Source organism: Benincasa hispida, chromosome 4 (genome assembly GCF_027475165.1).
Source record: "Benincasa hispida cultivar pf3 chromosome 4, pf3_genome.v1.1, whole genome shotgun sequence".
Taxonomy (NCBI): Eukaryota; Viridiplantae; Streptophyta; class Magnoliopsida; order Cucurbitales; family Cucurbitaceae; genus Benincasa; species Benincasa hispida.
This window is the reverse complement of record NC_143481.1, coordinates 60,654,353-60,798,531: the sequence shown is the minus strand read 5'-3', so window position 1 is coordinate 60,798,531 and position 144,179 is coordinate 60,654,353. Positions and strand designations below refer to the sequence as shown.

The 144,179-nt window shown below is 34.8% G+C and overlaps 4 protein-coding genes, 1 long non-coding RNA gene and 1 pseudogene across 8 annotated transcripts; 2 read left to right on the top strand and 4 right to left on the bottom strand.

Annotated features, from left to right (window-relative positions):
- Window positions 1–16,673: 16,673 nt before the first annotated feature.
- LOC120075253 (pentatricopeptide repeat-containing protein At3g26782, mitochondrial pseudogene) lies at window positions 16,674–19,356 on the bottom strand (annotated as a pseudogene). The gene has a single exon (XR_016529022.1). The product of XR_016529022.1 is annotated as a pentatricopeptide repeat-containing protein At3g26782, mitochondrial pseudogene (transcript).
- A 6,357-nt stretch (window positions 19,357–25,713) lies between these two features.
- On the top strand, window positions 25,714–26,112 carry LOC120076274 (uncharacterized). The gene has a single exon (XM_039030042.1). It carries the CDS (start codon window positions 25,714–25,716, stop codon window positions 26,110–26,112), a length of 399 nt encoding a protein of 132 aa, XP_038885970.1.
- A 57,983-nt stretch (window positions 26,113–84,095) lies between these two features.
- CCR4 (CRINKLY4 related 4) lies at window positions 84,096–86,580 on the top strand. The gene has a single exon (XM_039028240.2). The coding sequence runs from the start codon at window positions 84,223–84,225 to the stop codon at window positions 86,545–86,547; it is 2,325 nt and encodes a 774-aa protein (XP_038884168.1). The 5' UTR covers window positions 84,096–84,222; the 3' UTR covers window positions 86,548–86,580.
- Window positions 86,581–87,516: 936 nt separating this feature from the next.
- On the bottom strand, window positions 87,517–116,821 carry MLH1 (MUTL-homolog 1). Its single transcript, XM_039028791.2, has 17 exons — window positions 116,706–116,821; window positions 114,632–115,000; window positions 114,242–114,414; window positions 113,930–114,002; window positions 113,540–113,674; window positions 113,202–113,412; window positions 112,380–112,528; window positions 111,385–111,483; window positions 111,212–111,281; window positions 110,979–111,108; window positions 107,995–108,089; window positions 107,801–107,909; window positions 93,502–93,664; window positions 93,236–93,397; window positions 90,592–90,751; window positions 88,576–88,742; window positions 87,517–87,992 (listed from the first exon to the last, which is right to left on the bottom strand). The coding sequence occupies exons 2-17, from the start codon at window positions 114,899–114,901 to the stop codon at window positions 87,948–87,950; spliced, it is 2,211 nt and encodes a 736-aa protein (XP_038884719.1). The 5' UTR covers window positions 114,902–115,000; window positions 116,706–116,821; the 3' UTR covers window positions 87,517–87,947.
- LOC150036854 (uncharacterized) lies at window positions 115,891–123,043 on the bottom strand. Of its 3 annotated transcripts, XM_039028793.2 has the most exons (6): window positions 122,733–123,022; window positions 121,276–121,475; window positions 117,222–117,323; window positions 116,959–117,010; window positions 116,706–116,846; window positions 115,891–116,214 (listed from the first exon to the last, which is right to left on the bottom strand). In XM_039028793.2, the coding sequence occupies exons 1-5, from the start codon at window positions 122,821–122,823 to the stop codon at window positions 116,734–116,736; spliced, it is 558 nt and encodes a 185-aa protein (XP_038884721.1). In that variant the 5' UTR covers window positions 122,824–123,022; the 3' UTR covers window positions 115,891–116,214; window positions 116,706–116,733. The 3 variants fall into 3 exon arrangements, with proteins under 3 accessions (XP_038884721.1, XP_038884720.1, XP_090169101.1); XM_039028792.2 differs by lacking the exon at window positions 115,891–116,214 and having other exon boundaries at window positions 116,474–116,846; window positions 122,733–123,043; XM_090312975.1 differs by lacking the exon at window positions 115,891–116,214 and having other exon boundaries at window positions 116,474–116,846; window positions 116,959–117,013; window positions 117,224–117,323.
- LOC150036855 (uncharacterized) lies at window positions 119,299–119,733 on the bottom strand. The gene is made up of 2 exons (XR_016529216.1): window positions 119,625–119,733; window positions 119,299–119,531 (listed from the first exon to the last, which is right to left on the bottom strand). It is a non-coding gene; the product is annotated as an uncharacterized LOC150036855 (long non-coding RNA).
- Window positions 123,044–144,179: the final 21,136 nt, after the last annotated feature.

Here is a 144,179-nt window from a genome sequence, read left to right as displayed (position 1 = left end):
TCAACTTCTGCTTTTTTTTTTTTATTATTATTCTTGACTTTTATTTTATTAAAAATCACATATTACTTGACATTTTTTCACAAGAATGTCAAGTAATTAAAAGTTTCAAACATCAAGTAATACAATTTTTATAGTAGTAGAAAGTTTCTAAGTGATTTGGAAGTTGTTCCAAACATAGACTTGCCTATCACCTTATACTCGCAACCACAAACGAGGAAAACATATTCAGAGGAAGTATTACTTGATATGGGAGATTGTGCAACGAGGAGATGTGTTCATCACAAAGATCGCTTCAGAGCATAAAATTGTTGATTCATTTACGAAGGCTCTCTCGGCTAAAGTGTTCGAAGTCATCTAGAGAGTCTAGGTCTGCAAGACATGTACATATTATAATCTAGGGCAAGTGGAAGTTGTGTAATGGGCATATGGATGCCATAGTTTATTGTATTTATTTAGCATTCCCATTGTTTTGGGTTATCGATATTATATACATTCCATTCACTAGAGTTTTAGTTCAAGCGAGATTTATTTGGATTTTATGCACTAAAACTCGTAGATAGTAAATGTAAACAATTGGTTGTTATTAATAAAGAGTTATCGATGTTATTTCAATAAGTGTTATTGATTGTGTTGTATGTGTTTTATCTTAATAACCCTAAATCCAATAAACTAACATCCTAGGCTATCTTATAAGTCTTGAACTATATGTGGAGACATATAGGGATCAATATTCAAGATACAGCCTGAAGGGTCTATAGTATAAGGATAAGGTTGGATACCTTATCCTAGTGACACTATGAATACGACCCACTTTGTATTTGATACAAACACAATGATCCAATGCGTTCGTATAGGTGACATGTTAGTGGGGTTATCTTATGCAATGAGTTTGCATCAGACTGCAAAATAGTAACCACTAAATGTAACTTCATTGACTGGTTAGGTTTCTTTTTAAATAAGATGATCTAAGTAACTTAGTCTTAATCTTGAGTGTATTATGAACTCTTATTCACGAGGGATTGTCCTTTGATTTGTATGGATGTGAGTAGTCAATTTTCCGACTCAATATGCCTACCATTTTGGAGACAAGACCGACTAGGGAGCTAGGACATAATAATACAAGATGAATTTCACTTCTTCCCGACTTAAGGGTAAGTAGATAAATGTTCCCTTAAGTGGTGTATCCAGGACTTAAGGGCCCTACCCTCTACTGACCTGAGAGGGTTTTCTATTTAATGGTTGAACCATAAACAGGTTGTTCATTAAAGAAGTACTGGTATTTAAAGATAGAGGTAACTTAAGGGTAAAATGGTAATTTGATCCGGCGGTGTTACGAACACTCATGAAGGACTAATTTGCTATTGTTGGTATATATCCGTAGACACAGAAATATATCCGCAGTGAGAAGAGTACAATCGTAGATTTTGAGTGGAGTATAGCCACAACTAACAAATATTGATTAATGTGGTTAATGAGTTTAACCAATTAATCTCATATCGTTGGAACTTTTTATCTGTAGGTTCATGAGGTCTCGTTCCTAGCTCGTAAAGGAAATTGAGGTAATTATTTCTTGAATAGAGTTTTAAATATTCAAATTTACATAGGGAAATAGTATAATGTATAATGATACAATATAATATATAGTTTTTATTTTAATTAAACTTTATAATATAAATTCAATTATGGATATGAAAATTTAATTTATGGGAGAATTAAATATTTGAAGGAATTCAAATATCAATTTAATATGAATTGGATTCATATTAAAATTATAGGTTGAAATTAATGTGTAATAGATGCACATTGAATATGATTCAAGTATAGTCTAAATTAAATATTTGATATTTAATTTGGTGATTAATTAACTATAGGTTATGTGAGAGATGTTTCATTTAAATATGATTTAAATGAAATACTTAATTAAATAAGATTTAGTTAATTATTAATTAAATTAATTAAATTAATTTATTTGATTTATTAAAATCAAATTTTAACTCCCATGTAGGAAGTTCATAGAAACGTGAGATTACTCCTATGTTTCTCTCTTTCTCTGTTCTTTGATTAAACACCTGCAAAATAATTGAAGAAGACATGTGATTTATTGCAGAAGGGTTCTGTAGCTTTTTTCTCTAAAAAAAATTTCAGTTCCTTTTTCCCATTGTGAGATTGATTCCCATAAACCAATACCTCAAAAATTCTCACATAATAAGAAGGTAGCCTTTTGATGGGTTTATTTCAACCCCAATTGGAGAATTGGTCTTATCAATCGAGCCTTTGATGAGAGTAAAGGTATGTGTGATTTATTTGGAATGCAGAAGGGTTCTGTAAATTTTGTCTCTAAAAAAAAATTCCACTTCCTTTTTCCCCATTGTGAAATTGATTCCTGCAAACCAATACCTAAAAAATTCTTACATAATAGGAAGGTAGTCTTTTGATGGTTTTATTTCAACCCCAATTGGAGAATTGGTCTTATCAGTTAAGTCTTTGACGAGAGTATGTTTCCTTTTTCCTCTATGGAATTTATTTAACAAAGCATATTAACCTAAATTTTTACATAAGTTTTAATTTTTGTTAAATCTCTATGAAATATTTTGCATTTCCTAGTATACTGGTGTTGCATGATTTCTAAATGAATTTCGAGTATGATCCTGTTTTCTTTCGTTGCGCTAGAGCTTTGATCTCTACAGTTATCACACTTCCAAGGCCCAAATAGATTTATAACTCTAACCTAACAACCTATAGTAACATGTAGCATAGATGACAACAAAGGGATCGTTCACAAAGAACCATTGATATCATGATTGGGGGGGCACTCATAATCTTCTTGGCACTTATAGGAATTAAACAAGTCAAGATTCTTGCTACTTATTCACTTAGCTTATGCAACCTAAAAGCGTAGAATTGCATAATTTCAATTTCATGATTAAACAATTCAATCAATCCTAAATGACACAATTAATTAGGTTCAGTAGCATCCATTTTAATCATGCATTTTCATTAAGAAAAGGCAACCATGACTAAGATCGAATTAATAGTTCAGAAAGCCAAGGTTACTAATTTAGTTATTCTTCAATTAACTAATCATGCATAATTGTGAACAAGATTAATCTCATTAACCTAAATTCACACATTTACACTTTTTAGTTTTGTTGCCTAAGAAATTAAACATATAGACGTGCTTAAATTCTAGCATTCATTGAATTAAAGAAAATTGGCCAAAGATTCCAAAATCCAATGCATAGAAGTTTATTCATCATTCAAGAACGATTTAAAAAAAGAATTTATTAATGAAATAAGGAAATTACATCAGAAATTATAAAAGATTCAACCTTATACCAAGAAAATTAAGAATTTATCCTAAACTAAACCAGATTTACTTATCTTAATGTAGCATCTCCTTCAAGATTTGATCAAATAATTGCATAGATGCATCAAAGGTAAGAAAATAATGGGAAAAAAAAAAGTGCAAAAAGCTAAGAAAATTTAGAGAAAATTGAGTGAAGATTGGATCTCTTGCGTAAATTGGCTAAAATTTCCTTTTATACTAAGGGTACAACATAATTACGCTGATGAGAGCATGTTTATGCTCTTGCTGTAGCCTACCCTCAAGCGTAAAGCGAGGGTAACAATAGGATGACAACTTTGAGTGGAATAAAAAGTGCAAGCGTTGAAATTTTTAAGTTTTTCATCATTTTTCGTAGCATAACTACATTGTGGGTAGCGTAATTGTGATGCCCTATTTTGTTAGCTTCTGCCTTCAAGCGTAACGTTGGAGCATAAAGCTAGCATAGTTACCCTACAATGAATAGTGAAAATTTCGTAATTTTGCTAACTTTTTTATATTTAATGCTTCCAAGCTCCAAATTGACTCCTTTTTTGCTCCTTTTTCTATTAAATGACTCCTTTGCTTCTTGGGATGAATTTACCTATAAAATTGACATTTTATGCATAAGAATTATATAAAATGGATAGAATAAGGGACATAAAACTAGTTCTTTTTTTACAGCTATCAACCTCCTATTGTCAACATCTCCAGTATAATCAAAATCAGAATACCTAGTCACCAAACACTTTGTGTCATTCCCTTAAGCAAGACCAACATCAGATGTACCTCTAAGGTAACCAAAAATCCTCTTAATAACTTGTCAATGCTTCTTTTCATGTTAACCCATGAACCTGCTAACATCACTAAAAACATCGGCAAGATCAAGTCTATTACAGACCATAACATACATCAAACTTCCTATTGCACTAGCATAAGGAACTCGAGACATTTACTCATTCTTAGCTTTATACAGTAGTCAAAGCACAGATGAAAAACGAGCATTTGTAGCATTGGGAATATTTATAGGCTTAGCTGATAACATACCAAATCTGGACAATATTTTTTTAATATGGCCTTTTTGTGACAGGAAGAGCTTATTTTATCTTCATCTTTATAGATCTCTATACCCAAAAATTTTTAGCAACACCCAATTTCTTCATATCAAAATCAACACTGAAAAGGTTCTTCAATTTCTGAATGTCAGACTTGGACTTTGTTGGTATGAGCATATTATCTACATATAAAAGTTAATAAATCATCGAACCATCATCAGCTTTGTTGTAATATATACAACAATCATACGGACTTCTGTTATAGCCAAAGTCCAACCATATAGATGTCAAATCATTTGTACCATTGCCTTGGAGACTGCTTTAGCCCATATAAATATTTATTCAGCTTGCAAACATAATCTTTTTTACCTGAACACTAGAAACCATCTATCAGGGTCATATAAATCTCACCCCCAAACTCTCCATGTAACAAAGTTGTCTTCACATCTAATTGCTCAAGTTCCAAATTCTAATGAGCTACTGTAGCTAGTAATACCCTGATAGAAGTATGCCTTACTACTGTGAGAAGATCTCATTATAATCAACTCATTCTCTATGTGAGAACCCTATAACAATAACTCGAGCTTTATATTTGATGGCATCTAAAGGTGATATTTCTTCCTTTTTTTCTTGAAGAACCATTTACAAGTGACAGTTTTTCTCTCCTTAAGTCATTTAACTAATTCTCAAATCTTATTTTTGTCAAGAAATTCCATCTCATCCCTCATAGCAGCAAGCCATTGAGCGAACTCACTACATAACACAGCTTCTTCATAGGTGGATGGCTCATGAGGATCCATCTCTTCAACAATCTATAGTGCAAAATTACCCACATCTTCAAAACCATACCTCACAGGAGGTCCAACACCAACTCTTCTAGCTCTATCATGAGCTATACTCAATTAATCTACTTATGAACTAGAATTCTCAGACAAAACAACTTCTGATGTTTCAGGCATATCAGTTTTTGGTTGCACATCAGTTTCTGTAGTAGCGTGTCGATCTTCTCCACCTTAGTGTTGTAATTCATTCACAACTGAAGTGAATTACATCTTCACATATTATCAAGATTACTACTTTCTTCCACATTAATAATAGATGTCCCAAAAGGCTTCACAGTTGAGTTAAGCATGAAATTTTCATCAACAACTATATTCCTACTAAGTATAGCTCTATTCTCATAAGGTAACCAGACTCTATATCCTATAACTCCATCCCCAAAACCCACAAATATACCCTTTTTAGCTCTTGGTTAATTTACCCTCATTAACATGAAAGTAGACAATACAATCAAAACTCTAATCTACAGGCTTGGCAGACCATACCTCGTAAGGTGTTTTACAATCAATACCTGTGTGAGGTCCACAATTAATCAAATGACATATTATACTTACTGCTTCTGCCTAAAACCTTCTAGCTAATCCTACATGAGAGAGCATTCCAACAACGTATAATTCATACATTCTGAAACCCCATTTTACTGTGGAGTATCCCTGTTAGTGTAATGGTGAGTAATCTTCTCAATGTTACAAAACTCATTAAACTCATATCCATAGAATTCCAAACCATTATCAGTTCGCAACCTTTTAATCTTCTTCCCAGTTGGATTTCCAATATATATCTTCCACTGCTTTTATGTTTCATCATAAAAACTCAAATCATTCTTAAGTAATCATTAATTATAAACATAAAATACATGTTGCCTCCAATAAACTCAACTCTAGAAGGTCCCTAACAATCTGAATGAAGATAATCAAATGTTCCTTTTGTACGATGAACACCCCTTGTAAACATACTGCGATGAAGCTTCCCAAATACACAATGTCATAGAATTCAACATCTTACACCTTGTGCTCACATAGAAGATCCCTTTTTGACAGAATTTGCATCCCTTTTTCACTCATATGACCAAGTCTCACATGCCATAACTTAGTCATATCATCCTTGTGAATAACAAATAATGCAACAATAGCATAACATGTTATTGTGGAACCTAATAGGAAATACAATGTTTCACGCTTTATGGCTCTCAAAACTACCTCAGTATACATTGCTCCACTAACCTTTAAAACTGTGACCCTTACTATCAAGTACACTAGAGGATATCAAACTCTTCATCATTAATGGAACATGTCTAACCTCATCCAAAGAGTAGAAGATGTGTTCGTATTTTGACTGAGTCAATTCCAACTATATTGCACACAACATCATTAGCCATGCTAACATTCCCTTCGTCTATTTTGATATGTTGAAAACCACTCTCGATTTGGGCACATATGATAATATGCCTCAAAATTAAGAACCCACACATCATCAGAATGTGAATGTTCATTCACTACTAAAGCTAGTTCTCCTTCAGAGTCAATATAAACTTCTTTAGGATCAATTTCAACTTGTGTAACAGAGGTGGATGCTTATTTTTTACCACTATTTTTCTTCTTTTCCTGATACCTTTTTATCTTAGGATATTTTGTTTTTCCATGGCCTTTTTCTTTACAATAGTGACAAACATCGTCTAACTTAGAACCCTTAGACTTCATAGATTTATGATTCTAGTTCGACTTCAGCTTATTAGAATTCCTATGACCCTTGCTCTCTGTAGCAGTTAATCTAGATACCTGACTTTCTATACCTGGACTAATTGTATTCTGACAATCCTCTCTCATAAGAAAGGTGGACTTTTTATCTTCTAAGGTCAAAGCTTTTTTTCCCTCCAGTATACGAGTCAACGAAAGTCTCATATGATAGGGGGCAAAGATGTCAACAAAACTAAGGTAGCATTCTCATCATCATCCTTAATCTCTCGTTACACAGATCTAATAAGATTTTATTTAATTGATTAAGATGGTCTCGAAGAGACGCACCTTTCTGCAAACATAGATGATACAGATGTTTATTCAGAAACAACTTCTTGGTTAAAGATTTTGTCATGTAAAGACTTTCCAACTTCAACCAAAGACCGGCGGGAGTTTCTTCATTTGCAACCTCGATGATGATGTCATCGGCCAAACATAGCATGATCGTCAAATGAGCCTTTTTCTCAAGAGTCTGTCATTCTTTATCATCCACAACAGCCTTTTTCGACTTACCAGTCAACAGTGCCCACAGTCGCTGCTACTTTAGCAGGGATTTCATCTTGATCTACCATAAACTAAAACTGTTCCTCCCAGTGAATTTATTGATTTTTTTACATTCACGTTAGACATCTTCAATTGTCGAACAAATGCGAAATTTAAAAAAAAAAAAAGTTAATGAGGCTCTGATACCAGTTTGTTTTGGCAATTAAAGAAAACAAAAGAACATAAAAAAGAATCAGCACACGAATATACTTGGTTCAATAACAGTGTGTTAGCTACGTCCATGGAGCAGAGAGAGAACTATATTATTAAAATGAATATTTTCTGAATACAAAATGGTGCCACTAAGACTAGAGAGTTTATATATCGCACTTCTCTAAACCCTAGGGTCATAATAGTAAATAACCATAAATAATTAAATATGCTAATACAAATTCAAGGTGTTCCAACAATCAACGTGCAATGCATCCACATCTTCATACTATTGGGGATGATGCCCTAAAGTCTCATGTCCTGTAGTTTGTAAACATAGTTTGTACGAACGCTTGTGATGTATAATATATGATATTTATTTCACTTCTTGACTCTGCATATTGGATGTTTTATTTGCTTTACCATAAACCAATAAACTAAAATCCCTGGTTGTCATTATGTAACTTAAGCATGTATGTGGTGACAAACAAGTGGATCATGTCTTAAGTGATAACCAAAATGGTCTGTAGTATATGGATATAAGAGAGAAAACTTATCCTGGTAACGCTACGGATGTGGTCCGCTTTGTGGAATGGTTACAAGTGTTGTGACTTGCCATAGATAGTCTGATCCTAATCATTTATGTGGGGACGTGTGAGTGGAGGCGTCCTATACAAAGAGTTTGTATAAGACCTAACCACGAAGTGTTAACGTCTCGTTATATAATGTCGTTCATGATAGAGACTTCACTTCATTATGATGACCATAGGTAACATGGCCTCAATCCTGAATGAGTTAGGATCTTCTACCATTGAGGGAGATCCTTTGATTTGCATGGGTGTGGGTGGCCAGTTCGCCAACTCAAACCTACAACTTTGGAGATTCATCTGATTTGGAGATTCATCTGATTTGGGAGCTGTGAACTTAGCTACACAAGATGGAATTCACTCATTCCTCAAAGCAGGGATAAGTAGATAGATTGCTCCCATAAGGACTGTTCCCGCGGCTTAAACGATGTGACACCACACATCTTCTCTTGGCCCCAGAGGTGTTCACATATAGTAGGACTATGTTGTATTGTTCATTAAAGTGATCAGTGGTACTTAAGGAATAAGATGTAACTCCAGGGAAAAAACGACAAATTGGCCCAACTGTACTTACGAGCATCTGTGAAGGGTTATCGTACTCATGATTGGTTATATCCGATGGACACAGAAATATACCCGTGGTAAGAAAAGTGCAGTTTTCGGTCTTTAGTAGAATGGCTGGCAGTTTACGAATGGTGGATCTCGTGGCTAAAGAGTTTAGTCAGCTATTCACGTACCGTTGGAGCTTCGAGCCATAAGTCCATAAGGTCCCCTTGGTAGCTTGAATATAAGTTGGGAATCAGTTTTTGGGTCAGTTTGAAATGTTCAAATTGAGAAGAGGAAGTTCGATTATATATGATATAATTGAACTCGTTAATTATATATGATATGATTAACTAAATGTATGAGATACACTAATTTAGAGGAAATTGGATATAAATATGATTTATATCAAGTAGAAGAGAAAACATTATAGTTAATATATGATATCGAACTATAGGTTATGAATATAATATGATTATATATATTATTTTATTAATTGGACAGTTATGGGATAATTGTCCGAAGTTTTCTCCGTAACCATGCGTTAGTGGGAGTTTAATTCGATTTTCGTAACTAAAGAATAAAATGAAAATTGTTTTCATTTTACAAAGAGATCGAAAAGGACACGCTAAAATTGCTCATGAGGTGTTTGCAATCAATTGCTTAATAATTCAGAGCTTATACAATAGTACATCAGTTTACTAAACGATCGCTCACCCGCATGCACTTTTCTAAACGATCGCCCACCTTTTCCTAAGCGATCACGTAGTGCCTGAGCTTTACTAAATGATCATATAGATGTCTAGCTTTTCCTACACGATCGTATACCTCGCCTAAACGATCAAGCTTCTTGACTATGCGATAGTCGTTGCCTTCTCCCACTTGCTTGATTGTTGTACACGATTGCTTTTCCTCCTCACCTCTACCAAATCCAAAAAAAGCCCACACTTTGGATTCTCACTCCGATAATACTAAGGGCTCTGAGTGGTGGTGTCATCCCCATTTCCTATTGTTCGCGTGAAGCCATTCGTGGTAGACGACTGGAGTGGTGCTGAACGTTAACTTGCTATTCGAGTGCAAGGAGTCTGTTCGCGTGAGAACGAGTTTTGTTCTGAAGAAAGTCTTCAACCGGTAAGTCCTTGTTCTCTGTGTTATTTATCTGAAAGCATGCCAGTAATTTAGTTATTTAATGTATATTTGTTTATGTGAATGTAAATGTGGAAATTATGTCACAATGAATTGGAGCTTCCACTCATAGGTAATCTTGTATAAGAGTTCCTTCACATACAACTTCGTTTTTGCTAAATGACAACATGTTTGCATAATTTTTATTGTGATTTTTTCAATCATGCTCATAATTGAAAAACTTAAATGATCTTTGACTTTAATACTCCAAAAGCTGAAATGATCTCAGTTTAAACTTTGTGAGGTCACTTAAAATTCAAGATATTTTAACACTTCATTCAATTTGTAACCATGGTTGAAAACACAAAACAACTATTAAAATGAGTGATCATTTATCTAAAATGGAGTTATATCAACGGAGATATGACAAAAAAAAAATTGCACATGCGAGCAATGCAATTATGCACCAAGAGGTGCACGATCGCATAGCTTGGGGTGTGAAATCGTATACCTCTCGTTGTGCATTTTTGTTTGTCATATCTCTATTGATAAAACTCCGTTTTAACTAAATGATCAATCATTTCCATACATTTATTCACGTTTGATCCAAGGTACTTATATAGTAATTTTTTTTAAACCAACCTAGATTTAAATGACCTCACAAAGTTATTAAAGTCGAAGATTATTTAGATTTTTGTTCAGTTTATTAGTATGGTTTGCAAAATTTATGGTATTGATCAAATGATAATTTCACTCGTCAAAATGGGAAAAATAATAATAATAACTAAAAATATGTTTTTGTTAAGAAAAACGAGGTCATATACATAGAATTAGAATTACATACTTGTTATGATGGTGGCAACAGGAACAAGTTCATCATTTGAGAATCTTGCAAGGTCGATTATTTGGCCCTACACCACCAAATGTCTATTGTTGATGTGGATGCCTTCAACAACTATTTCTTCTCATATTCCCACATCATTTGAAAACTCATTAGCCAATTGGAATAAGGAAGATGATTGGCCATCAAAATTGCTCCAAATTTTGGGATCAAACTCAAAAACTTGACGATGTTGATTTGGTAACTTTGTCATACGTTTCTTTACTCTCATCCTCTTCCATCTTCTCACTTTTATATTCTTCCAAGGAAACATGTCTTTGTTTCAACTTTTGTGTTCCCAAATCATTGAGAAGGAAACACAACTAAATGATCATAGAAGGAATAGGATGATCAATTTCTATTAGGTTATTTTTAATTGAAAAGGTCATAGCAACTAATCTATATATTAACTTTGATATTAGAAACAATTTCAAGTATTAGAGGATAGAGTGAAATCTATAAACTTTGAAAGGGTATCTTATATTGAACAATAGTTTGTCTATATAATAAAATATGCCAAAACCACCTAAAAGCCAAAACTAATCACAATAATAATGACTCATTTATTTATTGATATGTATGTCTACCTTTTGTCATTTTCCCACGACTTGCAATATGAATAATAAAATATTCATTATTCATTGAATTGTCATACTGAAGTTAGAACTCATCAAAGCACGAAGCTAAACTGAGCTTAGCTCAATGATAATTGGTATAACTTTCTTCCTTAAAGGTCAATGGTTTGGTTTCCTATCCTTGTAGTTGTTGAACTCAAAACCAAAAATAAAAAATAAAAAAAAATCTCAAGTGAATATAGCTCAACTTACATATAATGTGTTAGCAACTAATATGCCCATTTGGAAGTTGCTAACTCTTCCCACAAGTCTAAGGTTGATGCTCACAAACGAGTTATTGATTTCAAGATTGGAGACTTGGTGATGTTGCACTTTAGGAAATCTCAAATACCTACTGGTCTACATTCTGAGCTCACCAACAAGAAGATTGGTCCTTTCCCTATTTTGGAAAAGCTTGGCTCCAATGCTAACAGTATAGATCTACCTCCTACCATGAAGATTAGTAATACATTCAATGTATCCGATATTTTCCCTTACCACACTTTAAACCAATTTGAATCAACCTAGCCAAACTCGTTAGCGAGTTTCATTTTGGGGTGGGTAGAGTCGATGTAGGCGATCTAGGTGGCAGATGCTTTCCATTAATGTAAATCCTCGATTTTACCTTGTGTAATTGGAAGCTTAGCTATGTTTCTTTATTGTTTTATGACTAGCTACCTAGGTTGTTTTAACTGACGGTCCAAACTCATGTATGAATTGGCTTTTAGCCATTAGTTGTTCATTATTAATAAAAGATTATATTTGAGTTCTTGGAGTAATGCATCTGTAAAGAAACTAAATTGTTATAAACTTAGAAGTATGGATTACTAAATCATTACCATCTTAACCCGATGAAACTAGAAACTTCAAAAGTCTCTTTTTACATTGAGAAACTGAGGATCAAATTTAAGTAGTAAAGGTCATTGCGAAAGATAAGTGTTTAATGATTCAACATAAAATTTTTAAATGCATTATCCAAAAAACGAAATAGAGATAATAAAACTTGAATTTTAAATAGAAGTACAAGGCTCAGAAAAGGTTCTAGAAGATAGCATAAAAGTTGCTATTTTTATAGAGTTAAGTTAGTAAAGTTTGTTATCAGCTAACCTATTTTTAGCATGTAGCATTAGTATTTATAGTGAAAAATGATTGAATAAAATTATACACTTCCTCACTTCTCTTTTTTCTCTCTAATAAAAACAACATTGGTATCAAAGCTGAATTCTTAAGGAATTTGTGAGTGAGAGTGAAATATGCCTAAGAGAAACTGAATGATATCCTTGTGAGGATTGAGTGAGATGGAGTTAGGAGCAAGCAATCTTTCTTCAACCTATGTTTGATGGTGAGAATTGTCAAGCATAGGCTATTGGAATGCAAGTCTACATGGAGGGTTGTGATTATTGGAAAGAAATTAAGCAAGATTGTGAAGTTGCTCCATTTCTTGATAATCCAACAATGAACCGGATCAAGACTTACAAGGATAGGGTCACAAGGAAGGAAAAAGCTAAAGCTTGCCTATATGCAGCAATGACTCCTATCATATTTAATAGAATCATGGTCTTGAAGTCAGAAAATTAGATCTGAAAATTCCTCAAAGTTGAGTATGAAGGAGATGAAAGGATTAAGGGCATGAAAGTGTTGAACTTGGTGAGAGAATTCGAGAGGATGCAGATGAAGGATTCCGAGTCTGTTAAAAAGTACTCAAACAAGTTGATTGAAATTGCCAATAAATGCTAGAACATTGAGAACTTATTTATCTGACAATAGATTAGTTCAATAGATTTTGGTTTTAATGCGTGAAAGGTATGAAACAACTATTGCTTCCTTAGAAAATACCAAGGATCTCTCTTAACTCAAAGTGATCGAATTAGTTAGTGCTTTACAAGCACAGAAGTAGATCAGGTTGATGAGGTAGGAAAGAAGCATTGAGGAAGCACTGAAAGTTAGAATGCAATAGGGAAAAGGTGGAGAAGAAGTGGAAAGGAAAAAAGGGAAGTGGCAGTAGTAGCTCAGAAACTACGAAGGATGCTGGAAGTGAGAGTTTCAATAAAGGTAGTACATGCAAACATTATGAGAAGCAGAATCATCAGAAGGTATCATCTAATGGGGTACATTGAGATTTTCTATAAGGAAACTCAACATCAAGGAGGAACATATGTTGCAGAACAACAAGATGATGATCAACTCTTTGTGACTACTTGTTTCTCATCAGCCACTCAATGTGACAGTTGGTTGGTTGATAGTGGTTGTACCAATCATATGATATGTGACAAGGGGTTGTTCAAGGACCTTGACAAGTCATTCAAGTCAAAGGTGAAGATTGGGAATGGTGAATATCTAAAAGTGAAGGGGAAGGGTACGATGTCAATATAGAGCTATGTAGGAACCAAGTTGATTAATGAAGTGTTGCTTGTTCCTGAGATTTATCGAAACGTTAAGTGTTAGTAAACTAGTAAAGAAGGGATTTAAAGTGTTATTTGAAAATGGAACATGACTCATTTTCGACTCCAATGGGAATGAGTTGTTCAACATAAAGATGGAGCACAAGAGCTTTTCACTGGATCCATTCAAGAAGGAACAAATAGCTTTCAAGTGTCAAGTGAACGATATTGAACTGTGGCACAAAAGGCTAGGGATTTTCATAAGAAAGGATTGCAGTATTTGTAGAAGAATGAGATGACAATTGGAGTACTAGTTTTAGAGGAGTTGAACACAAATTGTAGAGCTTGTTTGACAGGAAAGCAAACAAGATTGCCATCCAAGAGGTCAATGTGGAAAGTAACTGAGAAGTTATAACTTATCCACATTAACTTACGTGGACCTCAACCAACCCTCTCATTGAATGGTAGTATGTATTTCATTATATTATATTTATTGATATTATACCAAAATGAGTTGGATTTACTTCATGAAACAAAAATCTGAAGTAGTAGAAGTCTTTATAAAGTTTAAAAGATGGGTTGAGAATCAAAATAATTATAAAATTAAGCAGTGTGGTCTGATAATGGGACTAAATAATGAATACACATCACACAGGTTCAATTCCTTATGTGAAAAAGTTGGGATAGAGCATCAGCTCACTGTTCCATATACCTCATAACAAAATGGAGTAAATGGGAGAAAAAACAAGAGTATTATGAAGATGACAAGACGCATGTTGCATGAAACGAACTTGTCAAAAGAGTTATGGGTTGAAGTAGCTACCACATCAATTTTTCTATTGAATAGACTACTAACAAAGGAATTAGAAAAGATGACACCTTACGAAGCTTGGTTTAATACTAAACCAAGATTGGAAAATTTGAAGGTGTTTGGTTTTTTGTGCTTTTTTCATATTCCACATGTGAAGAGAGACAAGTTGGGTGAAAAGGCAGAACCAAGAATCTTTGTATGCTATAACATGGTGTCCAAAGACTACAAGATCTATCATCCTCACACAAAGAATATGGCGGTTAGTAGGAATGTTCAGTTCTTGGAGGATGAGAACTGAGACTAGACAGAAAAAGCAGAGGTGAAGCAAGAAGAAATCTCTCTAGATCCTGATGAACTAATTGAAGATGCATTAATTAGAGGGACTAGACTCTTAAATGAGGTGTATGAGAGAAGTAGTGTAGCTATGTTGGAGTCTGCAGGGTATGAAAAAGCTAAATGAGACCAGAAGTGGATGGAGGCTATGAAGGAGGAAGTGAGAATGATAAAGAAGAACAAGACATGAGAGTTGGTGGAAAAGCCTGCAAATACGAAAGTGATTGGGGTCAAATGGGTTTTCAAGACCAAGTTGAATCCCAATGGATCTATGAACAAGTTCAAGGCCAGATTAGTGGTGAAAGAGTATGAAAAAGTTTAGGAGTTCATTTCTCCGAGACTTTTGCACCTGTTGCAAGGATGGACACAATCAAATAACTACTGACTATGTCAGCCCAACATGGATGGAAGGTATATCAACTTGATGTGAAGTCAGCATTACTAAATGGGGTGTTAGAAGAAGAGATCTACATTGAGCACCAGATGGGTTCATCACAACAGAGTAAGAAGAGAAGATTTATTTTTTTAAGAAGGCCCTTTATGGGTTTAAGCAAGCTCATAGGGTATGGTATAGCAAGATGAATGAAAACTTGATGAACTTGGTTTTGTAAAGGCTTTGAGTGAATTTACACTCTATGTGAAGAAATCAGGTATTGATATTGTGATTCTATCTCTCTATGCAGATGACTTACTAGTGATAGGAAGTAATGGTGCTCAAATAAAGGTGTTTAAACAAAAAATGATGAAGCTATTTGAGATGACTAATTTAGGTTTGATGCATTACATCCTGGGTATAGAGATTCACAAGGAAAAAATGAAATGTTTCTTTGTCAGAAGAAATACTTGAGAGAGATGTTGAAGAGGTTTAATATGGAGTGTAGGAGTATGAACACTCCAATGATTCAGAAGGAGAAGTTGCAAAAGGCTGATGGAGAGGAACCTACAGATGAGAATGTGTATAGAAGTCTAGTTGGATGCTTCATGTACCTCACATCCACTCGGCCTGACATAATGTACACTATAAGTGTCTTATCTAGATTTCTTCATTATCCAAGTAAGAATCACATAATTGCTGCAAAAGGAGTTCTAAAATATCAGAAACGCACATTGTCTTTTGGGATTGAATTTAGCAAAGTTGAGAGTTTTGAGTTGTAGGGTTACTTAGATAGTGATTGGGTTGGATCAATTGATGATATGAAGAGTACTTTTGGGTATTGTTTCACTGTTGGCTCTAATTGTTTCTTATGGTGTTTAAAAAAGCAAAACATAGTGTCTCAATCAACTGTAGAAGCGAAGTTCATTGCAGTTGTTTCAGTAGTAAACAAAGTTGTTTGGTTGAAGAAGTTTATGCATGACTTACATTTGAAGCAAGAACACGGTGTGAAGGTGTTCGTGGGGAATCAAGCCACATTATCTATTTCTTTGAATCCAGTTTTTCGTGAAAGAACTAAGCACTTTAAGATAACATATTATATTATGAGAGAGATGCAAAAAGAAAGAGAAGTGTAGTTGGTTCATTGCAGTTCAAAGAAGCAAATAGCAAATATCTTCACCAAATCTTTTGGTGTTGGTCGTTTTCAAGCTCTTAGGAGCAGGCTAGGTGTTTGCAACATTTGAATTAGAAGGATTATGTTAGTACCTCAAATGCAAGTCCATTTTTCGTTACTTTGAATTAGTCCAAAGTGTTGTTTCTAGGAAAATTATTAGTGCCTATATTTGGAGTTGCTATTTTTATAGAGTTAAGTCAGTAGAGTTTGTTAGCAACTAAGCTATTTTTAGCATGTAGATTAGTATTTATAGTAAGAAGTGATTGAATAAAATTACACAATTCCTCAGTTCTCTTCCTTCTCTCTAATAAGAACAACACTATTGCTAGAAAGGGCAATCATCAATCTGAATTTCAGCTAGAAATATGATGTGCGCTACCCGTGTCTCTTTTTGAAGTAGTATTCAACTAACGGCCAGAATTACTGGCCAGCGAAGTGAAATTCTTAGACATAACATGAACAAGTCCAATAAATGACCAGCGTCTACAATAGGCTGTAACCAAGCATTTAGAATCATAAGTACCATCGTTATTGGGAGTTATCAAGCTGTGTGGTGCATGTTCATTTTGCATAAGTTAATGGTCTAAGTTGACCCAAGCTGCTTCATAAAGAAAACTTTGCTTTTCCCTTGCTCAATTTAGTTCAAGCCACGTTATTGCTTGTACTGCATTTGCACTTGAATTCAATGTCTGAACCTATTATTTCACCAGTAATCTCCACATGAGCAAGTACCATCCTTAAAATGGTGAAACCGACGAGCATCTCTAACTATAATTTCTCTTCTTGCAACCTTTGAAATGAACTTCGTAAATGTATGACAATCACCACAAACTCGGAGATTCTTTTGAAGCCTAATGACGCTCCCCGGTGCAGAATTCAAGAGCCCAAAAACAATAGCAAGCTTTTCACTATGCACAAATAGAAGCTTTTCCTTCGTCTCTTCTTCCACATCATGTAATACAAAGTTCAAATCAGGGGTGTACCCAACTTCTTGAATCCTGTACACCACTTTATCTAACTCGGAATAAATCATTTCAGTTTGTGGATGAGATTGATCCCCAGCCACAAATGTATGAATCTTGTTTTTTATCTGAATAGTTGTGTGGCCTGCAATTTTTCTAAGACCTCTTCGCTTCATAAGAGCCCTAATCTGGTCTGCTTCTTTTCTTTCTCCAGATGAAAGATAAATATTGTACAAGAGAACATATCTCCCAGGATTCTCCGGGTCCAACTCAAGTAAATGTTTTGCAGCAACTTCAGCCATTTCTACATTTGAATGTATTCTACATGCCCCAAGCAATGCACCCCAAATCCCAGCATTGGGCCTAATCGGCATTTTTGAGATAAAATCATGAGCTTCTTTAAGCTTCCCAACTCGACCAAAGAGATCAACCATACAAGCATAATGTTCGGGTCCTGGTTTCAGCTCAAAATCCCTATGCATGGAATTGAAGCAATCCCATCCTTCTGCAACCAATCCAGCATGACTACACGCTGCCAATAATGATACAAATGTTATGTGGTCAGGCTTAGTTGAGTTCTTCATCTCATTGAAGAGACAGATTGCTTTCCTTCCATGGCCATGTAATCCATATCCTGAAATCATGGTGCTCCATGAGATAACATTTCTTTCCCGCATGTTATCAAAAACTTTTCTGGCATATATTAAACTTCCACATTTGACATATAGATCAATAATGGCAGTTTCAACCACTATTTGGTTTTCAAAAGACCTCCGGATAACAAAACCATGTAGCCAACAAGCCTGGCTAAAACATCCTAAAGCTAAACAAGCATGAATCACACCCAAAAGGGTGATAGAATCAGGCAGAATACCCATTAGTATCATTTCTCTAAAAGTCTTCAAAGCATTCAGAGGAAGATCAGCCTGCACATAAGCTTCAATCATTGACGCCCACGACACCAAGTCCTTATTATGAATTCCATTAAAGATATTTTGGGCAGTGTCAATTTTTCCACATCGTGCATACATACCAACTGCTGCGTTTTGGACTGACTGATCTAAACCTAGCTTATAATCCACAGCCATTCGATAAACATCATCAGCTTCTTTCTCTGACTGGATGCACGCCATCACATTCAACATTACAGACCTGTTCGGTTGAAATCCTTCACTCAACATCAGCGAGAACAACGATACTCCTAAACCATATTGAGCATTTTGTGCATAAGCACCAATTATTGAACTCCAGGACACCACATTCCTTCCAGGCATTTTATCAAACACCTCTCGTGCAAGCTCTGAACGCCCACATCTACCATACATCGCGATGAGTGAATTCGCAACAAAAACATCCAACTCATACCCAAAATACACAGCATCATAATGAACTCTAACCCCAAAATCCAAATCCTCCATACACCCACACGCCTTAAAAACAAATGGAAACGTAAAATTATCAGGTCCAATTCCCAAATCCAGCATTTGGGTATAGAGAAGCATGGCCCTGCGATGAAACCCAGCATCAACAAACCCACGAAGCATCACGTTCCACAGAAAAACATCAAGAGATTGCAGCAAAGAGAAGAGAGAATAGGCGTAAGAAACAGAGCCAAGCGAGGCGTACTGGGAAATGAGGGTGGTGCAAAAGAACAAATTGAGGTGGAGGTTGGCTTTGAGAATTGAAGCGTGAATACATTTCAAGGATTTGATAGTACTGCAAGTTTTGATGTAGAAGGTGCATGATTCAGAATCAATGGGTCGAGGAGGATATGCAAGTTGGAGGCTCCAGTGGTAGAGACGGCGAGAGAAAAGGAGGCTCCGGCGGCGATTCAGAATCATAAGCAGCACTGATTTTGCAACTTTGCATGACAGATCAGTCAAATTCCGTATTTTTTTTTTTATTTTTTATTTTTTTTTTGTATGGATGGCCTAAATCAAAAATCAAAAATGATAAATTTTTACATAAAAAATCGTTTTGGGCGGTATACTTGGTAAATATCTTTATGTTTGATTTTTTTTTTTCTCTTAAAAAAAGACTTTTAGTGTTAAGTTTTGACAATTTTATCATTTTTTTATATTTATTTATATCATTATATATATATATATATATATATTTATGTGTTTACGAGTTTAACTAAGGTTAGAGAGAAAAAATGCATTGATTATAGAGAGAAATATTATATTTAATATCATTTTTTTCTTATTTTCAATTGAACAAATAAAATGCATTTAATATAATTTTTTTCCATTTTCAATGAGAGAGATTTTTTCATTTAATATGATTTTATTCTACATTTCACATATTATGGTGTCTTCTTCCTTTTTCATGTTTAATTTTTGTCTGATATCTATGCAATTAACAAACTTATATGGATTATATTACTCCATATGTTTGTTCTGTATTGTATTTCATTTCATTATATACCATATTTTATTTGAAATATTTTTATAATTTTACATTGTTTCACTACAGATAATGCAAATGTTGTTATTTACTATGATGGTTATTTCAACGATCTACATAACTATATTAATTACAGAGTATCAGATGTTGTAGTGCATAACCAAATATGGTTTCAAGAGTTAGAAGATACATTAATCTTCAAGTTCCACTTTTGAAGTTAATATCCATAACATGTTTTCAACCAAGGGCGTGTTGCAAAAATCATTGTTTGGATTAAAAAAACAATGTTTTGGATTCTGAAAATGTACTGTGGTGTACTGAAAAATGCTAGGGATTAAAAATCTAATCGGATTTTTTACGACAGTTTTTCAGATTCTGGTTTTAAGGACTTCCCATAGTCGTAAGTTTGCAAAACGTTTAGTATTCCTCTTTTTTTATAAAAACAAAAAAAAAATGATGAAAATAAGGTAGGGATTAATATGACAACTCGGCCAGAGTTTCATGAAATATACAAGCAAGTTAGGCTATTTATGAAATAAATAGTACCATTAGGCTTTTTATATAATTGGGCCTATACAACTAGGTTATTACGTCGGGTTTCTTTTGCATGAGAATTGACATTGGCATACAAAATTCATACTTGTTTCACAGATTTCAACACTTTGATTGGGAATAAACTATTTCCAGACATCTTCATTTTCCACATACAAAGGTTTTTTATTCTCTTGGTGAGTTTCTCTCTTTTTCCTTCTCCATCTCTTTTTCAATTGTTATACAATTGAGAAATTGTATTGTATGTCAAATACATTTTAAGAAACCAAAGTCATGACTTCAACTTTTTTGTAATTGCAGATGTAGCAATCACATAGAAATCAGATAGCAATCAAATTTTCGGGCGAAATTTTTTTGACATGTTTGCAAAAAAAAAAAAAAAAATAGAGACATGCGCCCAATTTTCAATTTTTTTTCTATTAAAGTTGCAACCTACACAATTTTATTTTGAATATAATTAATTAATTAATTTCACGAAATTAATGTAAATATTTATTTTAATAAATCAATTATGATCTATTAAAATATTTAAATAATTTATTTTTTACCATAAAAATTTATTAAATGAATGTGATTACTTCTTTTTTATATAAACAATTAATTAAATAACTAACAATATCTTAAATATATTTAATTAGTTAACTAATATTAGTTAAATTGTTACTACAAAAATTTATTTTCAATAATAATAATTGATTTTTTTTAATTATCAAGCAGTTACTAAAATTTAACTTAATGGATTATAAAAATAATTAAGTATTAGATTATAATATATTAATTGGTTAATTTTAATTATAAATTAGGAAAATTTTCAAAAAAAGAAAAATAAAGAAAACTATTTACACAAAATAGTAAAATTTAATCATTTTAGGTTTTTATCGATTTCTATTACTGATAGACGCTGATAGAAATCTATTAGTGTCTATCAGTATTTTTTTTTTTTTTTTTGCTATTTCTGTAAATAGTTTGTCATTTTTTCTATCTATGAAAATTTTCCTACAAATTAATTAATTTTAAAAAAATTATAATTAAAATTATTATTGATTCTTAATTAATTAACTTTTATCAATATATTGAATTATATTTATTTTTTAATTAATTAATCTATTACAATTATATAAGATTGTCATACTTAATTTCATAAATAAATAGAAACATAGATTTTGTTACATAAAATTCTGATAGTAGTTCTCATGCACAACGAAACACAGTCATCGTTTATTCTCATACATCTAAATCCCAGGTATCTTATTTCCAGACATTTTTCACCGGGCATGCGACACACATGGGTCCGCACTCTAGCCATCTTCTTTCACCATCCTTCACTGACGATCACACAAGAGTTAGTAGATATGTTCACAACAGTCAACACGTGCAACACACGACATCAACAACTCATGGTTTTTTTTCTTAACTTTCATTGTAGTGGTGACACCCCTTTCTTAATAAGTTCATTTTAAATTTGATGCATCTACTGATCACATTATATATATTTTTAAAAGAAAGTTAATTTTAAATAATTTTATCATCAATATTCGAAGTAGATATTTTAATCGAAAGTAAACCGTAAGAAACTGGTTTGGTTTTGAGTTGAAACAAAAATAACTTCAGTTTCCTCGATTAACAATTTTCAAGAGCTGAAAGGTTCAATTCGACCTCTGGTTTCATCCAAAACCAGACCAAACCAAACCGTACACATCCCTAGTTAGAAAGAAAGAAATCACAAGCATTTATTTATTAAATCTGTAATAAAATAAAACCACACTCTCCTAGTATTCGAGAACCCACGCACTAAAGCATCTCGACGTGCTCCCTCACCAACCCAACCAATTAGTTGTTTGATATTATAACTGGCGCTTAATATATTTATTTTATTGGACGGTTCGAGTTTTTTTCAATTTATTGTATGGGCTAACACGAAATCGACCCAATAATTTTCGTTTTTTATATTTTCAACTCAAAACCGCCAAATTGATCGACTTCAACCCGAACCAATGAGAAGTTTTGGTCAATTTAAGCGATTTCTTCGAGTTATTCAATTTTTCCTTGCACCCTTACTTTTGATGGTTGATGATCAAACTGTTACAACGACTCTTTGTCAGGATCAAAAGCAGCCTTTACAATAAATTTAGAGATGAATAATAAGATGAAAAATACTTTCTTCGAGAGTGGATACACAAATCAAATCTCAGAAACTTTGTAAGAACAATTCTTACATGTAATATTCCTCTAATGGCTATGAAAAATATAAAAATTGTCAAAAAAATTGGAATAAGCTCTCTATAGGTTGCAGAATTTTTAGGATTTTTTTTTTTTCAGAATTTTCAAATTTTTTGGGCTTCAAATAGAGATAGAAAAGCTGAAGTAGCCTAGGGTTGCCACATGTCAATATCTGATTGCTGCATTTAAAATAGTGATAATATATTAGAAATTTGACTGTTTGACCCACAGCATAGATTATCTTTTTTAATGTCATGTGTCAGTCCCTTATTGATCGAAATAAAATAATAATAAATTTCAAACTTTGACCGTTTGACTTTTTTTATTATTATTAAATTTATTTTATCATTTTATTAATAAACCTACCATGTTGTCACAATCCTATTAGGCTATCTCCATATCATCAAATGTGACTTTTGGGAGACCACGTTAGCACATTGACCGTCTACTTGTCGGGGTACCACATCATCAGTTTGACCGTGCACTTGCCATGTCAGATGCCACGTCATCACTCCATTAGGATTTGTCCTTCCGTTTTGTGTTAACTTTTTTATTTGAATTCTGATCTGGGTGATTCAAATTTTGTTGGATTCATTATTTGAAACTCTATTCAATGGACTCTTCAAAACACTGAAATTGTTAGTTAATAAGAACAAATTTGTTATCATCAAAATATTAATTAATTAATCAATTAATTTGAGATTAAGGATCAAAAAGTCAACAACTCCATCTAATTGTCACTCCTCACCATACATACTTCTCAAATTGAAGTTAAACCATAGTAGAGGGAGTGGAATGTCGTGGAAACTTCAATTTTATTTCTCAATAAATAAACCCAAATAGTTCATGAAAAATAATCTACTGTAGTAAAAAAAATAATCAGCACCACAAGAAGATGATGTTTTGGTATACGGACCCCACTAATCACAATGAATAAGGTCAAATATGCAATTGGCTTTGTTACCACTAATAGAAAAACTATCACGAGTTTGTTTAGCTTAAGGACATGTGATACATGCATTATTCAGTTTCTTTTTTTATAGAGCTAAAATGAATAGCAGGAACTAATTACTTAACCATTCTATTCGATAGATGCCTCAATCTTCTATACTACAACTCAAATTCAGATAATTCTGAAAACAACGCATGCACAATAGGAATCTCTTGAAAATAATAAAGTCCAACATTCTATTCACTAGTGCCAAATAAGCTCCCTGAAATGTTGGTTCTGTATAGCACATAAAGAAGGTGTAAACCGACCAAAGCAATTAGTACCGTGATAAGGAAACCTTAACTCTCAACCCAAAGACCCAAGTTATTATGTAGCAAAAATCCTTGAATCTAAGGAATTAATACCTCCCTATACGATTTAGTTCAACCCCAAAAAAATGTTAGAATTAGATTACCTCTTGATCGAAGATCTAATTGAAAAATCTTGTTCTAGATTGAGTCACTCCACAATCAACTTGATCAAGGTTGGATTGAATGACTCACGTACATTCTATCACAAGAATTGCAAAATTCTGAGGGAAAAGTCTCAAATATGAGATCTCAAATTTCATTCATCAAATTCTGATTACAAATGGATGGGGAGAAGGCTTTATATAGCCTTGTAGAGATTCTAAACTTATTTAATATAAAGCAGAAAAAGTTAAAATAAAACATTAAAAGAGTTCTCCATCTTTCAACCACTTGGAAGAGAGGACTCAGTCATAGTAGGACTATGACTTATGTTCATTAGAGGGATCAGTGGTACTTAAGGAGTTAGATGTAACTGCAGGTGTATAACGATTATTGGCCGAGTTGTACTTACGAGAGATCTGTGAAGGGTTATCGCACTGTTGATTTTTTAAGATAGACACATAATATATCTATAGTAAGGAGAGTTTAGTTGTCAGTCTTTAGTGGAGTGCTTGGAAGTTAACGGATGGTGGATTCCTTGACTAAAGAGTTTAGTTAGTTATTCACGTATCGTTGGGTTTCGAGCTACAGGTCCATAAGGTCCTCTTGGTAGCTCAATGGATTCAAGCTGAAGATCAGTTCTTAGTGTTGATTTAAATTGTTCAAATTGACAAGAGGTAATTCGATTATATATGATATGATCGGTGTGGTGTATGAGATACATCTAGTGGAGAGTTAATGTAAATGAGATTTACATTAAGAGCCATGGAATAGAAAAAAGCTATGGTTTATATATTTCATGAGATGAAATATTAAAACTATAATTTATAAATATATTATAATAAGTTGGTTATCATGTATATTTATGATAATTTTAATTATTAGATAATCATCTCTTTTTCTCTAATAACCAATTGAGCGAGAGGTTATGGTGGTTTCATGGTAACCATGAGATAAATAGAAAAATATTTTCCTAATTTTTAGAAGTTGTTGAATTGAGAGTTTCTATTCTCGGAAATTACTCACGATGGCTGTTAAGGAATGAGATTCACTAAACAATAGTTGAAGAAGAGACTAGACGATCGTGGTATGACACTACACAATAGTCACTCAGCTGGCCGATCAGTTAAATGATCACGAAGCTTCTTCTAAACGATTGGGCATCGTCTATACGATAGACCTAGTCATCTCTTACTTTCTCAATTGTTTACATGATCCTCCGGTCTCTTCCTCTAACCAATTCCACACAAAACCCACACTTTTGGATTCTCACACTGAGAATACCAAGGTAGCCATTGTGGTGGTGTCATAATCAACTCGACATAGTCGAGGTTTTTAGAGGTCGTTTGCTGTGTTTGTGATCTTAAAGTTCGTTGTGTTCGTAATTGTTATGATCGTGCTATGTTGCGATCGTAGTGTTTGAGCATTCAGGTTTGCAGTCTTGCTAATTGTTTGAGCGTTTGTGATCAAGGGAGATTGAAGATAAGTCTTCAAAGGTATGTTATTTTTATCCCTTGATCTTATAGAAAAATATGTTGTAATTTCGTTTTGTGCATAGCCTGTATGTTTCCGTTTCTTGATTGTAATTGTTAATGTTCATATATGAGTGGAATTTTGAATGACCATTCCACTGCTCATGGAAATCCACATCTGATTTCCTTCACTCATATCATTTAATCGGTACGGTATTCCCCATCGAATCGTGATGGATAACGGGAGACAATTCTCCAATAGCTTGATGGATAGGTTGTGTAAATTCAAATTCAAGCAGTACAAGTCGCCCATGTATAACGCCGCCACAAATGGGTTGGCAGGGGCATTTAACAAGACATTGTGCAACCTGCTGAAGAAAATTGTCTCCAAGTCGAAGAGAGATTGGCAGGAGAAGATCGATGAAGCGTTTTGGGCCTATCGCACCATTCACTGTACTCCTACAGGAGTCATCCCATACTCTCTCGTTTATGGGGTAGAAGTTGTCCTTCCTTTGGAAAGAGAAATTCCATCGCTAAGAATGGCGGTGCAAGAAGGGCTGACTATAAAGGACAATGCCAAACTTTGGCTCCAAGAGTTGGAAGCACTGGATGAAAAACAATTAGAAGCTTAACAAGCGTTGGAATGTTACCAAGCGCGAATATCTAAAGCCTTTGATAAACATGTAAGGCCTCGATCTTTTCAAGTTGGTGATATAGTGCTCGCCGTAAGAAGACCAATTATCACGAAAAGACATACGGGGAATAAGTTTACACCTAAATGGGATGGGCCTTACGTCGTCAAAGAAGTCTAAACAAATGGAGCATACAAGATAGTTGATCAAGACGGGCTAAGAATCGGCCCAATCAATGACAAGTTTCTCAAGAAGTTTTATGTTTAACAAATGTAAAGAAAAAAAATCTTTGTACGAACTACGTTACGACTTGATCCCTGTCATTATAAAGGGTATGTAGGCAACTTAAAGAAATTTAAGTTCAATCGCATATAAATATATATATATATATATATATATATATATATCTGTATGAACTACGTTATGACTTGATCCCCGTCATTATAAAGGGTACGTAGGCAGTTTAAAGAGATTTAAGTTCAGTCACGTGATCAAAAAATATATGTGTGTATGTACATGAGTCTAGTGTTAACAAAATTAATTAAATAGATAAAAAAAAACAAATAAAAGAAGCAGAAATTTAAAGAAGGCTACAAGGAGCCGGAGAACATCACTAAGGAAATAAAATAAAATAAAAAAAAAATTCCCTCATTTCTTCCATATAACTTCCATATATGAGATTTCAGCACTACAATAGTTGAATCTAGTAACTAAAAGAGAGATACAAGGAAAAAAAACAACTAGGCCACTGCCTACTGAGGTACGCCTAATCTAATAAAACAAGCAACGTTAAGTCAATGTACCCAGTGGTAGTTCCCTAGCTTCTAACACCTGACATAGGACATCTAAAGCTTTAACATCTTTATTAGAAAGGATTGGGGTGGTCTCAATCTCGTTTATCGCCCCTTGCATCTCCGAGGCCTCAAGCTTATGTCGAGTCAAAAGGCTTTCTCTATCAAAAATCAACAGGATATTTCGGCCCGTTCAACCCTGATAGCCTCCAACCTGGTAACAGTTCCTCTTCTTCTTATAAGGCCCAAGAGTCGCATTCAAGTAGTGCTTTTTGTTTAGCAAAAGCACTACTCTCATCGTACAATATTTTCTCCAGATCAGACTTAGCCTCCTTCAGATGTTGCTCCTTACTTGTCTAAGTTAATTAAGAGGAAAAGAATAGCTGAAACTGATTATACTTTTCCATGTTTCAAAAGTACTCATCCAAAAGTTTTCTGAGAAGAGGGTGGTTGGCACCACAAATCTCGGAAATGGCTTGGAATATCTTATGAGTTTCTTTCTCCAGATAGAGAACCTTATCAAAAGGAGTACGCATGATCTTCTTGGGCATAGTCTCCTACATGGCTAAAGTTGCGTGGCGTCGAACGTCGGAAACCACATTGGCAGCACAGTAGACCTGCCAACTATTTGAGCGTTTTCAAACCTATCTCTTACTGAATAATCAATCTGACTGAATGAGGAAGAAAAGAATGTCGATCGTTAGCGAGAAGAAAAGGATTCCAAGAATAGCTTAGGGAAAGCAGGTATGACTAACTACAATGCCTGACAAACGCATTTTAAGGCCTGTCACGCACCTGCTCTTAACCTAACACAGCGTGCGGCACCACCATCCTATTAAGTATATTGTGGAGCTTAGAGCTTTTATATGATATGCTAACTCGAAAACCTCGGGAACGTCCAAGGTGCTGCCCTGTTTACTCGCCTCGAGAGCTCACGATCATTTAGACTTGTCAGGACCCTCGACGTTTCTCCGGGTTGGAAAGCCCTTCCTACTGCAGGCACCAAGGGGCAACTAGTTTCCTTGGTTACGGGATCTAAAGCCTCGATGTTCCCAACGACCACCGCCTCCTTGACATGAGGGATGTCACTGGGGATAACACGCATTTGATAGGACCTTGGCACGGGATCCATTGGCAGGGCTTCGGAAGTACAAACTCCCTCAACGGCTGAGTCAACGACAAAAGAGCCTACCAAAGATTCTTCGCTTCGCGATGCCTCAAGTCCTTGAAGAGAGAGGTTCAAGGGTGACTACAGAAAAATGAGACTAAATATAAATCGTATAGTAAAAAAGGTGAAATGAGAGGACTTTTAAAAAGAGAGAGCGTATCAGTAGTTTGAGAGCGTTAGAAGCCACCATATCATTCCGAACCCTCTCAAGAAAATCGGTATCCGATGCCCTGTGCTTTTTGGAGGGTCGCTTTCAATGACGGTCGCCAGTACTACTATGACTATCCTCCTCAATCGATTTGAAAACGTCTTTTTGTGCGATCGTTGTCGCCTCCTCAGTCAGGCGAAGTTGCTTACCCCCATGGTTAATCCCTCTACCTTTGGGTAGTCTTGGTAATGTTGGGGGAGGAATAACACTAGTCACTAACAGATGGCGATTCTCTTCGATGTAGTTCTCGTGCTTTTTTAACCACCAATCCTTGAACTGTGGAGTAACATGGGTGTGCTGATCCAATGTACGAGCTGGCAGGAATACCTGAGACAAGTGCTTACGTCTCATGCATACTCTCCAGTAACGTAAAACATTCTTCGGTATAAGGGTGGATGGTATTCCTCCTATATCATTCGGAATGTCCTGATGGAAGCCAAACTGTCGACCAAAGTGAAAGAATCTATACGACTCTATAGTTCGAAAATTCCCACACTGGGAGGATAAATAGCCTGATCGCATGCTGGAGAAATAACTAGACTTCAGAAAAGATAGGTCTCTACCATCAGTAGGCGTTCATGCCTGCTTCTGTGCTGAATGTTCACGTGCCACTGAATACTAACACCGCTATGGATCAGCTCCCGTGCCTTGTACTCGTCGAAGTAAATTGAGCCACCTTCGCCAAAAAAGTTGGCCATCTTGGGACCCCAAACAGTTATAGGAACAGGGTAACGTGTGTTGAAGTAATGGGCTAGCCAGCCATAGACATAATGCATGGGAAAGTGAAAGTCAATATGCCCAATTGGGTTCAAAGCCTCTGTTATCAGCCCTAGACCATGGTAGATCTTGGCCAAGACCGGAACGACGAGATTATAAATTGTCCTGTTAACCATTAAGCTAGCCATTCTAAAGATCTCGAGGCGAAGGTAACCTCCCTTCTGAGAAAATACAAAAAGACATAACCAGTAGGATAGAAAGGCAACCAGATAGGTTTTTTCCTTCAACTCGTTTCCTACCTCTAGCTTTGCGAATAACATATTTTCCCTGATCAACAAATCTTGAAACGCGATCTGCATACCGTCAGGATTTTGCATGGACCGGGAACGAGAGGCTTTCTTTTGCTTTCGTGTAATGGGCTTGTCGTATTTGCGAGCCCCTAGGAACCAAAAAAAGATCCAGGAGCTGATAGACATTGAGGAGTCATGCTTCAAGGGTGTCATGCGATTTTCTCTCTACGAGCACACTATCAAAAAATACGCCTGAAAAAGGTGTTCACATGTTTTCGGCAAGTACTTCTCTTTGTCACGGTAACCGGTTAGCTCTTTAAGGGAAGGAATCACTTCCTCGTAAAAGCTTCCTTTGACCGGAAAGCCCTCGAGCAAATAGAGATCCCATAAAGAAATTGATGCTTCGCCTGCTGCGATATGAAAAGTGTTAGTTGAAGGGCACCAGGCTTTACTAAAAGCTCGAACTATGTCACCATTGCGATCATCTGTGTACAGGGAGGTCGTCACTGTGTCAAACAAACTAATGTCACGAAGGAATCGCTCGTTTCGACCTACTAAAACTTTGAGCCACTCCTAATAACAGTCAACGAAGTCGAATTCTCCAAGAACTTTTGTTATGACGGTTTAACGAACTTGGCCCTCAATTATACGATGTCTCAATGTTAGCACTCGATTTGGATTGGGGGTCTCCTCATGAATAGAAGATCGCAGGATCCATGCACGCTTTCCCCAGGTCAAGGGCACTTCCATTGATAATTTGGAAAGGATCGTGTTGTCGTCTAGGCTGGCCAAGGACCAGCTAATAACTTTGCCACAGGAAGGCTAAGTTCTTTCTTTATGGGCTGACTCCAGTCTTTAAGAATCAAGAAGTGCCTCTCATCCGATGAAACGTGCTCAGTGAAGTGAACCATCATTCTTCAAAAAAAATGTCAAAGGGGGATGAGCCTCAACCATAGGGTTCAAAGATATATATATACATATATATAACCTATTCTTCGTGACAATTTGCTAAAAAAGGGGGAATGGGGGAACTGTAATAGACCTTTCCAAGATCTTCCTTAGGGTGATCGAATGGGAGAGTTGTAAGCCTTTGCGAGGCCTTTCCCATGATGATCAGGATGCACACACAGTGTTACAAGGTAAACCTTTTCGGGATCCTCCCTAGGGTGGTCGAATGGGGAGTTGTAAGCCTTTACGGGCCCCCCTCCCCCCATGACGATCAGGATGCACGAACAACGTTGCAGGATTGTCCCTAGGGTGATGAATGGAGGAGTTGTAAGCCTTTGCGGGCCCCACTCCCCCATGACGATCAGGATGCACGAACACCGCTACAAGGTAGACCTTTTAGGGATCATCCCTAGGGTGATCAAATGGGAGAGTTGTAAGCCTTTGTGGGGCCTCTCCCTTGACGATCAAGATGCGCGAACGACGCTACAAGGTAGACCTTTCCGGGATCGTTCTTAGGTGATCGAATGGAAGAGTTGTAAGCCTTTTCGGGGCCATTCTCATGACGATTAGGATGCGCGAACGACGCTACAAGGTAGACCTTTCCCGGATCGTCCTTAGGGTGATCGAATGGGAGAGTTGTAAGCTTTTCCGGGGCCCCCCATGATGATCAGGATGTATGAACGGTGTTGCAGGATCATCCCTAAGGTAATCAAATGGGGGAGTTTTTTTTTTTTTTTTTTTTTTTGTGCTCCCTTGAGTTGCGCTTTAACTCCTACAAAAAAAAAGTAAGGGGGCAAGTTAGTAAACCTACACAAAAAATAGTAAGAGGGCAAGTTAGTAAAAAAAAAAAAAGAAAGAAAGGAGAGTGATGATGGTTGCAATTAAAGTAAAAAAAAAAAAAAAAAAAAAGGAAAAAAAGAGGAAAAAAAAGAAAAAGAGAGTTTTGCCAAAAAAAAAGAAAGAGAAAAAAAAAAGAAAAGAAAAGAAAATGTCTACATATATTGTTTACAATAAAAGAAAAAAAAGGAAAAAAAAATAAGGAAATAAATAAAATCATAAATAAAAATAAAAACCAAAAAAAAAAATTAAAAAAGGGGAAAAAGAAGGGGGCGCCCCCCATCTTTCAGCCGCCGAGGTGCACGAGCGACGGTGAGCGGTGGCGAGCCCTGACGTGCCTCGAACGACGAACGGGTTGCGGCAACCAGCATCTGCAGCAGCCGAACGAACGAACGGGTGGCGACGACCGACGTTTGTGGCAGCCGAACGACGAGCGTGCGGTGGACTTCGACGAGCGGACGACAGATGAGGCTTTAGCAGGGTCGACGGCGGCTGGGTTTCAGCCGGGTGAACGCGTGAAGAAAAAGGCCAAAATGGCTCTGATGCGGCTCGGCTGCTTGAAGGCACTCGAGATGGCTCCAACGCTGCTCGGCTCGACTCTGACGACTCAGCCAAGAAGGAGGGAAATCTTAGATTTGGTTAAATCTAAATTTTATTTAGTTAAAAAAAATTATTTGAAACTTATTCCCTTATTTTAAATTCAAAATTTTTAATCCCTAAAATCGGATTAAATTGGGATAGGAGTTAAATTTGGTCATATTCCAAATTTCTTTCTTAAAACCAAAATCTTAAGTTTTTATCTCTAAACTAAATTAAAGTGGGGTAAAACTTGAATTTTTATTTTAAACTCAAAATTTATGAGTTTTATCTCTAAAATCAAATTAAATTGGGACAAAACTCAAAATTTCTCGTAAATTTGGCCATATTCCGAATTTTATCCCAAAGTCGAGTTAAATTTATGTACTAAATTCATAGTTTGACTGACACATTAATTGAGGTCAAATTCAAGAACGGATATATTTGGATTTTGGTTCCAACTTTATATTTTTCGAGATTCATCCACTCATATATGTGCAGAAATCTCGAGAGGGGCATTTGTTGAATGAAAAATTTTGGACCAATCACAAGTTGTCACGTCATTTACTAAATTAATAATGAAATTCTAAATCATTAAATTTAGGACCAATTAGGGGTTGATACATGTCTCGAATTGAAGTTGAAGACAAATTTTGATGACGTCACGTGGTGTCATCATGACCATTGAATCAAGTAAGATTAATTTAGTCTCTGATATAATTATTTGGGTTAAAGTCCAGTTGATCCCAAAATTGGGTTTAATGAGACCTAAATACCAAGGTAGACCCATATCCAAGTAATTAGGCCTAAGGGCTAGACCTAAATCCACGGGCCCATTAAACCCATGGGCCAGCCAACCCAAGCCCATGAAGCCCATCAAAGAGTTCTATAAATAGAGAAACTCTTCTCATTACCAGACAGCAATTCTACATTCAGAAAGCCTAGAGATAATTCATCTCCTGCATTCTTAGAAGATACTTCAAGAATGTTCGGTGCTTTTCTTCTTCAAGTTAAGCACATCCACCCAACCGAGAGAATCAGAGAATCAAGTACTAGAGATCGATATTAAAATTTTGATTCTATATATCATTAAAATTTATATAATTTATCCTAAATTAAATTGTGTTATTTTGAATATTTTTGAATAATTCAAGGTAAAAGTACGAGGAAATATATAATATATTAAGAAAAAGTAAAATTATCGAGTTATAGGTTATAGTTAGAATTGGAGAACTCAAATGAAAATTTTTAACCTACCCTAATTTCACTCCATGTTGGTAGCCTCTTTGTTTAAGGTATTTTTTCCCCATTCCTTTTATTATAAAGTTTATGTAAGTTTCTTTATTAATGGAAAAATAACTGGTTCCGGTTTATAATTAAACTGTTATTTAAAAAAATATATGTTTCAACCATTAAAATTTAAAATATTATTAATTATAATTAATGGTAAAAGAATCTGAAAAGGTAGATCATATGAAAAAGTCTAAAATTAATTTTTTTTTAAAAAAAAATATAAATCTAAAATTTATTTTTCACATTTAGTTACTTTATATTGAAATTTTAAAACTTATGGAATTTTAACAATTTCATAATTATCTTCCACTCTTACTTTTCTTCTCTTTTTTGGACAATTTATTATTATTATTATATATATTTTTTCAAAAAAGGGTTTTTTCTGGTTAGTTTTCTTATTATTATTTTCTAGTATATAAGCTTAGAATCCTTTAATTACTTTTATAAAAAAAATTAATTATTCATTATAAAGTGGTAAATTTACTCATGAGTTTGATTTTTTTTCTTTTTTAAATATGATCCTAACTTTTAAGCTTTTATTCTTCATGGTTTGTATTCAATTTTCTAATTTATTCAACAAATAGCACCCTATAAAATTGTAACAACGGTAGAGTTTCAAACGTTTAATCCTTTAACAAACAATCAAAATCAATACAACTTATTAGTACTTAACATATACTTCTTTCATCTAGATTGAAAGTTCAAATCCTCATACTCCAACTTGTTGTATTAAAAGAAAATTTTAGGAATCATTTCTAACATTTTTAACTAATTGAATTATAGGAGATCGAGTTGTTCTAAATAATTAGATATCAATTTCATTCAAATATTTATATTCCATTTTTGGAACAATTAACCCTATCAAATAATAAATGAAGATCAAGAAGAAGAAAAAAAAAACTTCATAACATCTACCCTACCTATTGCAATTATTCACTAAAACAAACAAAATTTCAAGAGTGAATTTAATATTATTATTAATTACTACAATATTTTTCCTTTTGAAAACCTTTTGGTAATAAGAAAGCAATAAAAACTAATTAAAAATCGTGGTTAAAGGCTTTGACATTTACATAAAAACTTAAATTCAATAATTTTAGAGAGAGAGAGAGGAGAAATTTTCAAATAAGAAAACTACGTAAAAATGCAACCATTTAATGTGAAAAGGAATACTTTTAGAGGTGAAAGATGAATTCATATGCTTCAACTTTAGAATCATTCATTAATTCATTTAAAATAAGAAAAAAAAAAAACAAAATTTTGCCTTTTTAATTTATGGGAGTAGGTTTAATTAGGTGAGTCTCTTCCCTTCCCACCACGCCTTACACAAAATTAAAATTTCTATTTCTAAGATCAACTTAGTCAAACTATAAGAGATTCCTTTATTATAAAAAAATATATATTCTTCATGTTTGTCGTTTGTTTTAAAATTTTATTATCTATCTGTGATAGATTACTATTTGTGTCTATCTGTGTTATGATAGATACTGATAGTAGTCTATCGCTGTTTATCATAGATATCATAGATAGATTGTGGTATTTTTCTATTATTAACAAAATATCTAGTTCTATCATTTTTCAAAAGTTACAACAAAACTAGTTTTAAAATAGAAATCGTTTAGAATTTCGAATAGAATTTGAACATCGAATGGTATGACAGTGATTTAGAATGAAAATTTTGATTGTCTAGCAATTCTAAAGTCATCACCACTTTCTTGTAGGTCTCAATTCTCATCAAAAACTCTAAAAAGATTTTACTTCTAGGATATAGTTTTGAAATATTTTATGTGAGATCAAGGATAATATTACAACTTTTGAAAAAATAAAGATACGTTTGAAACAAATGTTAAAGTTCATGGTTTTTTTTTTTTTTTTTTAATAGCATTCTTTTTACAGAACAAGAATATTTAACTTATCCTATATTCTTTTTTACTTTTCACTATACAACTTTTACGTACAAAATGAACATAGTTCAATAAGTATAATTAACTTTGTATTATCGGCTTTGAAATTAGATGTTGTTTCTTTTTCCAATGTATAAAAATAAAAAATAAATTTTTGGAATATGAACCAATAGGAATTTATAAAATTATTTTAAAATTTTAAAATTTGGGTCACGATTTCAAGATTTTTTTAAAATAATGTTATTTTAATATATATTAACAAAAATAGGGTAGAGTTGAAAATATTGACAAAAATAGGTTTTTTAATTATGTACCCAGTATACGATTACACTCTTTTTTTTTTAATATGAGTGCAAAATAACTATGTTTTCATTGTAGATTAAATATATAATTAAGTTTAATAATGAAAGAATTTGTGGACCCATTCCTAAACTTTTAATATTGTTGTACATCTTCAATTAAAAAATAATAATTAGTCAATCTACTTTTTTTTTTAAAAAAAAAGAAAAACAAATCATGGACCGGGTCCATGATATGAAAATCGTGAACTCGGTCCATGTGTCTCCATGCGGACGGTCAACCAAGTCAGCTGACGTGGTGTTGACTGGATTAAGTGTTAATCGTGTATCCCGCACACGATTTTGCCACATGACAATCGTGTACACCGTACACGATTTTACTACCCTACTTTTGTCAATAGTTTCGATACCCACTTATTTTTAAAAAATACTTTCTTGTATACCCCATTTTTGCCAATAATTTGAAAAAATACTATATTTTTTTAACTTCATCCCGATTTCAATAACATTATTATTGAAAATGCATGACATCTTTAAAAAAAAAAAAATGTATTACAAGAATATTTTAGAGATGTTATTATCAAAATGATGACATCAAGATGATATATCAAGCTATTGAAAGAAATTAGAAAAAAAAAAGTTTGAAATTTAATTTAATATTTTTAAAAGGCAGAGTGAGAATATTGTACGGTCAATATATGACCATGATGATATATTCTTATTTATTTGCATGAAGAAGAAAGTCAATAAAGAGGGTGATGATGAAATTATTATTTATTATTAATTAGTTGAGAGAATCAATATATTAGTATATTAGTCAAAGAGGAAAAAGGCACACAAAGCTCATGCATCTCCAAATAGAAGAAATATTATTTTTCATCTTTAAATTATTTGCTCGTGGTCATTTTTTTTCTTTAACTCATTTGCCTCGTGATGTGGATATGTCGTTTCTTAAATTATTTGTCACGGTAATCGGTTAGCTCTTTCAGGGTTTACTTTTCTAGGTTTTGTTCAATAATCATTTTCGTTTTTTTAAGAGTTAAATTAATAAATCATTGAATTTTTTTATAAGGTGGATGGACGCTCTTTCATTACAAATTAGTTTTGAGATGGAACTCATGTTATCTAATATGTACATAGCCCATGAAGCCCGAATGGAAATTCGGTCCAATAAAAAAGTTTGGGATCCAATCCACGAATGGTAAAACTAAAAAAGAGGCACCATTGAGAGAATAAAGGCTTAATTTTCAAAAAAAGTTTTGGTTATCATTTTATCTTTTGTTTTTGGTTTTTGAAAATATTAAATTTATTTCCTTTACAATGATTGATATCTTTCTTAATTACAAAAGTTTTTAGCAAAATTTCAAAAACAAAAATAAGTTTTAAAAACTACTTTTTTAGGCCCCATAATTTGGTAATTATTTTGTTTTTTGTTTTTTTTTTTTAAGTTAAGCTTATAGACAATATTTCCACCTCTAAATTTTTTTCTTTGTTATCTACTTTTTTACCAATAGTTTAAACAAGTAAAATTTTGAAAACTAAAAAAAGGTAGCTTTTAAAATTTTGTTTTTGTTTTTAGAATTTGGCTAAGAATTCAATCATTATATTTAAGAAAGATGCAAATTATTGTAAGAAACGAGGAGAAAATTGGCTTAACAAGAACCAAAACAAAAACCAAATTGGTTACTAAACGAGGTCTTAGTTTTCAAAATTTAGCTTGATCTTTTAGAACATGGTAAAAAATAGATAATAAATCATGAAATTTAGAGGTGGGAGGAGTCTTTTTAGACTATTTTTAGAAAAATAATAAAAAATAATAAATGATACCAAATGAGATTTTAGTTTTCTATTTTTTATTTGTTACTTTCAATTTCTCTATTATGTTTTCTCACAATCTTTCTTAAAAGGGACATTATTGAATCTTTAACGAAAGTAAAAATAAAATTAAGATTTTAAAAACTATGGTCTCATTAGATAACTATTTGATTTTTTAATTGATTTTTAAAATTAAATTTATACCCACTATTTCTATATATGAGTTTCTTTGTTATGTTGTATATCTACTTTCTAAAAAAATCAAATAAAAGCTCAACTTTGAAACTAATAATTGTTTTTTTCTTTTATTTTTATATTTAGCTAATAATTCAAATATTTATTTAGAAAAAACAAAAATTATAACATCTAACTGTGAGAAAACAAACTAAATTTCTATTATTAAACAGGCCTACATTCAGTTTTCAAAACTTGTCTAAATCTTGAAATATTTTCAAAAATTAACGATAAAACAAAGAAGCTTTTAAGTGAACACAATATTTATAAGCTTAATTTTAAAAAGAAAAATTAAACACTAATCAAATGGGAACTTGAGTGTCCATAATTTGAAGAAGAGAAAATAATTCAAATAGTACATAAATTTGTTAACTTTAACCTAAAAAGTTCTTTCAAAACTAGTTTTTCTAACCCTTTTTTTAGTTTTAAGAGGGCATCACATAGTGATGTTAGAGAAAAATCCTCAAAAAAAAAAAAAAAAAGGGTTTTTTCCTTTAGCTATTTGAAATCTCTCTCTTTCTTATTTTTTCAAAGTTTATTTGGGGGTAAAGTAATATATATTTGAAGAGAAGAGAGAACAACGATTTCTAGATACGTTTCAAATTGAAGAAATATTTGTTGAAGTCCAATTGAAAATCTCGTATGGATTCAACTTCAAACAATAATTTCTTTTAAAGAAACGAGGTTTAATTTTTTAGGGTTTGGAAATTTTCTTTTAAAAGTTGGGGATTTTTTAAAATCAAATAAACTTTTCTATATTTTTCCTCGTAAGAAATTGACCCGAACCTCATGTGAAAAAAGATAGAATACAATTAAATTTGATTAAAGAATAATTTTCGATAATTTGTCTGTACTTTTTCTATAAGGACTCGACTAGTTCCTTATGGGAAAAAAAAGACATAAATGTTGTTCTACGAGTAAATTTAATTAAAAAATCACATAAATATTTTCTCAATACATTTCCTATAAAATTTTCCATAAATGTATTCTAAAAAGACGTTGCATACCCGACAAAATTATATATAATATATATATTTTTTATTTTTTATTTTAAAAAAACATATGACTATGCCCTAAGGGATAGTTTGGAAAAACGTGAAGAGAAAATGAAAAAAAAAAAAAATTCGGTAAGAAAATTTCCCATAATAATACAATTCCGGTAAGAATTCAATTATTGTAAGAAAATTTTCCATAAGAATTCAATTATCCATTTAGGTCTTAGTTTTTTTTAAAAAAGAAAAAAAGAAAAAAAAAATTCTAATGTAGTTTGCAAGATACTTTTGTTGGATATGCATGGTCTTTTTTTAAAAAAATAAATTAGATAACATTTACAGAAAAATTTAGGGGGAATGTTTTAAGAAAACATTTACAGAAATTTTTAAATTTAATTTACTCGTAAAACAACATTTCTGTGACTTCTTTTCCATAAGGATATAGTTGACTTCTTAATTACGTGAAAAAAATTAGAAAAATTTACAAGAAATTAGGATTTTTTTAATTAAAGTTAATTGTATTCTGTCTTTTTTCCCATAAGGTCTTGATCAATTTCTTACCGAAAAAATACAAAGTAGTTTACAAAAATTTTGATCGATAAAAATCCTCAATTTTTTAAAGAAAATTTCCAAACCCTAAAATGTTGAACCCCTTTCTTTTAAAAGAAATTCTCGTTTGAAGTTGAATCTTTACGAGATTTTCATGTGGATTTCAACTAAGGTTCATTCAATTTGAAATATATTTGGAAATCATTGTTCTCTCTTCTCTTCAAAATCATTTTATTGTTTTCTTCCTATGGTTCCTACTAGAAAAACATAACAAACTCCCCAAATAAAAGTTGAAAAGTAAGAAAGACGAGGGATTTCAAATCGCCAAGAGAAAGAAAAACAATTTTTTTTTTTTTTCTTTTCACAAGGATATTTCTTAGGCATCACATTGTAGGGTACTCTCGACAAAAGTTGGAAAAAAATAAGAAAAAAGTTAGAAAAACTAGTTTTAAAAATGAGGTTAGTTTTGAAAGGCCAAGAAATTTTTAGAGAAAAATTTACAAAATGACCCAAAAACCAAAAACTTTTCTATAGATAACTTCTTTTTAAGAACTTTTATATGACTGACCTTTTTGTCATATGAAATACTAGATATACCCCGACCTTTTAAAATCAAACAAGTTGGTGCCTATTCCATCCCTTTACTTAGTGATCATTCGCATTCTCCTAATGTCACCCTTACTTCTCTCATTTCTCTCATTTCTCCATTACTTCTCTCAGTTTTCTCTCAATGTCTCTTTTTCATTTTCGACATTGTTCACTGCTCGTCAGTCGTATCTACACATTTTCGCCTTTGTTTCAATTTCGTATCCACCATTCTAGTAATCTGAAAGGCATGTTACTCTCTTCTGTTGTTGTTTGAAATTGTTCACTACATGGGTTTGATTAGGGTTTGTTTAATACATGGATATAGATCAATAACTTTATATAATCGACCGTATAACTTTATATAATCGATCGTATAGCTTTTAATACTAGATCACATATATTTATATAATCAATCGTATAGATTTTGCTAAATGATAGTATAACTATTAATAAACAATCGTATAACTTTTATGGAACAATCATATAGCTTTTGCTAAACAGTCATATAGCTTTAATACTAGATCGTACAGCTTTTTATAAATGATCGTATAACTTTTAATAAACAATCGTGTATATTTTCATACCCAATCATGTAGCCTTTCATACTCAATCTTATAGCTTTTAATGCTCGATCATATATATTTGTTAGATTATAGATGGCACAATCAGTCCTAGTTGAGAAATATTTTCCTACTACCGTAACTTCCATGGCCCACATTGGTAAGACGAATGCACTGATCAAGAAGAAACTAACCATAACATAGATGGGCATGTTTAGGAAAACATGTTTTGGTCCACTACTGGGCATCGACCTTGTATTCAATGGCCAATTTATGCATCATTTTCTTCTAAGGGAGGTCACCAATGAGAATCCAAATATCGTAAGCTTCAACATCATGGGGAAGAAGGTGACATTCACACAAGATTATTTTAATTTGGTTACTGAGTTGTGGTCGACCAAGGAAAGATTGGAAAGGGATACCAACAGTGAAAGGCTATGACATCTCATCCTCGGACCGAAGGTATATAACAAACCAATTCTCTACAAGGATGTCAAGTCTGCATATGAAAAGTTCAAATCTGCGAATAACGAAGATGCCATGAAGGTTGCATTGTTATTATACAAAGAAATGGTGACGATGGGGAAAGATAAGAAAACTCAATTCGATTTGAAAACACTTGGGATCATCGATGACACCAAAGTCTTCAAACATTATGTCTGGTCCTCGGTCATATATAAACGAACATTGAAAAGTTTGAAAAACATTTTGCGCGGAAAAAAGGAGATACACGAATTAAAGAGACAATCAAATCCTAAACATGTCATAGTTTACTACATAAAGAGATTTGCACATGCATTTCAGGCACGTACTATTCCAATTTATTTCAATATCAACTGATTTATGATGTTGTATACTAACAATGTTGTCTAAATTGTGTAGGTACGGGCTTATGAATTATTGTTCTCATCTAGTAAGCTCATAGCTACCAAAGTCAGCAAGAATGAAATTCTATGCATTATGAAATGGACATGTTCAGTAGTGCCATCGTGGAAGATACTAGAGAAGGATGTCTTCCAACCCAAAAAAGTAAGAATGTATTTCTATATACACCGCAGTTTACCTTAAATTGTGAGGTCGTTTAGCTTAAGGTAAACGATCTTGTAGTTAAAGATAAACAATCGTTTAGCTTAAACTAGATGATTATTTAGCTTAAACTAGATGATCGTTTACATTTAACTACATGATCTTCTAGTTTAAGTTGTGTGATCGTGTAACTGACCGAGTGATATATTTGTTGGGAATATCTTAAGCTTGCAGTTCGTAAATGTTGTTAACATATTCTATTTATCAATAAAAATGTTGCTGGATTTTGAACGAAATCAGACATGAGGATTTTCATAAGCAGCGAAATGATAATTCCAAATTCCATTCGAAATTGAATACTAACAATTACCGTCAAGAAACGAAAACTTACAGGTTATGCACAATACGAGATTACAACATGCTTTACAATGAGATCAAGGGATAAAGTATACATACCTGACACACTCTTCAAATTCCCTCGAGCACGAACTCCAAGCATCCAAGACAGCAATACACGAAAGCTCAAACACAACGACCGCAACACAGCACGATCAACAGTGAACACCACACGAGCAATGCGAACACACAACGAACGACCTCAAAAACCTCGAACTCAGTCGAGTTGAGTGAGAACACCACCACAATGATTACCTTCGTATTCTCAGTGTGAGAATCCAGAAGTGTGTGCTTTGTATGGACTTGGTTAGAGAAAGAGACTAGAGGAATAACAATTGTGTAGACAATTGAGCAAGTGGGAAATCAGAAGAGTCTATCGCATAAACGAATGTTCAATCGTGTAGAAGAAGGCAACCTATCGTATAGATATTGCCCAACGATCGTTTAGCTACAACCAATTGAATGAACTATCGTATAGTAACACTCCAGGATCGTTTAGCGAAATGATTCCACTTGATAGCAATCCATAAGTTTCTTTCCGAATTAAGCAACTCTTCTAAATTTAGGAAAATATTTTTTCTTTTATCTCAGGGTTACCATAGAACCACCAATAACCTCCTACTCAATTGGTTATTAGAGAAAAAGAGATAATTATCTAATAATTAATAAATATATATGATAACCAACTTACTATATTATATTTATAACCTATAGTTTTAATATTTCATTTCATGAAGCGTATAAACCATAGTTCTTTTTCTATTTCATGGTACTTAATGTAAATCATATTTACATTAATCCTCTACTTGATCTCATACATCACACCGATCATATCATATATAATCGAATTTCCTCTTGTCAATTTGAACATTTCAAATCAACTTCAAGAACTGATTTTCAACTTGAATTCATTGAGCTACCAAGGAAACCTTATGAACCTATAGCTTGAAGCTTCAACGGTACGTGAATATCTGACTAAACTCTTTAGTCACAAGATCCACCATCCATTAACTTCTGGGTACTCCACTAAAGATATAGTTGCACTCTCCTTACTACAGATATATTTTGTGTCCATATCAACCAATCAACAGTGCGATAACCCTTCACAGATCACTCATAAGTACAGCTGGGCTAATTAACCGTTTTGCCCCTGTAGTTGCATTTAACTCCTTAAGTACCATTGATCCCTCTAATGAACATAAGTCATAGTCCTACTATGATTGAGTCTTCTTTTCCAAAGAGAAGCTGTGGCCATTATATTCAAGACTCAGAATCAACCCTTAAGGGAGCAATCTATCTATTTACCCCTGCTTCGAGGAAGTAGTGAATTCCATCTTGTGTAACTGAGTTCTCAGCTCCCAAAAAAGACAAATTCCCAAAAAGGTAGGCATGTTGAGTTGGCAATCTGGCCACTCTCACCCATACTAATCAAAGGACTGCTCTCAAAGATAGGAGTTCCCAAAACACTCAGGATTAAGGTCATATCATCTATGGTCGTTTAGGTGAGAAGTAAGTCTCAAGTATCAACGGCGTTATATAAAGAGACGAATAATCTCGTGGTCCGATCTTATACAAACTCTTTGTATAGGATACCCCCGCTCACATGTCTCCACATGGATGGTTAGAATCAACCATCTATAGTAGTTCACAACACTTATAAACCTCTACAAAGCGGGCCACAGTGTCACCAGGATTAGGTATCCCTTCTTAATCTTTATACTATAGACCTAGGTTATCACTTAAGACATGATCCACTTATATATCTCATATACATGCTTAAGTTTACATACAATAACCATGGAGCTTTGATTATTGGATATAAGTAAATGTCAAATAAAACAACTATTATTTTATTCATAACAATGTGTACAGTTTACAAACTACGAGACTCCGAGAGAATTAGGACACCAATCCTAACAAATTTTTTATTCAATAAATTACTATTGATATTGCATCCTTATATGAAATCCAATAAACGAATCCATGACTATAATATGAATACTTTAACTTTATGTGACGACATAAAAATGTATCAAGTTTTAGTATGTAGCCATAATGGTCTATAAGTATACAAATGAGATTGGATACCTCATCCTGGTGACACTATTGGATGTAGCCCATTTTGTATACTGGTACAAATGATGTGATCCAAAAATCATTCATGTAGAGTCATATGAGTGGGGGTATCATGTGCAATGAGTTTCCATAAGACCGGACCTCGAAATATCCACTTTTCTTTATAATAACCGTTTACTGTTAAAACTGACTATCTCAAACTCAAATGACCTAGGGTAACTCAATCTTAATCTTGAGCTAACTATGAACTTCTGTTTTATTTGGGATTATCCTTTAATCTACATAAGTGAGAGTAATCCAACAACACTACTCAATAAGCCTCCCATTTTGGGGATATGACTGGATAGATAACTGGGGAACTTTGCAATATGGAATTCACTCCTACCCGATTTAGGGTTAGCAGATGGGTTGTTCTCTTAAGCATCGATGCCTTGTCTTGAACAACGGGGCCCCGCCCTATCATGGAAGAGAGGGTTATGATTTATAAGTTGGACTATAAATCAATTGTTCAAGGGAGGATCAATGGAAGCTTAAGGGGGAAGATGTATTTATAGGGGTAAAATGGTAACCTTTGATCCAACTGTAAATACGAACGACCTGTGAAGGATTGACTTACTGATTATGGTTAAAATGGATGGAAATATATCTACAGTGAAGAGAGTGCAACTATCGAGCGATAGTGAAATGTCTTGGTAGTTAAGAATAGTGATTGATTACAAGTCGTTGGAGCTTATGATCTGTAGGTCCATAAGGTCCCTCTACTAGCTCGTAATTTAGATTAGTAAATTAAGTAACTTTAATGAGATTTGAAATTAGGGTTTAAAATTTGAAATATTCAAATTCAATTAGGGTTTCTATTTATTGTATTCGATACAATTGAAATATTTAATTTTATCGAAATTAAACAAAATTGGAGAATCGATTAATGTTTAAAATATGATTTAAATATTAATTGTATAAAATTAATTTCATTATGATGGAATTGTTTTTTATTAATTTAATATTAGATATTAAATTAACAAAATTAATTAAAAGGTTTAATTAATTAGTTTTATTTTTTAAAAAAATTAATTAATTGAATTAATTTATATATATTACTAATAAATAAAATCAAATTAGTTTAATTTAGAAATTGGTTTTGGAAATCAAATTTTTGGAAAAATTATTTTGAAAAACAAAACTCAAAGTGGAGATTTCCAAAAGTTGGAAATCTCCACTATGTTGCAAGGCACCTTATTCATCAAATTCCATTTTCTCCATGAAGTAAGAGTGACCTTCATGCAAGCTTTGAATTTGTATGATGAAAGCTCTATAAATTGAAGTGCTAGGCTGAATAATTGATTCATGCTTTCAAGAACTTCTTAAAGAACTCTGCGGAAACCAAAACCCTCTTCATATCTACTTTATATCCAGCTCAATTTAGTGCTTCCACCATACAATCCTTATAAGAGAATAGTAGGAAAGATCTTCGTGGTGGTTTACTTGTAGATTAAAGAATTTTCATGTGGAACTCAGCTGGTGTTGAAGAGGATTCATCATGGTCAAAATCATAATGTAGGTGACCAAACAATTGATGGTGATCAAACAGCTGATGGAGGACATCAAGTGGCTGATCAAGAAGACAATGAAGTGGATGATCAAGGGGGAGATGTTGGATGAAGCCTCCTCCACGAGCAGCCCATACCTATTAATGACGAGCAACCCATGCAACCGTCTATAGTTGATGAACATAAAATTTTAGTACTGGACATAGCTATTGAGGGCCGAATAATCGATGAAGGCATTGAAATGGAGAAACGAATCATCCGTAGTTGTTGAAAATGTAACAACTGAAGAATGAATCGTCGATAAAAAATTTGATGATCGAACGTTAACAAACCATCAATTGGATTGATCGTCAATGAAGGTCAACTTCCCGTACACCCTTTCAATGTCTAGACCCACTTCAACCTGAATTTGACCATTGAGTTATAAGCTAATGTTGAAAGGAGTGCAATACAAAAAGAGGTCACTTAAAACAAGGTATGACTGTAGTATGAACTACTAACATTAACATTATAGTCACTAACAAACAATTTAATTGCAGGAGAAAGATGAATGCCTACATGCCAGAAAAGGAAGAAGCCGGAAAAGTTTACACTCGAAGAGGTGAAAAAGGCCAAAAAAGAGGGTGAGTCTCAATCAGCTCAACCAACTCGAGATGTGCCTAGACAATCCCAACCACCTCCAAACGAGCCTCATCCACATGCAAGGGAATTGAAACTACCCAAAGGTGTTATAAATCTAAACCCGTTGGTTCTAGTCCCTGACTTCCTCACTAGGATGGTTAGATCATATGACCCATTGTCCTGATCCCAAATGTTCTATGGTTGGCATACAAAACATGAGAGCTAATCCAAAAACAAAAAATGAGGAGCAAATGATGGTATATACCTTCAGGACCAAGGAGTTTTTCAAAAAACTCGAGAAGAACACATAGGTGCTTGGAGATGTGAGTATTTCTAATTCCAGTTGTATTTAATACTTTATTGCTCAAATAATCATAAAAAATTGTGTAGGTAATATGAAACGATCATGCATGTAATTATAAAATATCGTGTATGTAATCTAAACGATCGTGTAAATGGTTATTGATGACGGGCAGAAATGTACGTCATTATAAGCCTTTTATTTAGAATTATAAGGGCTGTTAAGTAGAATATGCGGCGATTATACTAAGGATTCATGAAAAAACGAGCTTGCGTCGATTGACATTAAGAATTTCGGTTAACCCATTTTTATGCGTTGTTATGCGTTCAATTGTCTATTTTTGTAGCGAACACAGAAATCGATTGCATGCGTGGAAGCCAAGCTATCGAGAAGACGATCGCATACGTCAGTCATATGGGTGTTGCAGCTATCGAGCGAATGCGGTCATCGCAGGGAGATTGCGGCTACAAAATAATAACCATAATAGAAGGGCAATCGTAAGGTTGGTGGAATGCAAGCATGAATCCATACATGGGATCATAAAAAAGATGATGTTGACATTTCACCTACCACGCTGTGAGTGGCAGAGATTCAGAAAAGGATCATCGCGCCGCGAGTGTCAGATTCAAAACAGGTCCATAAATGCTGTCGGTGATCAAACTCTATAAATAGAAGCCTTAAAGCACAACTTCAAGTCATCCAGGTTTCTGCCTTAGGGCAGATCCTTATGATCCAGACCAAAGCGTGAGAAGATAGTCTTGAGAGTTCTTCATCCCCTCAACCATTCTGAGTGACGACCGGAGCCTCCGTCGAAGCTAGATCTCGAGAGAGAGACTACTCCACCGCTTATCCATAGCACCACCGGTAGCTTTGACACACATATGATGGAAGTAAGATATTGCTTCCATCTGGCCCTCCATTTCTCTTCTATCATTGTATTATATTACAATGTGGCTTAAGAGATTAATACATTTTGTGAACAATGCATTTCTATATTTTCCTTCGATTCCATCTCCATCTTCATTTACTTAGCATCATTTACTTTCATTGCATAACTAAATAAGACTGCTAGAGTATTGCATACTTAATCATGCAGTATAGACATATGAAGCATGTAGCAAACCACTGAGAGGTGTGCGTTGTGCGAGTGTTGTGAGAAAATCTTATTTGATTAGTGTGAAGTTGTAGCAACACTTGTCTATAAGCAGACGCAATGCTTATCTATGAGTAGAACCAGCAGCGACCAACTGCCCAGGAGGGTAAGAGTTGATCGCATTAAGCAACGTAAGCAATTGTTCATTAGAGATAGGAATAATCTTACGTCAACCATGTTTTATGTGATTACCTTGTTTCATGAGCGCTTCAATCATCATTTAGGCGTACTTGGGAGAATAGTCTAAAAACCAAATCCAGACTCGGGAGAGCAGATTGGATCGCATAAGCAAGAATGAGGACTTAGGAATAAGCTTCGTTTGCTACTACACAGCGTATGCACCCTTTAAGTAGGATATGGTGGTATGCGGTCATCTTGCTTATGTGTAAGAGCACGTGAGCGGGAATAGAGACTTAAAAATAAGGCCTTTCGACACTATCGCATATACATCGCATGCGTCTTCGTCAAATGTGTATAGCATGATCGCATAGCTTGCGTTGGCTGGGGTTACCCTTGCAGTCAAGCTTAGTGTTGCGATGAAGACATCCTCGCCATTTTATCTATTTTTTCATACATTTTACTACGCGTTAACAGTTGTCGTGTCTCCATTTCTCACAATCATACTTCCACTGCTTAATCTGTTAGTTAGAAGTAGGAGTAGTGCATAGACCATAACCCTCAACATTCTTTTATTCTTCACCGCAAACACATTACTTCATGACATTTAGCTAAAAGTCTCTGAGTTCGACCTCGGATCACCCGAGAAACTTGCGATCTCGTTATACTTTGCGAGAGAGCAAGAAAACTTGTGATAAGAATGCATGGTCATTGCATACGAGAGTAACGCATACTTTCCATTCCAACGCATGACCACCGACACATGAGAATAAATGCATAGCCTAAGTTATGCATCATATATGCTTCTAAATTTTTATCACCAAGTTTTTGACGCCATTGCCGGGGACTTGGCAGCTAATAGTTTGTTAAGTTTTGTGGTTCAGCAGGCAACCTTTTTACCTTGGGAGTATTGTAGCTTGTGTGACTAAGTTATAAACAATATTTGAAGTGTAGGCGATGTGCTAAAAGCCAGTATTGACCCCAGGATAGAAAGGCAAACAATCGCATGAGCTGAAGGCAGTTATAAGCGCGTGGTGGCCAACATGCACCCAACTATTGTCGGAAGTTCCAATGGTCAGGGCGAGCCCCTTAACTTAAGCAATTGAGAACAATCTTCTGCATGGAAGACTCCTTGCGATGACTTCACTCCAATTTCTTCAGGGACATCTTCTACTCTATCTTTACTTTGCTTTCCTAATTAGTTTATTTTTATTGTTATTTTGAATATGCGGCTACTTTCTTGGATGCGGTGCATTTGCTCCTTGTAGGTGCGACAATAATTCTCCTCGGTGCGCAGTAACAACGGAAGAATCCTCTCTATCATTCAACGCATGGCTTCGACCGCATAAATTCTAAAGCATGGTCGCAAGTGTTATTCTACTCAAAGGGTTTTTTCTTGTTATCTTGTACGCATTATCCTTTTGAAATTCTTTTGTTCCCACTTGCCTACCTTTGTGATGCATCTATGATGGTACGTATAATTCGCTACATTTCACTTTTAATAGCTTCTTCAAAATTTGACAGTCTAAGTTTTATTATGTGTAAACCTCTACTCAAACATTTGTTACCGCATTCCAGTTGAGTTTGTATTTAGCTTTTCGACAAGAGCGCTACCAATCTCTAAGTTTGGGGGTGGTAGCGGTCTCGGAGAAATGTGTTCATTACATTGCGATGATTTTCTATAAAAAAAAATAAAAAATAGAAAAAATTTGGGAATAAAAAATCCACTGTCAACGAAATGAGGAAATCCATGCTGATAAGAGTTAAGTTGTGAAAGGCACTTACCCGTAGTTGGATACTTCGCATGATATACGTGCAGGTAAGCCAAAACGAAAGTAAGTGGCCAAGATCAACGCATAAGAGCAATTCCTCTGTCTGGCGCAAAATTAAGTCAAAACAAGAGTTTAGTTGAATATGGCATGCAACCAAAGTTGGCTTTCCGCATGACACACGTGAGGACAAGCCAAAATGAAGAGCGTAACCAGGTTCAATGCCGCATTCTAATAATAAATCGCAAAGCTTTGAATTGTCTCAACGGACGCGTTGTTAAAAGCTAAATGCAAAGTTGCGGGGAATGAGTAAAAATTTCTTGAGCAGAGACTTGCCGGATTTAAGCTTAGAAAAGATCTCTTTGAAGAAGTAGCCAAAGTTGAAGAGAGCGTTGCTGCCAAGGTTAGAGGGATGAGTAAATTATATTATGAGAGGCTGGTCATCCCAAAGGAAAGCCAGAAGGGCGAATTATGAATTTTCTAAGTATAAAACAGGCTTGAGGACAAGCATGATTCTAAGTTTGGGGATTATCTACACGATGGTTCAAATAATACTACATGATCATTTAGAATTAACTACACGATCGTTTAGAATTAAGTACAACGTTAATTATTTGTATTATGATATGGACGTTCAGTAATGCACGTGCATTATAAGCTACATTCGAGACTTAACCTCTATCAATATCTATTCACAGTGGTGGATTCGAGCTTCATGGTATGGATTATACAATTTTAATTTTAGTTTAAAACATGGTTATAAGTACTGCGGTTTATTTAATATATATTTTTCTTAGGATGCCATCATGGAACCAAAAGTTATTTCATCAAATATTCGTATGGATAGTTTGGTAATGGAGGAGGAAAACGTGGCAGTCTAGACGAATCAAGGAGCACCTATGAAATGTTGGGCGAACAGTCAGTTCTTTCTCGACTATGTGCTTAGTCAAGTTGAGGAATACAAACCTGTATGGACAAAAGTGGAATTTGTCTTTGGGCCAATCAACATCAGACAACATTGGTTGATGGTTGCCGCCGACCTGTATAACTGCAAGATAAAGGTTTTCGACTTCATATCGAACTATATCACTAATGACATCGTGAATAATTATTTGCAACGGGTGGCCAGATCAATACCATCCATGTTGATAGTCGTTGGTCATAAAGGTCATCACAACTTTAATTATGGATCTGGGAAGTGAGACAATCAAATGTCATCCTCCAAATGGACAAATCTCTTAAGGTATTTTTTGTGCAAAATTCGTTGAATATCTTGTAATGAAAGAAGATAACAATAACTTACAACATGACAAGATGCAACTATTTAGGAAACAATATGTTGACCAGTTGTGGGCTAATGAATATTTATGGTAATTTGAAATTCATTGCATATTTCACATACGAATATAATAAAATTTGGTCATCAAGTTGAATTCAAATTTTGACTATATGATTGTTTAGTGTAACCTATAGGATCATTTAGTCTAACAAAGACGATCATATACCATTTAATTACACGATCATGCATATTTACCTGTTAATTAGATCTAAACCATCTCTTAGTCTAACCTAAACGATCGTTTAGAAATATCTAAACAATCACATAGGTACACGATTCAATTATATGTCGTCTATCCTTAATGGCCCGTGCCTGGTGTTATCAGTGGTTTCCTACATTTTTTTTTGTTATGTCGTATGTCACCGTATCTTGTGCACCTATGAATCTGTCATGGCGTCTCCCGAGTGACCAACACTTAATACCTTCCGTGGTGGTAAAATTTCGAAGTTGTTAAAGTCTAGCCGTCACTTCAATTTTGCCTATGACCAACTAGGTAAATCGGTCTTATGTATGCAGCAAGTACACATTCAACAGTAAACTACTTTGTGCAAAAAGTTTGAATATTTATGTGTCGTAGTGTAGCCACAACAATTGCATATGAACAAGAAATCTCTAAACAAGTGAATTCCATGCAACTACATGTACGTGCATGGAGATCCACCAACCCCCCAAATGTCCATCATCTACATTGATTACATGCATGTTAACTGGAAAAACACAGTACATTCTAGAATTCAATTCTTCAACCTTCAAAATATCAAAATCCATAATTAGAAACAATGTTTACAACTACGTTTGTCTGACGAATGTAGAACTAACCCTGTAGCCACTCATGTACGTGCTCCAACAATTTTGTGATGGGGACTTCTCGAGCATCCTTTAGTACTATATTTGTTTGGATTGGTGTTCTAATTCGTCTGGTAGTCTCGTAGTTTGTAAACACTTTGTAAACATATTATTATTAATAAAATATGTGTTATTTTACAAGCATTTACTCAATCCAATAAACTAAGATCTATGGTTATTTTATGTAACTTAAGCATGTATGTGAGACATACAAGTGGATCATGCCTTACGTAATAACCTAAATGGTTTGTAGTATAAGGATAAAGGAGGGATACCTTATCCTGGTGACATTACGGATATGACTCGCTTTGTAGATGTTACAAGTGTTGTAAAGTACTATAAATGGTTTGATCCTAACCATTCATGTGAAGACATGTGAGCTGGAGTATCCTATACAAAAAGTTTGTATAAGACCGAACCACAAAATGATTAGTCTCTTTATATAATGCCATCGATAATTGAGACTTATATCTCACTAGGATGACTATAAATGACATGACCTAATCCTGAGTGAGTTGGGAACTCCTACTCATGATGGCGGTTCTTTGATTTGTATGGGTGAGAGTGGCCATATTGCCAACTTAACAAGCCTACCATTTTGGGGATTTGTCTGATTGAAGAGCTGGGAACTCAGCTACACAAGGCGGAATTCACTCATTCCCCGAAGTAGGGGTAAGTAGATAAATTGCTCCCCTAAGGGCTGATTTCAGGTCTCGAACATAGTTGGAAGAGAGGATTCAGTCATAGTAGGACTATGACTTATTGTTCATTAGAGGAATCAATGGTACTTAAGGAGTTAGATGTAACTACAGGGGAAAAACGGTAAATTGGCCCAACTGTACTTACGAGTGGTTTGTGAAGGGTCATCGCACTGTTGACTAGTTATATTAAATGGACACAGAAATATATTTGTAGTGCGAAGAGTGCAACTGTCGGTCTTTAGTGGAGTGACCAATAGTTAACGGATGGTGGATCTCGTGATTAAAGAGTTTAGTCATTCATTCATGTACCATTGGAGCTTCAAGCTACAGGTCCATAAGGTCTCCTTGGTAGTTCAATGAGTTCAAGTTGAAAATCAGATTTTGGGTTAGCTTGTAGTGTTCAAATTAACAAAAGGAAGTTTAATTATATGTGATATAATTAAATTAATTAAATTATATGTGATATAATTAATATGATATATTAGATACATCATCTGGAGGAATTATTATAAATATGATTTATATTAAATACCATAACATAGAAGAAAAAGAACTATGGTTTATATGTTTTATATGGTGAAATATTAAAACTATAGGTTATAAATATAATATGATAAGTTGGTAATCATATTTATTTATAATATATTAATTATATGATAATTAATTCTTTTTCTTTAATAACTGATTGAGTGGGAGGTTATTGGAAGTTATGGTAACTGTGAGATAAAAGAAAAATCGTTTTCCAAAATCAGTGGTTGATTCATAGAAGATTCATTTGTGTCGTTTGACAAAAGAAAGGACTATCATGTAAAAGTATTTTACTAAATGATAGTGTCTTACAGCCTAAACGATCAGGAGTTCCGAGTTTACTATACGATCAAGTAGTATAGTCTATACGATAGGCTTTTGTTTACTAAACGATTGAGTACAAAGTCTATACGATAGACTTCATTCATCTCCTACTTACTCGATCGTCTACCTCATTTATTCCTCTATCTAAAGTCACATAGAGCCCACAACTTCTGGATTCTCACACCGAGAATACCAAGGTAACACTTGTGGTGGTGTTCCGTTCAGTTCGAGGGTTGAGGATCGATTTGGACTCAATAATGATCGAGGATTCATCAGTTCGTGTTGTGGCTGTTCGGTTCATTGCATTCGAGTGCTTCTTTGGACGCATTGGAGATTGATCGAGGGATACTTGAAGAAAGGTTCTTCAAAGGTATGCATACTCTATCCCTTGTCAGTTCATTTAAGAAGCATGCTTGTAATTTACTTAGTATATGCATAATCTATTTCTTGTAGACTGTAATGTGTTTGCGTTCTTTCTCAATGGAATTTGGAATGACCTGCTTCCGCTCACTGGATATCTAAGTTTAGATTTCCTTCAGTATTAAGGCATTTTATTGTGTTTGCGGTCATCTTATCATACCTACAATGGACTTGATAAACTCTTGCCCACCATTGTACTCCAATTTCTTCAAAATATCTCGTCACACTAGGATATCATTGGAGCTTGGCCTAATAAATTTCAAAATCATACATCCTGTATCCTTTGACCGCAAGATAGAAATGTGGGATTACATCATCGTTTCTTAATCGAATCATCAAGTTATTTCAGATGTGGTATATGCATAGCGCACGAAATGCCTCATGAAATATTGATGTAACCACTTTTTCGATTGAGATATGACGGTCAGATATAATAACTAATTCTAGAATGCCTCCAATTGCAGCCTTTAAATTAGTCATGAACCAGGTCCAAGCTGCATCGTTCTCAACATCCACGATACTAAATGCAATTTGGTAGATGTTGTTGTTACCATCGATGTATGTTTCTATTAATAACATGCCTTTTTATTTTTCATGTAAATGGGTTCCATCAACACAATGACGAGATGAATGCAGCTCAAGAATCCGCTAATGCACGGTCCTAATGTCATGAAGAGATGTTGAAAGTATTGTTCGTCTTCTTTTTCAACCTAAAAAAAGTACCTGAATTTGCAAGTTTAAGTACTTCACCGAATGCCTTAATAAAGGCATGTGATCCTCCTAGAAACCCTTGTGCATATACCAATGCATATTCTCTAGCGTGGTAAGCTCGTAAGCCTGTTCGTAGCTTATATTCACTCCATAATCTCTTCAGACGTCTTTAATTATATCCCTTGGGGGATATGATCGACCAACTTGATCGTGTTTGGACTTGATTAAGTATCCAATAACTCAACTCTTAGCCTATCAATGATTATCACTTCTTATTTTAAGTGTCCATGTATGTATGCTTGGATACTTTGTCACCTTAAATAAGTCATTTCCTATCATTTTTTTTCACAAACCCGCCACTTACATTCTTCTACTAAACACTATACGGTTAACAAGCTCTTCATCGCCTTCTTTACATGGTAGTCAAAATTCTTTCTAATCGCAAGCATTGACAATTTAAAAGATAAATCATACTTGGAAAAGAAAATTTGACCAACTTTTATATCCTTTTCATTCAGATAGTCGTGAGGTACTTAAATAAATTTATCATAAGATGAGCCATCAGATGCTCTAGGTACATCTACAGATGATATGAACACTTTGCTGTATTGGATCTGAAGGCATCACCATTGGTTGGATCAGAACAGGTGGGGTTGGAACACGAATGAAAGGTGTTGAAACTGATTGTGGACCTAAAGGTTGTCGATATATTCAGTATGAGTCTATGAGGTGCATTTTGTTTGGATGTTGTGACCCATCCATGTTTCATTTCCATCATCCCCCAAGTTACATGGCTCAATGTTCTCATCTAGTGAAGACATAGTGGGAATGTTATGTCTTGATGTAGTTGGAATGCCAAAATTATGACTAGATGGAATGGTTAGAATGGTCAGATTGCTCAAATGGTACATGTTTTCAGTGTATGTTTCATGAATAATATGTGGTGTGACTGGTACAAATAGAGACATCTAGGATGCATCACTGTCTTTCAAAAAAACTAAGGTCTTCATCATCGACTACATCGATCAAGGGAACTTGAACCAATAAATTGTAGCAATATTTGATGTGTATGTCCAATCTATCTAGATTGATATTCAGTCGTTGGTGTAGAAGACTCACTAGTTCACTATACAATATATCGTGTCTAAGTTTTAGACATTTCATGTGACCGTCAACATAGTTACTTCTGATCTTGTCCCACTCCCCACCATAGCGTACAAAGATGCGAAGTAATGTCATTGATCTACAATACGCCAATTATAATAATCAATTAAACCTTGAAACTACATAAACAAAAATGTGTGTGGTAAACAATCACTTATAAAAAGGGTGTATGATCATATATCATGAGGTACACGATCATATACCATAACACATACAATCATATATACAATGGTATACAATCTAATATCTAACAATACATGATCTTGTATGATGTGGTACACAATCATGTACCTCATGATATACAATCGCAAATACGATGGTACATGATTGGAAAAATAATAGTGAACAAACTTCTAAAACTTTCGGTTAACACTTACCGTATTCGTTTCTGTGTATGTAGAATGATCTTCTTTGAAGAAAGCTCGCTCTAGACCCACAAAATAAATTGAATGGAGTTGAAAGCGATCTGTATTCAACTAAAAGTGATAGAACAATGGAGAAAGTGATAGTGTTCAAGTGAAACTAAAGAGTTGAAAATGATATTTGTTTTCTTGTCTCATGGTTAAGATCCAATAACATTGAATTCTAATTGTATGGTGTTGTTTGAGAATAAATGGTAGCATTCAAATGCAAATAAATGGTATCATTCAAATGTAAATAAATAGTAGTTGGAAAGGAAGATCAAAGGATGAAGAAGAGTAAAAGGAGAGTGGCATTTAAAATCGGGGGGAAATGATATTTCACGTATGGAAAAAGTCAATGAGAATAAAGTTTTTAGAAAAAGGTCATCCATAGAAAAGTTTTTAGTTTTCGAGTTATTTTATGAAATTTTCCCAATTTTTAGGTTACAAATAAAAAACCCTAAAATACTACCTAAACTGAAGTGACCATACTTGACAAGACAAAGATATAATATGGCAATTGATTATTAGACCCTATTAGACTTAGCAAAGTAGGAAAGTAAGATATTGTACTTTGGGAAAATTTGTTTGAAGTATAGTAGTACATATTCTTTCTATTAAAAAATTGATATATCATTTAATGATTTTTTTTTGTCTCATAATATTCTTAAATTCTTCTTCATTGCATTTAATAAATGAAGGTAATTTGAAAAATTAGAAAAAAAAAAAATACTCTTAACATAGTATAAATACTAATCTCATTTAATTGTTTGTCACGTCAAATGGTTTTCAAGATGAGATGGCATCCACTATCATTAAAAGAATATTTATGATGACAAAATTAGGAAAAATTTTGAGTATTACAGGAGTATGAAAAATTCCTATACTTCTATTTATTATGTGTCATGTCAAATGGTCTTAAAAGTAGAGTGCTGCTTATTGACATTAATATGGGGTTAACTAATACTTATAATGAAAGTAAATTTATAGTATGAATAAATGAAGTATGACACTTTCGTAGTAGTAGAAAATTTTCCACATAATTAGAATATAGACAAAGAGAGTATCATATTTTTATTGTTATTATACTAGAAAAATTTTCAAGAAAAACTTTCAGACTCCAATAATGTTAGAAAAATTTCCTTCTTTTTTTTTTTTTAATGATTGAACAATGAGATGGAGTTGGTTGCTAGAGCTGGCCATTAGAGGTGGTCACTAATTAGACTTGGTTACTGATGTTGTGCAAATGCATGGGTTAAAATGGTATTAGTTGAGTATCGTCATCAGGAAATTGGTTTGATAATCCTTTAGCTATTCAAAAATTGTTTCAATTTTATTTAGGGACTGAATTTAATGCAAATTAATCTAAAACTAAACTAAGAAAGAAAATAAAGATTTTCAACAAAAAAAAAAAACGTCCTAGATTAATGATTTCATCAATGTATCTACTAAACGCAATTTTTAGCTCTTAAACAAATTAACACAACACCTAGATCTTGAAGCCTTTTATCTAGATTGCCCCTTTCGAAGTCCACCTAATTACTAATTCCTAATCACTTGAAACTAGTTAATTAAACAAAGTCTTAAGACCCTTCATCAACAATCTCTACCATTCTCCTATTATACTAGTATAGTTAAACACTAGTCTAGCATGCATGATTTAATCTAAATCTTCTTGTTACAATAAAATAATAGTCCATGAAATCATTCAAATGGTGTACAAACATTCAAAATATTAGGAACAATCATGTAAAAAAATTAAATTCAAGATTACATGAGTGTTTATGGCTTCCATAGATAGAACCAACTTAGAATGAAAGAACAGAGAGAAGAATTAAAGACACAAAAAGGAACGAAAGGCATTATTCGGCAATCTGATCCTGACACCAAAGAGGAATCGACTCTTCAATGCTCTTCAATTGTCTCAGGCTTCATAGACCCTTTGTTATGTGCTCGAACCTCTCTTTCTCGGCCTCCAAAACGCCCCAAGACTCAATGTAAAAGAGAGTTGAAAATCCTAGGATAAATAGAAATTTTTTTTTTTCAAAACTGTTCCGGTATCATGACGTTTCTTTGCAGCGCTGCAGGCATCCATCGCTAGTCTTCAATCTCAGGGCCACAATGCTACCCAAAAACATGCTTCGGGGTTAAGGCGTTGCAGCGCCCTCTTTCAACATTCTTGGCCTCCTTTTATCTCATCCTTTGCAAAATTAGTTCTTTCTTCTCTTTATTAAGCAAAATGGACCGTTTTCACTCTATTAAACTCCAAATCCCTTTATTTTGATCAACTCCTAAACATCACTAGCAAACAACATCGAATATTATAATATTAACTAAAAACAACTCTAAATTAAAGGTAAATAAAGCACTTTTCAAGTACTTTTTAGTTGTCGGAGGGGGTCGTTAGAGTTGGTCGCTTGGAGAGGTGGTTGTTGAAGGTGGCTGTTGGAATTAGTCATATGAGGTGGTTACCAGAGGCAATCGTCAGTGATGGTAACCGAAGTTCGTAGTTGAGTTGACCATCGAAGTTGGTCGTCAGAAGTGGCCTCTGGAGTTAGTCCTTGGAGATGGTTCTCAAAGTTAGTGGTGGTGGTCTGTAGAGGTAGCAATTGGAGTTGGTCACCAGAGTTGGTGGTGGTAGTCGCCAAAGTTGGTTGTCAAAATAGGTTGTTGGCGATAGTCGCTGGAGGTGGCCAATGGAGGACAATGGTAACTAGTAGCAACATGGTGGAAATAAGGTAAAGGCCTTATAAGGGAACTTTAGTAATTTTATGTATTATACAAAATTAGGAAGAGAGTGACCATTAAATCCTCAAAAAATATTTTTCTAAAAGTTGATTTCAAGTGTTTCTTTCAAACCAACTTATTTCATAAACTCATTTTTCCAAAAATTAATTTGAGTGATTGCCAAGCACTCCAACTTTTTCCAAAATGATGTTTTTGAAAATTAAAACATGAAAAATTAAACCAAACACACCTTTAGTTACAAATAATGATGGGTACAATCAACAATGTAAACCATTAAATTAAGATTCAATTAATCAAACAAGATCACAAGATGCTATATCCTTTAGAAGTGAAAATCCTCTTGTTTTTCTTCACCCATCATATGTTAAAGTATTGATATAATATTATATTTACCTTCATCCATTAACTTAAGTTTTTTGGTCAATCAGTGATTTAACATGAAAATAGAATAAGAGGTATTGTGTTCAAACTCCATTATGTATGATTGGAAGGTTTTAAAAAGAGAATGAACTTGAATATTTGAAGCTCATATTTTGTTCGAGAGTTTGATTTATTTACCTAGGAAAAAAAATTCCAATATCGTTACTAAGCTTATCACGAGGGTTTTCTTAACCTATCAAACAGTGTCGGTTTTCTTCTCCTCTTTCTCCTCTTCTGAAATTGAATCAATTTCTACCATTACCCTTGCCTTTTTCTTATTTTTTTTCAAAAATCTTTGATGAAATTCTTCTCCTCCTACTCAATCTTGGGATTTGTTCTTCTTTTTTTCATTTTCTTTTTTCATAGGTGTGATTTTGTTTTCTCTTTCATTTTTTAGTACAATAAACTGCAACAAACTTCTCAATCGTCAATATATATTAGATCAATTGAACTATATTCATTTTTACTTTCTTTTACTTAATTTATGGTTTCATTATGATTTTTTTTCGTATAAAAACAATTGGTGAAATGATTAATCGGATATATTATATGGTTTCAATAATACCAAATTTCATTTTAAACCTCAAAATGTATCGAAAGGAATATTTATACATCTATCATAGATTTTATAAATTTTAAAACTATTTGACCTTTCATTTAGAAATAACATCTTTACTAAGTTGGAAAATGCTTCAATCCATAGGGCAAAGACTAGACTTCATTGACTGAGATTTCTTCCTTCTTGTACTATATTCATTATATCTTATCTTTAACTTGTTTTTTGGGTGCAACATTAAATCACAAATCTAATTATTTATTAATTTCCATTAATATATATTTTAATTATTTTGTAAGATTTTTGGTTATTATCAAATAAAAATATATTAGTTGAAGAGTTGTTATATTATAAACATCAACACCACAGTTGGAACTTAAAAGATCGGCTCTATTTTCACTTTATTAGAAACAAACTATAACTTGATTGTTGGATGATATAATTAAATTTGCGTTTATCTACTAATTTAAAAGTTTTTGGTCAATTAGTGATTTAAGATGATATCATAATAGGTTGGTTCTTCATATTTCAAGCCCACGAGTGAGCAAAAATGTTAGATGATATATAATTAAATTTACCTTCACCCATTAGCTTAAACTTTTGGATTAATTAGAGATTTAAGATTGACAAAATAAACACAAATATTGACAAAATAAACACAAATGTGAAAATTAGAGAATAAACATTTTATTTTCTCTTTTTTCAAATATCGACAATATCTTCAAAGATGTTAGAATCGGTATGGTAATTCTAGGGGCAAAACTTCTTAGTTTGAGCTCCAATTTGTTTGATTCAAATTACGTTGGAATCATTATTTCAAGCTCTATGCAATAGATACTTTAAAAACACTAAAATTGTTAGTAAAAGAAATTTAGATTTGTTATCATCAAAATATTAATTAATTTAGTTAGTTTGATATTAATTACCAAAAAGTCAATAGTGTCAGGCTGAGCAGAGAGTAAGCTATATATTTCTACATCTAGAGGTTATAAGTTTAAATCCTTTATTCTCATATTTTTCTTGAAACATTCTAGAAAGAAATCTATAAGCTTTCAAGATTAATGTGGAGTTGAATGCTTCTTTAACTTTTATAAGTATTTGGATTGACCAAATGTGTATGAGTGAGAAAAATAAAGATAAATGAGGTCTAAGTGCAAGCATATACTATCGATGAAGTAATAAATCTTGGAGTATTCCTAGAGTCAAATCCCACGAGATTAGATTGAACTTTAATTCTACTAAGACTATGAACCAATGGAACCGAGAGTAACCAAGTTTGTGATAAGATAGTGAATTGACAGAGAATTGGGTTAAAAACATTAGATAAAAGTGTATGAACAAAGGTGCAACAATGTTTCCACTAGTCAGGAAGTGTGCCTTGGCCATGCAGCTACATTATACATGGACAATGACTTAGTCATGGATAGAAATCTTCTCCTATTCGGTCTTGTGTCAAGTTCCTTTAGGAGTTCTAAGCAGCTAAGTGTATATTTCTATGGTTAGTTGGAACTTAGATTAATTCACATGCAATTCCTGTATACTATGGTGTCTCTTATTTCTAAGGCGTCGTGACAGTCCTATTTCTAGGCTCTTAGTCCCATATCCCTTTGTGACATCCATTTATATCCTAACCTTTTCAGCATTAAGACTCCACTAGATTGCTTAATTAAGTGGCCAGTTTAACTTAACAATTTAATCCTTAATTTCAACGAAGGAAATGCATAAATTAAGGTGGTATGATGTGCACGCATTGCTCAAGCCATAAACCTTAGGGTATCCACATTACTGAACCCCTTAGAGAATCTAGCTCATGATTGAAGATAATGAATGGACTTCATTAGATCAAAAATTATAACTAGAAGATGATGTTCAATACAAGAGAAAAGAAAGAAAAGGGAAAAGTGCAAAAAAGTAAACTAAGAATTGTTGGAAATATAACTTGATAGTGCCTTGAGGAAAATTCCCACTCTCCTTATCCTTCCCTAGGGTGACCCTCCGTTTTCAAGGGTGAGTCCTCTCTTACCATGCATTTTTAAGGGATAAGGATAACCTAGATTGCTCAAACTTCAGAGAAACTTTCATTCTTGAAGTTGCTGACTGAGATTGTGAGAAATTGTTCGAATGTGACTAAGTTTGTGGAAGAATTTTGAGTGGGACATCCAATGGAGAGAGATAATCATGAAGTGGGAGGCTTCTCCTCCTTTTATAGGCTTCAAATCAATTTATGAGGGTCAAAAATCATGCTCAGCCCATTTACCAGGCAATTTTGGAGTTGAATAACAGATTGGACTGAGAAAATAGAAACCTTCGATGACTGGGTAAAAATATGAAAAATTAGGGATCTTTCATACGGCTGTAACGACTTTAGGTGATGCAGGTGCATTGAACTAATTTCTTCAAATTAGTCAAAACTGCCTGCAAAAGTTCATAAAGTCAGCTAAAATCTGTAGAAATCAACTTTTGAGACCAACATGACCCTTATAAGATCATTTTATCTATCTAAGACCAATTACAAGAAGAAACATATATAAGTGTTCATTTTTCCCAAGTAAAGGTATGGAAATATTAACTTAAAACATGCATTTCATAACATGTATCAAGTTCCATTTCAGTTTTTGGACCATTAAAAAATAAGTGTTGGTTGTGTTAGGGTTAATGCCCTAAATTTCGTGGGTCCTGTAATTTGTAATTATAATGTACAAATAATTTATTTATTTAATAAAATATGAGATGTTTTATTCGACATTTAGTAGGATTAACCCATAAACCCATAAACTTTTATTTATTTAATAAAATATGAGATGTTTTATTCGACATTTAATAGGATTAACCCATAAACCCATATACTACCATCCAATGTTATCATTTGTAGCTTAAACATGTATGTAGAGACATAAGGGTGGATTATGTTTAAGTGATAACCTAAATAGTTTGTAATAGATGGATAAGGTTGGATACTTTATCCTGTTGACACTACAAATACGGTCCACTTTGTAGATGTTACAATTGTTGTAAAGTGCTACAAATGATTTGATCCTGATCATTCATGTGGAGACATGTGAGCGGGGGTATTCTATACAAAGAAGTTTGTATAAGACTGGACCACGAAATGATTAGTCTTATTATATAACACTATTAAGAATAGATATTTACATTTCACCAGGATGACCATAGGTGACATGACCTGAATCCTGAGTGAGTTGTGAATTCCTGCCTATGAAGGTGCTCCTTTGATTTGTATGGGTGAGAGTGGCTAGATTGCCAACTCAATAAGCCTATCATTTTGGGGATTCGGTTTGATTGGGGAGTTGGGAATACAGCTGCACAATGTGGCGCCACAATCTCTCTTAGCCCGATAGGCATTTGGTCATAGTTGGACTATGACTTATTGTTCATTAGATGAATTCGTGGTAATTAAAGAGTTAGATGTAACTTAAGGGCAAAACAGTAATTTTGGTTCAATTGTACTTACGAGCAATTTATGAAAGGTCATCGCATTGTTGACTAGTTAAATCTAATGGACACAAAAATATATCTGTAGTGCAAAGAGTGCAACTGTGTCAATCTTTAATGGAGCGATCGGCAGTTAATGAATGTTGAATAATTTAATTAAAGAAGTTTAATTATTCAAGTACCATTGGAGCTTCAATCTACAGGCCCATAACGTCTCATCTATAGCTCAATAAGGATTTATGAGAACTGATTTTGGATTAATTTGAATTGTTCAAATTAATTGAGAGAATTAATTATATGTGATATAATTGGTTTAACTTAATTATATATGATATAATTAATATAATGTATTTGATACATTATAATATAAAGTTTACTTGAGAGGAAATAAATATTTGAATATTATTCAAATATTAGTTATGTGAATTGGATTCATATAATTAAATTTAGTATAAATGGAATTTATATTAGATACCATGCATTAATGAGAGAATTAAAACTATAAGTTATATTGTATTTGATACAATATAAAACTATAGGTTATGTGTTAATATATGATATAACATATAGTTATATGTATATATAATAAGTTAGTTATTATATATATATTTATTTATTTAAATTAAATTAATTTTAATTTTAATTTTAAAGGGAGTGAAATAACTTCTTTCCCCTTAATTCTCTCTTGGTTGATCGTGAAGAGTGGGGAAGTTTTTTTGGGAGATATTCTTGTGATTTCTACGATTTCTCTATAATATTCCAAAGACTTTTTTTCCCTTTAAAAAATCTCTTCATCTCTTCCAAAATCTCAAAGCCCACACTTCATGAGAAATCCTCATCCCAAGAGAATACAGAGATAACTATTTGTGGTGGTGTCCTCACTGGTGTTGCTCTGTTTGTGATTGTTCATGATCATTTTTTGGAGAGGGGATTTCGTGAAGGCTTCGATTCTTCAAGGGTACGTCTTCTCTAACTCTATTTTCCTTTATCTTGAATGCTGTAAAATTTATGAAATTTTATGCATATTTTGGTTTGTAAGTTTATATTCTGTGAAAAATTTAAAATTGAGACGATCCCTGCTTCCGCAATGGAACTTCACCGTTCCTTCAATGAGAGGAGAAGAGAAGTATTTTTAGGAAAGCTTACAGAGAGATCTCAAAACACAATGCATCTCTGAAAATACCTCTATGAACCAAAATGATAGCAAAACTTAAAATTATTTGCAAACATAGTAAAATCTAAATCCAACCTATATAAAAGTCAAAAAAATCTGCCCTCCCATCATAAAAATGCTCATCAAATGATTACTGTCAGGATTAGAAGTCTACTAATACTTCTACTAATGATAAAAGTTTATCACTTATAGGCCTTTATTTTTTATAGATGTATTTACAAAGGTAAAATGGTCATTTTGACCTAGCTGTGAATACGAACAACCTGTGAAGGGTCGACTTAGTAATCATGGTTAAAGTAGACACAAATATATCTACAAGAGGAGAGTGAAACTATCGAACTATAGTGGTGTGACCTGGTAGTTAACTAATTGGGATTAATTCGTTGTAAAGAGTTTAACCAATTAATCTTGAATCGTTGGAGCTCATGATCTGTAGATTCATTAGGTCTCCCTACTAGCTCACAAACAGAATTAGCCTTAGAATAACATGGTAAGTTAATTTGAATCGTTCAAATATTAATTTATTGAGTTTTATGTCCTAAAACTCAGGTTTGTAAACTATAAACTCATTCTATAAATCAATAAAGCTGTTATTGAAGTTTGATTCAATAAAGTTGTATTGAATATGTGAATTGCTTATTTTGTTTTAGAATTAAATCCAATAAACTAAAAGATCCATGACTATTACATGAGTACTTGAACTTTATGTGGAGATATATGAGTGGATCAGGTTCGAGTAAATAGTCTAAATGACCTATAGTATATGAATAAGGTTGGGTGCCTTATTCTGGTAACACTATCGGATGTGGCCCACTTTGTCGTTGTTACAATGAGTTGTAAAGTGCTACTGACGAAGTGATCCTGATTCGTACACGTAGTGACATGAGAAGTGGTGGTGTCTTATGCAATGAGTTTGCACAAGATCAGACCAAGAAATAAGTTACTCTTACTTTATAACATTGTTTACTGTTTAAGACTTACTATTTCAAAACGATAACCTAGGTAACTTGACCTTAATCTTAAGCTAACTATGAACTTCTGTTTATTTGGGATTATCCTTAGATTTGCATAGGTGAGGGTTCGCTCAACAGCTCCGGCTCAATAAGCTTCTCATTTCAAGAGTAAGACCGGATAGATAGCTGGGGACATGGGGTGCAAGATGGAATTCACTGCTACCCACTTTCAAGGATAGTAGAGAGGTTGTTCCCTTAAGTGCTGACTCTGGGTCTTAAACATGAGGCCCCACCCTCTCATTGACCCAAGAGGGACTCGGTTTAATGATCGGATCACAAACCAATTGTTCATTAGAGGATTGGTGGGACTTAAAGAACAATAGGTAATCTCGGGGGTAAAACAACCTTTTAACCAGCTCAGTGTAAAAAGTTTAGCCAATTAATCTCGGATCGTTGGAGCTCATGATCTATAGGTCTATTAGGCCCCCCACTATCTCACAAATGGATAAGCCATAGAATAGTGTGATAAGTTAATTTGAATCATTCAAATATGAATTAAGAGAATTAGTAATTATATGTGATATAATTATATGTTTAATTTTGAAATTAAACAAAATTGGAGAATTAGTTAATATTTAAATATGATTTAAATATTAAATCCATGAATAGGGATTCATGGTGGTGGAATTAGCGTTGAATTAATTTAATATTTGATATTAAATTAGTTAGAATTATTTAAATTATTTAATTAATTAATATTAATTTTATTAGAAAATTAATTTTGTATTAATTTTTGTAAAATTAATTTCATTTTTAATTTTTAGATTAAAAACTAAAATTAAAATTTAATTTTGTAAATAGTTTCAAAATTAAATGGAAAATAAAGAAAATGAAAAAATCTCAAAGTGAGATTTTCCCACTTCTTCAACCTAGTAGCTCATTCAAATTCTCAAGCTTGAGCTGGAATTCATGCATAAGGTTTGTTACTTGAAAGTCATGCAATATAAACTTCAATTCTGAGTGGAAATCAAGCATGCAAGTAATTGAATTTTGCTGGAAAAAAAAAAGTTTGAAGAAGTGTTCTTCACACTACTAAAAAACCAGTTCTTCACCTCCATTTCCCCTAATTCAAGCTTGTTTTGAGTCCCACAACTCAAGCTAAGATTCCAAGAGAATAGTAGGGAAGACCTTGTGGTAGTTCACAACTAAAGGAAAAGGAGATTGCAACTGAACATCGTAATTCAAGAGATACTTCAAAGGTTAGTGTTGAAACTCTCTTTTTAGTTTATGAGCATGCTGAATTTGAAGCAAAAATTAATGAATTAGAATGTTTAATGATTCTGTTTTTCTTCCACTGCTTGTTTCTGTATTCCAACAATTGGTATCAAATCATCATTTAAGCATTCAATTTGGTTTAATTTTGGCTCGGTGGGTGTTTTTCATAAATTGTATGAAAATGACGAACTGATATGGTTTTCTGAGTTTTGGCATTGTTTTCCCTTCAATTATGTTGTAATTCTTGTAATTAACTCTTATTTGATGGGCCTTAATGTGTGTTTAAGTGTCTGTAATTCGATTAGAGTCATTAGAGTTGCAATTAGGATGTAATTGAAGAAAGAAGTGAAGAAGGTTGAGCAACAGAAACTGGATTTTCAGCCACTGCCCAATACTCGATGCTCGATGCCCCATACTCATTGGTATTTTGTGAAAAACTTGATAGACAATGTCATGCTTGATGGTACTCGATGTGCATACTCGATGGTATTTTTTAAAATACTCGATGCACTATATCATACTCGATGGTACTCGATGCGCATACTCGATGGTATTTTGTGAAATACTCGATGCATGATGCCATACTCGATGGTACTCGATTGCATACTTGATGGTATTTTGTGAAATACTCGATGCACGATGCCATACTCGATGGTACTTGATGCTCATACTCGATGCTTAAGGCCATACTCGATGCTCGATGGCATACTCGATGCTTGATGGTACTCGATGGTTTTGCCCATTTCAGCCCAATTTTGAGTATTTAAGGTCCAATTCAAGAGGTTTGGGTCCAGTTCAAGGCGATTCGACCGATCCAGAAGTGTTTTGGAGTCGATTTTTGCTGAATTTTGTAATAATTAGGCCTTTGTTTGCTTGAAAATGCTAAAACTAAAACTATATCAATTTGTGTTTAATTATTTATGCATGTGATGTATGTTATAATTAAATAAATCTTGTATGTGCACAAAGTATGTCATGTAGATTTAAAATCCCACCATAGGAAGCATGTTACATGCATTGAAAGTATGTTATAAAGTGCTATGATATATAGTATGCATGTATAGGGTTTCAAATGTTTTAATATAAATGTTACATTAAAAATGTTGAATGCCTTTGATGTATGTTATGGATGCTTAACATGTCTAAAATTTTGTAAGTTGTTATAAAATTGGGTTAGAACATTTAAAATCCATAACAAAGATAAGTTGCATGCTCCCGTAGATTAACCACCTGTTTTAATAGTTAAAATAGGTCGACATATTGTAAAATATGGTTATAGACTCAACCGGTATATAATTATGTCTAAAGCTGAGGTATTTAAGTTGACGGTCTACGGAACACCTCCTACCTGGGGATTATGGCCTAATAATTGAGCGTTGTTAACCAGTTTTATGAGCAATACGTGAATGGTGTGAGGTTTTAAAACTTGTTTATCACCTAGACACCGTAGGTTAAATCCAAATATAAACGTTATATTTAGATAAACATCTAAACTTAGGTTGTTCAATTAGTCGGAACAAACCTGAGTAAAATATACCCAAACAAATATTAGGACACTTCAGTGGGAGTTTAATAGCATATATGATATGTTATTAGATAACTTTAGTGAGAATTTTTAGTGTGCTTCAGTGAGAGATTAATAACATATACAATATGTTATTTTTAGCTCTTGCGTCCCTAAAAGTTCACATTGAGATTCATGTTTCGCTTTGTGTTGATTATACCTTGACCGCTCTATTCGAAAAGTGTTGGCATGAGTCAAGATCAGGTGAATAGTGGAAGTTGTTCACAGTAAAATCAAAAGTGATGTTTTGATTTTAAATCTCACATCCTAAGATGTTCACACAGTGAGATCCGTGCAACACTTCGTGTCGATTATACCTTGACTGCTCCATTCAGAAAGTATGTGCATGGAATCAAGATCAAGGTGAATGAAGGGAAGTTGTACAATGTAAAATCAAATATACGATATATTGATTTCAACTCTCATATCCCTATTCAATCGTGAGGTCCATACAACGCTTGGAAACTTCTTGCAGATTCTTGGTTTTCTTTATTAGGATTACAATTTTCAGGTTCTTGGAAAACTTTTATTAGTTGTCTATTACTATTATTATTATTATTATTAAATAGTTAACATGAGCGTAGTTCAACTATCATAGTGTTTATACTATCAACTTCAAGGTTAGAGGTTCGACTTTTCCTTCCATGCTTTAATTTATGATACTTTTTTTTTTTTTTTTTTGTAAACAATATGAAATTTAGACAATTGTGTAATTGATCCATTTTTTTAGATTCTATCGGTATAAAACTCAAAAAAGAAAAAGAAAAAGAAAAAGTAATGTTAATTGATAACATGGTGGATAGATATATCCTTTGAGTAGAGAAAAAGAAAAAAAGAAGTCCACAATTGAAAATTAAATTAGAAATCAGTAACAATAATCATAGTTTTAGTACGAAGCAGTGGGCCAGGCTGCAGCCTCATGTAAAACACAAATCCACGTGTCCTCCTTTACCAGCAGCCTTCTCATTGAAAATATTTACACGCTCTTTTTTGTTTTAATCTAACTTTTCAAATTTTGTTAGCTTACTTTTCCTTTTTCTTTTCCTTTTCTTTCTTTCTTTCTTTTCTTTTTTTTTTTTTTCTTTTCCTTTCTTTTTAACTTTATGAAAGGTTCTTTAATCTTTTCCTTTTTCTTGTATTTTAATTTATCATTTAATAATTATTTTAAATGATAAAATTATTAAAAATATTTTCAAATGTAACAAAATATCACTGTTTATTAGTGATAGACCAATGTCTATCCCAATTTATCACAGATAGATAATAAATTTTTATTATATTTATAAATAAGTTCATCATCTTTCTCTATTTGAAAAAAATCATTTTCTTTATTTTAATTTTATAAATATGATTAATTTATACTTACATATAAAAGAAAACACAAAATCGAATGCCAACTTGGTCTACGTTTAATTAAAATTGTCTAGAAATGTTATTCCACTAATTTATTGAATAAAATCTCTACCAAACAAAATTCTTATTTACTTTTAAAAAAAATAATTTATCGTTTTTTAGGGTATAAAACACACCAAGTATGCAAGATTCTTTTTTATAATATTGTGATTTTTTAAATATATATATATAGTAAAATACATTAATTTTCAAACTTGATCCTATTAATTTTGTAGTTTTAATTTTTTTGAAATATATATATATATATATATAATTCGCGAGTTGAGTCTCATTAGTATTCATTTGGTTTTTTTGTTTTTATTTTTCAAAATTATTGGAAAATTATTTCAAATGATAAAACTGTTGAAAATATTTACAAGATATAGCAAAATTTTAGAACTATTAATGATAAACGTTGATAGACACTGATAGAGTTATATCAATGTCTATCAATATTACTTATAGAAATTAATATATAGTTCTAAAATTTTATTATATTTTATAAATATTTTGGTTCATTTTTCTATATTTAAAAACAATCCAAAATTAAACTTATTTTATTCACATTTCTTACAATGACTTGCATCTATCAATAGGTTGGTTCATTTTTCTATATTTAAAAACAATCCAAAATTAAACTTATTTTATTCACATTTCTTACAATGACTTGCATCTATCAATGGTTGAATTCTTAGTCAAATTTCAAAAAAAAAAAAAAAAAATTGAAAACTACTTTTTTTAGTTTTCAAAATTTGGTTTGGTTTTTTAAATCAGTGGTGAAAAGTAGATAATAAATGAAAAAATCTGAAGATGAAAATAGTGGTTTTATTTATTTGAGTAATAGGTGGATACTTTTTCACTTAGTTTTTTGAGTTGAAGTAGGAAATTCATCTCTCTTTTTTTCTTTTTGTTGTTCAATGAGCAAGATTATTTTTATCTAGAAAGATGTTAGGATGTAGCAAAATGAATGCAAATTTCTCTACTAAAAATTGTTTGTTCTTAATTAGATGATTTGCACCTCTAGCTGGCTCTAGCTTTATTTGTTTTGTTCTATATTTCTTTTTTATTTTACAACATGTTCAAATGTACCCTATTGTATATGAGATTGATAATTTCATATATGGCTTTGAAGAATGGTTACTACAGACTATAATGTTTGGGAATTCTTCAACAAGTACTAATGAGAAACGAGATATGAAGTCTAAATGATGTAACTCAAAGAAACTATAAAGGTCATTTTATTTTGTTTATTATTTTTTTTGTATGTATGTGTATTTTTTTTCTTATTGACATAGATTATTGAAATCTCATTCTTGATTTTTTTTTCTTTTTCGATGATTTTTATCTTTGGAACCCACTGGTCTACCACACTTCTAACGTGTTCTGGACTCATTAGTGACAACTTGTTGTGTTGGGATATCATTTTTTTATGGAACATTTGCAGGTGCTATGTATGATTTAATTACTCTCTTTACATCTATAAATGCATCTAATAACTGATTTGCTATATTTTGCAAATGAATTATCTTCTAAACTCAAGTTCACATTGATTTATAGGGGATCTAAATGAGACAATAACGATGCATTCCATATAATTTCTTTTTCCAACTTAATTCCTCCCCCTAATGTTGGAAAATTTATCTCATCAAAATGACAATCAACAAATCATGCAGTAAATATATCACCCGTCAGGGGTTCAAGATATTTGATAATTGATGGGGAATCATATCCAATATATATTCCTAATCTCCTTTGAGGACCCATCTTAGTACATTGTGGTGGAGCAATTAAAACATATACTGCACATCCAAAAATTCTCATATGAGAAATATTTGGTTCATGATCATAAGCTAATTGTAATGATGAGTACTTATGATAAGATACTGACCTAATGCGTACAAGTGAAGCTACATACAAAATAGCATGTCCTCATACAGGTGTAGAAAGCTTAGCTCTCATAAGCAATGGTCTAGCGATTAACTACAAAAGTTTTATGAATGATTCTGCTAAACCATTTTGTGTATGAAAATGAGCTACAGGATGTTCAACACTTATCCCAGTTGACATACAATAATTATCAAAAGCTTGAGAGGTAAATTCACTAGCATTATTAAGACGAATGGTCTTGATTGTATAATCAGGAAATTGTGCTCTTAACTTAATTGTTTGAGCAATTAATCTTGCAAATGCAAGATTTCAGCTTGATAATAAGCACACATGTGATCATTTGCTGAATGCGTCTATTAATACCACAAAATATCTAAATGGTCCACTTGGTGGGTTAATAGGTTCACATATATCACCATGAGTTTGTTCTAAAAATATAGGTGATTCAGTCCCCACTTTAGCTGGTGATAGTCTAATTATCAGTTTTTCTTGAGAGCAAACATCACATGATAATTCATTAAATTGAAGAATCTTCTAACTCTTCAATGGATTTTGAATTCTCAATAATTCTTCTCATCATTATAGACCCTTAATAACGTAATCTGTCATGCCAAATTGTAAATATGTCTGGATTCATGAACTTCAGGTTCATTGTTGCATATGTTTCAATTGCTCGTATATAAATATAATATAATCCAGAAGATAAAGCAGGAAACTCTTCCAGTATACGTTTTTCATATGAGACAGTAGATATGATATAAATATACTCCATATTATTCTTTCTATCAGTCTCAATATGATAACCATTGCAACGTATATCTTTAAAACTAAGTACATTTCTCTTTGATTGACTAGAGAACAATGCATTGTCAATTGTAAATTTTATTCCTCTAGGTAAAATAATATTTGTTTTTCCAAACATTCAATCAGATTTGTAGAACCTAATATCGTATTGACTTTTGTTTCCAACATTGTCCGTTTGAAAAAAATATATTTTCTACTTATAAGTATTGTATGTATAGTTATACCGTCTATCAGACATATATCTTTTTTTACTCACTTTTTAGTCGTCCAAATGATCATAGTTTTAGTAGGAAGCACTAGGCTCATGTAAAACACAAATCCACGTGTGCTCCTTTACCAGCAGCCTTCTCATTTAAAACATTTACACGCTTTTTCTGTTTTAATCTAATTTTTCAAATTTTGTTAGCTTACTTTTCCATTTTCCTTTTCCTTTTCTTTTCTTCTTCTTGTTTTTCCTTTTCTTTTTAACTTTATGGAATGTTCTTTAATCTTTTTCTTTTTCTTGTATTTTAATTTATAGTTTTCTATAAGATAATTATTTTAAATAGTAAAATTGTTAAAAATATTTTTAAATGTAAAAAAAATCACTATTTATTAATGATAGGCTGCGATAGACCATCTATCACTAATGCCTTTCACGGATAGATAGTAAATTTTTGTTATATTTGTAAATAAGTTCCTCATCTTTCTCCATGAAAACAATCATTTTCTTTATTTTAATTTTATAAATATAATTAATTTATACTAAAATATAAAAGAAAACACAAAATCGAATGCCAACTTGGTACTACGTTTAATTAAAATGGTCTAGAAATGTTATTCCACTAATTTATTGAATAAAATTTCTACCAAACAAAATTCTTATTCATTTTTAAAAAAAAAAAACAATTTACCTTTTTTAGGGTATAAAACACAGCAAGTATGCAGGATTCTTTTTTATAATATTGTGATTTTTTAAATATATATAGTAAAATACATTAATTTTCAAACTTGATCATATTAATTTTATACATTTTTTGAAATATATATATAACTCGCGAGTTGAGTCTCATTCGTATTCATTTGGTTTTTTTTTTTTTCAAAATTAAAAGAAAATTATTTCAAATGGTAAAAATGTTAAAAATATTTACAATATATAGCAAACTTTTATAACTATTAATGATAGATGTTGATAGACACTGATAGAGTTCTATCAATGTCTATCAATGTCACTTATAAAAATCAATATCCATCATTGATAGTTCTAAAATTTTGGTATATATGTAACATATTATGTATTTCTTTTCACCTCATTTTTTCGTATTTTGTGTTTGTCTGTAATGAAGTTGAGTCTAAATTCGTATTCAACAATTGGTTATTTGAGTCTCTTAAGTTAAATAAACTAGGCAGAAAATGCTGATATGTATGTATTGTTATTATGTATTTTTATCGTTTTATTTCTTTTTTTGTGAAAAAGATTTTTATTTTGGATCTATCTAGTTGATGGGTTAATCCATACGTTTATTTATGATAGCACTAGCACTAGTATATGGTGATATCCAACTCGAAAGCCGGCGTGCCTATTCTCCTTGTCCACAGGGTACCTTTGTTTCCACGACGGCATCTAGAGCATTCCAACAAACTGACTTCTTGATCTCCGAAAGGAGGGTGCATTCTGCCATTTTCTCCCTTTCTTTTCTGTACAAGGGATCCCCCCTCCCGCTAGTTGGTTGGTTGGACTCTCTCACTAGACTCTTTCATATGACATCTGGTTACCTTGCTAGCCCTATACATAGGCAGGGTTTTCTTCCATGGATCGTAGAGTTCTTCAACTTCACTCTGTGGACCTCGATTTCAACTATCAAAAAGTCACTTTCCAATATTAATAATAAAAATGGAAAGATCTTTTGGGACTTATCATACCTATGAATTTCATTGGACCCAGAAATGATACATTGGAAGAATCTTTTGGCTCTTCCAATATCAATAGGTTGATTGTTTCGCTCCTGTATCTTCCAAAAGGAAAAAGATCTCTGAGAGCTGTTTCCTGGATCCGAAAGAGAGTACTTGGGTTCTCCCAATAACTAAAAAGTGTATCATGCCTGAATCTAACTGGGGTTCGCGCTCCACCCATCCGCGGAGGGGTTCAGTATCCATCTCCGCAGATATTTCCAGATCGCTTTGTAAATATTTTGGTTCATTTTTCTATATTTAAAAACATTCCAAAATTAAACTTATTTCATTCACATTTCTTACAATGATTTGCATCTATCAATGGTTGAATTCTTAGTCAAATTAAAAAAAAAAAATTGAAAACTAACTTTTTCAGTTTTTAAAATTGGTTTGATTTTTTAAATCATTGGTGAAAAGTAGATAATAAATGAAAAGATTTGAAGATGAAAATAATGATTTTATTTATTTGAGTAATAGGTGGACACTTTTTCACTTAGTTTTTTGAGTTGAAGTAGGAAATTCATCTCTCTTTTTTTCTTTTTGTTGTTTAATGAGCAAAATTACTTTTTATCTAGAAAGATGTTAGGATGTAGCAAAATGAATGCAAAATTCTCTACTAAAAATTGTTTGTTGTTAATTGGATGATTTGTACCTCTGGCTGGCTCTAGCTTTATTTGTTTTGTTTTATATTTCTTTTTTATTTTGCAACATGTTTAAATGTACTCTATTGGATATGAGATTGATGATTTCATATATGGCTTTGAAGAATGGTTGTCACAGACTACAATGTTTGAGAATTCTTCAACAAGTATTGATAAGAAATGAGATATGAAGTCTAAATGATATAACTCAAAGAAACTATAGAGGTCATTTTTTTTTTTGTGTATTTATTATAATGTAATTTGAAGTAATTGTAGTGATTGAAGAGTCACACAGCGAGCAATATATATATGTTTATACTCTTATTTTGATATAACACACTTATTACGTTAAAAGTTTATATAACTAACATTGATTTTACAAATATATTTGAAACGACTTGTTTATTATATATAATGCTATCAAAATGATATTGGACTTGAAAGTAGTACAAATGCAAACAAAAAAATTGCTATGAAAAGTTGTGTACCATCCATAACTACACCTACCACGTGGTTTTAAATTGTTATATGTTCTTATAGTATTTTTTTACTGTTATAAAAAATGCTATTAAAAGTCATTCATCGTATTTTAATAATGTTATGTAAACTTTCTATAACATTAAATTTGTACAATAAAACATGACCATTTTATAACTTATTAATTGAAAAAATGCTATCGACTACGGCAGCATGCCTAAAAACGTTGTGCTTTATTTTTTATAGCAATTTTTGTTACTATAATAAATGCTATTAAAAAACAACCATAGTGTTTTTGCTAATACTATGAAAAGTTTCATAGCATTAAAATTATGCTATCAAAAAAGGACATTTTATAGCATTTTTTATAGCGTTGGAAAAACGCTATGAAAAGTCAGTGATTTTCAATAACATCGCCTATGACAGCGTCTCCAAAAATGCTATCAAAAGCCTACGATAGTGTTTTTTGCCTGCTATCATATATAATATTTATTGTAGTATATCTTGTAACCCTATAAATACAAATTATATATTTAATCATATAAGAGGTATTTTATTAACATTTAGACTGCATTAGTTCAATCCAATAAACTAAGCTCCAAAGTTATTTTATGTAACTTAAAACATGTATGTGGTTGACATACAGGTGGATCATGTTTACGTAATAACCTAAATGGTCTGTAGTAAATGGATAAAGATGGGTACCTTATCTTGGTGACACTACGAATACGATCTGCTTTGTAGTTGTTACAATTGTTGTAAAGTGCTATAAATGATTTGATCCTAATCGTTCATGTGAAGACATGTGAGCATGAGTATTCTATACAAAGGGTTTGTATAAGACTAGACAACTAAATAAATAGTCTCTCTATATAACACCATTACTAGAAGAGACTTACATTTCACTAGGATGACCATAAGTGACTTGACCTTAATCCTAATTGAGTTGTGAACTCTAGTTTATGAGGGCAATTATTTGATCTATATTGGTGAACTAGCTATGTTATCCGACTCAACAAGCTTACCATTTTGGAGATTTGTCTGAGTAAGGAGCTGGGAACACAACTACACAAGATGGAATACACTTTTTCCCGACCTTAGGAAAAATACATAAATTGCTCCCTTAATAGCTGATTACGGGTCTTGAATAATGAGTCCTCAACCTCTAATTGGCCAGAGAGATGTTAGTTTATAGTTTGACTATAAGCTGTTTGTTCATTAGAGAAATAAGTGGTACTTAAGGAGTTAGATGTAACAACAAGGGGTAAAACTGTAATTTGACCCAACTGTAGTTATGAGCAATTTGTGAAGGATCGACTCACTGTTGATTGGTTATATCCGTGGACACAGAAATATATCTGTAGTATGAAGAGTTCAACTATCTATCTTTAGTGAAGTGACCGGTAGTTAATGAACATTGATTAATTTAATTAAAGAATTTAATTAATTAACCTCATGTCATTAGAGCATTAATTTGTTGGCCCATAAGATCCACTTGTTAGCTCACTAAAGGATAGTAATGAGGAATGATTTGAATTGTTCAAATCACTTGAAGAAATGTTATATTAATGTGATTAATGTATAATATGGTTAATTATAGATGTGATCTATAATCCAAATTATGAAAGAGAGACATATTTGAATGAGGTTCAAATATTAAATTCGTGTGAATTCATGAAGAATTAATTAACGTTAATGTTGGAGAGGTGTATGCATATAAATATGTGATGTTTATATGTTAATTAATTAACTATATATTAAATTGGATTTAATATATGATTATTTAATTTGCATGTCAATTTATTAAATAAAGCTTACTTAATTAATTAGTTTAAAAAGAGTGGAAAGGGAAAAATTTGGAGAAGGGGGTTAACCTTTCTCTATATAAATATATCCTTATAGCTCATTTAGGGAAGATGGATTCATTTGTGCAAAAAGAACCCTAGCCTTTACCAAATTCCTCTCCACTCACCCAACAAATTCTCTTTACCTCTTCCTCTTCCAAGAGTTAGAGTTCACACATCTAAGCCTTGGAATCCTAGAGAATAATGAGGTTATTCTTATGGTGGTGTCTTTGATCATTGAGAAGGTGTTCGTGAGACAAGCAAGAGGAATATACGAGAAGATCGGGATTCAACAAAGGTGAGTTCCTTTTATCCATTTTTTCTTCATCTATAGCATGTTGATTTTGATGTTTTTCCTCTTTTCTTCATGTTTGAACTACTATATTTTGTTTCTATAAAATCGAATTTCGAATTGTAAGGCGATCTCACACTTCCCCGGGAATTCGATTCCCTTCATAAATGAGTGTTGATATATTACTAACACACTAATAATACACTTGAAAATAAGTTTTTTTATGAGTCATACTAATGTTATATTTTAAATGAATTTTTAATGAATGTCGATGGACTAATGATATATTAATAATATACTTGAAATTGTATTCTGAATGAGTGTTTGATACACTACTGATATTTTTGAATTACATGTTGAATGAGTATTAATGTACTATTGATAAACTAATTATATACCAATGAATTTTAAAATGAGTGTTGATTAACCAATACACTAATGATATACTTGAAATGAATTTTCAATGACTATTAATATGCTATTGATACATAAGTATTATATTTTAAATAATGAATTATGAATGGGTGTTGATGAACTACTAATATACCAATGGAATGTTTGATATTGTATTTTGAACGAATGATGATATACTATTGATACACTTAATGATATATTTGAAATACATTTTAAATTAGTATTAATATACAATTAAAATATCAATGTTATACTTATAATATGTTGATGGAACTTTGGTCATAGGGCGATGTTTTGGGTCGGTGCATGCGTGGAACATGCTCCATTAGTTATTTTGCTAGGCTTGACAACTGCATATAAATTTGAGCTTTGACATGAACTAATCGCTCTGTACTATTTTCTATTTTAGGTTATCAATAGTATATCACTCATGATCTAAATCCATTTTAAGTATTGTATTGGTGTATCAGTAGTATATCAATACTCATTCAAAATTCAATTTCAAGTATATATATTTTAGTGCATTAGTAGTTATAGTTAGACACTTATTCAAAATTCATCTAAAGTATAGATTACTTTATCAATATTGTATCAATGCTCATAGAAAACTAATTTCAAGCATATCATTAGTGTATTAGTAGTATATCAACATTTCTTCTAAATAAAATTTTAAGAATGACATTGGTGTTTATTACTATTATGTCAATATTAACTTAAAATTAATTTCGAGAATAAAACGTTAATATGTCATTAGTATATTAGTACTTTTTAAAAATAAATATGTTCAAGTATATCAATTATATATTAACCCATGTTCAAAATTCAATTTCAAATATAAAATTAGTATACCAAAAATTTTTCAATATTCGTTCAAAATAGTTACTAACATAACGGGTCAAACAATTATGAGCTAATTATAATGTACTAGAAAAATAATATTTTATAATAGACTAATAATAATTGATGTTTGATTATATATAATTAAATTCAACTTCACCCATCAGTTTAAACTTTTGGGTCAATCGGTGATTTAAGATGGTATCAGAGCCTTGGTCTAGGCCCAATTATCTCAATTGGTACGAGGCCTTTTGGGTGGCACCAAAAGCAAAGCCATGAGGGTTATGCCAAAAGTAGACAATATCATATCAATGTGGAGGTATGGGTCAATCGACGATTTAAGATGGTATTAGAGTAGGTGGTCCCAATAAAGATAAATTTGGAATAATAAAAATGGAAATCTATAAATTTGGAATAATAAAAATGGAAATCTACTTTCTATGTTTTTGCTATATTTACAAAATTTAAAAAAATATTGCTAAATTTTTAAATTTAAGAATGTTTTTTTTTTTCTTTTTTTACTATTCTAGCAAGAGCCCTTTAATTAAAATGTTGTTGTAAATTTGAGGATCACAATGACGTACAATGAGAACACAGATATGGAGAAAATATAATAAGATATGAAAATAAATAAACATAATCTATAAATAAATAAAATAAAATAAAATAACAAAATATGAAATAAGGAATTTCTCTAAAATCTTCACTTTCTTCAATATTCATGGATTTTGCCCAATGTGTATCTTCCAAAAACCACAAAATGTCATTATTAGGCAATTTGGCAAGTAAGAAGTGGATTATATGGACACTAATAATGTGTAATGTTGAGACACATGGACAACACTTTGGAAAATGAGGGCATGACACATAGTCAATGGACACTAAGCATGAGCATCTAATGAGGCATCTATTATCATAATATTTATAATACTTCACTTTATATGCCCATTATATATATGAAATATGTCTCGTTAAAACTTTACTTAGAAAAAAACCCAATGGGAAAAAATCATAGTGAAAGGAAAAAGGTACATATTTCATATAATTCATACTCCTAAAAAGTATATTTACTCCCGCTCTTGGAAACATCACTTGAGATCTCTGAGTCACTACATTCCAATGTTGTATACTAGTTTTTCAAAGATTGCGATAGATAAAGCTTTTGTAAATAAGTTTGTCAGGTTATCTATTGAACAAATTTGTTGTATAGTGATGTCGTCATTTTCTTCAAGATCATAAGTGTATAAAAGCTTTGGTGTAATATGTTTTATTCTATCTCCTTTAATATATCCTTCTTTAATTTGGGATATGCATGTTGTGTTGTCTTTGTATAATATTGTTGGAAGATTTTTATTAGAAGACAAACTACATGTTTCACGAATGTGCTAAGTCATTGACCTTAACTATATATATTTCCTACTAGTCTTGTGAATTACAAGAATTTCAGCATGATTTGAGCAAGTAGTCGTTATAATATGTTTCACTTACCACCACGATACAGAAGTTACTTCACATGTGAATAGATAACCTGTTTGAGATCTAGTTTTGTGTGGATTAGATAAATATTCAGAATCTGCATAACCAACTAGATCAAAATTTAATTTATTTGAATAAAACAAACTCATATCAATCGTTCCTCGGAGATAATGGAGTATATGTTTAATTTCGTTCCAATATTTTTTTGTTGGAGAAGAACTATCTCTTACTAATAAATTTACTAAAAATGCAACATCTGGTCTTATATTATTAGCAAGATATATAAGTGCACTAATTGCACTAAGATATGGTACTTTAGGACCAAGAAGGTCTTCATTATCATCTCGGGGTCGAAATATATCTTTCTTCACATCTAGTGTACGAACGCCCATTGGAATGTTCAACGGATGTGTTTTGTCCAAATAGAACGTTTTCAAACTTTTCCTATATAAATTGACTAGTGAACAAATATCCCAACTGCTAAATGCCCAATTTACAAGTCAAGGAAAAATTTTGTTCTTCCGAGATCTTTCATCTCAAATTCTTTCTTACGATATTCTATTGCCTTTGAAAGCTCTTCAAAAGTTCCAATTATATTTAAATCATTAACATATACAGTTATAATAGCAAATCCCGACTATGACTTCTTTATAAAAAGACGTGGACATATTGGAATGTTTTAATATCTTTCTTTCAACAAATATCCACTCAGGCAATTGTACCACATTCGTCTTGATTGTTTTAATCTATATATCGATCTTTGTAACTTTACTGAATATAATTTCTGGGAATTTGATTTAGATGTTTCAGGTACCTTAAATTCTTTCGAGATTCTCTTATAAGTATCATTATCAAGAAATCCATATAAATATGTCGTGACTACATCAATAAGTAGCATGTCCAGATTTTCATACACAGTCAGACCAATTAAATATCTTAATGTAATTACATCCACCACCGAAGAATAGGTCTCCTTATTATTTTCATTTGTATCAATATCAGGTCTTTTGTATCTTGTGACCACATTATTTTCATTTCTTTTCCTCATAAATATCTATTTGTATCCCACAGGTTTAACACCTTCTGGTGTTCGGACTACTAGTCCAAAAACCTAACAATTTGAAAGTGAGTTTAATTCTGCCTCGATTACTTCTTTCCACTAAAGCAAATATTTTTTATGTCGACATTCTTCAATAGATTTTGGTTTAGAATCCTCATTTTCATATATAATGTCAAGAGCAACATTATACGAAAAACTGTTGTCAATAACTATATGAGTTCGATTCTTTCCTGTCATGACATAGTTTATTGAAATCTCATTAGTGTATTTAGGTATTTCACCTTCCTCACCTAAGTCTTCTTGACTATTTATTTTTTTTCTTTGTTTGAGGATTTTTATCTTTGGAACCCACTGGTCTATCACACTTATGGCGTGTTTCGGACTCATTAATGACAACTTGTTGTGTTGAGATATCAATTTTTGATGGAATATTTACAAGTGGTATATGTGATTTAATTACTCTCTTTGCATCTATAAACGCATCTAGTAATTGATTTGCTATATTTTGCACATGAATTATCTTTCGAACTTCAAGTTCATATTGATTTGTACGGGGATCTAAATGAGACAATAACGATGCATTCCATGTAATTTCTTTTTCCAACTTCTTAATTCCTCCCCCTAATGTTGGAAAATTTGTCTCATTAAAATGACAATCAATAAATCGTGCAGTAAATGCATCACCCATCAGGGGTTCAAGATAATTGATAATTGATGGGGAATCATATCCAATATATATTCCTAACCTCCTTTGAGGACCCATCTTAATACATTGTGGTGGAGCAATTGGAACATATACTGCACATCCAAAAATTCTCATATGAGAAATGTTTGGCTCATGACCATAAGCTAATTGTAATGGTGACTACTTATGATAAGATACTGGTCTAGTTACATGCAAAATAGCATGTCCCCATACAGAAGTAAGAAACTTAGTTCTCATAAGCAATGATCTAGCAATTAACTACAGAAGTTTTATGAATGATTCTGCTAAACCATTTTGTGTATGAACATGAGCTATAGAATGTTCAACACTTATCCCAGTTGACATACAATAATTATCAAAAGCTTAGAAGGTATCACTAGCATTATCAAAACGAATGGTCTCTGATTATATAATCAGGAAATTGTACTCTTAACTTAATTGTTTGAGCAACTAATCTTGCAAATGCAAGATTTTGGATTGATAATAAGCACACATTTAATCATTTGCTGAATGCATCTATTAATACCACATAATATCTAAATGGTTCACTTAGTGGGTTAATAGGTCCACATATATCACCATGAGTTCGTTCTAAAAATATAGGTGATTCAGTCCCCACTTTAGCTGGTGATGGTCTAATTATCGATTTTCCTTGAGATCAAGCATCACATGATAATTCATTAAATTGAAGAATCTTCTGGCTCTTCAATGGATGTCCATTTGAAGACATTTGATGACTTAATTTGTCATGCCAAATTGTAAATATGTCTGGATTCAAGAACTTCAGGTTCATTGTTGCATATGTTTCAATTGCTCGTATATAAGTTTAATATAATCCAGAAGATAAAGCAGACAACTCTTCCAGTATACGTTTTTCATATGAGATAGTAGATATGATATAAAGATACTCTATATTATTCTTTCTATGAGTCTCAATATGATAACCATTACAACGTATATCTTGAAAACTAAGTAGATTTCTCTTTGATTGACTAGAGAACAATCCATTGCCAATTGTAAATTTTGTTCCTTTAGGCAAAATAATATTTACTTTTCCAAACCTTCAATCAAATTTGCAGAACCTAATTTTGTATTGACTTTTGCTTCTAACATTATCAGTTTGAAAAAATATTTTCTACTTGCAAGTATTGTACGCGTAGTTGCACTGTCTACCAGACACATCTTTTTTTACTCATTTTTTAGTCGTCCAACATATGAAAATGATCCAGGTTTCTTCATTAAAAGAAAATAATTACAACTAGAAAAACGACATTTGGAATATACAAAGGTTAACATCTACTAAGAGAAGAAAAAAAAAATATGGAGATGAATAAAAAACCAACATTAAATCTAAATATTTTCAAAGCCAAAGGAGACACTTGATGTTCCATCAATTCTGCCGATTTTTTCTTCAGGAAATTCAAAGAAATACGCCACATCCAAATTTTTCATATAGGATGGGTCACATATGTCATTATCTTGGTATGCAAAATTTGCTTCCACATTTTTCTCTTTTTCCTTTAGGAGGCTTGATAGAGATCAACTGAGTATTTTGGCGTACGACTGGTACGTGACCAATGCCCAGTCATTCCACATTAGAAGCATTTATTTTCAACACTTTTTGAACTTTTATCTTGTGGAGTTTTTCCTTTGTAATCATCATTTTGTGTGGTTCTTTTGAAATTTGAATGATTAGAACGATTTCCACGAAAAGAATAATTATTTCTTCCTCTGTCATAGTCACGACCTCGATCGTGGTCATAATCTTGACCACGATTATTAACATTCTCAGCATTCACTTCAGGGAATGGTGTTGTTCCAATTGGTCGACATTCATGATTGATCATTCATAACTCGTTATTCTGTTCGGCCACAAGAAGACAAGAAATTAGTTAACAATACTGTTTAAAACCTTTCTCTGGATATTGCTACTGCAAGAGCATATCTAAAATGTAGAAAAATGTCTTCTATAACATATTGATTTAAAGTTTTAGAGCCTCAAGTGCATCCATTTACGACGAACTTTAGGAAGAAAAATTATTTTCTAATGATCACATTTTTAAGGCATCCATGTGTATTTTGACATTAAGCACTAATGAAAATATAACTATTACCATAATATCAAATGTTACAATTCTTCTTTTGTAATATTTTTCATAGTAACACTATTACAAAAAATTATATTTAGATTAGAAATTTAATATATATCAAATATTTAAAACAACATCCAATTTATTAATTATAACAAAGAGAGAGAAAAACCAACATACCTTTGGGATCTACTTTTAGCGGAAAAAACAATAAGTGCTCGTGTTGATAACCTGTTGTAAATTTGAGGAGCACAACAACGCACAACGAGAACACGAATATGGAGAAAATATAATATAATAAATAAATTAACAAAATATGAAATAAAAAATTTCTCAAAAATCTACACTTTCTTCAAATTTTATGGACTTTGCCTAATGTGTATATTTTTCAAAACCCACCAAATGTCACTATATTTGGCAAGTATAAGATGGATTGCATGGAAAACACTAATAATGCTTAATGTTGAGACATGTGACAACACTTCGAAAAATAGAAGCATGTGAACAGTAATCATGAGCATCTAATAGACATCAATTATCATAATATTTATAATAAATATGAGATAATAATGAATAAGAAATGAATACATCTTTGACTTAGGAGTAATTTGAGGCCACACGTAGAAGTTTGACTGTGAGGAGTGAGTCTGAGCATATGTTCCTCAAATTCAATTAATTAATAATAATAAAACAATATTAAATTAAATAATTAATAATTTTGATTTTGAAAAAAATTATTATGAAATCTTCAAAACGACCGAGTCAGTGGTCTTCACTCCCAACCGCGTCCCCTTCTTCATATGACCTTTACAATATTTTGACTCTCAAACAAAAACTCAAAAACTTCCTTTTTTATCAAATCCTCTTCTTCATCCTCATGAAATTTCTAATTCCAATTCCATTTCCATGGATTCTTTCCCTATTTGTTCCTTCGTTCTCTTAATTTTCCCCTGTTTTTTCCTCTCTGTTTCTTCTTTATCTACTGTTTCCATTTCTGAAACTGCAAATCAGACTCTGGTTTGCAGTTTGAATGCTCGATTCTCTTTGAATTGTTCCAGTTTTCCTTCTGGGATTCAAATTCCCTTCAATCCCAATGATTCTTATTCTGCGATCGTTGCCGGAGATGGGTTTTTTTGTGGATTGAGAAATTTTCCGACCACCTCCCAATCCATCGTCGTTTGTTGGAGATTCTCTGTAAATGGAACAAACATGGTGACTAAAAGGGTTTACAATGGCCCAAATTTGAAGGAACTTCGAGCTGGAAATTCCCACATTTGTGGAGTTGTTAACGCTACCAAACAGCTTGAATGTTGGCAATGGCGGCAATTTGATCGGAATTTCACTTTTGATTTCTCGTCCATCGCTGTCGGTAGCGATTTCATTTGTGGGCTCTCTAACGCCGGTGAGATTCGTTGCAATGGAAGTGTGAATTCCACCGTTGCAGGCGGCGGAGGCGGTAGGTACAAGGCGGTCGCCGCCGGGTTCCGGCATGTGTGTGGGATTAATTTGAGGAATGAATTGGAGTGTTGGAACATGGTGGCCGGAGATATTCCGGCAGGGGAGTTTAAAACGTTGGCTTTGGGGGATAATCGGAGTTGTGCTCTCCGGTTGAATGGGACGGCGGTTTGTTGGGGTGAAAAGAATTTTACCTTACCGGAGAGGTTAACAGGGGAGTTTTTTACTGCGATTGAAGCCAAGAAAAATGTGTTCTGTGGAATTTTGAGAAGAAATTTCTCATTACTCTGTTGGGGAAATGAAATTTTTGATCAAAATTTGTTCTCTGTTTTCGATTCTGTTTCACCTGGTCCTTGTAGATCCCAATGCCCATGTGGCCCATTGCCTAACACACAACAATATTGTACTCAACCAGCCATGATTTGCAACCCTTGTAAAGACAGAGCTCTTCTTCCTCCGCCGCCGCCGCCGCCGCCGCCGTCCCCTGCCGCGCCGCCGCAGATTTGTCATCATTCCTCCTGCCGACGGTGGAATGGCAGAATGGTGGCTTTACTTGTAGTGGGCTGTGTTGGGAGCTTGTCTTTAGTATTAAGTTGTTCATTTTTTGTGTACAAATATTGTAAAAACAGAGTTTCTCGTGTTCATGATTCTGGCCCAATGGAGGATCCTCTCGGAACCAGTGGCGGCGGAGATGGCGGTGACCGCCGTGAGACGGTGGCGGGTAGGCCGGGAAATGGGAAGAGGGTTTTGGAGAAGAGATTGAGCCATTTGATTAGCTTGGGAAATGGAGGACAATTGGGGAAATTGGAGGATTTTCCTCTATCAACTCTTGTTGAAGCTACAAATAATTTCTCTGAAGAACATAAAATTGGAAGTGGAAGCTTTGGATCTGTTTATAGAGCTGTGTTGAATGATGGTCGTGAAGTAGCCATTAAAAGAGCTGAATTTTCAGCCATTTCTTCATCAGCTTGGGGGACAAAGAGACAAGAAGACAAAGACAATGCTTTCCTTAATGAACTCGAATCCTTGTCTCGCATTAACCACAAGAACCTCGTACGTCTTCTTGGATTCTTTGATGACACTCATGAAAGAGTGTTGGTGTATGAATTCATGAGCAATGGCACTCTCCATAACCACCTCCACAACCTCCCATCCTCCCCACTTGCCGCTTCTTGGGCTTGCCGCATTGCTGTTGCGCTCGATGCCGCTAGAGGGATCCAGTACCTCCACGACTATCTCTCGCCGCCAATCATCCACCGTGACATCAAGTCCTCAAACATCCTCCTCGATGACAAATGGACGGCTAAGGTTTCTGATTTTGGACTCTCGCTGATGGGCCCAGATGACGGTGCGTCACATCTATCGTTACGTGCAGCAGGAACAGTAGGGTATATGGATCCAGAATATTACCGATTACAACAGTTGACGACGAAGAGTGATGTGTATAGTTTTGGAGTGGTCTTGTTAGAATTGTTATCGGGATGTAAAGCAATACATAAGAATGAGAATGGAGTGCCTAGGAATGTGGTGGATGTGATGGTGCCTTACATTGTGAGAGATGAGATTCATAGGGTACTGGATAGGAAAGTGCCACCACCAACGCCATTTGAGATAGAGGCAGTGAAATATGTGGGATATTTGGCGGCTGATTGTGTCATTACAGAAGGAAGACATAGACCTTCAATGACGGATATTGTAAATTGTTTGGAGAGGGCTTTGGCTGCTTGTTTGGCTCCTACAACTCTCTCTAGATCTTCAACTGAGTCATCAATGTAAAGCATTTCTTCAAATGAAATTAAATTCATTCAACATTCTTTCTTTCTTTCTTTTAGTTTCTTTTTAAAAATTCTTCAACGAAATTATATGATACTGATAAATTGAGATGATTTTGATTTATTCCATCGATTAACACCTCGTTTGGTAACTATTTTGTTTTTAGTTTTTAATTTTTATTTTTAAAAATTAAGTCTATGGACATTATTTCTACCTCAAAATTTTCTTCTTTGTTATCTACTTTTACCAGTAGTTTGAAAAAACCAAACCGAATTTTGAGAACTAAAAAAAAATAGTTTTCAAATAGTTGTTTTTGTTTATGAAATTTGTCTAAGAATCCAACCACTGTATTCAAGAAAGATGTAAATCATTGTAAGAAAAGTAGATGAAATAAACTTAATTTTCAAAACCAAAAACCAAATGACTATCAAACAAGAACTAAATTTTCCCAAATTTCAATTTCCATCCAGGAAACTTGTTCCAATATTCTTGGGGGAAAGTGAAAAGATAGAGTTATATTTCAAATTTGAAAATTTAATTTTAGTTTAATCATAAAGAATAAAAACATATTCAAAGTTTTGCAAACTTTTAATTTGAATTTGAAAACTACCAAACCTGGTGTGAACTGAACTGAGCCTTGGAGAACTGAAGAAATTTCAAATTAAATAGACAGGATTGAATTTTAAAATACTTGGGAAGCTATTAAAACTCAAATTTAAACTTTGGTAGATAGATCAGAATAAGAATTTCCAAAATCACTTTCTTAATAAAAAGGAAATCATCTTGAATTGTGTAATAAGATCCAAATTGGATTCTATTGAAAATTAAACTCGTTTTAAGAAGAAAAACAAATTCAAATTAAACTCCGACTCTTTTCATATCTCAAGCTTTGCCAAATGGGAGAGAGTTAAGAAAACTAATTTACACCTCTTCTTTATATAAACCCATGAATATAAACTAACTTTTTCAATCTTTATATGAACCCATGAAAATTTTATTGAAGATAAAATACAGAATTTGATTTTGAGCATAAATTGTCACCCAAAATTCACCTACAAAAAGATTGCAAAACTGAATAACTTGTAGGTACTTTAGGATTTACAAGAACATCAAAGGCTGTTACATGCAAAATGGCAACTATACAAATTGCAGAAGAGCTACAAAAAGAAGACAAAAAAGAAACAATACTCAAGTACATCCTGGGATTACACCTTTTTTTTTGTAGTCTACTCCAATCACAAGAAAAAAAAAGAAGAGGGAAAAGAACTTGCCACGTAGCAAAATGTGGTTGGACAATTAAGTAGGTTGCACAAAGATAGATGTTGCCTGAGATGCACCTAAATATTTTTTTCAAAAAGAAACAGGCATGTTTCTAGAAGCAGCCCCATGTTGATCAAACTTCCTCAACATCTCTCAAAGATTTTGTAAAGTTTCTCCAATGATGCAATCTGTGAAAGTCAATTATAGCACATTTAATAAATACATAGACCACCAAGTTTTCAAAGCAAGCAAAAGCACACATTAAATGAGGTTTATGGTCAACAAATGAAACACTTGGCAGGTGGTTATAACAAAAAGTCTCAAAAGGATGGTCAATTAAATCCTGATATCCATTTAATCTCTACAGGTATTATTAGATGTGTGATTGACTTTGGTTTTCTTATTTCCGCCATTGAAACTATTTTCAAATTTCAAGCATGAAAAACAACGTTTGTCAACAAATTCAATGAAAAGAAAAGTCCTAATTTTTGGAACTTCCGTTGAAGATTTCTTTGAAAGCACAATTTATTTTTTAGTCAAGTGAGGGTATAGAGATTGAATCTTCAACATCGAGTAACTGTTGATTTGCACTCACTTTAGCTAGCACAATTAAAGTTTCCAAACCATGAAAACTTGCCAACTACCAAGCGTATCAATTTCAAGATCATTGTGATACAGGCATCAATGTTTTTCAACTTAACCTACATGGGATTCCTAGACCTCTAAATAGTAGGCGGACATCCCTTCGGGGGCAGTTTAAAGAGGACTTACCCGAACGAAAGTACCATTTTCGGCCAGAGAACGTGGAGGCTTGAAGAACAGCTTCATTGATGGAAAGAGTACATGTTGTATCGACCATTCACGTTGAGCCCATATAGTTTCTGCCTCTGATAGTAGTCCATGGTCAATTTCGTTATCCATTCCCACCTCATCATCACCTGTTGTTGTAAACATAGTAGGCACTCACAACACAACTCAAGACTTGAGGAGAAGAAAATTTCTCTTACTCAAACAAGAACTTGTATTTTTTGTAAATGACTTCACTCTACTTGACTTAAGGTGTGTTTGAAATATATTTTTAAGTGTTTAATTTTAAAAATAAGTAATTTTGGAATACATTAGAATGTTTGGTAATCACTCAAAATAGTTTTTCAAATGCATCTTAATCAATTTTTATCAAAAGTGTTTAAATAAAAATGACTTTTTTGAAAAACACATTTTTTTCTTAAATCAATCCAAACGGGTCCTTACACATAACAAATCTTACACATTTATACTAGTAGGAAAATACATCAAAAGACATCAATATTAAATATCAATACATAACTTCACCAATACATGAAAATGTTGTACTTAGTGATTCATGTATCCAACTATTCGTGTATGTAATTAAATGTAACTCGTGTATTTGAAAATGTGTATAGATAAATTTTAACCAGTGTTTTTTAAAGCTCAAGGCGCAATAAAGCAGGATACTCTTATGGGGAAGCGCAAGACGCAAAAAAAAAAAGGTACAAGCTTTTTTTTGTGAGGCATACTATATATAAGAGTACTACATTAAGAATACATAGTTGAAGCGGTGAATCAGGATACTTAGTGATTCATGTATCCAACTATTCGTGTATGTAATTAAATGTAACTCGTGTATTTGAAAATGTGTATAGATAAATTTTAACCAGTGTTTTTTAAAGCTCAAGGTGCAATAAAGCAGGATACTCTTATGGGGAAGCGCAAGACGCAAAAAAAAAAAGGTACAAGCTTTTTTTTTGTGAGGCATACTATATATAAGAGTACTACATTAAGAATACATAGTTGAAGCGGTGAAAAAAGAGACCCCTAAATACAAGAAATTTTGCATTTAGACTTAGTAAATTTGATTCATCTAGTTAATAATAAAGGAAAACCCCTAATTTTTTCTATTTTTTAATTAATTAAAAAAAAAAACCCTAAGGCACAAGGTTTTGAACCTTGAGGCTTCACAAAAGGCACCCGCCTGAGGCGCTTCTTATCTTGTGAGCCTCGCCTTTTTGAGGTGAGCACTAGACCTGTGCCTTGAGCCTAGGCGGGTTCCCAGAGGACTGATTTTAACACCAGTAAATGCATCCTAAATCATCATCAAAACTGTTTTGTATGCAGAAGGAAATAGCATTAGATAAGCGAAAGTACAGCACTATTGATCAGCAGGCGTTGAGCCTACAGAAATTTCACTTAAAAAACAGCCCCAATGCCCTGCAATCTGCATCCTTAGCTCGCGAGGAAGTCATGTTTAGGTGTTCCAAAGTAGCATCGTGATTTCAAACCACATTCGTGTTGAAACAAGTGAAGGAAAAGGCTTGATTTAATAGCCAGGAACATTGACCGTTTGCTAAAGAAATGCATTTTAAACTCGAATATCCAGGATGAGGAAGGTTAGGAAAAACAAGAGAGTCTAAAACAAGAGAGTCTAAGTGATACATACTGAATTGATAGTCAAACATGCTCAAAAAGGCAAACAAAAATAGAATATAAGTGCTTTCTGCTTGTAAACATGGAAGAGAAAAGTAGCACAAGCAAGACCCAAGCAAAAACTGTTCTCACAAACTCAACCTGCTAGTTGTTCAGGTGTGACCTTAGTAGGTCGAGGTCATTGATAGATCGACGAGGATTAAGAGAACCCATTGAAGCTCAGATTGTAAAATACGGAAGAGATTAGAATAAATAATAGTTTGTAACGTAGACATCAATCTCTAGAATAAAATAATATTGGAAAACAAATAATCAAGGTATCAATATTGGAAAAGCAGTTACCTATATTTTCATCTTCAGAATTCCCGAATGGTTTTATCCTTTTATAGAACTGCAAGCCGTCACCTGATGGATTGGGCAGCAAGGGAGGATGCATAGCATAGAAATTCCCGATGGCAGCTGAAATCGACTGGAGACAAATTTTCTCATCCTCCCAATCAATCTACAAATTATAAGTACAATGAGGTATATGGGATAAAAGCTAAAGCAGATAATTTGTTCCTCAAAGATGTATTGAATTGAGAATCATTGCTTGATTGGTTTTTGAATTCCAGAAAATGGACTGTTTGTTTCTAGAATTCTAGAGAAATGAGGATGTCTAAGGGCACGGACAACTTTGTTATAAACATATATTTGTATAATATACATTATTTTTATGCATTAAAATAACTGATTCTAAAACTTTGTTTCAGATTACCATGCACTTCGGTCAAAATGTCATAGATAGATTTATATTAACTTATCAATTTTCTAGATCATTTAGGCCCCGTTTGGAAACCATTTAGTTTTTGGCTTTTAGTTTTTAAAATTAAGCCTATAAACATCCCTACCACCTCTAAATTTCTTGCTTTATATCTACTTTTTACCAATATTTTCAAAAACCAAGTTGAATTTTAGAAGCTAAAAAAATATTTTTTAAAAACTTGTTTTTGTTTTTTAAAATTTAGCTAAGAATTCAACTTATTGGACTAAAGAAAGATGCAAACCATTATAAGAAAATGAGAGGAAATAGAAGCAAGTTTCAAAAACTAAAAATCAAAAATGAAATTGTTACCAAATGGAACCTTATTACTTAACAAAATAAACTCTATAGCTCAAAAATGCTTCTGCATTTATGTGTATTTCACTTCTACAAGGTTCATGAACAGTTCAGAACATGCAAAACAAATGTCGGACTCATATTCACCTTGCTCAACTGATGTATGACACATATCTATCATGCATGCTTTGCAAGTGTCCAGCATGCTACTTGGATAGAATTAGAAATATAATTAGGCATTAAGGATATAAAAAGAGTTAGTTCGGGAAGTTGAATATGGTGATTTGTTATAAGTAGAGTGAAAAATGATTGAGGTAAGCAATTTTTTTCTTATATGAGAAACTGATGGAGGTAAGCAATTGGGTTTAGTGAGGGGAGGTGCCAAGGACCAAATTTCTCTGATTCCTATCACACGCTTTAGCCCAAAAAGAAGATCAATGGAACTTTATCAAGGACCAAATCTCAAAATAGAAGCCAGCTACTTTAAACAATCTCTCTTATAGGCAGAAACTGCCAAAACTGGATTAAAACCTCTCTGTTGATACAATATTTAAGGGGTGTTTGGAGCGCCGAATTGAGTTATGAAATCTGGAGTTAATATGTTGGAGTTAGAAAGTCTGTGTTTAGAGTGTATAATTGTGAAAATGGAGTTCCTCAATAAATGCACAAAAGAGAGCAAGAAGGGAAGATAAAATTTCTTGATAAATGTGCAAACTTCAATAGTCAACACTACTGAAGTTAGCGGAGTTGGCTTATTTAACCCCGACTTATGAAGTCAATGGGCCAAACACCTTCTAAATGTCAAACCAAAAGCTTATCATGCACACCAGCCTGAAAGAAAACCCAACCAAATGTTCTGCAAGCACACTTCCATGTAAATGTCTCGACCATGTGCTCTCCAGGCTTTTTCTTTTTTAGGGATGAATTGGAGCGACGAATGGCTGGCCGAATCTCAGTGGATCGTGCTCTCCAGGTTTTTTGAAGACACAGCCAAAGTAAAGTTGAAAATCCCATCTTATGACCTAGAATTGATCTGAATAAAGTGATTTTTACCTCATAAATAATTCATTAATCATCTTTTCATAAACTTCGAGGGAAAATCCATCACAAGTTCTTCAAAGGAAAAGAAATGTCACTACCGTCATTAAAAAGTGCATCAGACCAAAATTCGTGCTGATCTAAACTACTAATATGATGTTAATGTTGTCATTAAGATCAGATCTTTCTTCCTCCAAAGTGGAGCTACTTTTTTCCATGATGACTAGATCAAACCAAAAGGCAAAGGGTCACGCACCTTTAAAATGGAAGCATTCCCAATAGCTTCATTTCACCTAAAAAGAAGAGTCTCTCTTTGAACTCTCAACCATCTTCTAGCCAAAATCCTCATTAGAGGCACTATTCAAATTGCTTCCTTTAATGTCGTTGGATAAGGGTCAATGGAAATACCTTTGCACGATCTTCTACTATAAACAATTGGAAAGGCCTGAATATAAAATTTTCCTGAATTGTTCTCCGGAAAATGAGATTTAAAGTTCTTCAAGCCAAACCTCCAATTTTTTCTTTATTATGCAAAGCAGCAGCATTAAATTCCATAACTAAGTGTTTTTAATGCACAATAAACCTATTAACGGGTACAAGACCGTCACCAATCGGGGAATTAATGTGCTTTTGGGTTCTTACAGTGTAAGCATGTAATTTCTTTTGTGTTGGGGGGAAATTTTGAAGTATAAGTTTGTACCAAGCGACCAATTTACAAATAGAAAATTAGTAAATTATTTAACCACATTTATCCCCAAATGAATGCTTAAAAAATTCCAAGCATCATAGACAAATGAATAGTTGAAACCATGACCAGAAGGATAAGGAAACAATGAATTTAGAACTTACATCATTAGCCAAAGAAAGCATAAACTCAGGAACACGGTCCATATCAGGTGTGTATTGATCGAGTACAACTGGAAGTTTAGCCAAATTCCCATTTCTGTCAATATGTATGCAGAAAAACTCCTCCAGCATCTCAGCTTTCAACTTGAGCAGTTTTGTACTCGTCTAAGAAGCAGTGGCAGTATTAGCTATATAAAACAAGAAGCTATAACGGAAGAAAACACTATTTTATGCCTTCAAAGGATATATCAGAGAGGAGACCACGTTACCTCAGCTACCTTCTCATTAAAATCATCATTCTCACACTCTGAATTCGCATTTTCCTCCTTCAGTGCCAAAATAAATAACTCGTACAGAGGGGCTGGGTTGCTTAATTGTATGGCATTAAAATGAGCAAATCGACGTAAAACTTGCTGGTACATGAGTTCTTTGCTACAAAATACAATGGAGAGAGAAAGTAAAAGGGTAGGTCACAAAACAAGCATATCAAAGCTATCAAACATCAAGCACCTTGTACATACATGGAGATACAGTGGCCAGTTTCCATATCTCATCTCCTCGTGGTTTATCCTTTTTTTTTCCTTTCTTTTTCTTTTCTTTTCTTTTCTTTTTTTTTTTTTTTACAGATTTATTACTGATGAAAATAAAAGAAGGAGAAAAGAACACACAACTAATTTACGTAGAAAACCCTAGGCCAGGGAGAAAAAACCACGATCAAAACTTATTATTAAGTTGTACAAAAATACAGAAAGACTGCTCAAATAAATAGACAGACAGGAAGCCCTAGGTCGATAAGAGAATTACAAATAAACCCCTAAGGCAAATCAATCCTTTTTCGACACTCCCCCTCAAGTTGGGGCGTGATCAGACCCAACTTGCTGATACAGTAATCAAAACTCTGTCTTAACAACCCCTTTGTAAGGACATCTACAATCTGCTAATTTGAAGGGATGTAGGGAATACATATGCTCCCATTGTCCAGTCTTTCTTCAATGAAATGTCTATCAATATCGACGTATTTGGTTCTATCGTGCTGGACCGGATTGTTGGTAATACTTATTGCTGCTTTATTGTCGCAGAACAATTTCATTGGAAGCTTACTATCTTGTCGAAGATCTGTTAATACTTTCTTCAACCAGATTTCTTCACATATCCCCAAACTCATGGCCCTGTACTCGGCTTCTGCATTACTCCTGGCAACCACTCCCTATTTCTTACTTCTCCAAGTGACCAGATTGTTCCAGACAAAAGTGCAATACTCAGACAGACTTTCTATCAACAGCAGATCTAGCCCAGTCCAAATTTGTATATGCTTCTATACCACATTTACTAGATTTCCTGAACAGAAGACCTTTACCAGGAGTGCGCTTTAGATACCGTAGGATGCGTTCAACGGCTATCATATGTTTCTCATAGGGAGCTTACATGAACTGACTAACAACACTCACGGCATACGATATATCAGGTCTCATGTGAGATAAATATATCAACTTCCCGACTAATCGTTGTTATCACTCTTTACTAACAGGGGCTCCATTATTAACATTACTCAGTTTGGAATTATACTCTGCAGGGGTGTCTACAGGTTTACACCCAGTCATTCCTGTTTCTTTGAGGAAATCTAGAGTATATTTTCGTTATGAGACAAAGATACCTTCTTTCGATCGAGCCACCTCCATCCCAAGGAAGTATCGCAATTTTCCCAGATCTTTAATTTCAAATTCTTCAGCCATCTTTGTTTTAAGTCTCATAATTTCATCAGTATCATCATCGGTCAGAACAATGTCATCTACATACACAATAAGTACTAAGGTCTTTCCTGAACTCGACTTTTTTGTAAACAACGTGTGGTCTGAGTGCCCCTGATCATACCCCTATGCTTTACAAATGTGGTGAATCTATCAAACCAAGCTCTTGGAGACTATTTCAACCCATACAGTGACTTCTTCAATCTACAAACCCGATGGTTAAACTGGTGTTCGAAGCCAGGTGGAGGGCTCATATAGACTTCTTCTTCGAGTTCTCCATTAAGAAACGCATTCTTCACATCCAATTAGTGCAAAGGCCAATCTTTATTAACAGTAACAGATAACAGTACCCGGATCGTATTGAGTTTGACCACAGGAGAGAATGTCTCAGAGTAATCAATACCAAAGGTCTGGTTAAAGCCTTTGGCTACCAGTCTCGCCTTGTATCTGTCAATCAAGCCATCAGATTTGTACTTGACAGTAAAAACCCATTTACATCCAACCGTCTTGTGCCCCTCAGGAAGAGCAACCTGTTCCCATGTCCCATTTTTCTCTAGAACTCTCATTTCTTCTATAACTACAGCCTTCCACTCGGGAGTTTCCATGGCAACTTGTATATTATTTGGAACCATCACCGAATCTAAATTGGTAGTAAGAGCCTTGAACTCCGGAGATAGGTTACTATATGTCATGTAACTATGCATAGGGAACTTTGTACATGACCTAGTCCCTTTTCTCAAGGCAATTGGAAGATCGAGAGACACATCACGATTTTCCTCTATTCCAAGTTTCTTACTGCAACTAGCCATCTGATCTATGGATCTTTCTTTAGAAGGACTTCCCACACAATCACCTTCCCTTCCACTATTCTCGTTTGCTGGAGTTATTTCCTCAGTGTTGTCTTTTCCATCAGTTTCTCCATCCTCAATTCCCTCTATTTTCTCATCATTTGCATCAATTTCCTCTATTTTCTCATCATTTGCATCAATCTCTATATCTCTGTCCACTTTACAATTATTAGTCTCAACACAATCATCAATATCACAAACAGGGATATTCATACCTAGAACTGAGACCGAGTCAGACTCATGAACTGGAGCCGGAGAAGCGACAGGCGGCACTGTTTCCTTCCTGAGATTCTTCTTGTAGTAAGTTATCCAAGGGACTTGATTAGTGGGAAGAACGGGACTAGGGAGAACAGGGCTAGGATGTTCAGGTTCAGCCGACACCTCTAGGGGAATGGAGTACGTGGACCAGTTAGCCTCTTCACTAGGACTCTCCCCCTGAAGAGGACTAACGGGAAAGAAAGGCTGATCCTCGAGAAAGGTGACGTCCATAAACACAAAGTACTTTCGAGACGAGGGATGATAACACTTGTACCCACGTTGATGGAGAGGGTACCCAACAAAGACACATTTCTGGGCACGAGAAGTGAATTTCGTACTACTAGGACCAAGGGTATGGACAAAGACAACACATCCAAACACCCGCAGAGGTACGGCAGGAATTAAATGGGTGTTGGGATACGATTCTTTGAAAAAGTCGAGGGGAGTATGAAAGGATAAGACACGGGAAGGCATGTGGTTGATAAGGTGGGTTGCAGTGAGGATAGCATCGCCCCACAGATAGGAAGGAAGAGAGGTAGATATCATAGGGGAACGAGTGGCCTCTATTAGATGCCTATTTTTCCTCTCGGCTACTCCGTTTTGCTGGGGAGTATAGACACACGAGCTTTGATGGATAATTCCTTTAGATACCAAGAAGTCCCTAAACGAGTTATTAATGAATTCACACCCGCTGTCACTCCGTAAAATGGCAATTTTTGTGTTGAACTGGGTTTCTACGGTCGCATAAAATTGTTGGAAAACAGAGGACACCTCAGACTTATCGGTCAAAAGGAAGACCCAGGTCAGTCTGGTGTGATCGTCAATAAAGGTGACGAACCACCGTTTGCCTGTAGAGTTAGTGGTTGGTGAGGGACCCTAAACATCACTGTGGATAAAACTGAACAGTTTGGACGGCTTGTAAGGTTGAGAGTGAAACGAAACACGACTTTGTTTAGCCCGGATACACATATCGCACTGTAAGAATGATAAATTAATATTATGAAATATATGCGGAAAAAGATACTTCATATATTGAAAATTGGGATGTCCCAGACGGTAATGCCATAACATAAAATCGGTCTCAACAGTAGAGAAATTCAAAGAAATAAAACTAGTCCTATAACCATCCTTAAAGGAAGTTTCATCAGTCAGGAAATAGAGCCCCCCCTATCGTGCCGGGTAGTGCTAATCGTCGTTCCCGAGTTCAGATCCTGAAACAAAACAATGTCGGGTGAGAAAACAATTTGACAGTTCAAGTCCCTTGTAATTTTACTAACAGATAGTAAGTTATACGAAATTTTAGGAACATGCAGCACATCACGCAATATTAGACCCTCAAACGGAGAAAGATGTCCTTTCCCTGCGACAGGGGCAAAGGACCCATATGCGATTCTAATCTTTTCATTTCTGGCACTCGGGTGATATGATATAAAATGATCAGAAGACCCGGTCAGATGATCTATTGCTCCAGAGTCCACGATCCAGAGTCATTTACCATTAATGCTAATAAAACCAAAGGATTGAGTCGTATCTGAGTGCGCAATTGCACTGACCCCAATAGCACTTAAGTTACTCTGACCGTCAGCTTGAGGCGGAGTCGAGGTCTTGTCATTCGCTGAGTCGCTGACCAGAGCCCGTCCAGGACCAGCCTTGTCCTGTGACTGACGTCATTTGTAATTTGGAGGTTTTCCATATAGCTTCCAACACTGGTCTTTCGTGTGCCATGGTTTTTTGCAATGCTCACAGACAGGTGGAGGTTTCTTGTCGCTGTCAGATCTAGATGACTTGGTGGCAAAAGTAGTAGCCTTAGTAGATGTAACTATTGAAATATTCATGGCCCTAGACCTGTCTTCTTCGAGGCATATTTCAGAGCACACCTCCATCAGTGACGGTGTAGGACGTTGGCCCAAGATCCTACTGCAAACACCGTCAAATTTCGGATTTAACCTAGCCAGAAAATCATACACTCGATCAGCTTCCTCAATTTTGGAATACTACATCCCATCATGTGTACATTTCCAGATAATCTCACGGCATAAGTCCATTTCTTGCCATAATAAGGACAATTTGTTGAAGTATGACGTTACGTCCATAGCTCCTTGCTTACATTCATGGACTTGTTTGCGTAAGGTATAAAGGCGGGATGCATTCTGCTTCTTCGAATACAACTGTTGTACTGCATCCCAGATGTCTTGGGCAGCCACCATATAAAGTAACGGTCTGCCAATTTGAGGTTCCATGCTACTCACCAGAACTGATCGTAGCAATGAATCTTCTGCTCTCCAGATACGTTCGTGGGGACTGTCGGGTTCAGGTTTGGCTATCTCCCCAGTTAGATAGCCAAATTTCTGTCTTCCTTCCAGAACCATTCTGATGGATTGCAACCAAGAGAAATAATTTTCACCATTCAACTTTTCTCCAATAATAATTCCTGCAGTGTCCTATTGATCCAGATAATAAATTTGTAGCAGGTAAAGAATGGAAAGAGTTTACCGGGTTCTCGGAGCATAGCTATAAATTGGACGACTCCGGTTGAATACTTTTCGAGTTTGTACCAAGAACTGACCCAAAATCCACGAGTTGTTGCTGAAGGAAAAGAAATCTTGTTTTAATCTCATCAGAACACGCCCCATTCACACCTACCAGAGAGTTCGCCGGAAATGCGACCGAACCGACGTCACTGCAGTCAGAGAGGACCAGTCGATCTACCGCCGGAGGTTGCTAGTCAGAGAACCCACTAATGAGGCCGCGGCTAGTCGAGCCAGAAAAGTCGCCGCGGCTTCGAACCCTAGGGCTGTCAACCGATCTGGTGAAGATTACTGGATTCGCGGTGAGATCTCGTCTGGTTTGCGCGAAGGCTACTAGGAGATCGACCAGCCTGTTGTGCGCGAAGGCTGCTGGGAGATCGACCGATCTGGTCGCCGTCGACTGTTCTAGATTTGCGAAAGGTTGGGTTGCAACTAGATCTGTTCGTCGAACATCATCTGCACCTGGGAGATCGACGGATCCACGGCTGAAGTGTGGCTGGGCATTACTCAGATCTGGACACCGATTCTCCTTGGTTGGGCGCGACCCGATCTGTCCGTCGATGGATTGGGTTGTCGTTCCGGCGGCACTCATTTGTTGAAGAAGGCGAGGTAACGCAGTCTCTAGGTATTGTTGGACAGCTTCCTTAATCGTGTCAGCTATCTCAAAATTGGTCGTCGAATGAGACTCATCAATGGTGGCTAGGGTTTCGTCGCCTTGCTCTGATACCATGATGAAAATAAAAGAAGAAGAAGAAGGAGAAAAGAACACACGACTAATTTACGTGGAAAACCCTAGGCCAGGGAGAAAAAACCACAATCAAAACTTATTATTAAGTTATACAGAAATACAGAAAGACTGCTCAAATAAATAGACAGACAGGAAGCCCTAGGCCCATAAAAGAATTACAAAAAAAACCCTAGGGCAAACCAACCATTTTTCGACAATTAATGTATCCAAAATTAGGATTCTTCAACTCATTACAGGCTCCAACATCTTGACCATTCTTTTTGGCTTCCAAACAGATTTCCCTGACTTGTCCCACTAATTTGGCCTATAAACCCAACCCAAGATATTTTAAAAGTTAAGCTTGGCGTGGTTCTCTAGGGAAAAACTACTAGTTAATTCCCAACACAGCCTAACAAGCTTCATATAAGGCCCCTAGTTAGAGAAATAGTAGGATTATTAGTAGAATATTAATATGGTTATTAGGAGGGCATATTAGTAATTAGCCAATAAGTTTGTTAGGGCTTTTTAGTTATAAATAGAGGGAATGGATTGAGAGGAAGGTATGAAGAACTTTGTAGTTGTTTCCTAATTGGGAAATTTGGGAGAGAGTAGCCCTCTCGAAAAGCTATGGTATATTGTAATTTCTTCATGTTATTGCAATATAATTTTATTTTTTAGTCTGTTTGTTTATTCTTTGTGCTCTTGAATTCTTTTGTTAGAAGGTATCCTAACACTTTCACTCATCTCCCAGATCCTCATTTCAATCTATTTGGATCTTTGATAATTGGGTTGAAAATTAGCCTACCCCATACTGAATAGTGGTGATTCATAGAGGTATTCGAATAAGGTTATTTCAACATTGTTCTAATATTGGGTGTTGAAAGTAGGGTTTATGCCCTAGGGGTATTTTTGTCATTTCACTGTACTCTAGGGTTTCCCATTTTTCTATTTAAATGTATAGCCTCTATGTATCCTGTGTATCAAATCTTAATAAGAAAAACTCTTGGTTTTTTCTCCCTTTAGGGTTTTTGATAACTTGTAGAAATACAAGCTATTGTAGTCTTTTACTTAGAATTATGAGGACTAATAAGCAGATTATGCGTCAATAATACCAATAATTCATATGGAAAAGTAAGCTTGCGTCGACCAGCACTAAAAAACCTCGCTAACCCTATATCATGCGTTATACTGAGTCAAAATGTCTATTTTTGTAGCAATTGTAGGAATCGATCGCATGCGTTGATCCCAGACCATCGCAAAGTTGATCGCATGCGTTAATCTTCAAGAAGACAAGTTCATCGCATGGATGTTGCAGCTACAGAGTAATAACCGTGATAGAAGGTTGATCGCAAGGTGGGTGGAATGCGTTGGTACTTCGGAAGAAACAAGCATGAACACATACCTTAGGAGTATCAACAAGATAATGTTGACATTGCCCATACCGCGACAAAGGTAGCAGTGAGTCAGAACGCAATCATCAATGTTGTCGGCGTTTGAGCTCTATAAATAGCACCTTGGATCTTCACTTCAAAGGATCCGAGTTTCTGCCTTAAGGCGGATCCTTGGGATCACAGATGAGAGCATGAGCAGACACTCTTTGAGGATTCTCCACCTCCATAGCCCCTTCCGAGTGACGACCGGAGTTACGCCGAAGATGGAGCTCGAGAGAGACTTCTCCACCATCCATCCATGGCACTACCAACAGCCTTGACGCATTTCAGATGAAAAGCAAGAGAATGTTTTCATCTAGCCTTCCACCTTTCCTCTTATCTCTGTATTGTATTACATTTTGGCTTAAGACATTAATACATTTTGTAATCAATGTATCTCTTAGTTCCTTCAACTCCATATTCTTCATCTTCTTCTTCTTTATCATCATTTACATTCATCGCTTAGTTGTCAAAGGTAGTCGCATACTCAGTCATGTTGCCTAGAGATAGGACGCATGTAGCAACCCACCGAGAGGTGTGCGTTGCAGGAGTATAGTGAGTTAATCTTCTTCGCTTGGTGTGAGGCGGTAGCAACGCTTGTTTATGAGTCGTCACAATGCTTGTCTATGAGCTACTTAGCCGCAATTAACTGCCTGAGAAGGTGAGTAGTGAAACACACTAAAGCAAAGTAAGTTTTGTTCCTAGACATAGGCAAAATCTTATGCTCGATGCAACCATGCATTATAGAGATATAAGCATGCGGCTGGCCACCGAGAGGTGTGCGATGCATTAGCGTGGTGAGCTGGGATCACTCGAGCGACTTAATATAATGAACCTTGTTATGCGTTAACAGTTGTTGCATCTCTTCCAATTCTCATAGTTAAACTTCCATTGCTCAATCTGTTTAGTTAGGAGTAGGAGTAGCGCATAATCCATTAACTTTTGCTTTTTACTTTTATTCATCGCCTCAAACGCATTACTCGAGCGACTTAATATAATGAACCTTATTATGCGTTAACAGTTGTTGCATCTCTTCCAATTCTCATAGTTAAACTTCCATTGGTCAATCTGTTTAGTTAGGAGTAGGAGCAGCGCATAATCCATTAACTTTTGCTTTTTACTTTTATTCATCGTCTCAAACGCATTACTTCACAAACATTATTGAGTTATAAGTCCCTATCTTCGACCTCAGATCACCCCAATAAACTTGTGTTCTCGTTATACTTAGTGAGAAAGCAAGAGAACTTGTGACAAGAGCGCATGGTCATCGCATACATGCTTAAACGCATATTGTATATTTTCTAGTCCAACGCATGACCATCGACGCATGGAGATCAACGCATAGCATAAGACGCATATTTTTCCTCTCCTTTTCCAACCAACAGTTTTCCACATCCCTGTGTGTGTCCTATTTTTCCTTCTCTCTCTACTTTTTCATCATGGTATAAGAGCAAGGAGATGAAACCCTGGCCACCATTGAGGAAAATCAAACAAGAGAATCACAAGTGCCATCTGGCACCACAACCACGGATATTGTCGTTGTCGTACAGACCGTTGTAGACGATACTTCCAGACGGTCCTTCCTCATCTTCATCAGCCGATTGGAGCAGCCCAACTCGGAGGACAGGTAGCCGACTGGATCAAAAACCAACAAACCCAGCCGACCGATAGGATCAGCCACCAAACGACGGCTACAAAAGCCACGGCGCGCCAGGCGATCGAGAGCCGCAACTTGCCTTAGACGATCGGAAGCCAAGGGGTGGGTGGATCGCAGCTTTGCGCCGACCCTTCCACGAGCAGACACCAGTCGATCGAAAAAAGACGCAACTCATCCGACATCCACCCAGTTAGAGCCTTCTAGACCGGCTCCAGCAGCACGCAGACGTCTGATCGACCCCAGCCGATCGGTTCCAGCGCTGCCATCCCAGCCAACCGTGAACAATTTGACTCGAGACTTGGCTCTTGCCCAGCCGCACCTGGGGTTTTTCCTATTCCAATCGTGATGCCTCCATTCCAGCCGAGTGTGGGCAGCGGTTTCAGCCAAGGAATTCCCGTGGGTGGCAGATTGGAGATGGGTGAATCGTCTTTCGTCATATCCGCAACAGAAACTTGACTATATCCAAGAACAATTCACTCAACTTCAACTCCAGATTAAACAGCAAAATGAGTCAATTCAGCAACAAATGGCTACCCTCGAAGAAGTTCTTGGAGCTACCTCTAATGTCTGATCAGAACTCCCCTCCAGTCTACTAGTTTACTCAAGCAGTTCGGTAACCTCTTTCCTTGCGTTATCTACAGCAAATTTATCCTGGGGCAATAGGAAATTCTGCTAGCTTTATTATAGGAGAGAAATTAAATGGTCATAATTACTTTTCTTGGTCTCAATCCATAAAAATGGCCTTCAAGGGTCGTCATAAATTCGGATATCTAACGGGCAAGATACCGAAACCAAGACTGGGTGACCCTCAAGAATGTATGTGGAAAGGAGAAGACTCCTTACTTCGATCTATTTTAGTAGGGAGTATGGAGCCTCAAATTGGCAAACCCTTACTATATACTACCACTGCACGAAAGATTTGAGAAGCTGTCCAAAAGTTGTACTCCAAACGACAGAATGCTTCCCAACTCTATACTTTACGCAAACAAGTCCCTGAATGCAAGCAGGGAACGATGGACGTTACAGTGTACTTCAACAAGCTCTCTTATCTGGCATGAAATGGACCTATATCATGAGATGGTTTGGAATTATCTGTGTGGGGGAGTCTTACATTACCGGTTTGAGGAGACCAACCAAGTTTAAGACTTTCTAGTGGGGCTGAATTCTAAGTTCGACACGGTACGGAGTCAGATACTGGGAACCCATCCGATATCATCCCTGATGGAAGTTTGCTCTAAAATTCGCCTCGAGGAAGACAGGTCCAGTGCTATGAATAATACACTGATTTCGCTAACTGACTTTGCTACATTTAAAACGTCAGGTCCTATCAATGATAATGGCAAGCCAACTCCAGTATGTGAACACTGCAAAAAACCCTGACACACCAAAGACCAGTGTTGGAAGTTGCATGATCGTCCATCTAATGGTAAACGGCATCAGTCAGGTTTTGGACAAGCACTGACAAGTGAATCAGCAACCGGAGGTCCTCAACCTCAGAATCAGGAAATCAACCAGAGTAACTCTAGTACATTGTGTGCGAGTGCGACCGCCCAATCCAGTACTCTTCAATCTTTTGGTCTTGTTAGTATAACTGGTAGCAAGCCGTGGATTCTAGATTCAAGGGCTACAAATCACTTAACTGGCTCTTCCGACCAATTTCTTTCGTATCATCCAAGTGCTGAGAATGAAAGAATTAGAATCGTTGATGGGTCCTTTGCTCCTGTGGCTGGGAAAGGTCATTTGTCCCCCGTTGAGGGTTTGGTTCTTCAAGATGTGTTGCATGTTCCTAAAATCTCTTATAATCTATTTTCTATTAGCAAGATTATAAGAGATTTGAGATGTCGAGTTACTTTCTCACCTGATGTTGTTGTTTTTCAAGACCTGAACTCGGGGATGACGATTAGCACTGCCCGGCATGATGGGGGGCTCTATTTCCTTACTGAAGATGCTTCTTCTAGGATATGTGATAGGACTAGTTTACTTTCATCATGTTTTTCTACCTCTGAAACTGATTATATGTTATGGCACTATCGTCTTGGACATCCTAGTTTTCATTATATGAAATATTTGTTTCCTCATCTATTTCGCACTGTTAATCTGTCTAACTTGAATTGTGATGTGTGCATCCAAGCTAAACAACCTCGTGTCTCGCTAAAACCTTAGCCTTATAAGCCTTCAAGACCATTCACCCTCTTCCATAGTGATGTTTGGGGTCCGTCACCTATTACTACTGCCACTGGCAAACGGTGGTTTGTAACCTTCATTGATGACCACACTAGATTAACTTAGGTTTTTCTTCTCACCGATAAGTCTGAAGTCACGTCGATTCTCAAACAGTTCTACAATTCTGTAGAAACCCGATTCAATGCAAAGATCGCTATCCTTCGAAGTGACAATGGTTGGGAGTTTTAATAATTCTTTTAGGAAATCCTTAGCCTCTAAAGGAATTGTCCATCATAGTTCATGTGCGTATACTCCTCAACAAAATGAAGTAGCTGAACGGAAAAACCGTCACCTTATCGAAGTTGCTCGATCCCTTATGTTGTCAACCTCACTTCCATCCTATTTATGTGGAGATGTTGTTCTAATAGCAGCTCATTTGATAAGCCGAATGTCTTCCTAAGTCTTAAAGTTCCAAACCCCCTTAGACTGTTTCAAAGAGTCCCATCCTGATAATCGGCTTATCCTTGATGTTCCACTTCGGGTGTTTGGGTGTGTTGTGCTCGTCCATACCCATGGTCCTAGTCGAACCAAGTTTACCCCCGTGCTTAGAAATGTGTTTTTGTGGGATGTCCTCTTCATCAACATGGGTACAAATGTTACCACCCTTCCTCACGGAAATATTTTTGTCTCAATGGACGTGAAATTTCTCGAATATCAACCCTTCTTTCCCATTAGTCCTCTTCAGGGTGAGAGTACTAGTGAAGAGACTAATTGGGGTTCAAGTCTATCAGATTTATCTGAACCTATTCCTGACATAAGTATCAACGAACCCATTCTGCCTACCAAACAAGTCCCATGGATCACATACTATAGGAGGAATCTCAGGAAGGAAATAGCGCCGCCTGTTACTTCTTCGGCTCCAGTCCATGAGTCAGAACGGGTGTCAGTTCCAAGTACTAGTAATCCTATCCCTGATAATGGTAACATTTGTGATGAAAATGATGCTAATGTTGAAAATGATATAAGTAAAGATAGAGAAAATGGTGACAGCACCAACGACTGTACTGAGAATACGATTGATACAAATGATGGTAGTGGTGAAAAATCTGTTCCAGCAAAGAACATTGTTGAAGGTGAAAGAGATCCCTTAGAAGATAAGAAGCATGAGCAGAAGGCTGAATGCAGTGGGAAGTCAGAGGAGAAGAAAGACCATGATGCCTCTCTTGACCTTCCTATTGTCTTAAGAAAAGGTACAAGATCTTACACGAAGTATCCATTGCAGCAACTTGTCTCCCATGTTCAAAGCCCTCACTACGAGCCTAGACACAGTTACAATACCAAGCAATATACATGCAGCGATGGAGATTCCCGAATGGAGAACTGCAGTCATGGAGGAAATGTGGGCATTTGAGAAAAACAACACTTGGGACCAGGTTACCCTTCCAAAGGGGCACAAGGCAGTTGGGTGCAAGTGGGTGTTCACCGTTAAATATAAGCCTGATGGAATGATTGACAGGTACAAGGCCAGATTGGTTGCCAGAGGCTTCACTCAGACCTTCGAAATAAGTCAAACATTGTTCGTGTTCTTCTCTCAGTTGCAGTTAACAAAGACTGACCTCTCCACCAGTTTGATGTGAAGAATGCCTTTCTTAATGGAGAATTAGAAGAAGTTTACATGAGTCCTCCACCAGGGTTCGAGAAACAGTCCAATCATTGAGTATGAAAACTGAGGAAGTCATTGTATGAAACAGTCTCCGAGAGCCTAATTTGCAGATTCATTACCTTTCTTAAATCACAAAGGTACAGTCAGGGGCACTCAGATCACACCCTCTTTACGAAGAAATAGGTATTAGGAAAATTGCAGTTCTGATTGTGTATGTAGATGACATTGTCATTTTAGGTCATGATGCTTTAGAAATTGACAGATTGAAGAGGAAAATGGCTGAGAAATTTGAAATTAAGGATTTCGAATAATTTAGGTACTTTCTCGGAATGGAAGTGGCTCGAAAGAAGGGATTCTAGTTTCTCAATGAAAATATACTCTGGATTTACTTAAGGAGACAGATATGACAGGCTGTAAACCAGTGGATACTCCTGTGGAAGTTAATGCTAAACTCAATAACTTGAGTAACAGTGTTCCAGTTAACAAGGAGAGATATAAGTGGCTTGTTGGGAAACTAATCTATCTCTCTCATACCAGACCAGACATTTCATATGCGGTCAATGTAGTTAGTCAGTTTATGCAATCTCCTTACAAAGAACATATGAGAGCAGTGGAGTGCATCCTAGGTATTTAAAAACCTCTCCGGGCACAGGGTTGATGTTCAGGAAGTCTGACAGACGATGCATCAAGGCATACACGATGTTGATTAGGCAGGCTCTGTGGTAGACAGAAAATCGACATCTGGATACTGTACCTTCGTGTGTTGTAACCTTGTTACGTGGAGGAGTAAGAAACAGGGTGTTGTTACCAGAAGCAGTGTCGAGGCTGAATACAGGCCATGAGTCTGGGAATATGTGAGGAAATTTGGCTGAAAAAAGTCCTATGTGATCTTGATCAAGATAATGACGGTCCGACGAAACTCTACTATGATAATAAAGCCGCAATAAGTATCACGAACAACCCAGTGCAACATGACAGAATGAAGCATGTGGAAATTGATAGGCACTTTATCAAGGAGAGACTTGACAATGGCAACATTTGTATTCCTTATATTCCTTCTAGTCAACAAATAGCAGATGTTCGTATAAAAGGGCTTCCCGGACAGACGTTTGACTCATGTACTAACATGTTGGGCCTCATTGATATCTATGCCCCAACTTGAGGGGGAGTGTTGAAAGTAGGGTTTAAGCCCTAGGGGTATTTTTGTCATTTCACTATACTCTAGGATTTCCCATTTTTCTATTTAAACGTATAGCCTCTATGTATCCTGTGTATCAAATCTTAATAAGAAAAACTCTATATCATGGTTTTTTCTCCCTGTAATAGGATATTCCACGTATCCCTGTGTGTGCCCTATTTTTCCTTCTCTCTCTACTTTTTCATCATTGGGAATATGACATTTTACAACTGGTTACAAAATCCAATGGCCAAATAGAGCGAGACTACGGCATAAGTATCATATGGTAAAAGAAGTTTCTAGGACTTCATAAAAAACATTGCACAATAAATTCAAACTAAACTCATTATTTGCCCAGAGAGTTTTTACCTCAAGTTCACAACATTCGCTAGATACAGATGAGTTCCATGCTGAAGCAGCGCAAATACATCATCTGCCATTCCAATATATACGCAATGTCGTACAGTGTCAAGGAGACCTGCAGTCGGCACCAGCACTTAAAACCTGTTCAATTAAAATCTCCAAAGCTTTCATATGGTTCAAAGATTCGACAAGCAAACTACCAGCATGACAATTCTTATCAATTTCTGCAACAAGATCTTGAATGCTAGTAAGATTAGCAGAGTCCTTTGGATTCCTTCTCTGTCTTACAAAAGACCTAAAAATCCGGTTTTTGTAAAAGGGCAAGTTAATAATCCTTACAAGAAAATAATAATGCTAATTAGGAGAAGTATGAATATGATTCCATATTGTTCTTGCCAAATCATAAAAACCTCGAAGCCTTAATCTATATACCACCCAAGAAAGTATATTCCATTTACAACAAACAATAATTTCAATGATGCACATTCCACAAAATGAGCAACAAAAAAATAGAAATAAATAAATAATATAAGAACATTGCCATCTGAATAAGACACATTTTTGCATCATTTTGCTATTCTTAAAGAGAAACTTGAACATTCTTTGATACAAATACGGATAAAACTACTCTTATATAACTGATTGACCCAAAAGCTTACGTTGGTGAGTAAAGGCAAGTTTAATACTATATCATCTAACATTCCCCTCACTTGTCGGTTTGAAATATGTAGAAGATCAAATAAGTGGAAATCAATATTAATCGCAAAGAAAATAACATTATTGGGGTTTGAACACATGATCTCTTAGAACACCTTCATTGATACCATCTAATAGCACCGATTGACCCAAAAGTTTAAGATGATGGGTGCAGGCAAATTTAATATTATATCATCTAACAACTATTAAAACCTATCAGCAAGGGAACTAACAAGAGTTTTGGGTATGAGCAGTATAGTATTAGTAAAGGCATAAGGGTGATTAGTAGGGACTTAGTTAATGTATTTGGTTATAAATAGAGGGAGGGGGACTGATGGAAAGAGACAATTGTTGAGTAATTTAGGACTTGGGTTAGCATACTCAAGAGAGGGGAGGTTGGGTTATCTTGTATTTATTGATCCTTTACATTTCAGAATATTTTAGGTTTTGATTCTTGTGTGTGCGCACGTGTAACTTGATATTTCATGTTCAAACTATGGACTGTATTGGCCGAATTAAACGCCTTCAGATAATTTTATGTATTTCCTAAAATTTAAGCTCATGAAAGAAGTTGCATATTGTGGATGGTCAACATGTCTAATCAACAAGGACAATATCTACCAACTTTATTTATTTCACTTGAATTTGGGAAGAAAATATTATTATATTTCTTCTATAAGTTTTCTTATTTAAATATGATGATAATAGTGTTCTTCCAATTATAGGAGCCTAAAAATTAGCTCCTGAAAGTGGGTCAGTTTCCTTAAAATTTAACTCACTGAAGAACGGGTCTCTCCCTAAACAGCGGATTGAGGAGGACCTCCTCGATCATATCTCTAATACTCCTGTGGCGAGCATATGTCAAGTCAAACGTTTGGAGAAAATAATCTCGGACAAAGCTCGCATATCACAATGCCCAAGAAAATAATCCAAGTCTTCCTCCGCCTTCCGACAAAGAATGCAACAAAAAGGCCCAATCATCGACGGCAACATCCTAATCAACTTGTCCAACGTATCCGGCCGGCGGCTATGAAGAACCTACCAAGTAAAGAATCTAATCTTTCTCAAGATCTTAATCCTCCACATTGACGAAAAGACCGACTCACCCAAAGGAAAAGGGTTAACCAAACAATGGAAAAAAGGGTAACTCCCTCTAGAAGAAGGGACTCCAACTATACAAAATCATATCTGTGCAATAATTACAAAAAACCTTCGAAATCGAAGCCCAATGAGAAACATGGAAACGAACAAGAGACAAACTTTCTCTAACATCCCTCTCAACCCCCTAAACACCCTCCTATTCCTCTCGCCCCACAGCACTCAAATAATAGCACAAACAATGGCAAGCCAAAGAAATCGGCCTCTCTCCCCAAACAGCGGAACTCCTCGATCATATCTCTAATACTCATGTGGTGAGCACATGTCAAGTCAAATGTTTGGAGAAAATAATCTCAGACAAAGCTCGCATATCACAATGCCCAAGAATATAATCCACGTCTTCCTCCACCTTCCAACAAAGAATGCAACAAAAAGGCCCAATCATCGACGACATCCTAACCAACCTGTCCAACGTACTTATCTGGCCGGCGACCATGAAGAACCTACCAAGTAAAGAATCTAACCTTTCTCATGATCTTAATCCTCCACATCGACGAAAAGACCGACTCACTCAAAGGAGAAGGGTTAACCAAACAATGGAAAAAGGACTTACCCGAGAATCCATCCAAAGGATGGGGCTCCAAACCCTCACATCTCTCCTCCCAAGATAGAAGGGGTGACTCTCAAGAATAGAGAGAAGAGCGACCACATCCGTCGTTTCCCTATCGAAAAGAGCACAACAGAACCTGAAAGAAAAAGAACAAGAGCTCCCCATCTACATAAGAAAATCGGCCACGTAATGATTTTTAAGAGAAAACAGATGATATAATCGAGGGAATAACCCATATAGGGATCTCTCTCCCATCCAGTGATCCTCCCAAATGCACGTCTCTCCCATCCCCCACCATACAGCGAACCCAAGGAATAAAAGAAGGGAGTTCTCTCGAAATATCTTTCCACAAATTCCGGTAGGTGCCTTAGTACCCTAATAATGTTTCTCATATCACATTAACAACGATATTCCTATAACACAAACGTGACACCAAAAATAGAAAACTATTCTTAAGCCTAATGCATTAGAAAATTAAAGTTGAAATATCAATAATAAAAATAAGGAAAAAGGATGGAAATCTCATAAAAGAAACAATTTCATTATGTAATTCTTTCTCGTAGAAAAAACATCTCGTGAAAGAAATAAACAAAATTTAAGTTAACTTTTTTTCTGAAATGAGAGGGTTTTGAGGTAGTTTAAACAATTAATAAATGATCAACAGAATATCGTCTTGACTAGGCTCAAAATGTTCATCAAAGACGGAGTCTCAATGCAATACTTTGACAGTGACAGCTCCATGATTAAATCCAAGAGGAAAACTGAATAGTGAATAGATACCTCACAGCAGTCAAGTTAGATTCGGGGAGGCCAGGAGGCTTCATTTGCACATATGCGTGCAACCTTCCAGCTGGATCTGTTGAATCTGTCCTAACCATTTTATGCACTGGAACCTTGTGCGATTTTGACCCTATAGGCATTATAATAATATGACGCTGAAGGAACAGATAAAAACCCAAACCATAACCTTAGAAACTATAGTGTAACACCAACAAAGACAAAATCTGTTGTACCAGACTGCAAGGAATTTTGAGTATCGTCATTGCTAAGAACCATTTGACAAGCCTCAGAAGATTCAACATCCTACAATATGCAGTTCATGGTGGAGTATGAATCAATAACTGAGATTCAATAAATTAACAATTATAATCTGAGTTTCAGATAAGCAAAGAGCTTTTAAAAGTACCTGTCCTTGAAATGCCCTCATGTCATTAGAACTTCTCAATTTTGATTCAACCGCTGATTGTATCCTCTCGATAATAACTTCCTGGTTCAGGAGGCTTACCTGCAAATTGATAGAGCTTTATTCTGCAGCACAATATAACTCTTCAAAAAATGAACGAGATGTGTGGATTTTACAGTTAAAAGAGAACTTCTAAACAATTTTGAAGTATACAAATACAAACTGTATAAGAATTTTGATAGCAGTCATAGCTCATAATTTACTGGATCTAATTTCTAAGCCAAAGTTCAGAATCTCAAGGTCAACTTTTCAACAACTGCCCCATATGCCTAGAATCTGGAAACTATTTCCAGCACCTTGAACGTGCTGACTCCTCACAGTCAAACAACATGGCATCGTCAATCTCATTTTGGATTGGCACGCATTCAAGAATGAAGTCAAAACTTAATGCCTCATTTTATTAGAGCCTTTTTGGTTATCATGGCTTGAAAGAAACAGAAGCCTTCTGTAGAGAAATTAAAATTTGACACTACTCTTTAGGAGGAACTCTTTTTCATAGTTTCCACATATTTGACACTTCTTGGACACTATAAAGCACTTGCTAGCACAATAGACATATGTCAGACATTAATTGAACGAATTGATTACAAATCCAATATTTAGGCACGTGTCTAGCACAAATTAAACGAAACAAATTGAACATGCATCAGACATTCATGACCACAATGACACATGAACTAAGATGTGCTAACTTTTTTTTTTTAACTTGTTAGAAAATGGACATAAACTGAAGTATAGGATAATAGGACAAGAATATCAAATTTTTAAATTCATTTGTTTAAATATAAAGACATAGCCTTATTAGCTTTATTTTCTTTTTGTATAAACATATTATATATCATAATTAGAGTGCAGAAATTGTGGGTACCATATACCAAGCAAACAGAAGTACCCACAAACAAGAAAAGATGAAAGGATATCCTGAACAAAAAGTTCACCTCTTTTTTGGTCGGGTGAACATTCACGTCTACATGCTCAGTTGGCAGTATAATTGACATATATATGAAAGGTTTGGATGCTTTGGGTAAAGTTGCAGCATAAACAATTTCAATAGCTCTTTTTAAAGCACTGCATTCCACCATTCTTCCTGCAATAAGAAAAATTAATTAAAAAGAACTTTTGAAAAAATGAAAACAATAACAAGGATATGCTAAACTATGATTCATGCTCTTCAAATGAAATTAATAAAAACAAAAAAAAAACGTCAATATATTACTATTAGACGCATAAGCTCTTATAGGTTATTGTATGTATAATTTTTTTAGTTCATTTCATTCTTCACACTTCCTCTAAGTATGGACTTAGATATTAGGCTCATAAGGGCAAGAATAGGTGTGCCAGTCAGATGTTTGGGGTAGTGTAAGTGATCTAAGGGTTGTGATGTTGGTGTTTATGAAAATAATCATATTATAATTTGGAAGAGAAATTGGGTAATTTCCAAGATTTCTCACTAAGAGCTTATAGAAGGGGAGATTTTTTATTATTAATTTGAAAAGGAACAACATTTTCATCAGAATACTGAAAAGTTAAAGCGCAAAAATCCTTCGTGAGTATACAAATATTTCCCGCACAAAAAGAATACAGAAAAACTAGAGCAACCCCTCCTTGGGAAAGTACAAAAAAACATCCGCACTAGGGAAGATAAAAATTCATAAATTGATCCTTTACCCCACAAAACTTTTTTTCAAGAAACCTCATAAAGACACTACTTGGCCAAATAAGGATGCATCACTTACAAGATAAAGAAAAATACTCAGTACCATTGATAAAGAGCACCATTGTGATCTTCTTCGCAACATAATTTGAGTTGGAGATTAGACCATCCATCTTGAAACCTGAACAGGCTTCATCATTTTCTGAAACTTCTATTTTCATTAGATTGCGGGCAACTGATGCACCATAAACTGTACGAATGGCATCTAACCTTGAAGTTGGCCCAACTGAGTGAACATCTGCTCTGGCAGCTCCATGCTAATAAATATAGTAACCAGCATATCTCAACTTAGATAGGCCATTTTAAACCATCAAAACATCTGACCATGATAGCAATACCAAAGTAATAAAAAAATATTCAAGGTTGACTAATTATGGAAATAACCTTTCTGCAAGAAAAGCTGATGTTTATATGATGAATAGCAAAACGACTTAGGAGGTCCACAATCTTTGTGTAATCATCAGATGCATTTTGTAGTGTCTTCCTCCGAGCTGTCATGTTATAGAACAGATTTTCAACCTGGAATCAGACATCCAAGAAAACCAAATCACCAATTACAGTGCATGATGATGAAATTTGAAATTACAAAGTATTTATACAAAATTGTTTGTGAACGAATTTAAGAAAAATCTTAACCTCCTGATTATAATTAATCGTTAATCATACATGCACAAGAGTCATGTTAGCATACTTCATTTAGTTGATAAAATAAATCACTGTTAGCTCCAGAAATTGTTGCCTTGCCATGGGAGTAGTCTAGACTAGTGCAATTACCGTTATCTGAGTTCCTTTTACAGCAGCACATGGCTTAGGCTCATGCTCCATCACTCCATCTCTATAGGATACTCTGTCCCATTGTGTCAGGAAACTCAGTAAGACATTGAAAGAAACTCGCTCTCTAAAACAAGGTGAAAATAACTACATAGTACATACAATCTAGATAACCATAGTTGGACATTTAAAAGCATGGAAACCAAAATGCTATGTTAACCTAAATATTATACTTTTCCCTACATTTACAAAATCCCCGAGCAACCCAAATATGAAGAACATGAAAGGTAGAGCCATAGCTTGTAGTAATTCTACCTATAACCGTGTAGTTGTCCTTTAGTAATGGTGGTGACCGTAACATGACCTACATAGGTCATGCTCGCCAGAGCCTCTCCTCGAAATCCCATTGACTTAATGGACTGTAAATCCTCAAATGTTGACAACTTGGACGTCGTGTGCCTCTCGCACAAAATGGGCAAATCTTCATACTAGGGAACAAGAAAAAAAATTGAAAATCAGAAAATTAGTCAAACAAAATTGCCGACTTTCCTCGAATAATAGCCACTTTCAGTTCTTTCACAAGGCTTTTTTTACTCCTAGAAATTTAATAGAAAACGGAGAATTGTGAATGTAAATTTCGGTTAAATTCCCGATAGGCAGGCAAGCAGTATTGTGTAGAAAAATGGAGTTAAAAAAGAAACAGACACGAATGCCATGGCCGTCGTCGGAAACTTGGATGAGTTTGAGGCCACCGTCTTTGACAACGACGTTGACAGAGGTGGATTGGGCGTCGAGGCTGTTTTCGACGAGCTCTTTAATGGCGGAAACAGGCCTTTGAATAACCTCTCCGGCAGCGATTCGATTAACGACGGACTCGTCGAGTCGGAGGATTTTGGGGGGTTCTTTACAAGGAACTACTTCTTCTTCGCTACCTGTGTCCATGGGAATAATCTCGTCATTCGCATGAGTTTCCATGGGAGCTTACAGAGAAGAGATGCCTACTACCAACTACTGCTACTGTGATTTCTTTATTGTGTGAAATGGCAGGAAAAGCCCGCGAAAATGAAGCCCAGCCTGAAAAAAAAAATATTGTATGAAGGTGATGTTAGTAACGAATTCGTATTTATGGATAAATACAATTATGTTTACGATTCAAATCTATTATGATCCATCCATCGATAAAACCTTATTTTGATTATATCAGGTAAACATGACCTAAATTTCTAAAGCAAGAGATAGTTGGTCAAACTAGTAACAAAGGTATATTTTCATAGTTCGACAATTATATAAATAAATCGAATTTGTTATCGAAGGTTTGTCTCATTTGGTCTCTAAATTTAACTCTTTTGATCCTACCCCTTTAGTTGTGGAGTTTGATTGTTCTGTTCTTGTGCGTGCAATGATTTTTCATATCTTACAGGATTTATTGAGGAGATTGTTTCTTTGTGCAAGAAGGCCTGTGTTGGGTCGTTTCTTTGGTGCCCGCAGTTGGTGAATGGTGCCACCAACCGTCTTGTACATACGATGGTTGAGTTTGGGAATCTTATGTGTTGCTTTGATCTCTTTTCTTCTTCCTTCTTTGAAGAAGTTGGTGGGTATGAATGTTCTCTTTTAAAAAGAATAATAATAATAAATTGGCATTCGTTTGTACTAAAAAATCGACATTTGTTAGTAATTGGCCCTTTGATAACCAATGTCTAATCGAACCAATGTCGAATCAAAGTATTTTTATTGATACATTTTTTTAGTACAACAATTAGGGTGGGAGATTGAACTTATGACCTCAACCTCAAGGTACAAAAGTCATACCAATACCACTAAACCAAACTCACTTATAAATGCCGAGTCATTTTAAGAGATTCATACATTTATACTTTTTGAGAGGTTGGTAAGAATAAATATTCAAATTACAGGAATATTTTGAGAGGCTTCAGGTGACTAATTGGCCTTGCAACAAATATTTTGAGATGTTTTAAAAATATTTTGTTACTTTGGTAACATTTATTTATTTGGAACCACACTACTTTGAATATTTATTATTTACTATCCACTTGATAGAGTGCATTTACACTAGACTTAGCTAATTGAAGCAACACGTTTTCACTTCATCAAGTTTTTGGTATGGTTGTCGAGAAATGATATTTTAGCAAATTATATTTTGTAGCACTGATTTGGATCATATTGCAATTACTACTCCCTCTATCACATGTCGCCGAAACTAAATTGCAATTTCTTTGCAAGATTGGTTTGGTGTATGCGCAAACGACTTTACAACTTTGAGCTAGATCCTGACATAGAGAGAACTTTCGATCAGCATAAGAGACAACATAAACTAACAAGGGAATGCAAGGAAAAATCACAATTCCGCCACCTCAAGTGATTCCTCCACGAGATCCCATCCTCATAGTAGAAAAAAGGGGAAGACCTATTAGAAACTATGTAGCTATAACCTTTCAAAATCTAAATTAAGGAATTATAGAACCAAACATCCATCGTAAACTAGTGGCTAAACTCAGATGATAAACACAAGCAGACATGCAATGGCTATTTTCCAAACACTTTTTTTGTGGTTTCTCAAGCTTCACATTCCCAAACATAAAAATGAAACAACACGTTTGAAAATTTCAATATACAAGAGAAACTAAAAAAGAGTTTGGCTTTACAAGTAAAACAGGACGGAAACAAAGTCGAAAAGTTGCCAAAGACCCCCCGCCCCCCCCCCCCCCCCAAAAAAAAAAAAATAAAAGAAAGAAGAAAAATGGCTACTCTGATTTCTTACAGTTCTTGGAAAAGCAACCAAAGGTAACTCAAGTTCCTCCATGCCGATTATAAAGTACCGATCGATATATCGCAGCGATGTAAAGGAAGCAGATGAGCAGTATAAAGATATCATCCATCAGTCCAAATAATCCTAGTAATGCTGCACATAAACATTCAAGCCAAAAATTAAAAAATAAATAAATAAATCATAAGGAAACCAATAAACCGACAAAAAGTACAAACTGGTATCTCGGGAGAAAATATGTGTATACCTTCTGGTATGATATCGATGGGACTCACAGCGTAGACTACACTTAGTACCATCTGTAAACAAATTACAGCAGTTATAATTACATTCAATCAACCAGAAATGTCTCCCTTGATTGTTCAGACTTCTTATGGAAAGCAATTTTTCAATAAGATAAATAAAAGAACAATAAAAACATAGGATATTTACGAGATCATTTGAATTTAAAACGTTAATTCCTAAGCAGTAATCAGTGTTGAGAATGTTGGGTTGAGTCATTCACTTAACTGCAGTATAAACACGTGTTCTAATGACAAGAGGAAGAGATCTCTGTGGATTGAGGAGTTCCCGAAGCAACCTCCGTAGGAGAAAGGGAAGGTCCTGCAGTCGCTGTAGAGAAGAGAAAAACGTAATTCTGTAAATACCATTTCAACAAACCATAATACACGCTAACTACCACAACTGAATTCCAAAAGCCTCATTAAAGTTTTCAAAAAAACAGATCCAGACTACAAAAGAATTTGAATTTGTGCAATTTATTTTAACTAAAAGAAATTGAACTCTTCTTAGTCAAAAAGAAAAATAAATTGATCAAAACCATTAGCCAATGATTTTATTTTTTTACAAGTTTCTTTCACAAACATCAGAGATTATTGCTTTTTCTTAGTGCATAGATATCAAAACTCACAGAGTAGCTCCCTGTATTTAAGAACAAAACATTCTATAGCCTAGACAAAATGCACTACAAATATCGGTATGTATAGAATATCTCAATAACAGTATGCTCGTCCTACAGTTTACAGAGGCCTTCAGGTAAAGGCTCCTTTCCAAATGAACAGAGCACTCCTTAGGAAATGGTTGTCTTATTTTGCTCCAGAGGATATTGCTCTTTGGAGAACAAGAGGATGATGTATATGAGCTTAAAACTAAATAAAATAAAATAAACTAATATGCAGCTTCTTTTTAATAAGCTAATCAATTCTTCAATTCTTCTTCTTCAATCTGCAGCTTTTTCTTCAGTTGATTATTCGATTCTTCTTCTTCAATCTGCAGTTTTTTCTTCAATTCTTCTTCTTCAATCGGCAACTTTTTCTTCAATTGATTCTTCGATTCTTCTTTTTCAATTGATTCCTTGGCTCTTCTTCGACTCAATCTGCCATTACTTTTTTTGAGAAATAAGGAGAACGAGGAGCAAGGAGTAAAAAGATTTCTAACCATAGAAAAGTGAACTGAGAAGGAGGATAGAAGGAGTGAGAAGTGAGAAGTGAGAAGCGAGAAGTGAAAAGCGAGAAGATTTTTTACCACAGAAAAGAAAATTAAGGAGGAGGATAGAAGGAGCGAGGAGCAAGAGCGAAAATCCTGATGCATGCATTCTTGGGTTAAAGTAGTTATTTCACATGATGCTGTCATATGAAAAATGCCAAAATTCATTGATGAACCTTTGGCATCAGTACAAAAATTCCAAGAATTCATCTTTAGGAGGAGATTTGGGCTAAATCGACCCTGCTACCACGGTCTTCCCAAGAATTATACTTCATTTCCCTCAAAACGGAAGCTGGAGAGGAACTGGAAGGTGCTGGATGGATCCGGAAGTGACCAGAATGTTCTAGAAGACCCCGGAATGTACATAGATGACTGTAGAAAGGCCTACACAGGCCAAAATGTAATAAGAAAGCTCTAGAATAGTCCACCACCGACCTCCTTAAGTCGGTTTAGGCCCCCTAAGTCGGTTAGAACATTACTATAAATAGCCCAAAGGGCTCATTTGTACAGGCACCAAGCAACCAGCTTTCCTAAAGCAATACGCTATTATTCTCAAACTCGCTAGTGCCTACCTTCTCTCGACCCTTTCTCTTTGTGCCTTAAACATTCTTAAAACCTCTCTAAAGGCTTTCTTGGAGTGTCTTGAGCCTAAGAAACACCCAAGTGCCACACGCTTAGCTACTGAAAATAGTCAGAGCATGACAATTAGCTCACTTTTTGCATATGAAAGAAGCGGAAGTTCATGAGAAGACAGAGCATTCAATTCTGATTAATTGTCAAAATGTGCAATTTCCAAAAGAAGACATTCCTCTTTTCGTTTCCTACCTCCTTTCTGTAGGTTGACAAAACTCAAAGATAGAAAATTCAAGAGGCTCCGAGAAAAAGTTTGTGAGGAATAAGAATATAGATAGAACGAATGTAATTTCAAGTAAACTCCACAGTTAATTGATAAGCCAAGATACAGCCATGGAAAGGCAATATGAACTTTGTTATATCTTTTAACCTCGGTCTCCAAATTTGATAGATTTCTCATTCCAGATGAGATCTTATCCAATTTTGAGTTTCCATCGGTTAGAAGGCTGGAACAAATTACCTCCAAAAATTTTCCTATTCACCTATCAGCTGGAAAAGCAAAATGAGGTCCTACTTCATTCAAATTTGCTAATATGTGGCTGAAACATCATGATTCTGTTCCGATGTTGAAACATTGGTGGTCCAAAAACAGCATGGTGGACTGGCTGGGTCGTGGTTTTATGCAGAAATTGAAATGCCTGAAATTATTTCTTAAGGACTGGAATTCATCCACACTTGGCCTCCTCTAACTACAAAAATCAGCTGCAATCAATGCGCAAAAACATTGGCTCAAATGAGGAAAATGGGCCTTTAGATATTACTTCCATCCACAGGCGCATAGCCATTAGGTCTAACCTTTTCTCCATTGCTGCAAATGAAGAGATTATGCAGAGAAAGCGCTGTGAATCCCATTGGTAAGCTGATGGTAATGAAATTTCTGCCTTCTTCCATTGTCTTATGGCTGCAAAACGTAGAAAGAACACACACGTTGAAATCCTTTCCAGAACAGGGGTTAGCTCCTCACTGACAGTGACATAGAAGCTGAGTTTGTAAAAAAACGTTTGTTGATTTTTACAACCAACTTTATTCTAAAAAAACTGGTAACAGATTTCTGCCACATTCCATTAATTGCAGCCCCATTACAAGGATGATGCTGGAACTCCCTTTCTCAGATGAGAAAATTCATAGTATATGATTTGGGCACTAACAAATCTCCTGGAACACTCTCAAGGATGACATCAAGAGGGTGTTCAATGATTTTCTTCAGAATGATATTACCAATGCTAGCCTCAACAAAACCTGCCTGTGCCTCATCCCCAAAAAGATCGATGCCAAATCAGTAGGTTTAGGCCATTAGCCCTACCACTTATCTCTATAAGATCGTTGCAAGAGTTCTATAAGAGAGACTAAAAAAGTCCTTCCCCCCACCACCATCACAGAGAATTAATCCATTATTGCAAACGGTCATCAAATCATTGATGCATCCCATATTACAAATGGATTAATTGATGAGTGGAAGCAAAAGAAAGAAAGAAAGAAAGGAAATAATCCAGGGTTGTTATAAAGTTAGATATTGGGAAGGATTTCCATAAAGTAGAATAGGGCATTCTCAACAATACTCTGGTGGATTAGAGGCGGGTCTCTCTACAGCTAATTTCTCCATTATCATCAAAAGAAAATTGTGAGGCCCCAAGTGCAAAAACTTATAGTAGGAGGGGTAGAAAGGGAATTGGTACGCCTAGACAGTTAGTTAGAGGAAGTGGAACGTGATTTTGTAAGTACAGGTGGCAGGGAATTTTGGTATGTTAGGGGGAATTCAGGTAGTAGCCTTCTTGGAGAAGAGTGTTAGCTACGTGCTATAGAAGGAAGGAATCCAGCCCTCTTGAATTGGCTGGAAGATTGTGTTTGTTTACATTCTGCATGTTCTTGCTATTTTGCTTGGTATCATTGATATTGTGGGAAATAGACTTATATTCCGTTCTTCGCATTGCTCTGTTTCTTGTTTGGGCTTTGTCTTGTGTGTTTGCAGGATCTCAGTTAGGTTGACATGTTACAAAAACCTAGAGGGAAGATATTCTTGCCTCGAGGGGCCAAGGTGCCCCATTATCCCCTTTCCTTTTTATTCATTATTCTTGTGTTGAATTGCCTTAGTAGAATGTTGAATCTTGCTGAAAACAGGGATTAGACTAAAGGCTTTGAATTGGGGAATAATCAGCTATGTCCAACGTCCATTTCCTACCTTCAATTTATTGATGACACTATCATCATCTCCTCATATGAAGAGAGACCTGTCTAGGCCATTTACTTCAGTTTCTTGGTCCCAATTTTTCTCACTGAACACGGAATAACTCTTCCTATCTTCCTTCCTTCTTCCTGACCTAGCAATTCAATGCTCATTCTCTATGGTCAATTCTTCATGGCAAATCATCTTTCTCGTTCCGAAGCAGATTCAGTGATAACTTTAACTAGCAGTTCATTAGAGAAATAATGTAAAAAAGAGAACTACCTGACTTAAACCAGTTGAGTTGCCACCAAAATGACGGTTATAAGTCCTTATATTGTTAAGAACACGTTCAACCTCGGGGTCACTTTGCTGAATTGGGGAAACCTCAGAAGGAACTAATAAAGTGATTTGCCGGCGACATAAGGGGCATTTACACGGCTGTAGGGGTGATCCATGATCCCAGACAAGCATTATACACTTTCCTGCATACAGGGAAGCAGCAAATGCAGTGAGCTTTAGAGATGAGGAAGGGAGAGAAAGATTAACCAACTTACCAATACAGTTCAAAAATGTGAGTCAATAAAAGAAAACCACAGCCTAAGGCGGTTAAAAAAGATGAATACCAGGAAAATAAAGCCCAGAAGAGTTAAGAGTGTACACTCAAATAAAGGTTCTTGCCAATAAACATAAATGGAAGATAATTTTCTAAAGAAGAATTAGGCAATATATCATAAAGTTACAACCATCAAGACATTAGAAAGAAAATATTTTTTTAAGAAAGAAAAAAGAAGAAAGAAACACAGTACCTTCAATTCAGATTCATTTTTCATGTCAATTTTCTAAACGAAATAATGAAAGAAACTAAACTTGTATAGTTGAAAATGTCTTTTTCTTTTGTTTAAATATTTTACAAACAAATCGCATAAAAGGGATATTAAGACAACTAATACTGCAAAAATATAGGGGTGGATATAAGAAGAATATTTTCTTCCAACAATCAAATTTTTCCTAGATATCTCATGATTTAATGTACTTTCTATGTAACAAGATCCCAGAGTCGAAAACGAGACCACAGAGGTGATGGGTGAAAGTAGATTTAATTATAGATCATCTAACACTTCTCTCACTCGTGGGCTTGAAATATGAAGAAGGCCCAACAAGTGAAAATCAATATTAATTGAGGAAGAAACAACGGGCTTGAACATAGAACCTACTCTGATACCATATTAAATAACCGACTGACCAAAAGCTTAAGTCAATGGGTGAAAGTAGATTATTATATATCATCTAACATCCATTGTTCGCCCAAATCATTTAGGCAGTTCTTTCCAACTGGAAGCAAATAAGTGTCTTTAAAAGCAAATAATCTCAAAGATTCGTGCAATTCAATCTCAACCTCTATTTCAGCTTTTGGTATCATTTGACCATTTGTGGAAGTGCAGAAGTTCTAAAACACGTTACCAAGAAACAGAAGTTTCCTCCCAGACTTATCCATCAGTAAAAACTAGCTCGAAGAGTCTACTATTTGCGATTTTGGAGAACTAATGAAGAATCCATTGTTAATGTGACTATCAGGACAAAGGAAAAAAGTGCAACCACATTCCAAATTCCAAGAAACCTAGTGGATAGTGCAAAGAAATGAAATGTGAATATGAAATAGAGGAACAGAATCGTTCAAGAGAGATGAAATTATGAACAAAGCATCAAAAGGGAAAAGGGATTGGAGAAAGAAAATCAACCGCAGAACCAGTGCGAGCAATTTGCTTGGCAAGGGGTGTTGAATCTTCCATGGCAAATGGAACAGATATCGCCCACAGGGGGGCCGTCCATATTGTCGATCAAACTCTTCCAATTTGTCAAAGTGTTTATCGGAATTTGATAGGTAAGGAGTATGAATGCAATGTAACCCAGACTTCGAAGTTCAAACCCAAAGCGCGTTTCTGGCGATGCCTTCACGGCGCTGATTTTTTGTTCTCACAGATGAAATAATTTCACTGCTCTAGAGCTTGTCTGAGTGCTGAGTTGAGATATGATTCTTACGATGAAATTCATATCTTAATATTTGGTATAGCTTTTTTAATTTTAAATAATTTACCATAATTATTTTTATTTAATAATTTTATATATCTTTATAGATGGTAATTCTTTTCTTTTATTTTTAAAGTTTTTCTTTCTCTTTGGTAATAAATAACAATTAACTCACCACATTCTTTGTACGAATATGGAAAAATAAAATTGAAAACTGAAGAGAAATCAAAACTTTTAATTCCTAATTTTTCAATATTAATTTCATCATCATCATCTTCTTCTTTTCCTTCTTCCTATTGTTGTCTTGTATTTTTCTTCTGTTATAAATTGTTTTTAATTGAATCTCCCTCATCATCTGAGTAGCCAATGGAACGTCACCACATTTCTTCAACAATTTCATATTCAATTTCTCCAAATTAGGAGGATCATCAGAAAACATATCTCAATTTTTCACTAACTATTGCCAGAAAATGTTTTAGAAAACAAATAATCATTTTATTTTATTTTATTTTTGTTATTTGTTGTTTTTGTTGTTTGTTTTTGCTTAACTTTTTGTTCCACCGTTCAACTACATACATATTTTTTCCAAATTATTAACACTCATTTGATATGTGAATTCAATTAAATAAAAATATAATAGGGTATATTTATAAATGCAATCAAGGCCAACAATAAGCTAATTTCATACATTCAAAAAAATGTTGTTCATTAAAATAGTCAAGCTTGTTAGTCATATCAAATAAACGCAAATAATACGTCTTTCTAGACTGTGGTGGGGTTGTTAAGAAGTCATCGGTCCTCTAGATTTTTGTCATAAATAGGTCCATGAGGATGACCCAATCATCCTTAAACAATCTCTCAATATCGAATTACAATAAAACACGATTATTAAACATTATAAACTAATAATTTCAAATTTGTATTTAAACAAACTTTCACTTGCTAATTTCTTTTCTTTTTATAGTATATCATTGGTCGAGTTGGTCGGTAGAGTTAATCGTTGGAGAGGAACAACAAAGTTATTGGTTGGAGATAGTTGCCCAAGGTGATCATCGAAGTTGGTCGCCAAATGTAATCGTCGCTGAAATTGATCATTAGAGGTGGTCTTCACCGGAGTTGGTTTGCCTGAGGTGAATACAGGTACTGGTTGTTAAAGAGGGTTGTCATTGGAGTTGATCATCAAAAGTGATTTTCGTCGAAGTTTATCGTCAGAGGTGGTTATTGGAGCCCGAAGTTGATCACACAAAGGTGGTCGCCGAAGTTGATTATCGAAGGTGTTTTTTTAGGAGTTTGTAGTTGGAGGTCGTGACACCCCCATCCTTATAGAATTTCTTTAGAGATAGAAAGTAACTTGGAGTACAAGCCTTGGGAGAAAAAGTGTTGCTAAATCTCCAAACTATGCTTTAAAAGAAAGAAATTTTCTAAGTATTGGAGGCATAGTGAGTTAAGAGTCCAAGTTTTGGCTAAGTGTTCAAACTATACTATGGGAGGAAGAGTTGAGTTCATGGCATAGGAGATAGAAGGCCTTAGACGCATAAGGAGCCCTATAAACACATCCTAAAAGGAGTTGGGACAACTTTAGATGTTAAAGAAAAGAAGGGAGCTTTGCTATGAGGGGAGAAGAGTGAGCTATGCGTTGAGTAACTAGATGGCCGCATAGGGTATCCTCATGGACACATAGAAGAGCTTAATGAACACGTAAGGCTTTTGGAAGGAGAAAATTGGCTAAGTGTTGGAGAACATGATGCACCACAAGAGAAGAAACCCTAAAGAGGAAAGGGCCGGACGCATGAGGGAACCATTGGCGCACCCAGGACTACATGGACGCATATATGAAGGGATAGCAAGACAAGAGGAACAAATGGCTTGGTCCTTGGGTATGGAAGGAAGACTGTGCCTAGCAAGGAAAAATAAGAACCAAGGGAGGAAGAAAAGTTGGCGCATAGAGCATGGTAGGCACATGAAAAACTAGGGTTGGCGCATGGGAGGACTCAAGCTTCCATTGGGACTTAAGAAGGAGCAAGATGGAGGCATAAGATAAATCCTTGGGAGAAGATACACCAAGGAGAGCCTAAAATCTTAGATAAATGCATAGAGAGCAAGATGGATGCATAATGAGAAGATTTAGATGCATGCTTGTGGTTAAGATTCAAAGGGAAGCTATGAGTTGAACTTAGGGTTGAGTTAAGGAACCAAACCACCAAACTAAGGGAGCATGCGTTAGGAACATCAACATTGATGCATGGGAGGAGGTATTGGACGCATGGGGTTGACTGTTGAAGCAATCATGCGCCTAACCTAGGTCATATGTGTTAATAGAAGGATACTTGGAGAACAAGGTTGGATTGGTAGCAAAATGGAGTACGTGGCTCAACCAAATGAAGTTCTGTTCAAGCCTAGGAGGAGGTCGACACATATTAGTGAAGGAACTCTTATATAAGAGTACCTCTGAGCGGAAGCGGATCTTTCCAAAGACATTGTTACAGAATTATCACATTCACATTCAAACATATAGATATGCATCATACTGTAAATTACCGACATGCTTTAAGATTAAATAACAAGAGAATAAGAAAACTTACCAGTCGAAGAACCTTTCTTCACAACAAATCTCGCTCTCTACAAGGGACAGCTCCTCTCGCTCTTGTTAGAACGTCAAGCTATCGTCCTCCAAAACTCTGGTCGTCTACTGACGAACGACCTTCACATAAACAACATAAAGATGGGGACGACATCACTACTTGGAACACTTGGAATTCTCGGTGTGAGAATCCAAAGAGTGGGTTCTGTTGAGATTTGGTAGATGGGAGAAGGAATGAAGATCGTATACAATGATCAAGCAAGTGGGAGAATGCTTAGTCTATCGTATAGACAAAATGCTTGATCATTTAGATGAAGTACATGATCGTGTAGGAAAAAGGCAGCAATCGTCTATACGATCGTTTAGTAAATGCTCGACGCTAGACAATCATGTAGAGAAACGTAGGCAATCGTTTAGAAGATGGCGCGTGCGTGTAAGCGATCGGGTAGTAAGTTTGAGCTATGTATAGTCTCTCAGTTTACTAAATGATAGGCAGCATACACCTTACTTGAGCGAATTACGTGATCCTTTGCAAAAAGAAAACGATTTTCATTTTATTCTTCAGTTACGAAAACTGATTGGAACTTCCCACTAATGCATGGTTATGGAGAAAACGGCGACCAATTATCCTATAATTGTCAAATTAAAACAATAAATTTAATCATATTATATTCATTAACCTATATTTTAATATCACATATAAACCATAGTGTTTTCTCTTCCACTAGATATAAATCATATTTATATCCATTTTCCTCTAATTAATATATCTCATACAGAAAGTCAATCATATCATATATAATTAACCAGTTCAATTATATCATATATAATCAAACTCCCTCTTGTCAATTTGAACATTTCAAACTGACCCAAAAACTTATTCTCAACTTGAATCTATTGAGTTACCAAGAAGACCTATGGCTCGAAGCTCCAACGGTATATGAACAACTGACTAAACTTTTTAGCCATGAGATCCACCATCTGTTAACTGCCAGGAATTCCACTAAAGACCGATAGCTGAACTCTTCTTACCACAAATATATTTCTATATCCATTGGATATAACCAATCAACAGTATGATAGCCCTTCACAGTTGCTCGTAAGTACAGCTAGGCCAATTTACCATTTTGCTCTTGTAGTTACATCGAACTCCTTAAGTACCACTGATCCCTCTAATGAACAATATGACATAGTCCTACTATGTGTGGACACCTCTCGGGTCATGAGAAAGTGTGTGGCACCACATCATTCAAGCCCCGGGAGCAGCCCTTAAGGGAACAATCTATCTACTTACCCCTACTTCGGGGAAGGAGTGAATTCCATCTTATGTAGCTGAGTTCCCAGCTCCCAAATCATACGAATCCTCAAAGTAATAGATTTGAGTCGGCAACCTGGCCACTCACACCCATGTAAATCAAAGGATCACCTTCAAAGGCAGGAGTTCCCAACTCACTCAAGATTGAGGTCATGTTACCTATGGTCATCCTAGTGAAGTAAAGTCTCTGTCATGAACGGTGTTATATAAAGAGACGTTAACACTTCGTGGTCAGGTCTTATACAAACTCTTTGTATAGAACGCTCTCGCTCACACGTCCCCACAAGAATGATCAGGATCAGACCATCTGTAGCAAGTCACAATACTTGTAATTATTCTACAAAGCGGGTTGCATCTGTAGCGTTACCAAGATAAGATTTCCCTCCTATATCCATATACTACAAACCATTTTAGACACCTCTTGGGCCATGAGAAGGTGTGTGGCACCACATCGTTCAAGCCCCAAGATCAGCCCTTAAGGGAGTAATCTATCTACTCACCCCTGCTTTAGGGAAAGAGTGAATTCCATCTTGTGTAGCTGAGTTCCCAGCTTTCAAATCAGACGAATCCCCAAAGTGGTAGGTTTGAGTCGGTAACCTGGCCACTCACACCCATGCAAATCAATGAACCACCCACAAAGGCATGAGTTCCCAACTCACTCAGGATTGAGGTCATGTTACCTATGGTCATCCTAGTGAGGTGAAGTCTTTGCCATGAACGGTGTTATATAACAAGACGTTAACACTTCGTGGTCAGGTATTATACAAACTCTTTGTATAGGACGCCCCCGCTCGCACGTCCCCACATGAATGATCAGAATCAGACCATTTGTAGCAAGTCACAACACTTGTAACTATTCTACAAAGCGGGCTGTATCTGTAGTGTTACCAGGATAAAGTTTCCCTCCTATATCCATATACTATAAACCATTTTGGTTATCACTTAAGACATGAACCACTTTATGTCTCTACATACATGCTTAAGTTACATAATGACAACCAAGGATTTTAGTTTATTGGTTTGTGGTAAAGCAAATAAAACATCCAATGTTAAAGACAAGTAGTGAAGAAAATATCATATATTATACATCACAAGTGTTCACACAAAACTGTGTTTACAAACTACAGGACACGAGACTTTAGGGCATCATCCCCAACAATTAGGGCATGCAAGAGGCCAGAGTGACACCCAAAAGAGGCCTATGTGTTGGACATGACATGGTAAGGACACCTCAAGCTTTTATGCAAGTAGATAGTGTCATTGACCTTTATGCTGGACATTGCATGTTGCTGACACTTAGGATTTTCATGCATTGCATGTGGCATGCGTTGGAGGCTTGTGGCTAATGACAGAGGTGCTTCTGAAGGCCTATAAATACCCCAACGAGGCTTCACTTCAGCTCACAACACATTTTCCCTTCAAAGGAAACTCAAGGGGAGTGATTGAGGGAAAATTAGGGTTTTTGGAGGAAGGCCATGCGTTGACCTCAAGGGGGTTGCATTGATCAGAAGCAGGTCATGCGTCTAACACTGTCCATGCGTTGATCAGATGTTGTACAAGGGTCCAGAAGGTGCTATCATGCGTCCAACTACTTAAAGAAGTCTTGCTTGCATCCAACTGTTGTCCAAAGGTGTCCAAGGGCCTAGTTTTATATCAGTACAAGTTGGCCTTGGAGTTAAGAAGGAACCAAGGGAAACCATGGAACTTGCAAGGAGAAGAAGGTTCCTACGATTAATTGTGAGTGGTATTCTTTTAAGGTCTTAAGCATATCTTTTAGATTCTTTGTTTATGTTATTGAATGAGTGACCTGAACGAGGATAAGAATATGAGGCCTAGGATGGTTCGGAGGCCAAAAGACCTAGTACCTGAGCGTGTGGCAGATCTCACAGGATGGTTAGGGGGCCATGAGACCTAGTTCTTGAGCCTGTGGGAGGAACTTCATATGGGATGGTCAGAGGGCAGGTAAGCCTAGCTTTTGAGCCCATAAGAGGAGGATCTATGTGCACATAAGAGATAGAGTAGATATGATGGAATTGCAAGAGTTGAATTTGACTATCTACCGTGCGTGCAGGCAGGGTAGAGAATAGACTCGCTTGAGACAGAGGTTTGAGTACTAACCTCGTAATGTGATATGCTCTTATTTATATTAGTTGAAAGAGACTCTTTAAGCTGTTGCCACTCACTGAGCTTTAAGCTCACACTTTTCTCTTATGTTTTTTTACAAGTAGCAAAAGGGTTTAGGTTGCTGCGAGAAGTCAAGATCTGCCACGAGCTAGAGTGTCATTGGCTTAGTTGTAATGGGAGTTGGGCAAATCTTTGTAAAAACCCTTTCATAATTTACATAAACTGATTTACAAATGAGTTATACTTTCAGTTGTTTTCTAATTTTTTTTTTTTACACTTTAAGTTAAGTTTAAACGAGCAGAGAAGAGTTGGGCAGTAGGTATCACAAAAAGGTGGTATCTGTCGTCCTCACGCCTCCTTTTAAGTTCAAAAGGTGAACTTGGAAAGAGGTGTAATAGAGGTGGTAGTCGAGGCTAGGAGCTGGTTTCATAAAAGTGGTCTTGGAGTTGGTCGTGGAAGTTTGTCTTCAGAGCCTAGAGTTGGTCGTGCGAAGGTAGTCGTCGAAGTTGATCACCCAAGGTAATTTTTGCTGAATTTTGTTGTTAGAGGTGGTTATCGAAGCTCAGAATTAGTCATTAAACTGGGTCACGTGAAGATGGTCATCAAAGTTGGTCATTAGAGGTGGTTGTCGGAGCTCGGAGTTGGTTGTTGGAGTTGGCCACATGAAAGTAGTCGTTAGAGGTTGTTCCTAGAGTGTGGCAATGGTAGTCGTCGTCAGTGGCTGATAGGTGGACTCATTGAAACCATTGGAAGGTATACCAACTTAACCCACCGACAATTAAAGTTGGTGTATCAAACATTGAGTTGGTGTATTATACCAACTCAATTCAACTCATTTTGGTGAGCCAAACACCCCCTATTTTTTTACAGTAATGATTTCAAACACAAATTTCTCAATCAGTCGGATTTTTGGCCCACCGAATTCAACTTCACCCTATTGAAGTTTTCACATTTATCGATGAACTTCATCTCCTTTTTTTTCTCTCATTTGCACATTTATAAAAAAAAAAAATTTACTTTAACATATTAATTCCAGACTTTAAACCTTAATTTATCACTTAAACACTTCCTAAACAATAATATGTCACTATAGAAATTTCATCAACGGTTTCATATTTTGATCCATGTTAGTTAGAAAATTGTTGTCATTTACAACCCCTAACTAAGCAAAATAATTTTTGTTTATTCACCAAACCTACAACCTATACTTAAATGATAGTACAAGTGGTAAGTACGAGGTTGATTCCTCAGGGAAGCTATGGACTACTGACGACAATTAAAGAATTCTATGAAATTGGGAGGGGTTTGTTTGTAAAATAAATCAAATGAAAAGAAATCATGCAAGATATATAAATTTGGAGATAAAATTAGAGCACAAAGTTAACTTGAACTTCTCAGTTAAAAGATTCTTGGGAATAGTTCCATTAGAATCTAGTTCTATCATCGAATTCAAAAATAAAGGCAAACTCGTGAATTACACCACCTATTAGAAAAAATCTAATAACCACCTTAATCAATTAAGAATCACATTCTAATTAACCCTAAATTAGTCAAAAACACTTCTTTCTAGCGAATTTCATGTTTAATCCTAATTTGCATTAAGAATTAGGGTTTTTTTATTGTGACATTCCATGAACTGGGAAGTCTAGATCCATAGTATGATTTATTAGATAAAACTAAATTAGGGCATACAAGCATAAATTCAGAAAAAGTCTTAGTTCATACAAGAATTCCTAATTTTTGCAACTAATTCTATAATTATGCAAAGCCCCTGTGAAGCGATTGCATACAAGAATTTGATAAATTCAAGTTGTCAATTAAATTTTACCAAATTCTATTAAAAACAAGCTCGAGAATCATCCAAGAATTCATGGAATTTTAAATAAAGAAAATAAAATCCTCAAGAATTGAACTAATTAACTATTTTCAAGAGAAAGAGGCTTGCTTGGCCTTTTGTATTGAATTTACAAGTAGTTATTAAGAAATTACAAGAATAAATGTAAAGATTTGAAGAAAGAGTCGTAAAAATTGATGAAATGCTCTGAAATTGCTCTTAAATTTCTCTCTAATTCATTTCCCTTGCTACAAAAATCATAAAGATGCTTTTATGCTTAGGTCGCAGCATCGCGACTCTGTAACGAATGTTGCAATGTTCCAATTGCAATTAAGATCTCGAGCGTAAGGGTACTGTAGAACGAGCATTGCTACGCTGTGTTGAATTAAGAGGCACGTAGATGTGCTAAAATTCCGTCAAGTTTTGCATATCAGTGTTGCACTGCTGGCCTGTACATGCATATACTATCTTCTAGCATAGCATTAGGGTAACGTGAATGTTGTGATGTTGGCTTTATTGGGGTTGATGCTCTAAAGTCTCATGTCCTGTAGTTTGTAAACAGTTTGTACGAATGCTTGTGTTGTTAATATATGATATTTACTTCACATCTTGTATTTTTGCTCAGTTACTTGTTTTATTTGCTTTACCACAAACCACTAAATATAAAATCTCTGGTTATTTGTATGTGACTCAAGCATGTATGTGGTGACATACAAGTGGATCATGTCTTGAGTGATAACCAAAATGGTTTGTAGTTTATGGATATAGGAGGGAAACCTTATCCTGGTAACGCTACGGACGGACCCGCTTTGTGGAATGGTCACAAGTGTTGTGACTTGTCACAGATGGTCTGATCTTGATCATTCGTGTTGCGGACATACGAGCGAGGGCATCCTATACAAAGAGTTTGTATAATACCTGACCACGAAGTGTTAACGTCTCGTTATATAACACCGTTCATGACATAGACTTCACTTCACTAGGATGACCATAGGTAACATGACCTCAATCCTGAATGAGTTGGGAACTCCAACCATTGAGGGCGGTCCTTTGATTTGTATGGGTGCGAGTGGCCAGGTTGCTGATTCAAACCTATCATTTTGGGGATTCGTTTGATTTGGGAGTTGGGAACTCAACTACACAAGATGGAATTCGCTCCTTCTCCGAGGTAGGGGTAAGTAGATAGATAACTCCCTTAAGGGCTAATTCCGGGGCTTGAACGATGTGGTACCACACACCTTCTCTTGGCCCGAGAGGTGTTCACACATAGATGGATTATGTTGTATTGTTCATTAGAGGAATTAGTGGTACTTAAGGAGTGAGATGTAACTACAGGGGCATAACGGTAATTTGGCCCAATTGTACTTATGAGCATCTGTGAAGGGTCATCGTACTCATGCTTGGTTATATCCGATGGACACAAAAATATATATATGGTAACAAGAGTTCAGTTGTTGGTCTTTAATGGAATACCTGGTAGTTAACGGATGGTGGATCTCGTGGCTAAAGAGTTTAGTCAGTTATTCACGGACCGTTGGAGCTTTGAGCCACAGGTCCATTAGGTCCCCTGGGTAGCTTGGATAAAGTCGAGAACCAGTGTTTGGGTTAATTTGAAATGTTCAAATTAACAAGAGGAAGTTCGACTATATATGATATAACTGGACTGGTTAATTTTATATGATATAATTGGTTAAATATATGAGATACATTATTTTGGAGAAAATTAGATATAAATATGATTTATATCAAGTAGAGGAGAAAATACTATAGTAGATATGTGATATCAAACTATAGGGTAGAAAATACAATATGATTATATTTATTATTAATTAATTGGTTAATTATAAGATAATTATGCCAAAAATCACGTTTGGACGTGGGTTAGTGGGAAACCATTGGTTTATTGTAACCGATGAAATAAAAATGAAATCATTTCATTTTGAATCGTTGTCCCAAGGAAAAGAAAGAAGGCGCGTGTTGGTAGAATGCTAAGCGATCGCTTAAGGTTTCGAGAGACTATACGATAGCTTCTCTAAATGATCGCATTGCGATTTTCCTAAACGATCGTGCACCTTTTCCTAAATGATCATTCAGTAAATCCTACACGATCGTGTAGCTCCTCCTAAATGATAAGCAGTCTGCTATGTGATAGTGCTTTTTCCTTCCCACTTACTTATCGCCTACACGATTCGTGTTTCCTCCTTCCTCTACCAAATTCACCAAAGACCACCCTTTGGGTTTTCACTCCGAGAATACCCGGGGCTCTTTAGTGGTGGTGTCGTCCCCACAACGTTCGTGTTCGCGATCGTTCGTGTTGTTGTTGTTGATGCTGCTGTTGGGCGTTGGTAGATCGCGTGGAGGTCTCCGCTGCGTTGGAGTTTCGAAGTGTGAAGATTGTCTTCAACTGGTATGGAACTCTCATCTTGTTATATCTTTGTCTTAGCATGCCATTAATTAAGATTTGTTTGCATAACTGTATGTATTGAATGTATAATATGGTCACGGTGAGATCGGAGCGATCCGAACATGCTCAAACTCTTATATATGAGATCCTTCAGGCTTCATATAATGAAAGTGTGCTCTCTGTCTTACAGCATAGCGTTGGAAGTAATGCAAGGGCTGCAACGCTACATTGAATGGCAGAATGGTAATTTTGTCCCTTCTTCATGATTGATGCATCACTTCTCCAAATTAACTTCTTTTTGGCTCATTTTTTACTTCTAAATGATTTTTTTGCCTCTTGGCATGAACTTATCTATAAAATGGACATTTTATGCATATCGTAGAGTTAAGGATAGAATATTAGCTCTTTTTAGGAGCTATCAAACACCCAAACTTAATTCTTGACCGTCCTGAGCAAGATTAATGACATACAATCATGCATTAAAGAATTTTTTTTGTTGTTCACTCTATTAAACGAATAAAATCTCAAGTCTTAGAAGTCTTCAAGCAATGCAAGTAATCATTTAGGAGGTGTTTGACAACCAAGGAGAGTTAGGTTGAGTTGGTTATTTTACCAATTCACCCCAACTCTCCCCAATTCTCTCTCCTTCCAATGTTTTTAATAGTTACACCCATCATTCTCCGTTGGCGATTATCGCTACCACACTCCGGTGACCACCTTCGGGTGGCCAACTCCGACGACAAACTCCAAGCTCCGGCAACCACCTTCGATGACACTCCGACAACCACCTTGGTAAAAAAAAAAACTCTGACTTCCACATTCGCACGACCAACTTCGACGAAGAACTCCAGGCTCCACCAACCACCTCCAACGACAACTCTAGTGACTAACTCCAATGACTACTTTCGCACAAGCAACTTCGGTGACCTACTTTGCCTACCACTTTCGTGTGCCCAACTTTGACGACCACTAATAAAACGGAGGGTTTAATTATCCACTATTTTATCACTCTCACTCTCACCCATTTTTCCATGATTTTCATTACTCTCCCATCTCCCTCAATTACTTTGTCGTTTCTCTCTCTCTCATGCTCTTTTCACATTTACTCCCTTTCTCTCATCTTCTCTCTTTTGTCGCTGTTTGGTTCGTCTTTCTCACTTTCTCTCTTCTTTCTTTGTCTACCTCGTATGGGTTTTATTTTCTTTTTTCTTTCTCAACTCCTTCTTTCTCTTTTTTATTTTATTTCTAAGGTTGTTCTTTTAGATCTAATTATTCTTCTTCTATTTCATTTTTTCTTAGATCTAAAAAATATTATATATGACGGCCTATTATTGTTTCACTAAACAAAAGTTCAACGATATGTTTTAAACAACTCATCCATAGGTGTTTTCAATTATTACATAATTCTAATGAAATAGTGAAATTTATAATTATGGCTCAAATTTTTTCTTTAAAAAAAAAGATAATTTGTACACTGATGCAACATAATAGTAGAAAAAATAGACATCAATATTTATAAAATCATTTCACCAGTTTTAGAAAAAGGTAAATCCATATTCCATAAATTGGTAAAAACAAACTATCTAATAGTTTGTTTTTACCAATTTATGGAATATGGATTTACCTTTTTCTAAAACTGGTGAAATGATTTTGTTTGATGATTTAATTTGTAAGATTTTGATTTTTTTTTTTTTAAGATTAACATTTAAGTGTCATCCTTCTATCTAATACAATGTTTGATGACACTAATCCTTTTAGTTCTTTTTAATTTTTACAGTAGTTAATGATTAAGTTGATTTTGTTAATAGAATAACCACTTCTATTTGAGTGTTTAAATATTGAATTCAAAATTTTGTGTTCTGTATGTGAATACTTTGTAGAGAATTTGTGATATTTTAAGAATGAAAAAGAATTGGAAGTTTTTTTTGTTTATATCTTAGAAAAGTTAGAAAAATGTGTGTATAGTTGAAAATTAAAATCAACAATAGCAACAAAAAAAAAAGACAAAATCAATTTCATTTATAGAAACAATACCAGATACCCAATTCAACTCTACATCCAAACACAGACAATAATTACCAACTCAACTCAACTCTGTACATCAAACTCAGACAATGTAACTCTCCAGATAATAATTACTAACTCAACTCAACTCAACTCTCTGCTTTTATCACGCATCAAATGTCCCCTTAGATAATCAAAATTTCAAGTAATCAATTGAAATTCATTTGAAAAATACTTTTTTCAATTGTAAAAGTGTTACAAATGACTTAATCCTGATCATTCATGGGGTGTTCTATGCAAAGAGTTTGTATAAGACCGGACCACAAAATGTATAGTCTCTCTATATAACGCAGTTGATTGATGAGACTTGCATTTCATCGGGTGACCATAGGTGACTTGACATGAATCCTGAGTGAGTTGTAAACTCCTGCCTATGAAGGCGACCCTTTGATTTGTATGGGTGAGAGTGGGCAGTTTCGCCGACTCAATATGCCTACCATTTTGGGGATTCATCTGTTAAGGCGCTAGGAACACATGTACACAAGAAAAAATTCATTCATTCTCTATAGTCAGAGACTATAGATAAATTGCTCCCATAAGAGCTAAATATGAGGCTTGAACAATATGGCGCCACATCCTCTCTTGACTCGAGAGGGATTTGGTCATAATTAGACTATGACTTATTGTTCATTAAAGGGGTCAATGGTACTTAAGAAGTTAGATGTAATTATAGGGGCAAAACGATAATTTTGACCCAATTGTACTTACGAGCAATTTGTGAAGGGTCAATGCATCGTTGATTGGTTATATCCAATGACATAGAAATATATATGTAGTACGAAGAGTGTAGCTGTCAGTCTTGAGTGGAGTGACTAACAGTTAGGAAGTCGATTAATTTAATCAAAGAGTTTGATTAATTAATGGAGTACCATTAGAGCTTTAAACTATAGGTCCATATGTTCCCCTCGTTAGTTCAATTGGGATAAAAATGAGAATCGAATTAATTCAGATTAATTTTAATTGCTCAAATTAATAAAGATAATTATTTATATAAAATTATATGAGATATACTTTGAGAGAAAATTTCAAATATAATATGAATTTGATTCATATTAAATAATTGAAAGAATTTGTTTTTATAGCATTAAATTAAAGTGTATATATATATATTAAATAAAAATTAGTTTTATTTAATTACCTTTATGTTTCTTAATTTCATAAAATAGGTTTTTAATTAAAATAAATATTAATTAAATGGAATTAGTTTTATTTAATTATATGTATTTTTTAATTACATAAACCTTTCATTTTCTTCAAATAACTTATGAACCTTTCATTTTCTTTAATAAATTCTCTCGTTATTATTTGGAAGATGAAAAAAATGTTCTTTCATCTTTTACTTGCACTATTATAAATACTCCAAAATGTGTTGGAGTTGTAAGGTGTTGAAAATATTGAAGGTGTTGAAGGTTTTGGAAAAGTGTTTTTCTCTCAAAACAAAATCATTCCCTCTCCAAATTATTCAAAGAAGCCCACAAACTTTCTACGGTTCTCTACCCCGAGAATGTTGAGGTCTCCATTTGGTGATGTCTATTGGTTTTGAACACTTGTGTTTTTTATTGTCCGTATTCGAAGTTTTTGGAAAGGACATCATGAAGAGACTGTCTTCAAGGGTACGTTTTTCGAATCTCTTTTTCTTCTTAATTTATTTATATATATATGCTTAATTGATCATGTGTACTATGTTTCTGTCACATATATTCTTTGCGCATTATGTACAATAAAAATTAAGACGCGATCTTTTCCGCAATGGGTACTCGCGTATCCTTTCAATGGGTATCGGAGCTAGGTTTCCGTCCTAATTTTAATTTTCAAACGTATCAGAATAATGGTGGGATTATTAATTCTACATAATTGTAAGTTGAATGAGGTTTTCTCATTTGGATGTTTTTGGGATTGGTTTTAGATTTTTAATGTTTGTTAAATATTCGATATGTAAAGGGCTCATTGTTTTGGCGTTTTGGCCTTTTTTTATAAGCTATCAAGTATGTATTTGATGTTCGTGTTGATCATGATCATGTTCATGTTGGGGTTGATGCCCTAAATATCGTAAGGTCATGTAGCTTGTAAACACTCGTATGAACAAACGTTTGTGATGTAATAATATGAGATACTTTCTTCACTATTGTCTATAAAATATGATATATTTTAGTCGCATTAACCACAAACCAGTAAACTAAGATCCCTGGTTATCGTTGTGACTTAAGCATATATGTAGAGACATACAAGTGGATCATGCCTTAAGTGATAACCTAAATGGTCTGTAGTATATGGATAAAAGAGGGAAACCTTATCCTAGTGACACTACGGATACGACCTGCTTTGTAGATGTTACAAGTGTTATAAAGTGCTACAAATGGTCTGATCCTGATCATTCATGTGGATACATGTGAGCGGGGGTGTCCTATACAAATGAGTTTGTATAAGACTGGACCACAAAGTGTTTAGTCTCGTTATATAACACCATTCATGACAGAGACTTTTATTTCACTAGGATGACCATAGGTAACATGACCTTAATCCTGAGTGAGTCGGGAACTCCTGCTTATGAGGGAGGTCCTTTGATTTGCATGGGTGCAAGTGGCCAGATTGCTGACTCAAACCTACCACTTTGGAGAGTCGTCTGATTGGAGATTTGGGAACTCAGTTACATAAGATAGGATTAATTTCTTCCCCAAAGCAGAAGTAAGTAGATAGATTGTTCCTTTAAGGGCTGATGCTGGGGCTTGAACGATGTGGCGCCACACCCTTTCTCATAGCCCGAGAGGTGTTAACTCATAGTAGAACTATGATGTATTGTTCACTAGAGGAATCAGTGGTACTTAAGGAGTTAGATGTAACTACAAGCGCAAAATGGTAAATTGGCCCAGCTGTACTTACAAGTGATTTGTGGAAGGTTATAGTACTGTTGACTGGTTATATCCAATGGACACATAAATATATTTATAGCAAGAAGAGTGCAATTGTCGGTCTTTAGTGGAGTACCCAACAGTTAACGGATGGTGGATCTCGTGATTAAAGAGTTTAGTCAGCTATTCACATACCGTTGGAGCTTCAAGCAGCAGGTTCATAAGGTTCCTTTGGTAGCTCAATGGGTTAAAGTTGAGAATCAGTTTTTGGGATAGTTTGAAGTGTTCAAATTAACAAGAAGAAGTTTGATTATATATGATAAAATTAAATTGGTTTGATTATATGTGATATAATTGATATATGTATGAGATATATTAATTGGAGGAATTTGATATCAATATAATTTATATTAAGTAAAGGAGAAAAGGACTATGGTTTAAATGTTACATATGATGTGATATTAAAACTATAGGTTATAAATATAATATGATAAGTTAGTTATTATATTTATTTATAATTAAAACAATTATATGATAATTGTGGGTAGTTTCTCCTTTAATCGTGCGTGAAATTGGGAGGTTATATTCAGTTTTCATAATTGAAGGATAAAATGAAAAATGTTTTCATTTTGAAAGAGATCGCTTCATTAAGTGCTTCTACTAATCGTTTAGCTGACTAGAGACTACACGATAGCCTTCTAAGCAAGAGCCTAAACGATCGTGTAAAGCGCCTTTTACTAAATTATCGTGTAGACGATCCAAAGCGATTTACTAAACGATCGCGTGCCAAGCGAGATTCCCTAAATAATCGTGTAAACGATCGAGTGTTTTACTAAACGATCGTTATCAAGCATCATAGTATATGCGATAGACTGTACATTCTCCCACTTGCTTGGTCGTATAGTTCGATTGTTGCCTGCCTCCATCCTTTTACCAAATCCAACAGAGCCATACCTCCTGGATTCTCAATCTGAGAATACTAAGGTTGCTAAGCGGTGGTGTCTAAGGGTTCTTGTTTGTGGAGAAGATTGTTCGTGACTACTAGATGATTGGCTAAGCGATCTGAACGAGAGGTTGATGTTCTAATTCTTCACGAGAGCGAGAGATCTTCAGAAGAAACATTCTTCAAAGGTAAGTCTCTTACTCCTTTTGTATTTAATTATGAAAGCATGTTGTAATTTGTTAGAAGATGTATAACTGTTCTGTATGTTTGTGAATGCCTTTAATTCTGCCACAATGGGCTTTGAAAGATCTTGCTTCCACTCACTAGTTATCTTGGATAAGAGTTCCTTCAATTGGTATTAGAGCCAGGTTCTGATATTCCAAATCCATTGCTATATAGAATTGCATTTACATTCTTGGTGGGTGTTAAGCATGTCTACATTCTGTTTAAGTGTTAAATGTGTTTGTGGATGTGGATTAATGGAGTTTCTGGGATGATTTCCTGGTTATTATTTCTTTTACATTTTCAAAGTTAATTGTAGGAGCCCCTATGTTTTTGGGCATATCAACTTGCTATCGACTTTGTAATTCAAAGTGTTTGAGTCAGTGTGAGTCGCTCGTGATGAAGCTTCAAGGCATGAAGATACGCATTACTTTGAGGAAGAAGAAGACGAAGAGTTGGCCAGATCGTGTAAATGATGGGGGTAAGCAATCGTTAAGTATGGGATACTCAGATGCAAGGTGGATGCATGTGCACTAAACGATCGTGTAGGTTAGCATGCTTCATTGCATAGTCACTGACTAATGATCGCTCAGTAAATGTTACTTATCGCTTGCTCATCGATCGTCTAGATGATCATGCTTCACAGCATTATAGTCGTCTACACGATCATTTAGACTTGCATGTAAACATGGTGCGCTGCATGATCGAGTGGCTTTCATGCTTCATCGCATAGTCGAAGGTACTCGATCGTTACTATACGATCATGGCTACTCGACCACTTTTACTAAATGATCAGGAAGAAGACTTCGCCCGGGCGGTTCAAGACCCAATTCGCTTGTTGAACCAGTTTGTTCGATAGTTTTAATTTCCATCTTTTAGGCAAATTATCCCGGTTCATTAATTTTGTGAATGTACATGAGATGTATATTTTTATTATATGTCATATGGTATGCCATATAGTTAAAATCCCACCATAGGTTATGCATTGTTCATACATCATCTCTATATTGTAAAAGTTATGATATAGTAGTTTGCATGATTAAATTACATAAGGGCATGCTCATGCATCATATAATATAAGAGTTATATTTATGCGTGCATTAAGTATATTCATGCTGCATCTTTATATTATAAGTGTTATAGTATAAGGGTGTATGGAAGCATGTATGCTTAGTTCATTACTTCAGTATATAAGAGTTATATATAGTAATGAATGGACATTACATGAAGCATGACACATAGGTTAAATTTATAAAAGTTATAAATACCTAGTTTTGCTTAGCAATGTGAATGGTTTTGGTTGTTTCCTTTTATAAGAGTTATAATGGAAATTAGAGCTAAAATCAATAAGAAAAACATGCATGTGACCTTAGGCTCGAATCACGTTTTAAAAGAGTTTTAAAATTTGATAGAGATAGACCTAAGATCACGGTTCTAATGAGATTAGAAACCTAAGGTTTAATCTTTTAATCAGTTTAATAGTATTAAATTGACTAACAAAAGATTAAATATGTACCAAATCTATCTATAAGAGACCTTTTGTATAATGTGGATTTTGTTTAGGCTGGAGTACTTAAGTTGACGGAAACGGAACACCCCTACCTAGGAACCTACCTAGAAAGGTGAATTAGATAGATTTGATGTATGCATGCAAATTTGATGATAGTCTGTTAAAGAGTTTAATGGGACTTGATTTGAACTTGTTTAATTATCAAAGACAAGAGTTGTTTTTGTGCAAATTAAATTCATACTTAGATAAAATCAATAGTCGGGTTATCTAAGTTAATGAATCCCTAGGTAGAACATTCAGTAGGAGGTACTTGGGGTATATGATACTTTATTTAAACCTCTTCCCGTTTCTCCCTAATGTTCACACCGTGAGATCTACCCTCGGCCTTGAGGTACCTTGGGAGTTTTCCTCTAAAGGATGGTGTTTGGGTAGGTCAATACCAAGGTGAATGGAGAGAATGTTCATAGTAAGTGGGAGCGGGACGTGTGACAACATATCCCATGGTCTCTCTCATTAGGTTGGATAACGTTTCTGTGCATCGCCTTGAGGCACCTTGGGAGTGTCATCCCTAAAGGATGGCAGTTTTACACGACTCTTATCTGATCTCATGTATAGGATATAGTTGCTTTGTCTCTTGTTCTAATATGTTTTTTCCCTACGTTAGGCGCATTAGGGCAAGACTTTAGGGCTGAAAATGAGGGGTTACACTTACGTAAAATTGTTAAAGGTTAACATTTCTAGACTGAAAAATGATGATTGTTAGAGTCGGTTACAAGAGTTGTTTCTGTCTAATGGTTGAGAATGTCTCATCCCAGTGAAAGTGCATTTAATCACCCCACTGGTGACTTTTGTCTTGCCTCGCTAGGGCATCATTGCGAAATAGATGTCTTTTCACTTAGGGTACATGGGAACTATTTTGCTAAAACTAAAATTTGTGTTAAAAGTGGTAATGCATAGACTCATTAAGTTTGTTAATGTTTTTCAGCAACACTAAAATGGCTACAGCCACATTAGCCTTTTTAAGTGTCGATAAATTGACTAGAGAATTACGCTAGTTAGAAAAACACGATAAATACTATTTTAATCATCGATGACCTGAGGTTCGTCCTTATAGAGGAGTGTTCTCCTATTCCGACTCAAAATGCCACTCGAAATGTTCGAGAGGCATATGAGAGATAGACACGGGCAAATGACAAGGCCCGAGCTTATATCTTGGCCAGTTTGAACGATATTTTGGCCAAGAGGCATGAGTCTATGGTCTCAATGCGTGAGATTATGGTGTCCCTGCGGGGGATATTCGAGCAACCGTTTGGATAGCTCAAGCATGAAGCTCTTAATTGCATCTTCAACTCCAAAATAGAGGAGGGTACATCTGTTTGAGAACACGTTCTGAACATGATGGTCCACTTCAATATGGCGAAGATGAATGGGTCGCACATTGATGAGGGCAGCTAGGTTAGCATCATTCTGCATTCATTACCAGATAGCTTTCTACACTTTGTCAGCAATGCTATGCTGAACAAAGTTGATTATACCCTTACAATTCTCCTCAATGAGTTGCAGACATTCCAATCCTTCCTGAAAAGTAAGGAGAAGAAGGTTGATGAGGAAAATGTTACTTCATCATAAAAAAAGTTCCATCAGGGTTCGACCTCAGGAACAAAGTATGCACCTTCTACTTCTAACACTTCTAAGTGGAAGAAGAAGAAGGGTGGTAAGGGTAAGGGGAAGAGGAAAAGGAACACACCTGCTAACCCACAACCTGTCGCTCAGCGGGGAAGACGACCAACGCCGATTGACAAAGGAAAATGTTTCCATTGCAACCAAGATGAGCACTGGAAGCGGAACTATCCTCGCTAGTTAAATAAGAAGAAGAATGGTAAGGCCAAGGAAAAATAAGGTAAATATGATTTACTAGTTTTGGAAACTTGTTTAGTGGAGAATGATGATTCTGCTTGGATAATTGACTCTAGGGTCACTAATCATGTTTTTTCTTCTTTTCAAGGGATTAGATTCTTGTGGCAGCTTGAGGCTGGAGAGATGACGATGCGAGTAGGCACCGAGTGCATCGTCTCAGCTGTGGCAGTAGGAGGACTCCAGTTGACTTTACAGAATAAATTTATCATTTTGAATGATGTGTATGTTGTTCCCGAGTTAAAACGGAACTTAATTTCTGTAAAGTGTCTGATTGAATGTAAATACACTCTCAACTTTTCGGTGAATAAAATGTTTATTCTAAAAGATGGTATTGAGATTTGTTCAGCAAAACTAGAAAATAATTTGTATGTGCTAAAACCATTAGCAACAAATTCCCTCCATAACATAGAGATGTTTAAAACTGTCGTAAATCAAAATAAACGACTTAAGGTTTCTCCCAAGGAAGATGCCCAACTTTGGCACCTTCAATTAGGGCACATCATGTTAGAGTATATCAGCAAGCAGCAGAAGCAACAAGGATCAATAACCACTCTAATTCATTAATTTTGGCCGAACTAAAGAATGCTCATACTAAATCAAGAGGGTTTCAAGTCATACCTTTGTAGAACTTATTGAAATCTTGATTCTCAACTGCAGACTTCTCCAATTCTTCCTGTAGACCACCTCAGGATCTTCCTCACTATTCTCTTGGAGCTTTAGATTGAGTTGTGGGACTCAAAATAAGCTTGAACAAAAGGAACTTGGAGAAGTGTTCATTGCTTCAACCCACTTGAAGAACAACTTCTTCAACACGAATTTTCAGCAGAAATTCTATATATGCATGCCTCAATTCCATTCCAATATTCTTTCCACTCCAATATTCTCAATATATTGCGGGCTATCATGCAAAGAAGATGGTTGCATGAGATGCAACTCATGTTTGGAGTTACTAAAGCCAAATGAAGTGGATTTTGTGTGAGCAAGTTGAAGGCTTAATGGAAAAAACCAAAATTCCATTTTTGTATTTTTCAAACCTTTTCAATTTTTTCAAATGATTTCAAAAATCAATTTGATTTTAAAAAATTGAAAATATTATTAATTTTACAAAATTAATTTCATAAATTAATTTTCTAATAAAATTAATAAATAATTATTTAAACAATTTAAGTAATTCTAATTAATTTAATAACAAATATTAAATTAATTTTATACAAATCTACCTTCAAATATTTGAATCATATTTAAATATTAATTTCACTTCCATTTAATTATTAATTCTCCAATTCTTAAAATTAAACGTGTAATTATATCTCATATAATTACTAATTTCTTTAACTCTAATTTGAACGTTTCAAATTAACTTATCACGCTACTCTAAAGCTAATACATTTAGGA

Coding starts and splice junctions, on each gene's coding strand:
- LOC150036854 (XM_039028792.2), bottom strand. CDS start 122,823: ATGGACGGCCCCCCTGTGGGCGATATCTGTTCCATTTGCCATGGAAGA. Junction 121,476..122,732: donor TTGCTCGCACTGGTTCTGCG/GTTGATTTTCTT, acceptor CCCTGTATGCAG/GAAAGTGTATAATGCTTGTC. Junction 116,847..116,958: donor CATCGATATCATACCAGAAG/GTATACACATAT, acceptor GTTTATGTGCAG/CATTACTAGGATTATTTGGA.
- MLH1 (XM_039028791.2), bottom strand. CDS start 114,901: ATGGAAACTCATGCGAATGACGAGATTATTCCCATGGACACAGGTAGC. Junction 111,282..111,384: donor TGAGGGCATTTCAAGGACAG/GTACTTTTAAAA, acceptor TGCATATTGTAG/GATGTTGAATCTTCTGAGGC. Junction 111,109..111,211: donor TCAAAATTCCTTGCAGTCTG/GTACAACAGATT, acceptor TAATGCCTATAG/GGTCAAAATCGCACAAGGTT.
- CCR4 (XM_039028240.2), top strand. CDS start 84,223: ATGGATTCTTTCCCTATTTGTTCCTTCGTTCTCTTAATTTTCCCCTGT.
- LOC120076274 (XM_039030042.1), top strand. CDS start 25,714: ATGGATAACGGGAGACAATTCTCCAATAGCTTGATGGATAGGTTGTGT.